This window comes from Agelaius phoeniceus, chromosome 2, assembly GCF_051311805.1.
Source record: "Agelaius phoeniceus isolate bAgePho1 chromosome 2, bAgePho1.hap1, whole genome shotgun sequence".
Classification (NCBI taxonomy): Eukaryota; Metazoa; Chordata; class Aves; order Passeriformes; family Icteridae; genus Agelaius; species Agelaius phoeniceus.
In genome coordinates, this window is record NC_135266.1 from 3,589,023 (window position 1) to 3,709,562 (window position 120,540).

The window sequence follows — 120,540 nt, forward strand, 5'->3', positions numbered from 1 at the left end:
AAAGGAGAGTCAGTCCATGAAGCACAGACCCAGCAGGTCCTGACCTGGTCTCATGTCATCTTCTCCCTTTGGGCACCTGAAATACCTGAAATCCCTTTTTTCCTGCCCCAGCCCCTCAGCTCTGTCTGGAGGCTCCCATCCTAACCTGCAGCTGAGACTGTAAAACTCATTTTTCTTCCAGACCTAATCCAACCCAGGATCCCAAGTTCCTTGTGGGAAAAGGCAGCCACCATGCCAAGTCAGCATTCAGTCACAAACCTGGATTATTTTTGGCAATACCATTGTTACCATCCAGAAACACAGTCATTTTTAAGCTTAGATTCCTAAAATGAGAGAATTCTGACCAACAGTCTGTATTTTCATCAGGTTTTCAGATAAAGCAGCAGAGCACTGTGTCATCTCCATGGTTTGACAAGAGCTGTAATTGACTGTCCACATTTGTCTCCATCATTTGGAATGCTTTGATGCCCTAAGCATTCCAGGGGGAATAACAAATCATTGGCTCACTTCTAGAACATGGAAAGAGTCCACTGGAACATGAATGAGAAAACACTGTTCCTACACCTTCACCAGCCCTCAGAAACCTGAAAGATCCAACTTGCTGAGGAGGCAAGTGTGCAAATTCAGCTCCAGTTTCTTTGGGCTGTATTCTGAATATTTTGCTACTTCAGAGTGAGTCATCTTTTCACATTTATGACCTAGAGCCATGGCTAATCCAATCCCAGGTGAAACCCAACCATTTCATGAATGAAGTTGGTCCTGCCTAGTACCAGACTAATTCTCTTCAGATCCCTGAAATTTGAGATGATGGTATCATCCTCTGGGTAAGCAACCACGACCACAAGGCTTCCAATCCCCAGAAACTGACTCAAAATCTCAGTTCATATCTGCCCCACTGAAATCAGACCATGCCACAGCTCTCACAGACCTTTGCTGTCTTTTCTAATGCACACACAGAGATGCTCTGTGCCTCACCTGCCCCCCTGACAGAGGGATGATGAAGATGAAGAAAACAAAGATGATGAAGGCAAAGACGAAGATGATGAAGACAAAGAAATCAACAAAGACAATGAAGAAGATGTAGAAGAAGAAGGTGAAGATGGTGACAAAGACAACGAAGAGGAAGAATAACTTAAAGATACATAGAAGAATAAGAGTAGAGATAGGAATAAGAATTTAGCACTACATAGAAGAAGAGAAATAGGAGTAAGAATTTTAAAATCCATAGAAAAAGAGGAATAAGAATTTTAAAAGAGGAATAAGAATTTTAAAAGCTATAGAAGAAGAATAGTAATAAGAATAATAATTTTAGAATTCATAGAAGAAGAGAAATAAGAATAAGAATTTTATAATCCATAGGAGAAGAGGAATAATGATAAGTAGAATATGAAAATATGTAGAAGAAGAAAAGAAGAAGCAGAATAGTGAGAATAAGGAGAATATGAAGAATGAATTAGAATTCCATCAATGAAGATGAAATCTAGTAAATAAGTGAAATGAGCAAATAATTTCTGTTTTCCAGTCAAATTTGTGATGCCCAAGGGCAGAGTCTCCAGATTTCCTTTCTCCTCTCTCTGAGCCATTGAGGGATTTTCCACTTCAGTCCCAGGGAGTGCCCTGGGAGCAGCGACTGCTCAGCCCCTGCGCCCATGGATCCCCATGGGCTGAGGGTGGATCTCTGCATCCCCCGTGGACCCCCATGGGCTGTGGGTGGATCTCTGCATCCCCCATGGATCCCCATGGGCTGAGGGTGGATCTCTGCATCCCCCGTGGACCCCCACAGGCTGTGGGTGGATCTCTGCATCCCCCGTGGATCCCCATGGGCTGTGGGTGGATCTCTGCATCCCCCGTGGACCCCCACAGGCTGTGGGTGGATCTCTGCATCCCCCATGGATCCCCATGGGCTGTGGGTGGATCTCTGCATCCCCCCGTGGATCCCCATCTCTGCATCTCCCATGCATCCCTATGTTCTTCTGTAGGGACATAGCTCCTTCACCATGGTGGTCACCATGGTCTGTAGAGGAATCTCAGCTCTGGCACCCGGAGCTCCTCCTGCCCCTCCTTCTCCACTGACCCTGGTGTCTCCACGTTGTTTCCCTCACACGTTCTCACCTCCTCCTCTTCTCTGGCTAGGAAAAAACTGTGTGTGCCCCACTTTGTTTTGATTTTCCTCTTCAACACCTTTTAACAGAGGAGCTCCCCACACTCTCCTTGGCCCAGCCTTGGCCAGCAGCTTGTCCATCTCCAGAGCCACCTTCCGAGTCTGGCTCTGCTGGACATGGTAGAAGCTTCCAGCAGCTTCTCACAGCAGCCTCCTCTGTGGAGCCCCAACTATCAAAAACCAGGCCCTGAAAAAGCATTACAGTTATTTAGAAGCAGGAGCATTAATTTCCTTGTCTGCTATAAATGGATAAATTAAAAAGTTTTGTGTCTATGTCTGTGTGAAGGACAGACACAAACCCTGGCCAAGGATAAAGTCAGGCCTGACTCATTAACACTTAAAAGGTGATTTTGGAGGGGTTTATCCCAACAGTTGTGGAGGATTTGGTAAAACCAGGACACACATCAGAGATCAGTCTGATTCTGTGGCAAAAAGAGCCAGAAAATTCCTTGTTTTAGCAAACCCATTCCCTCTCCCTCGCTGAGGCTCTCTGAGCCCCTGCAGCCAGCTGTGAGCAGCCAGGTGAGGAGGAGGAGGAGGAGGATGGGCAGCACACGTGTGCTGGCACTATCCAGAGCAGGAATGCTCTCCCTGGGGAGGCAGAGCCAGCTGAGCTCAGGTTAAAGCAATGCCCAGGCTGCTGCAACCAGACAAAAATCCTCCCTAATTGGCTTCCTGGCAGCCCCAGCCTCAGCAGACCTCGGCTGCAGCAGCCACTGTGACCCCAAATGCCCTGGAATTCCCAAAGTGTTTCTGCATCTGTGAAGTTTCAGGTCTGGTTTCCCATCAATTGTTTTTTCCTTTAAGAGGCCCTGCAACAGAAATACATCCAGAGATGTGCTATTTTGGCCTCCCCTGATAAATGAAGAAGACAATATTTGTATTTTTACTGGGATATTACAATAGATCATGTGCTGGTTTCCACCTGTCCATAATCTGCTCACTATTAAATCAAATTTATCTCAAACACACGAAAGTAAAGAATGATTTCTCTCCCACAAGGCCTTAAATATGGGTAAGTCATTTTAGATTTCAGCACAATTAATGTCATGGCTTCCTTGCTGTTAGGAATTCAGAATAATAAAATGGGTTGGAAGGACCTGAAAAAAAATCCAGTTCCAACCCCCCTACCATGGGCTGGGAATCACTTTCTGGAAGTTTCTATCTCTCTCCATTGAGTAGAGAGGGGCTTTCATGTGAGGCATCCCAGTGAACAACAGCTTTTTGTTGTGACAGCACAGTCCCCATGCAGACATTACTAAAAATCTGTTTAATGTGGTGATCAGAGAGGGCTTCCCCCAGTGTTGCCATGGAAAATGTGGGTTTATGCCACAAGCAGTCCAAGATGAGGGTTGGATGGGTGATTTCTTCAGGATCTCCTGTGGGGCTCCAGCTGAGTCAGAGTTGCTCATCAAGCAGTTCCTGATGGCCAGAGAGGCACTTTCCTCATCCTTTTTTGGGTAAAATCTGCACTTCCCACCCCACTCTGCCCAGAACTTCCTCTCAGGGCAGGCTGTGTGGTGCTCACAGCACCCATGAGCTCAGCTGGGTTTGGGCAGGGAGGGAAGGGACGGAAATGCCAACCAAGAGGGCTCCTCCATCCTTGGGTAGAGATCCTGAGGGAAGAAAAGCAAGAGGAGCACAAGAAATGCTTGCTGCCCTCACACAGCTTGGACCTGCTGCCCTTTTTCAGGCAGACAGGGCTGTAGCTGACCACAACAACTGTGCAGGTGATGGAACCCTGGTTATTGAGAATTTGAGACTTTCTGTGCTGCCAGGCATTGACCCCCAAGAGAACACTGCACTGACCTGAGGCCATGGAGAAGCTTCCAAAATTCAACAATAAAATTGAGATTAAAGGTGTGGAGTTTGAATGGAAGTGTGTGATATCACAGGGTGGGAAACTCAGAGTTTAAGGGTTTAGAATACAGGAACAGAGAGAAAGTAAGATGGAGGTTTTAGGGTGGAGGCTGCTCCTTCTTCTTCACCTCTTCACATTCTTCTTTTCCTCCTTCTTCTCCTTCTCTTTCCTCTCCTCCTTCTTCTCCTCCTTCACCTTCTTCTCCATGGTTTGGGTGGTTTTGTGTCATTGGATATAAAAGTCCCCATTGTGGGCACGGGTGGTTGGGTATTGGGTTAAAAGTGAAAATAATTGAGGTGTCATTTCTTAATTGGACAGTTTATCCTTCAAAGGCCTTGGAGAGAGAGACAAGGCTCCATTTTTAGCTTGTTGGAGTGAAGTGCTGCAGAACTCAGGGTCTGTGAGACTGTAACAGAGATAAGAACTGATAAACATCTGAGTCCCAACAAGGAGTAACATCTCACACATTTAATCCCAACCTTGGCAAAACAGAAGCAAAGAATCAGCATGCAGGAATCCCAATTTCTTCTGGAGAGACACACCTCCCTCTGGCAGTGGGAAAATTCCAGAAGGAACAGATATTCCAGGTGCCTGGGCTCACATGTCAGCTGCTCTGCAGAAGGCTGTGCTTTGTGTTCAGGGATAAAATCCAAACAACAACAACAACAGCAGCAAAGAAAGGACATTTTCAAACAGAAACACCTGTTTCCCACAGAACCACAAAAATCTCCAGGGCTGTTCTTCTCACTGGAGCTGCAACTCATTAGCAGGGACAGCCTGGAAGAGAGCATTTGGAAACAGATGAGCTGATGTATGAACAGGCTGCTAAGGTGGTTAAAACACAGCCAGAAAGGTGCTGGTTACTTGAGAATGTTCATAAATAGAAAAGTGACCTCACTGCTGAAGCCCACGAGCTGCAATGAACTCAGCAAACACAATCCTGTGCCTCCTGCAGGTGCACTCTGAGGGGAAAGCCAGGCTCAGTGTGCAGGGAAGCCCAAACCCTTCATCCTCCTCTCCTTTGGCAGCAGAGTGGGAGTGCAGAGGCAGGGAAGGAGAGGGGAGACAGCAAAAACTTCTCATATTCTGCTCCAAATTCAGCCAGAAAGCAGCTGCTGGCAGCACCTGTCTTGAACCATTGTTTATTTTGTGGTGGTTTTGGTTTGGTTTTGGTTTTTTGTTTTGTTTGGTTTTTGTTGTTGTTTTTTTTTTTATTGGCTTTTTAGAGACAGATATCACAGGTAACTCAGCAGAGCTCAGGCTCCACCACAACCAAAGCATTGGCACCTCAGAGGGATTTCCTTGGGACTATCATGGATTCTGGTGGGAAAATGACCCTTCCCAGTGCTGGAGTTGGGGGAACCATCACCCAGCTCACCTCTCCCTGGCAGTTTAGTCCCTCACTCCATGTGGGGCACACGGGGAAGGGGACCCACCTCTGTCCCTTCCAGAAACAAAGCAGAGTTGGCACTGTCATATTTTCTGGAAAAAATCCCTTTGCCAGGATTTCTTCTCCTGGGAAGCTGAGAAGCCTCAGAGAAAAATGAAAACAATAATTACCTGATTTGCTTCTCCTGTGTTTTGCTGCTTTGGAATGTGGTTTGGACATTGTTTACCAACAGGTGGTTGTTTCATTGGTTTCATGTGAATTGTTTTAACTTAATGACCAATCACAGCCAAGCTGTGTCAGGACTCTGGAAAGAGTAATGAGTTTTCATTATTATCTTTTAGTCTTCTGTAAGTATCCTTTCTGTATTCTTTAGTACAGCATTCTAATAACATGATATGATATGATTAATATAATATAATATAATATAATATAATATAATAATAAATTAGCCTTCTAAGAACATGGAGTCAGATTCATCCTTCCTCCCAACAACAGGGGACCCCGAAAATACCACACAGGGTCCCCTTGGGGAGCCCTTTTTCCTCCTCAGCCTGAACCCCCAAAGCTCCTGAGCCCACCCCACAGTGGGATTTCCCATTGCCTTGCCCCCAGGATAATGGATTTTCCCTGGCACATCCCTGGCCAGCTCTGCTGCCCTCCTGCAAAGCTCCATGAAGGAAATCACAAAGTAGCACAGACCCTTCCCTGGGGTGCCCTAGCAATGGTCCCCCTTCTCTGGGATGCAGCATCCACCTTGGGTGCTGAAAATTCCTGTGCTTCGATGGCCTGTGGAGGCACTGACCTGCAAACAAGCAGTGCCAGATGCTCATCCTGCAAGGGAAAACCCTAAAAATGCCACCTCCTAGGGGGTCTACCTGGATAGTTCAATAAATATTCAAGGATTGGGGGTTTTTTTAATACTTTGAGGAGTAACACTGCTCTATAACCCTGTCCCAGCCCCCTGAATCGTTTATTTTTGTCTTGACATCATATTATCCTTTGGGGAATTGCTCACTTCCAGGAAAATTGTCCTTTAAGGGGAAAAATGTGCAGTGAAAGAGACCAGATCAGGACCCACCTGTAAAAGAACATCATCCCCACCACTTCATCATATTTTAAAAGCCACACATGTCTGAGAGAAACAAAAAATAAGAGCTGTTTCTTTTTTTGAGAGCTAGGGACCCACAAGGATCATGGAGTCCCACTCCTGCCCCGCACAGGACAGACCCAAAATCCCCAAAATTCTGTGCCTGACAGCATTGTCTAAACTGTTCTTGGACTCTGGCAGCCTTGGGGCTGTAACCATTTCCCTGTAGTGAGATTATGGCAATGACATGAAAGGCACCTGATGCCAATTTGGTCTCCAAACTGGCAAGTGTGGACTAAGAAGTCACACAAGACCCCTTCCACTTCCCCCAGTGTGCTTCTCTGGCTGCTGTTGTGTCCTGCACAATGAAAAAACAAGATTTTTTCCTATTTTTGTCCAGCTGTGGACAGCACAAAGCTTTCCAAGGAGACATTTGGGAGAGAGGAATCCCATAACCTTGTTTGCTTCATTCAAGGCCCCTGTGTGGCAGTGTTTGTGGGAGGGAAGAGATGAGAATCTTGACTTTATGTTTCAGAAAGTTGATTTATTATTTTATGATATATATTATATTAAAAGAAAATGATAGATTAAAACCATACTAAAGAATAGAGAAAGAAGACATCAGGAGGCTAGAAAAGAAAGGAATGGAATGAATAATAAAAATCTTGTGACTGACCAGAGAGTCTGACACAGCTGGACCATGATTGGTCATCAAGTAGAAACAATTCACATGAGACCAATCAAAGATGCACCTGTTAGTAAACCATCTCCAGACCACATTCCACAGCTATCAGATAGTCATGGTTTACATTTCATTTCTGAGGCCTCTCAGCTCCTCAGGAGAAAAATCCTAGCAAAAAGACTTTCATAAAATATGTCTGTGACACCCCTGTTTCTTCCCTGCCCAAATAATACATGCACAACTTTTTTAATTGGTTAAAAGGAGTTAAAAAGAAAGAAAAAAAAAGAGGCAGGAAAAACCCACCCCCAAAACCCTGGGTGAAATTTAAGCAAGATGAAGACGTGCACATCTTTGCTCTGAGCTGCTGGAACCTGGGTCTGTTGGGTTCCATGGATTACTGCAGCACCCAAATTTTTCCAGAAATCTCAGACAAGTTTACCACAGCAATTAAGCTGTCTGCCATCTGCTAAAGATTTGCCCAAGAGTTTTCCTAATGTTTTTTTTCCCCCCTCCCTGAAATACATTTAACTTAATTCTTTCAACATTTTGCCCATCATTCAAGTCCATGTGCATTAAGCACCGTGGAGCTGCCTGGATTTTTGAGGGCAGCTTTCCCTTCTAAGGATTAGTTGTGTGCTGGTGCACTGAAATTTTATATATGGAGTAACACTCAGAATATGAATTATTTCTTGTGGAACACTGCTCCTATTCTTGGGGAGAGGAGAAGTAAAATCTTTACTGGGAGTTCCAGCCAAGGAGCTGAGATTAACACCCTTTATTCTCCTCCCAAATGGTGAGTTATTTTCAGAATACTGGCCCAGGCTCCAGCTTGATGTCTCCATCACACTGTATAAAAGTGCCCTGCGAGTAAATACGTGCACTCAGCCAGTGACAATGAAAGACATGGATCTGAATCCTCCAGCACAAAAATTTCCAGTTTTCCCAAGAACATTCAGCCTGCCTCGTGGTCCAAGGAAAACAGTGGTTAGGAAAACTGAAGGGTATTCTTTATGTTTCTCCTGCTTGCACATAAAATGGTTGTTCCCAACCGCCTAACGCTGGTGGGTGTTCTCACTTTTCACTATGGAAACTGTATTTTTTTTTATGGAGCTCTCTAAATACAGATTTGCTTGTGTGACAAATAATCAGCCAGTCTGCAGCACGTTATTTTCTCTCTCCCTCAGCGTTTGTGCTTGCACAGCAAATTCTGTTCTTCCAGCGTGTACCCAAACACTGAGTCTCCTAAAATAACATCCAAGAAGTGATTTATTAACAATTAAAAGGCAGGAGGATTGGTGGCACAACCTCTCCCTTTCGGAGACTGATTTTTGACAGAACTGGAAACCATTTTAGGGTGGGCACAAGCATTGGCAGGGGCTGCCCAGGGAGCTTTGGTGTCCCCATCCCTGCAGGTGTCCCCTGGAGGTGGCACCGAGTGCTCTGGGCTGTTCCAACCTAAATGATTCTGTGATTTTGTGAATTTTATGCTGTTTCTGTGACTTTGCAGAAGCAGAAGATAAGGTCAGGCCTTAGGAGAATTGAGAATTAGAACTGGAGTTTTCACAAAGCTCAATAAAGTACTACATAACTGAGAAAAATGGCAACTGTGAAAATAAATAATCCCTCACCTGGGTTTGGTGTAGGGCCTTTGCAACCCTTGACTGACAAGATTTATCAGTAAAATACAAAACTTTGTCCTTGAGAGGACATGTTGAATTTTAGGATGATGAATCTGCATTTAAAAACCAATCCTCAGCCTCCATTCTGTGATTCTATGATTTTATGGATAATATATTTTATTAATTAAACAAATTAACAGCTTGCTTTCCCCTTTCACTTTCTTATGGTGTGTTTTTTCCTATTTCTGGGTGATGAAGCCCTTTGGACATCTTGTCCATTTCCCAGAATCCCAGAATGGTTTGGGATGGAAGGGATCTTAAAATTCCAACCCCCTCCCACAGGCAGGGACATCTTCCACTATCCCAGGCTGCTCAGAGCCTCGTCCAGCCTGGCCTTGGACACTTTCAGGGATGGGCCATTCACAATTTTTTTGGGAAAGTACCAAAAAGCTCAGAAATGTGATCACAGATGAGTAGTGATCTGAGGGATCTGCATGACCAGTCCCACCACCCTCCCTGGGAACAAGGAGGCAGCAAAACACTGTGCAGGGTCCTCAGACTGGGTTTCAGCCAGCAGCAGCACCCACAAACTCTCCCAGCTGCCTTCCTCATGTCCTCCTGTCCATCCACATCCCATCAGTCCAAACCTCACTGCAAAGCACTTCCCATCCTCCACAGCTGCAAGGTGGAGCTGTTTGTTCTTCTTTCTCTAGAGAAAGTCAAATTTGCAGCACTAAAAGGAGGTGTCTCCCCACCCTACTTTAAACACACTTTCGAAAATACCACTGCTATTCAAAGCACTGGATGTTAGGCACCAAAAAATCATAACCAGCAGTGTGAAACACATTATTTCCATGGGGTTTTTTTTACAGCCCATGGGCCCAGTGCTGGTCACACCAGAAAGAACACACACACAAAAATACAGCAAAGCCATCAGAGAGGCTGTAAGCTCCCACAGAGGAGCCAGGGCTCCAACCCCTGCCATGGCAGGGACACCTTCCACTGTCCCAGGCTGCTCCCAGCCCCAGTGTCCAACCTGGACTGGGACATTCCAGGGATCCAGGGGCAGCCCCAGCTGCTCTGGGCATTAATTGTTGGCATGGTCCTCATGGGAAAGGGACACAGAATTTGTGTTTTACTTCAGGGGGCAGAATAAGGAAGTGTTGGAATGCTGGGGGACACAAGACAGATTATGGATTTTGGAGCTGGTTAACATCAGAGATTTGATAAGGGGAAGCCTTGGCAAAAGCAAAGGGAACTTTGAAAATTAGACCTGGACTGCAAGAAGATTCAATCAGACAGGTTCACTGGAAAAAGAAAATCTCATTAAACTCTGCAAGCAAGAGATGTTGTTGTATGCAAAAATTTGTGTATGTGATTGTAACCTAATCATTTTAGTACACATTGCTGGTCTCCCTAAAATTGAATATAAGTGTTTGTATCCCACAATAAAATCAGATCCTGATCACCAGCAGGCTCCCTGTCTCTCTCCATCGCCAACAAGGAAGGGCTGCTGTCTTGGTTTGAAAAGCCAGGTGTCTGCTAAGGGAGGCAGGAGCCTCCCCTGAAACGGAAAATGTAAACCCCCTCCCTCTGAATTATTGTAATTTTAAAATTAAGGGGCTCTCAGGCAAAGATATGGGAGCAGAAATAACAGTTCTGTATTAGGGAAGAAAATATTAAAAAAAAAAAAAATGCAGTGATACAAAGCAACACTGCCAGAGTCAGAGCAGTCCCTGTCCCCTGTGTGTCAGGGGGTGGCACAGCCCCATCCCATGGGGGCTCAGCCCTCCTGCAGTGCCAGCTGTGGCTCTGCTGGAGCAGGGATCCTGCACAAGGGGGGAGTTTTCCTCTGCAGCTCCAGGGCTGCTGGAGATGGGCCTGGGCTCCCTCTGGCAATGCAGGGCAGCAGAAGCTGCTCCTCTGGCAATGCACTGGGCAAAGGCTGCTGGGCTGTCCCAGCACCTCAGATTGGATCCAGGTAGGAATGCTTGGCTCCTCCCCTGGGCAATGCAGCATCTCCCCATGGGATGATGGGATTGGATCAGCCCTGCAGGGACACTCAGTGGAGCCACTCATCTCCAGCAGGGCAAGGTCCCAGCTCAGGGAAGGGTTCAGTCCGTGCTTACATCAAACAGCAGCCAAGGGGGAAGGGGAACCTTGGGGTTACCATGGACACTGAGACCTTAAAACCTGTGGGACACAAGCAAAGGAAAATGAACAATCTTGTCTGAGGGCCTGTGGGGAAAGGCAGTACCTGCAGCTCAAACAGTGAATTACGGAACCAAGAATCATCAGGGTTGGAAAAGACCTCCAGGATCATCCAGTCCCAGCCCCACCAGCATCACCCCAATCCCTGTCCCCATGGCCACATCCAGACTCCTCTGGGACAATTCCAGTGACTCCAAACCTCCCTGGGCAGCTCAGCCCAAGGCCTGACCACTCTGCCAGGGAAATTTTCTGTCCCAGTCTCCAACCTGAGCCTGCCCTGGTGCCATTTGAGGCCATTTCCTCTCCTCCTTTCCCCTGGGACACAACAGCAGAGCCTGACCCTCCCTCAATTGCCCTCCTGGCAGGGACTTGTGCAGAGCCACAAGGGCCCCCTGAGCCTCCTTTGCTCCAGCCTCAGCCCCTGCCCAGCTACCTCAGCCATTCCCCATAACTCACATATTCCAGACCCTTCCCCAGCTCCATTCCCTTCTCTGGACACTCTCCATCACCCCTGCCCTTCTCACTGCTCCTTCTTCTGGCTTGAAATTATCCTGCCCAGAAAATCTCCTTCCTAAAGGTCTCTCTCCCAACCTAAAGATTGATTCTGTGATTCTGTGAAATGCAGCTGCTGTGCTGCCTCTCCCCCTCTCTCCCCTGCTCTGTCTGCACCCTGGGATTTTAATGGACCTCTGGTCTCTCTCAGTATCCTGTGGATAAATTTCCCAGTTCCTCAGACAGTTTTACTCTGCCACAGCCCCCTGTGGTCTCTGCTCACAGCCCTGGCTGCCAGGCCAGTCACCCCAAACTCCTCACCACACCTGCAAAAGCAGCCACAGCCACAAGCCCTGAACTCAGGCAGAGCCTGGAGGTGCCAGCACCCCGTCCAAGCCCAGAAGGACAAAACCTGGTGCTGAAAATCACCTTTTGCCACTTCAACTCCGAGCTCATTCTTCATGCCCACCACAAAATTCACTCACCAGGTGCAGGGCTGGTCTGCCTGGGTGGTGTGAGGAAATTATAGCCAGGTCCATGGGATCTCTGAGTGCCCAAGCCCAGATCATTGGGGCAAACAGAAATTCTTCCTGATTTCACCAGCACTGAGGGGAATTGAGGCAGGAAGACAGCAATAACAATAATTTCGAATATTGGCTCTCTGTTTCTCTAGGAAGTGAATCATTTTAAAATTGACACTTTGCAGCCAGCAAAAAAATAACAAAATAATTCAATAAATCAGCTTAATATGCCTTGGCATAGCAGGTAGGTGCTTAGGTATGTGTCTGCACATGGGCTGGAGGTCTGCTAGCTGAATTCATATATTATTTTTAAAGTGAGCTAAAATGCTGTCACTGAACAGCAGGTTATTTATTTTTTCTCCCCAAATGAAACCTCTGGTAAAAGTATATAAACAAAGTAGATCCTATTTTATTTCACATGTATTTTCTGCATGAAATCATCCCTGGAAGTGTCCAAGGCCAGGTTGGATGGGGCTTGGAGCAACATGGTCTAGTGGAAAGTGTCCCTGTCCATGGCAGGGGGTGGAATGAGATAGTTTTTAAGGTTCATTCCAACCTAAAACGTTCTGGGGTTCTATGGAATTCATTTTGGGAACAATAGGAAAGAGCACACTCATGGTAACAGCAGTGTTGCTCAAAAGCATAATTTGTAAAATGAAGAATACAATGTGAACAAAATTATTGGTTAAATAATAATAATAATTGTACTAGAGACAAAAACAATTATAATTATATTATTATATCATTATATTAATATATTATATATAATTATTAATATAACAATTATAATAATTATTGTACTAGAGACAAAACCAAAATACATCTCAGTTTTCAAATGCTGCCAGAAAGAAAAGCTTTGAGTTGTGGAGGTGAGTTATAAACCACGAATTTATTTCACAAAGATCCCAGCAGGGATTTGAGGCTGAACTGGGAGCACTGGGGCTTTGCTCCATGGTGTCCCCATTGCAGGGCTCCGAGGGGTTTAAAGTGGAGCAGCAAAACCAGAGCACTGAAACTCAAATGCAGAGCACTGAAACTCAAATGCAGAGCAGTGAAACTCAAATGCAGAGCAGTGAAATTAAAATCCAGAGCCCTGAAACTCCAAGCCAGAGCAGTGAAACTCAAATGCAGAGCACTGAAACTCAAATGCAGAGCGGTGAAATTAAAATCCAGAGCACTGAAACTCCAAGCCAGAGCAGTGAAACTCAAATGCAGAGCAGTGAAACTCAAATGCAGAACAATGAAACACAAATGCAGAGCGGTGAAATTAAAATCCAGAGCACTGAAACTCCAAGCCAGAGCAGTGAAACTCAAATGCAGAGCACTGAAACTCGTTCAGCGTGGCAACACTGCCCTCCTGCTTCCAAGACATTGCTGCCCTCTGCTCTGCTCAACACACAGTGCTGGGAGATGTCCCAGCAGCTTCCCCATCACAAAAGTGTCAGGGATTTGCTCTGTGTTTCTTTCAATCTATTAAAATCAGCTTGTGCAGGCAGTAATGACACAGATCCTCAGGGAAGAGAGGGTGATAAAAGCTCAATCCTTTAATTGTGTGGTTTTCTCAGGGGGAAAACCCACAGCTGTGAAAATCACCTCAAAATACACTGTTTGATTTCTGGGTTCAGCTTCAGGCTTTATAACTGAGCTTAGCACTTTCTAAATGAATTAATGACAAAAAGTACCTAAAAATTACATCATAATTATTATTGTTACTACTACTATTATCATCATTATTATTATTAAGCACAGAATCCCAGAATCATCAAGGTGGGGAGAGCCCTCCAGGACCATCCAGTGCCACCCCAGCCCCACCAGCATCACCCCAATCCCTGTCCCCAAGGCCACATCCAGACTGCTCTGGGACAATTCCAGTGACTCCAAACCTCCCTGGGCAGCTCAGCCCAAGGCCTGACCACTCTGCCAGGGAAATTTTCTGTCCCAATCTCCAACCTGAGCCTCCCCTGGTGCCATTTGAGGCCATTTCCTCTCCTCCTTTCCCTTGGGACACAGCAGAGGAGATTGACACCTCTCCTCACCCACAAATAAAAATGGTTCCTATCTGTTCTTTTCATTAGATTAAGCATAATGGAAAATATTAAAAATATAGGGGAAATGGATTGTTGGATTAGACCGATCCTGTTCTTTCTGCATTCTGTTTTTGGGAATGGCAAAGATGCAATACTCTAACCCTGACCAGATTAAAATCTAAATTAAAATAATGTAAATTTAAAAATAAAACAGAATTAAATTAAAATATTAACCCCTATGATCTGTTCCAACCTGCTGCTATTGAAATACTTGTCCTGGGCCAACAAAGCTACTGAGGAAAGTGAGGAAGGGAGGAGAGGACACCTCTTGCTCCCTGCACATCCCTGAGCACAGGATGACTCAGAGGGTTAATTTAAGCATCTGATGAAGAAGTTAATTACTGATTCACCTCGTCTAATGGGACATGTCCCTGCCCATGGCTGGGGGTGGAATAAGATGATCTTTAAGGTCCCTTCCAACCCAAACCATTCAGTGATTCTGTGATTTCTGATGCTGCAAAGTAAGATGATGATGGAAGCCTTTGATTCTGTGTAACTCTTTACGTGAGCCTCTGTGGTTTTCTCCTTCCAGAAAGAAAAACAATCTGAGATGTGCAAATAAACCAGGAAAACTGGAGGGAAGGAAGGAGCAGCTTGCAAGGCAATTGAGAAAAACAAACAACAGTGGTAATGAGGAAGGAACAGAAAAAACCTCCACAAAGAGAGGAAGTGGGCCAGGGTTTAGAAAATATTGGAAAGACTCAAAAGGTGCAGGGGAAAAAAAAAAGCTTGAAAAGGCTTATTGAACCCAGGAGGTGAACAAGACTGAGTAACAAAATGAGAAAAAAAATGAGGTTTACAAGGAAATAAATCTCTTTGTTTCCAAGTTCCCATAAATCAGGCTCTGGGTACTGCTGCTGACAAACCCAAGTCTCAGGTGCTCGTGTGTCCCAAACTTCCCTGGACTTCTGTCCTCCTTTGAAAGGTGTCCCATACACCTTCACGCTTCAAAGGTAAAGGTTTCCCTGGTAAAAACTGCCTGGGTGCTGATCCCTTAGGAAGGTTCTCCTTCCAAAGCAAGAAAAACGATTAGAAAAAGCAGCTATAGGCACTAGCCCTGTTGGAGCCGTTATGGCTGTCTGATTTGAACACAAATCGTTACTGATCTGTGGATCCCCAAATTGCCAACTCCACCTTATACTCCCTTCACTCTCCCTCATCTCTGACCTGACCCAAAGCTTTTTTTGGTCAGGAATCAGCACAGATCCCATGGGCTGCTCCTCTCACACCTTCCAGGTGTGTCACCACTGACAGCTCCAGCACCATCCCCCCATCCATCTCCCATCATCTCCCATCATCTCCCGTCATCTCCCGTCATCTCCCATCATCTCCCATCTCCCATCATCTCCCATCTCCCATCAGGAAGGCTGTGTGTGCAGCACCTGTTTCCCTTCCAGAGGCACCAGGAAGGGGAGCAGGGTCTGGGAGAGCTGACAGCTGCAGGCAGGCCTGGAGACCCTTTGGTTTTGGCTACAAATGCATTATATGCTTAGTTTAGGTTACATTGCATTATATACTTTTCTTTTGGTTAAAATATATTATATACTTTTCTTTTGGTTACAATGCATTATAGGCTTTTCTTTGCTGAGCATCTTAATACAGTAGAACCAATCTATACCTTAACTTTTATCTATAGCCTATCATAACTACTGTAATTACCATATTCATGTTACTGTTCTCCAATCACTAAAAGTCAGTACATTGCAGTTTAAGCTAGAAGTTGTTTTTCAGTTTTCTTGCAGTGGAAAATTCTGAGACCTTTTTTCTACTTGCAGCTTTGCTGCCTTGTTTGCCTGTGCTGTCTTTCTGCTTGGTAAAAACATCTTCTTGTTTGGGGTGGGTTTATCCTTTGCTCTAAGTCATAAAAACCCCTTCTAACTAACACACCCTGTGCCTCCTTGGTTATCCAGTCAGACTGGCCCAGCAATTCTTTTCTTCTATATCAAAACCTGCTTCCATCTCTATTCCTTCATCAGACTCTACATTCAAGAATCTTTCTGCCAAGCACACATACCTGTGAGACTTTCTTGTCAAACTTTCATCCTTCCTGTTCCAGACTGCAAGGCAAGATGGATTCCATTACCATCTGCATGGCAGCTGTCTCTTGTCAAGTGGGCAGTTTGCCTTATCTCTCTCTCTGAGTGCTCACAATCACTCCTCCCTCGGGAGGGGACACCTGCTGATAACAGCCATTGAATGTCCCAGCATGGCTGATAAGAACTGCAGCATCCCATTGGGAGATGTGAGCCCAGAGGGAGGAGCCAAGCATTCCTGCCTGGATATAATCTGGAGATTCTGGAACACCAGCACAGCTTCTGCACTGCATTCCCAGAGGAACAGCAGCTGCCTCTTCTCCCACTGGATCTTCAGAGGCAGAGACTGCACCTTTCTCCAGGATCCCTGCTCCAGCAGAGCCACCCCTGACACTGCAGGAGGGCTGAGCCACAATTCCAATGGTTCTGCTGCCAGCACCCTGACCCACAGGGTGTCAGGCTGGGTTCTGACTCTGGCAGTGTTGTTTTGGTTTACTGCATTGTTTATTTTATCCTTTTATTTTCTTCTCTATTAAAGAACTGTTATTTCCTGCTCCCATATTTTTTTTGCCTGAGAGCCCCTTAATTTAAAATTTACAGCAATTAGGAGGAGTGGCGAGGGTTTACATTCTCCATTGCAGGGGAGGCTCCTGCTTTCCTTAGCAGACTCCTGTCTTTCCAAACCGAGACACTGGCACATCATGGGAGATCCGAGAGTTTTGCTGGTGTGGTGCCTCCCCCACACTCAGCCAAATTTTGCATCAACTCCACAGCAGAACAGTCCCACATCTCTTTTCACTGGAATATTCCTGTGTGGGAAATAGTAAAGGTAAGAAGACTTCCAGAAACCTGTAAAATCAGGCTTTAGAAACAGAAAGAACAGAAAACTTGGAGCTAGCTGCAGCTGCAGAGCCTAAAAGCAGGAAAGTTACAACAGTACAGCAAGCAAGGACATGAAACAATAGCTTGAGTTTTAAGACAGACCTTAAGACTGCAGAAAAATATGTTTAGCAAGATAGTAGAAGGTTTTAAGTTTAATAATGAAGTATTGTGCATTGTTTATAGAAAGAAGACAAGCAAACATTGCGAGAAGCAGGTGTGGGTGTGCTTTTAGTGACTGGCTAGAACAATTACCTGTAAGCTTTAGCAATATGCTATTGGCTAGAAAGTTTTTCAAATGCTCTGTAACCAAGAAATCTTTGGCTGCTGCTGGCAGGACGTGAGCTATTACCATCTTCCAATTGTCCCAGCCATGTAATGAGGCTGATGCTGCAATAAAGCTCAAGGAACACATGCCAGCAGTCCTGGGGGAACACTACCAACACATTCCTGCTCACTCCCCCAGCACTGATCTGCACATTTGCCCCATGCTGGCTGTCACCTTCCAGGCTTCCCATACCTGTTGGCTTTTCCTGACCTGTGGCATTTTGCTTTGATGCCCTGCAGCTTGGCTTTGTTCTGCACTCCCAGGTCACACAGAGAGCTTTTTTCAAAGCATCCTTCAAGCCAGCTCCCTGACAATGACAAATCTCGGTTTATTGCCCATCCTAAGGCCTCACAGTGTTCCCTCGGACATCCTGGTGGTGCTTTCAAATCCATCACCCTCCAAGGCAGATGTGAAGTAACCATGGAGAGCTGTACACAGCCATCAAACCATATGAAGGGTTTTATAACTCCTGGCAACCCACTGAATGTTAAATATTGGATTAACCTTCAGCAGCTCAGCTGGTGCTTCCTGCACTTTGGCAGAGAGCTCTCCCCACCACGGAATGCTCAGGGAAGGGGCTACAACTCTCACTAAAAAATCTGAAAATGGACCCCTTTGTTCTACTCTCAACACGCAGCCAGAGGGAAATGGAGCAGCACAACAGGATCACAGGCTGGGGCATGAGGCTGCTGCTGCTTTTCAACCTCTGGGAAATGAGTTTGTAACTCTTGACTTGCATGGCTGGCCCAGGGAAAAACACGTGCTCACGTTGCTACCAACCCAAACCTATTCTCTCATGAGTTTTGGTTTCCTCTCCTCCCTGCACTCCCCTCAGTGAGAGCTGTGATCCCTTTGGGATCAGGACTGGTTTTCCTGTGTGCTAGATGATTTTGCCTTACCTTTCAGGGTTCACTTGACCTTTCTCCCATAACATGAATGCTTCTCCAAGCAGGAATAATTTCCTCTGAGAGGTGGCTCTGGGTCTCTGTGCTCCAGATATTCAAGCACAAGTCCCAGCACCACCTTGCACCTCCTGCCAGCTTTCCATCAAGGAATTTCCTCAGCTCTGCATCCCTCCTTGCAGGGTCAGGAGCCTTGTGTAGAACCAAAGCCATCTCTGGGGAGAGGAGCTGCAAGACCACAGGCACCAACAGGACCCTCTTACAGCTTCACCTCTGTGGGGCACAGACAGAGGAGCTGCCATGAAGGTGACAATCCTGCCCAGACACCTCAGCACTGCAGGTGTCAGCTGTCAACTCTTAGCCCAGATCAGGGCAAAATAAATAGACCCAGCTCAAAGGGGCTGCTCCTTCCTTGGAGGTGCCCAAGGACAGGTTGGATGGAGCTCTGAGCATCCTGGGATCCTGGAAGGTTCCTTGCCTAAAGCAGGGGGTGGAATGAGATTATCTTTTCTCAGGGCTTTAGCTGCTCACAGTGACCCCAAGATGTGTTAGAAAGTCTCTTTTCCCAGCCCAGCAGTTGAAGAAGGAGTCAGAGCTCTTCAGTTCTCGGTCTCAAGGTTGTTTATTGTTCCTTGTCTATAAAATTCTTTCTCCTGTCCAGCCGAGGCCCGCTCAGCAGGACAGTCAGAGGCACTGCCTACCCCAGGGCAGTGTTATCTTTTTATACTAAAAACTACATGTACAATGTTTACAATTACTTCCCAATCCCTATCACCTATGTTAGACAGTGAGCTTCTACTCTAAACCAATCTAAAAGTGCCACCATCACAGCAGAAGATGGAGGCCAAGAAGAAGAAGAAGGAGAAAGGCTGGACATGCCCAGATCCCTCCATCTTGCCCCCTGAACCCCCATTCTAAAAACCCCAAAAATCTATTTTTCACCCTGTGATAAATTCACTATCATTCTACTTAATCTCTCTTGACTTGTAATTCTTCATTCTTCATACAAGGTTGGTAATTGTTTTTTCCAAGAGCTAAATCACAGGCACAGGGGTCTTGGGCTCTGTGCCAAGGTCTCTGAGCCCCCTGGGCAGGGGCTGGAGCCCTCCAGGGCAGCCAGAGGAATTTCCTGGGTTCCAACAATCTTTAAGGTCCCTTCCAACACAAACCATTCTGTGGTTCTGTGATTCTGTGAAAGGCACAGGGAGAAACCTGATCCCAGAGGGTTCCAGGCAGCCCTGCTGGAGAAACTCCTTCATACACATTTCCTCCTGACTCGTGTTTTACACTCAGCCACAGGCTGCAGCAATCTCAGAGGCAGAAGGAGCCTGACTGATGGACTTGTGATAGATAAGTAATGCCATGATTGACTCTCACAATCAATGGACAAATATCATGTATATAGGTTAAGAAAAGATTTATAGATTTATAGTTATGTTGTACCCCCTCACGTGGTTATCAAGGGACAGCTGGGTTGGGACATCTGGGAGGGCTGGCTTGTCACTGTGGTGACATCTGACCTGCAGCCAGGATTTGAGGAGATCTCCACCACTGGACAGCAAAGAAGGGGTTGATGGACAAAACTTTGGGAGGGATTAAAGGGTTAAAAAGGAAAAACTTCCACTGTGAGGGGGCTGAGCACATGGTGGGGAAAATCTTTTGCTCCCAGCGCCGTAACCTTTTATCTTTATTCAGTCTTCTGTTGTATTTTTGATAAGGTTTGATAAACCTTCCTAAACTATGAAAAGTGAGTAGCTATTTCTCACAGGCTCCAGCACACAGCCCTGCAGAACACACCAACATGACAGGGCTAATCACCACATCCCAAACACCATTTAAAGAAAGGCAACCTGTCAACTTTGCTTATATTTTGAGGCTCAGCCCCGGAGGACTCCGGCGAATTTCCAACACGTCGAGCTAATTGCAGTTTACATTCGCTTCACTCTCCATCAGAGCTGCTCCACTTTCCAGGAAAGCTAATTGGATCCACAGAGCTTGGGTTTTCTGCAGGAAACCCGAGCAGGGCTCTGGGTACCAGGCAGAGGGAAATGTGCACAAGGTCTGTGGCATGTCCCCCTCAGCCCAAACCAGTCCCAGCTTCCTCCGCCCTGCTGGAAATGAAACACACGGAGTTAGCACGGCCGCTGATTGGATTTTGATTGTTCTGAAACGCTGCCAAGTTTAAAGTGGGGAGCGTGGCCTGAAAGGAAATACAGTAGACAGCAGACAATTTATTTGTTTCAGAGCAGGGCCCTGGCTAACCAGAGCAGCATGTTCCCATATGGAAAGCAGATGGCGGCGGGAGCGGACGGGATCCGCGAGCGTGGCACCGGCAGCGGGGAAGGCAGAGCTTCACTTTTCCCCTGAATGAAACCTGGGCCAACCACAACAGCAAACTGCTGGGGAATGGCTGCCACGGAGAACGTTCCAGAAGGGACAGGGTGATGTGGGAGGCGGGGAGGGAAAACACCCCTGGAGACAGGGAAGGGATGGTTATCGTTGTCAACGCTGTCGTTGTTGTCGTCATTGTCGTCGTTGTCATCGTTGTCATGACCTGGCAGCTGGTCCCATGGATCTGAGGGACTATAAAACCCTGGAAAAAGGAAAGTCCCCCCCTGCCACGCCCCTCAGAGCTCCGCCCACCCAGCCCCACCCAGGTGGTTCAGCCCCGCCCACAAGCGACAACAACCAGGAGAGGCTGTGGCACAAAACCACACAGGAATGAAGTCAACAGAGTTCCCTGAATTCCCAGATTTAGCACAAATTTATCCATTGTCTTGATGGAAGAACAAGGAGATATCAACCTTTTCCCCCCACTCTCTGGGTGTTTTAGACTGGAAGGCTCTCACATCTTTATATTTGTATTTTTTTGAAGAGCAGGGTTTTGATGATGGTGTACAAAAAAATAAGGATCAGTTTGTCTGGATTTAAAAAACAAAGTTAAAAAAACAAACCAATTTTGAAAATGAACTCTTAGTCTGAATACAAATTAAACTTCTCAGTCAATTAAAAAAAAACAAAACCACAAACCCCTAAAGTTCCATTTTTTCTTTTTATTTTGTTGAGATTTTTTTGTCATGTTTTCCCAGACCCAGAATAGCCATTTTTCTCAGGCTGCTTTGCTTCAGCCAGTGAAGGGGAAAATAAAATAAAATAACACTGTTTCAACTCTGAGGGCAGAAAAAGAAGGAAATAATTGACCATGTCAAAGCAGGGTCCATCCAGCAACCTGACAGTGACCACAGCCACGTTCCCCACTGCTCATTAGCTGCTGAAATGCTTCCAGAACAGGGAACAGGAGCATTTTGTGGAAAAGCAGCATCCAGAGAGTCAGAGCCCATGACTAAACAAAGCTTATGCTGCTACAGTCTCTTTTCTCACCTCAGGAGCTACTAACTTTATGACTTGTAAGAAACAGGGAACAGGGGTTTTTAAGCCGCTGTCCGTGAAAAAGGCATCAGCTTGTACCTGCTCAGGATTTACAGCTTTGCCAATGGTGGGTGACAGTGTGGGAAATGTTTCAATGCTTCGTTGCAGTTCTCCACATTCACTGCATGTCCTCGGTCATCATGAGACCAGAGCAGTGATTTTGTGTTTATTAAATTCATGTTTGATTTACGCACAAGGGGGGCTGTTCCAAAGCCCACAGAAATCAACAGTGCTTACAGAGACTCTGAGGAAAACCCTCTTGGGACAGGAATATATTGAATGGCAGCTCTGAGCAGCCCCAAACTGAGACTTGGGTCAGTCTCCCTGGAAGAGTCCAGGGTGCTCCTACCCCACATCCTTCCTGGTTCTGCTCCTGGTGCTCCTAGAAATACAAAGTTCCTGAAAACCCCATCTTCACCCAGAGCTGACTCTTGGAGGATTTCATGGCCTGTCCTTTTGGACCCATGGTTGTCTGGACACAAGTGCCTGTGAGTGCCCTGCTTGGAGGGTTTGAGCACCAAATCCAGAATATTTAAGGGAAAACAGAGTAGAAGGGATAAGAGAGATGGGCAGAGAAACCCAGACTACCCACACACCCATCAGAGATGGAGTAACTCCTGAATGCTGGCAGAAGCCAAGGGGCTCTTGGGTCACGGAATGGTCTTTGGACTCATGGAATGGTTTGGATTGGAAGGGATCTTAGACCCCATCCAGCTCCCACTGTCCCAGGCTGCTCCAGCCCCAGTGTCCAACCTGGCCTTGGGCACTGCCAGGGATCCAGGGGCAGCCCCAGCTGCTCTGGGAATTCCATCCCAGGCCCTGCCCACCCTGCCAGGGAACAATTCCTTTCCAAAATCCCATCCCATCCATGCCTTCTGTCATGTCAATGTCTTTGACGCCGTTCCCCCCTGTCCTGTCACTTCAGACCCCTGGAAAAAGTCCCTCTCCATCTTTCTTGTAATTTCCTTCAGATTGTGGAAGGCCAAAGTTGGGTGTTCCCCAAGCCCTTTCTTCTTCAGGAATCTTCAATGCCAACTCCTAAGAAATAACTTTAATGCTGAGCTATTTAGCCAGGAAATCAAAATAGACACCTCAGTCATTGCTTGTGATGCTCTACCCAGCTAAACAAACCAGCCTTCAAATGAAAAATAACACTTATTTCACCAAAAGATCAGAAGCTGTCTGTGTTCAAAGGCCTCTTGATACGATCTCGGCAACTCAGTAAATCAATATTTGCATGTCAAAAACTTCTGAGAGGTTATGTGAGTCCACATATACACATTCAACCATCATTTGGAACAAAACTAAAAAGCCATGGGGATGAGTTTTAGCTGATTTCAGGATAAAGCAGTGGGCATCACTTATTCCAACAGCACCTCGTGCACCACAAAGCTACAGGATGATGCAGTTATGTTCTAATCATCACAAAAGTTTTGCATTGATTTATGATAAAAGAGGAAAATGAGGACAGGACCCAATCCCTGTCTCCAGGTGCAGGTATTTTTTTTTCTCTGCTGAACTCCCATGATCTGTTCTCCTGCAGAAACAGAGAGGTCACATCCAGGCTGGCACTACACCTGCAGCAGGAAAAGCCAGCCAGGTGTGTCTTTATGAGCTCCAGCAGCAGAGGAACTCAGACTTTTCACTCCCTAAACCAATTTTTCAATGGCAGGAACCCCTAAACACACCAGGCAGGAGTTCCCTGAGTGATGCTCCTCATTTGTGCTCAGAAAACATGACAAAACTCCTCATTTTAATTAGTCCAGAATATTCCAGTCTGTTCTTTGAGGAAAACACAACTCTGGGCCAAGGCTGAGCACTTGTCTTTTCACTTCCCAGTTCTGGTTTAGTTCACAGAATCACAGAATATTCAGTGTTGGAGGGGACCCACTGCAACCACCCAATGCAGTTCCTCAGGCTGAGCCAGGTGAGACAGCGCAGTCAGACCCAGGCTGGCCACGAGCTATCACCAAACTGTCTTTGGAGAAATAAAATTGAAGCCCCTGCAACCAGGGTTTCTTGAAAACTTGGTGACTTTAGGAAGCAATTCCTCCCTGGCAGGGTGGGCAGGGGCTGGCATGGAATTCCACCCCTGGATCCCTGGCAGTGCCCAAGGCCAGGTTGGACACTGGGGACATTGGAGCAGCCTGGGACAGTGGGAGGTGTCCCTGCCATGGCAGGGAATGGAATAAATGATCTTTAAGACCCCTTCCAACCCAAACCATTCTGAGACTGTGACTCTGTGACTTTGCCAGAACTTTTCATCACAAAAAAAAAATCCAGCCCTCATAGTCACAGGGTAAATAAAAACCTCAGGAGGCAACTAAAACCACCCCAAATCATACTCAGTTTCTAAAAATTGATTTTAAAATCAACTCACAGCTACTTACACTTAGAGCTACCTACACCAATGGAGACTGTATTTTTATATCTATACAAACATATATATATATATATATATATATATGTATGTATATGCATTTGCTTGCCAGTAATATTTTCATCTTTAAAAGCTCTCTAAAAGCTAATTCACTTGGCTGCTTAAAGAGATTTGTTGCCCAGTCACATCAGAGGAGGACTTTTGCATCTTTCCAGCAGGTTTTGCATTTCTGGCTCTCAAGTTCTGACCAAAAGGGTAATTTTTCAATCATTAGAGAACAGGTTTGGCACTTAGGATTTAGTGCCCTGTAATGACATCTTTAAAGTTGGAGAGTTACAGTGTACTAAAAAAAAAATAAAAATAAGAAAGCTGGGCAAAATAACAGCTGAGAAACTTACTGGAACAAAATGTATATAATAAAAGGCTTTTTATCTTTTAAACACTTGAATAATTTTGCCCAACTGTAGTAAAAACCAAAACTTTTTTTTAATCCTCTCACTTGGAGCACACCTTTAAAACAAACCACAACAATGGATGGAGCTTCCTGCATCCACTTCCTGCTATGACCCACTCTAATTCTTTGAAATAAATATGTTTGGGGTTATTTTGGTAAGGGCAATGTTTACTGTCTGTCCCCCAGTGTGTAAATGTGTAGAATACACCAAAGATTTAACATCTGCTATAAATAATTTTACAGAGGATCTCAAGTTCTCCTAAGGTTATTAGGATATTGTACAGGTGGCCAAATTATTAAAATATGGTTTAAATCCAACACTCAGGCATTTTCATAACGTGCATTGGATTTGAGGGTCTGGAAGCCACATGTCAACACCAGGCTGGCTCCCTGCAAGTCCCAAAATCAAAGGCACTTCCCAAACATTACAGCCCAGGCAGCTGCAGCCCCAGCACCCCCGGGGTGGAGGGGATGGAAAAGCCAGGGCAGGCTGCTCTCCTCTCAGACAAGTGACCTTTTCTATCAGCATTACAGCATTACTTTCTCTGCCCCACGCTGATTAAGTCAAGACCTCCTCCAAGGGAGCTGAATTTTAACATCTGGCTGTGAGCACACTCTGCAGTGCAGAGTGAAGGCTGAGGCACACAGAGCCAAACAGCTGGTGCTGTGTCTTTGTTCAAAAAGTGAAAATTAAATGAGGGAAAATGAAATAAAAATGATATTTAAAAGCCCTGCTTGCTCCTCACTGGTAACACTCAGTATTTATTCCTGTTTTGAGGTGCTGGGTCAGGAATGCAGGGGAGCCTCTTGCCTGCAGTGCTCAGTTGTAGCCATGATATTTTCTGGAAAATCCTTTCCTTAGGTTTTTTCCTCCTGAGAAGCTGAGAGGCCTCAGGAACAAAATGTAACCAATGGTTATCTGCTGCTGTGGAATGCAACAGGTGCATCTGGGATTGGTCTCATGGGGTTGTTTCTAATTAATGGCCAATCACAGTCAGCTGGCTCGGACTCTCTGTCCTAGACAGAAGCTTTTGTTATCATTCCTTCTTTTTCTATTCTTAGCCAGCCTTCTGATGAAATCCTTTCTTCTATTCTTTCAGTATAGTTTTAATATAATATCTATCATAAAATAATAAATCAGCCTTCTGAACCATGGAGTCAGATCCTGGTCTCTTCCCTCACCCTCAGACCCCTGTGAGCGCTGTCACACTCAGTGGTGCAGAGCTCTGGGAATTTGGGTCCCAGCTGGAAGGAAGGACATGGACAGGCAGCAGGAAACCCCATTTCTGCAGCCTGTGGTTCTGCTGGGCTGCTCTGGAGAGCACAGAGAGTGAGATTTAGCACAGAAACTCTTGTTTAAGGGAAGCACTCGCTGTGTTGCTGCAAGGGAGAAGTTCCTGCAGCAATTCTCTCTGGAGTAGAGGGGGATGCCACTACCTCAAGAAGCACCTAAAGCACCACCTGAGCTCCCCAGGTCTGAGGAGGCTCCAGGATGGGCAGAGGGATGGAGCAGCTCTGCTGGGAGGAAAGGCTGGCACAGCTGGGATTGTTCACCTGCACAGGAGAAGCTTTGGGCTGAGCTCAGGGTGGCCTTGCAGGGCCTGCAGGAGCCCCAGGAAAGCTGCAGAGAGACAATTTCCAGGGCATGCAGGGACAGCACCCAGGGAATGGCTTCACACTGAAAAATTCTAGGGTTAGGTGGGATACTGGGGAAAAAATTCAGCCCTGTGAGGGTGGGCAGGGGCTGGGATGGAATTCCCAGAGCTGCTGGGGCTGCCCCTGGATCCCTGGCAGTGCCCAAGGCCAGGTTGGACACTGGGGCTGGGAGCAGCCTGGGACAGTGGGAGGTGCCCGAGCCTATGGGATGAACTTTAAGGTCCCTTCCAACCCAAACCATTCTGGGATTCTGTGAAGTACAAGATTTACTGCTTTAATTTGAGTAACATCCAGAAACAGCTGAGCCTGAACAAGAATAGATTCAAAAACCATACTAATACTAAATTTGACCTCCAGCACTGAGGTAATATTTTTGCCCAGATTTTTCTCAGACAATTATTAAACTGAAAAAGTTAGTGAAAAAAAAAATAAAATTTTCATGAGCCTTGGAAAACCTCATGGCCACAAATGGGCACCACAGGGCAAACCAACCTGTGACACAGGGGTCTGAGGATGAGGGAAGAGAGCAGGATCTGACTCCATGTTTCAGAAGGCTTGATTTATTATTTTATGATATATATTATATTAAAACTATACTAAAAGAATAGAAGAAAGGATTTCATCAGAAGGCTGGCTAAGAATAGAAAAAGAAGGAATGAATAACAAAAGCTTGTGGCTCGGGCAGAGAGTCTGAGCCAGCTCACTGTGATTGGCCATTAATTAGAAACAACCACATGAGCCCAATCCCAGATGCACCTGTTGCATTCCACAGCAGCAGATAACCATTGGTTACATTTTGTTCCTGAGGCCTCTCAGCTTCTCAGGAGGAAAAATCCTAAGGAAAGGATTTTTCATAAAAGATGTCTGTGACACCAACCTGCAGCTTTGAGTGCCTGACCTCAGTCAGCTCCATACTGGGATGCTCAGGAAAGCAAATAATAGGATTATTGTCCAGTAGGACACAAAATGGAGCATTTGCAGAATGATTTGGGTTGGAAAAGCCCTCCAAGATCGAGTCCCAGCTGTGCCCCATCCCCACCTTGTCCCCAGCCCAGAGCACTCAGTGCCACCTCCAGGGATGGGGACTCCAGACCTCCCTGGGCAGCCCCTGACAATATTTAACAATATTCTCTTGTTAAATATCCTCTTCTGTGAAGAAACTCTTGCAAGAATTGCTAGAACCAACAAAATCTTCACTGAACTTTATGCTCAGACAAAGCTGCACCACCAGAATTCCTCCCCTTGCCAGGCAGGGTGTCAGCTGGGGAATGTGGGGATTCTTATTTGGGTTTAAATGCAAAATCTCTACCACAAGCCTTGCAGGAGGTGAAGTTCCTGTCCATAAAGATAGAAAATATGCCTTCCACAATACCTGGAATAAGGTTATTTATAAAACCCCCACAGACTATCTTTTGCTAAAAAACACCTACTAGATTTTAATAGTTGTTAAAAGTAAATTTTCCTCTATACACACATTCTGATAGGAAGTGGAAGAACATAAAGAAGTGGAAATTCTAAGGTCAGGCACAGAATCCTCTGTTGCAGAGCATTTCCTCACACATGGCATTACCAAGTTATCCCAAATTATTCCCTGCCACTTGGAAAAAACCCAGAGCACCCTGATGGAGCTCCAGTGGGCTGCCTGAATTCCAGATTCAGGTGGAAGGAAACAGTTCTGCACCAGCACCTTCTGAGGAATGAACAAAACACTGGCTCGTTTCTGACAGCACCCACAGGGGTTCTTGCAAGTGTCCTCCAGGGCTGAAGGGTGGAATTGGCCAGGCAGAGCATTCTGCACTTCTCACTGTGCTCATTAAGCACAAAAATGTCTTTATCATCCCTCTTTGGAAGGGAGTTCAGAGGGGCAGCACAAAGGGAACAGCAAACCCAAAAGCAGTTCCCACAAAGGGAACTTTCAAACCCTAATTTTACAGGATGATGGATGCTGAGGTTTTCTCTGCTGTGCTCTCACCTTTCCACAGTGGCTGTTCTCCTCCCACAGGTTTGCTTTGGGTTTTTTTCTTTATATTTAATGAGGCTGCACCTTCTCTGTTCATATGTTCAGTAATAAAACTGCTGCCTTCAGTGACTGGGACTCTATTATTTTTATTATTATTATTTTTCATCTCCCCCTTTGTTAATTCCCCATGAAGCAGCTTTAAAGTCTCTGGAACTGACTGAAAAAAGGCTGCTTTCATTTCTAATGAAAAGGGATCCATGTCAAACCTAAAAGAAGAATTAAAATATCAATGCTGAACATGAAATGTGGAGTTTTCAGTGAATGAAAGCATGTTGGAATTCTCTGATTCAAACACAGGGGAAGAACCTGTGGTCTCCTCAATAAATGCTTTATGTGAAATTGTCCTTTGAAGGTGCAACACTATTCTCATGAAACATTTCCTACTTTTAAGCAATGGCCCAAATTTCCCATTCAAAGAACTTTTAAACATTTAGTTATCCAATTGTTTGGAAGGAAAAAACTTGGCTTTAACCTTTTTCCACACACAGAGTTTGGGGTCTGTGGCCTTCCTTCACCTCAGGATGCCCTGATAGCAAAGTGAAATGAGAGCTTTGCATTTTTATTCCTGTGAGTGAAAGGTTTCCAGCAGTATTTACTGCATGGAATCCTTAATAAAAGAATTCTCAGGTACCTCTGCTCATCAGCCACTCTGGGAGAGCTCTCAACAGGATCTCAGTGTTTTCCCTCAAGTAAAAAAGCCTGACCTCAGAGCTGTGATCTCACTTGGCTCAAGGAGATGCCTGTAGGTGCTGGTTGCTGCTATGTGCAGCAGCTGTGCAAACTTTCAGTTCAAAATATTTAAAGGGGAAAAAAAAAAGTGCAGATTTGATGGCAGCAAAAAAAAAAAAATAGTAAAATCATGAATCTCTTTGACTTTCATTTTGTTTTTAGCTCATTTAGATCTGTCAGTTTTTTAGACACCAACCAGAATATTAAATCAGAAAGAATGAGGTAGAACAAAATACTTGCCTTTTTCTTTTTTTTTTGGCACAAAAATTGTAGAATTACATGTTAAAAGTGATGTTGTTCCTCTGCAGCTTTGGCAACAAAGCACTTTGCAGGGCAGAGTCAATGTGAGCATGGAATCTTTGAAAGGATTCATTTCCTGGAGCTGTGCAGTGAGATGAGGAGTGGGGATGATGTGAATCCTGTCTGCATCCACAGCAGGGAAAGGGATTGGGATTGTGTCCCTGTGCCCTGCTCAGGTGAGTCCCCAGCTGCAGAGCCCAACACCTCAGGAATGGAAACACCTCTGCCCACCAAATAAATCCTGCAAGGTGACAAAGCAGAGCAAGGGAAGAGCCCTCGGTTTGGAAGACATTCAGCAGAAGACAGATCAGTCTTATCTATAAAAAAGGCAATAAGTGGCTTAAATGACTTGAAAAAGTGGGATAAAAACCCCTCTTCCAGTCTCACAGCTCACTGTGGTTTCACAATTTGCATTTAGCAAATACCTCAGGAAACCAAGTCTTACACAACCTCATTTCAAACTTCTCCCCCCGAAGCTCTGAAGCCATCTGCCACATTTGCCAAGTCTGAGTTCACAAACCCCTCCAAGGATCACAGCCAGCAGCTGGTAGGAAACAGGAGAGCCTCACTGCAGGCCCTGGGGAGATGCTGGAGAGCACAGAAGGGAAAATAAAAACCAGGCAGCAACATTCAAATATGGAAAAAAAAAATCTTCAGTCAACACTCACATCTGATGAAAGACAGTTCATCATTAGTTCTGAGGCTTACAGAATATTTAAGGGGTGAATAGGAGCTGCTTCCTACAGCAAATTATGGGAAAAGGCAGAGTTTTAAATTAAAATCTCTCATTTCACTGCCCCACAGCACTTCCCCACTACATCCCACCCAAACATTTCCTGCTATGGAGAGCTTTCAGGTTTTCCATTTTGAGGAATTCTGCCAGAACTCCAGGTTTCAGTCTGATTTCATCTCCCAAGCTGCCATGGTTTTGTTTGCCACTTTTATTCAAGGTGTTTAGGAGCATTCTCACACCCCAGCATAAAGACAGGTAGTAAAAACTGAATTAAATATAATGTAGTAACTGTTTTGAAACATTTCAAACTGCCTGGGTGACCACACCAACACCAGAAATACATTCACAATTCCTCTAAGGGTCTCTGCATAATTTACTATTTAAGATATTTCTTGTTATCTGCTTTATTTATTATGAACCAAACACGAAAAAGTAAGAAAATGCTGCAGCCAATTTTCAAATTAACAGAATTCTCAGCTCAGATCACACATAAAACCTATTTATGAATTAAAAAGATGGACAGAAATGGGGGGAAACCCCAACAAAGCTTCAGAATTTGTCCCAAAATCCAGCACCACTTTAGGCAAGATGTGCTTATCTGTAATTACCTGAACTGAAATTCAAATCTGTGACAGTTCTGAGAAGGAAAAACACTGCTCAGAAATACCCACTGAGCATCCAGTGTAAATCAAAGCTGCACCCAGCAGAGAACAGAATTACAAATTAAAACTTTAACACCGTTTTCTTAAACAAAATGTTAAATTAAACAGAGTACAACTCAGAACTGCACCTCAATCCTAGTTAATACTTGAAATAAACTGCTGAAATTGTTACCAGCTTCCAGAGTATTTTCTGAGACACTTTAAAACCTTTTACTTTCCTCTAAAAATCACATTCTCTGCCTAAGAGATTTTTTATTCTTCCTACCATTGCCCAAATTTTGGTGGTTTAAAGTGAATTAAATCAGTTTGCCCTGGCAAATCCAGCTGCAGCAGCCTGTGCTCCTGCCAGCCCCTTTGACCAGGAGAGGTTATTTTTCACTAGCAAGTTTTAAAGGCATTTACCACACTTTAATTACTGCATTTTGTATCAATATATACATTACAAAGGGCGTGTGGAGCCATAAATAAACACAAGCAAAATTCTCTGTGGATGGCAAAGGACAGAGAGTGCATTTTCTTGATCACAGACAAATCTTTGAAGAGCATCAAATGCTAGAAAAACCTTCAGATCTCAAAATAAAGTAAAAAAGGGAGAGGTCTTGTTAGATACAAACAGAATTCCTTATCTGCATTTTCCTCTTTGAAATATAAAAGGAATACTTTTAGGTAGGACAATCCCTTCAGGAGAAGAAAAAGGAGTTGTTTTTCATATCCAAAATCTTTCCTAAAATCATTCCAGAAGAATCTTCCAAGCCATGCAGAAGGGTGTTCAGTGATGAAGTTAAAAACAACAAAAATGAGTGGGAAAGTAAAAATCTACCGGAATTTATTCTACTTTTAAAGGAAAAAAAAAATAAAATCCCAGGAGTCCTCTAGAGAAGAAACTGGAGTTTACAAAAGTGCAGCACTACTGTCCTTGTCAGATGTAGATGTTATTGTGAGTTTCACTGCTTGTCAGGAACTTCTTCAAAATCTTTGTGCTTTCAGAGGCATCCTGGGGAAAGGAAGAGAGGATCAGCATCACCCACAGAGCTGGGAACAAAGCAGGAGCTCCCCTGGCCTCTGGTCCCATTTTCATTACTCTGAACATCGCTTTTATAAGGATATTAATTACCTTTTATTATATATTCTAATTAAATAATTATCTGTTATTTAATTAAAAATATTAACATCACTGTTATTAAGATATTAACTAACTTTTATTACATATTATAATTAAATATCTCTTATTTAATTAGATTAAATATATTAACATCACAGATTACATTATATAATATATTATATTATAAAATTTTATAATAATTCATAATATATAATAATTCATAATATAGAATATAATATGAAATATATATTATATTATTATATTATATATAATTATATTATATTGTATATTAATATTATAATATGTATTATATAAAATATACAAAATATAACATAATTATATTATATATTAATATTATAATATATATTAATATTATTATATATTATATAAAATATACAATATATAATATAACATTATATATTATATTATAATATAGTATATAGTAATATAATATATAAAATATAATATAATATATAATATAATAATACAACATTATAATATAATATAATATAATATAATATAATATAATATAATATAATATAATATAATATAATATAATATAATATAATATAATATAATATAATATAATATAATATAATATAATATAATATAATATAATATAATATATCTGAGCAAAACTCAGGTCTTCTGAATGAAGTTATCTGCAGGAATCTGCAGTGCAGCAAGAAAATGGGATTTATTATTTTGCCTTCCTCTTTGCTTGGACATGAGGGGAAGAGTCTCTGTCATTGTTCTCCTTCAGAGTTTCAATATTTATGTCTTACTCAGACTTATTCAGCAGAATATAAAATGAGCTGCACTGAAAACTGATTTTAGAACTAAAATAAACACCTCACTATACACAGACCTCTTTGGGCATTTAAATCTGTGTTCAAAGTGTTCTCAACCAACCAGAATTCAATTAAAAACACTTCAGAAAGAGTAAAACATTGATTTTAGGAGCTGCAATGGGAATTGATGGGAGCAATGGGATTTACTCTGAGGGTGGTGGCACACAGGAATTGTGGCTTCCCCATGCCTGGAAGTGTTCAAGGCCAGGCTGGATTTCACAGCTGCTGGATCAGTGTAAAAATGTCTTCAGAAATTTGGCCTTTTAGCTCCAAAAAGAAGTTATAGGTCAAAATGGGTTATTTTGAGAAGCTTTCCTGTATGCCAGAAGAGAGGCAGATACAGAGCTAGAACAGAGCCATCTGGTATCTGAATAGAAAATGTAAAAATAATATAAAAACACACAACAAAAAGCTTAGAAGTTTTAAATGAGGCAATTCCAAAGGAAACTGCAGCTTACACAAGAACAAGAAACCCCTCCCTGATATATTCCTACCATTAGAAGAGCCTGGAAATTCAAAAGGAAGATCTGAAGGAAGCTGTAGATTGCAATCCCCACAGGGGAACAAAACCAGCAGAATGCAAGAGATGAAAACAGACAAGCGCTCCCATTATTTTTAAAAATGGAATTTTACCTTGGCTAAACTCTTCAGGAGTTTGGAAGAGAGCAGAGGTTTGAAGGCTTCAATGGTGACTGTGTCCAGCTTGATGACATCAGTGTAGCACTGGTACAGCACGGCAGGGATCCCCCACACCTGGCAGTAACTCAGGACTGACACAGGCAAAAGGAAACCTCTGTTAAACTCTGCACAAAGGCAATCTCTGCTCTGTGTGTAAAAATCTGAATTTTGAACCCAGGGGAGTTTAATTACCAGCCCAGGATGCTGACTGCTGGAGCAGCCACTCCTCATCCCCCAAGGAAAATTAGTTAAAACTAAAAATTAGTTAAATGCAGGTGTTTTTTCCTGGCACATACCTTACCTGGAAACTGTCCATAAAAATAAATAAATAAAATTAAAATTCAAATAAGAAATAAAAACAATAAAATATTTTATTAAATATTCAATAAATAAATAAAATAATAAATTAAAATAATAGCAACATCTGCAAAAAACCAAACAACCCCCCCCAAAAAATACCCCAATAAAAAAAAACAAAACATAAAAAGGAAGGTGAATAAGAGAGAATCATCCACTTTTAACTCCTGCCAGACTTTAAAAATATTTTAAAAGATTAAGAGAATTTAAAAAGATTAAGAGATGCTTAACATATACAGATCCCTAACACAAGCTTTTCCTCATGCTGCCACCATTAGGGATTCTAGAATGAAAAGCTCAAGGTTTTTATTAAATCACATCATAAAACTGAACCTAACTTTTCCATGAGGTTGATCAGTGCATCTGTGCAAGCTCCCTGACCTGTTATATACAGAAAGGACTTGGTGAGCTTTTACTTTTACTCTTGAAAAGAATTCCTAATAAAAATTATTTAATTACTAAGTAAAATTCCCAAAAAAACCCCATTTTGTAAGGCTATGCTGGGGAATTTCCCAGTACTTCTGTCCCACACATAACTGGTCAAATGATTTGTGGCTGGTTTGGAAAATTGTCCCTATTTTCTAGGGCAATGTGTAAGATGTGAATCTGTCAGTAATTAATTTTTAAAAAGCTGAATTTTCAGCTTTTCACAATTAAGCAAAAATTCTAATTGCAGAGGGAGGCTCCTCAGGAGGAATTGTGGAAATAACTGAAATTGCAAAGTACCAGCAGCAGGAAGGTCCCTCACAATGTTGGGCTGCTCCAGCAGTGGGCAGCAGACCTGCTCCTGGAATTCTTTGGTCTTCAAGGCTTTCAGGAATGGAGATACAAGTGTCAGAGTGGATTCCTGAGTTTTATAATCAGCTACAGGACATGTGGAAAGGATGGTGACTTGCAAGCCTTTCTTCTGCATAGAGCCAAAAACCTGAAATTTAAAAAAAAAAAATGCATCAGCAGAAGTTCTCACAATAAAAGCAGAGGAACCTCAGGGATTCATTTCAATTTCAGTGCAAAGGGCACTTGAACTCAGGTTTGCAGGACCAAAACTAGTTTGAATCACAACCTTCAGCTAGAAATTTGTCAGGCATTGCTCCTGGGATGGAGAGGAAAAAACCCCAAAATAACAGCAGCTGACACATTTACCAAGTCCAGTGCTCTTCTGGAGAGGTTTTAGGTTTTCAGCACTTTGTATTCAATATATTAAGATTTACTGCTTTAATTAATGGTGATTGTAGAAAGAAGAAGGATCCCAAATAAAAACAAGCAGTTCACTGAGCTGTATGACATTTGGAATTAAAATTGTGCTCCCCAGATATCCTACAATATTGTAAGAGACTTTATTTTAAATGCACAGATTTTATTTCATTCTATTCAGGTTGAACTGAGAAAGAAAATTTAGGCTTCTCTTTCTCATATCCAAAGAACAGAGTTTTGAAGTACAAAACCTTCTGGCCATCACAAAATACCAACAAGGGAATAGAAAATAGAGAATTTGGGAACTGTGACAGAAAGTTGCCTGTTTCTGTCTGTGTACCAGCCCCAGGAGGGAAGCTGCCTGTGCCCTCCCATCACTGTCACCACTGTGACAGAAATCTGACAGCAATATTCAGAAGCCCACATATTTTCCACTTGCTTGGCTGGGAACACAGGCTGGAATTCGTGGCTGCAAAACTCCAACCTGTGTGCTCTGGTTTGTCAGTGATCCTTAGAGAGAAAACCCACCCAGATGTAAAGATCTGACTTGTGGAGATGGGAGATGCTCAGGAAATCAGGATTTACACACAGAACAGGCTGCAATTCACATGAAAAGCAAAAAGAAAGATTGCCAGCACGTTGTTTCTGCTGCACATTTAAAAATACCAACAACCACAAAATCTAAAAATACTCAGGAACATGGACTTGGTACAACCACACTGCTGCTGTTCAGGAACACCCACATATCCACAAACAACTGGGGAAGAGAACAACCCCCAGCCATCCTAATTCTGCAACCCCACTTTAAATGAAGTGCAGGAATGTGTGGAATACAGCAAAACATCTGAGGTCTCAGGGTTTTTAAACCTCCAAATGAGCCATGAGCCCCCAGCAAAGCTGTACTTATCTGAAGCCCAGCTTAGAATCCCTGCTGCCCCATCAGCTCAGCAGAGATTTAAAGGCAGGCAGGCAGGCAGGGAGCAGACAGACAGAAGGACAAAATAAGCCACACTTCCTGCAGGCAAAGCACTGACCCAAATCCATCAGGAAAATCAAGAGGAGGAACATTCACCCCTTGGCTTTATCTTATTAAAATCCAAATGATGACATTTGGAGGGACTTCCCTGAGCCAGCAGTGCTGCTGTAGCTGGATGATGCTGGGGTGAGGCCCTGGGAATGTTAAATGTGGGCAGAAATGGGACAAATGCTGCTTGGGAGGCACCTTTCCCTCCAGCTCCCCCCTGGGAAAGGCACAGAACACACCCAGCAGCTGACACCATCCACCAGCAGCTCCACAACTGGTTTGGCTGGTGATCCTTTGGCAGCTGGACAAATTGCTGTTGGTTTTTTTTTTTGAAGGAAAAATTCTCCCAGAGGTGAAATGCAGCTGAAATAAGGCAAGGGAAATTAAAAGGCAAGCAGGAAAAAGGTTTGGGAAGTGGTTAAGAGCAAACAAAACTGAAACTGTCCAAAAGGAGTGACTGCACTCAGCTGGGAGCTTACAGCAGATACAGCTGGCAGCATCTGGAAAGGGATTTCACAGATCCTGCAGAGAGTAAATTTATCTATGTTTAAATATTTAATAAAAGAAAACCACAGGGGAAACTTATTTAACACTGACATGGGTAAAGTATCAGAGAAAAGATGCCCACCCTCAGGATTTTATTTCTCCATTTATTTTCTTGTCAGTTTTACCTTCTCAAGCCACTGGAACTGTTGATCCTCAGCCACGTAGCAACTACACTGGCACAGTAAAACCTAAAAAAAGGTAAAAACTTGTGTGAGTAAGTGGTTCAAAGGGCACAACAGCAGCTCATCATCACCTGTAAGGATGATGTGGCTGCAGACAATAAATTGTTCAGTTATTTTGGGTTTCTTTAACCCGGTTTCAATGAGGATTTTTTGCTCACAAATGCAGTGAAGCCATGAGGCTGTGACATGTCTGTGCTGAGCTCGAGACAGAACTTCACACAGTTTTAGTGAGATTTAACCCTGCAGATCACTGATGAGATTAATCCATGATCCTGCAGTGCCTTGTCTGGGGGTGGATGAAGTTTCTCTTTTTCAGAAAGCCAAACCACAGAGGAATTAATGCTCAAGTCACTTACTGTGGGGTCTGATATCAATCTGTAGAACAAACAGAAAGAGTCTGTGGGGAGGACATTTGTGCTGCTGGAAGTCCTGCACCACTCATTCCACAGCTTCACAACTCCAATCACTTCCCAGCACACAGAATCCAGGATAAAAGATGACAGGAAAGCTGCAAAACCCATTAAAAATACAGTTAATTTATAAAGACTAAAACCTCTGTTTTACAAATAAATACCTGGACTAAATTAGATTATTCCTTTGCAATCTGAAGGAAGAATAACTAATTTTTATCAACTTACATTCACTGACCAAATCTAAGAAACATCAGCAATGTGATAACCCTGCTGTACTCAAATTTAAAAAGATTAAGTGATGCTTAACACATACAGATCCCTAACACAAAAATCACTTGTTCTTAGGAACAAGTGATAGCATTACATTATTGTTATAGCATTGCAATCAACTTCAAATTGTTTAGTATTAATTAAGGATGTGAGATATTAAGTCTCTAATATTTTCTGACATAGCAGATTTAAACCAAAACTCACTGAAGCAGCAAGGCAGAACTATTACACTGATTCTAGAAAAAACAGAGGCAAGAGTGTGGCAAAAATGTTCATAAATCAGATTCCTGTCAAAAGCTACAGAAGACAGATCCAAAATATCTACTGCCATTTTTCAAGGAAAAACCTGAACAAAACCCAAACAAATCAGCAAAGCTAACTTTGATAAAATCTAAACGTCATCTAAATGTCACTTAAATGCAAGCAAGACTTCTGGGTACTATCAGATCAAAACTTTTGCCAATTAATAAACAATCCCAGAGAGTTTACCAAACAAAAGCCAGGTAAAGGGGAGATTGTCCTAACTAAAATCCCAAACTAAAACATATTTCACTTCTCGTGTTCAACTGAAAATACATCAATTTTCAAGATGAGTAAACAGCTGTAACAATAACTGTGTTTTACATGCACAGAGGAACTTCAGCTTTCTCTGGACAACTCAGTTGCCTCCAGGTTTAACCTGTGCTGCTAAAGGAGGAACTGCTCATTCAGTAAATAGAGGGGCTTAAAGAAGGCTGGAGGGGGATTTTTCAAAAGGTAATGGGATGACAGGACAAGGGGGGATGAGCTCAGCTCAAGGAGGGCAGGGTTGGATGGGATTTTGGGAGGGATTTTGGATGGCATAAATTATTCCTTGCGAGGGCGGGGAGGCCCTGGCACAGCAGCTGTGGCTGCCCCTGGATCCCTAGCCTGGCAGTGCCCAAGCGCGGGTTGGACACTGGGGCTTGGAGCAGGGACTGTCCTGGCACATTTACAACCCCAATTGGGGCTTGGAGCAGGGAATGTCCTGGCACATTTACAACCCCAAATGGGGCTTGGAGCAGGGACTGTCCTGGCACATTTACAACCCCAATTGGGGCTTGGAGCAGGGAATGTCCTGGCACATTTACACCTCCCTGCCACCTTCTGTCTCCCCATTTATCCCCCAGCCCCAGCAGCTCTGGTTCCGCACGCACCCGCAGCGTTCCTCCCGATGGCCACGATGAACCTGGAGCACACCAGGGACTCCTCGGCGCAGCTCCACAGCACTTGGATCTCCCTGGGAAAAAAAACACAGAACAGCCCGGGCTAGGAGGGACCCACAAGGACCATCCAAACCCAGCTCCTGGCCCTGTATAGATCCCCAGCAATCCCACCCTGGGCATCCCTGGCAGCGCTGCCCAAGGAGCTCTGGCAGCCCCGGGGCCGTGCCCCATTCCCTGGGCAGTGCCAGCACCCTCTAGGGGAAGAACCTTTCCCTGATCTCCCCGCGCTGTTGGAACCTTTTCTTCTCGATCTCCCTGCGGATCTCCCGGTCCTCGGGCGTCTCCTCCCGCGCCTCCTCCTCCTCGTCCAGGCCGGCCCGGGACGGGGCCACCACCACCTCTCCGAAGAAGGTCGCCATGGCCGCCGCCCGCGCCTGCGCGGCCCCGCCCTCAGCGCCGGAGCAGGCGCGGGAGGCGCCGGGGGCTCTGAGGGGGAGAGGCGGCGGCAGCGCCTGGTGCCCTCGGTACCTCCGAACCTCGCAGCGAGGGTTCGGGCGGCTCTGGAGCGCTCGCAGAGATGGTGACTCCATCGCGTCCCCGGGCAGCTTCTTCCAAGGATTAGCCGTCCTTTCAGTGGAGAAAATCATCCAGATAGCCCATTAAAACCTGCCCTGCCTGACCTCGATGCCGTTCTGTCCTGTCCCTATTCCCTGGAGCACAGCCCGACCCCGCCTGGCTGTGACTGCTCCCAAGAGAGGATGGAGGTGAAAGGGACAGGAACAAACCTCAGGAAATGCCAGAGTCCCAAAATCCCTGGAGGAGCTGGCAAAGCCCTCCCAGCCCATGGAGTGCCAGCTGTGCCCCATGGGCACCTTGTCCCCAGCCCAGAGCACTCAGTGCCACCTGCAGGGGACACCTGCAGGGCTGGGCACTGCAAAGCTCCCTGGGCAGCCCCTGCCAAGGCCTGAGCTCCCTTGCCATGGGCAAATTGCTGCTGCTGTCCAAGCTGAGCCTGCCCTGGCCCAGCCTGAGGCCGTTCCCTCTGCTCCTGTCCCTGTGCCCTGGGAGCAGAGCCCGACCCCCCCGGCTGTGCCCTCCTGGCAGGGACTTGTGCAGAGCCACAAGGGCCCCTGAGCCTCCTTTGCTCCAGCCCCAGCCCCTGCCCAGCTCCCTCAGGGATTCTCCAGCCCCTGCCCAGCTCCCTCAGTCCCTCCTGGGGCTCCAGCCCCTGCCCAGCTCCGTTCCCTGCCCTGGACACGCTCCAGCCCCTCCAGGGCTCTCCTGCAGGAGCCATGATGCCTCAGGTTTTATATTTTTTATATTCTGCATATATGAAATACTTATATTCTTTTTTATTTTTCAGATTCTGTGCTGCTTTAGTGTGTGAGTCTGGGCTTCATATTATGGGATGGTGAGCAGGGGGACAAAACAATTCCTGCTCCAGCTGGGCACCAAGGACAAATGATCCAAATCTCAGCCCCAGAGCACAAACCCCGTGGGCTGGAGAGAGAAAAACAAGCAGGGTGGGACTGCAGGGGCTAAAGCTGGGATGGGACAATGAACTGCAAGATGCAAATGGAGCAGAACTGATCCCAGGGACAGAGCCCGTGCCCGGCCGTGCATTTTGGGGCCATTTTGGTTCATCTTGGGTGCAGCCCTGACTGGGCTCTGGTGCTGCCCAAGGTGCATCCATGGAGGCCTTTGAATAAATCCCTGCTTTATTCTTTAGCTCTGCCCAGCCTCTGCTCTGGGGCAGCCTGCACAAGGCATCAGCCAGAACTGGGCCCAGCCCTGGAGGGGCTCTCAGAGCCAGCACAGAGGGACAATCCCTGCCCTGCTCCTGCTGCACACACAATTCCTCATCCAGCCCAGCTGCCAGGGGCCTCTTGTCCCCCTGGGCACCCCTGGGCTCATGTCCAGCCCCTGCCACCAGCACCCCCAGGGCCTTTCCCAGCTCTCCAGCCCCATGGGGTTGTTGTCCCTTGGCCTGGTTGATCCAAATAAGAGCACAGTGAAATTCTGTTGGAATCCTGGATGCTGAGAATTTTAAACTTTCTATGCTGAAAGGCACAGACTCACAAAAGAGTACTGCAATTGACCTGAGGCTGTGGAGAAGACTTCCAAAATTGATTGATAGCACTGGGATTATGAGTGTGTAGTTGGTTAGAGGTGTGTAATATCACAGGGTGGAAAACTTAGAGTTTGGGGCTTTAGAATATAGTAATAAATATGAAGCAAGATGGAGATTTTAGGGCTGAGGCAGGTTGTTCTTTTTCACCTTCTTCTTCCTTCTTCTTCATGAGTTTGGGTGGTATTTTGTAATTGGACAGAAAAGTCTGCATTGCAGGCTTTGAGGGATCAGTTATTGTGTTAAAAAGCAAAATAATCTGAGTGTCATTTCTTAATTGGATAGTTTAGCCTTAAAAGACCCTGTAACAAAAGATATTTAGCCATTTTGTGCCTTGCTAATGAAAAACTGCAGAACTCATGGTTGTGAGGCTGTTTCACTGATAAGAAGTAATAAATGCTTGAGTCCAAACATGAAATACCACCTCAAGCACCTTCAATCCCAACTCTGGCAGAAATAGAAAATACAAACAGAGAATCCACACATCCCAGGTGTATGTACAGCTTTACTTTGGTCCACTAACACATGTACATCATCAAAGCCTGTAACATGAACCAATTTGATTCCTTTACGATTCTGCCCTGCACTTTAATGTTTCCCTCTGTTCATGCTGCCTGATCACCATCACAGACTCAGGTCCTGCTCTAAAACAAACCAAAACAGCCCCCAAAAGTCACATGAAATAAAGATCCTATTTTTACAGGTCTACTACTTCACTTCCCTGAGTACAGCTAGACAAAACCAAAAATGCTCACTTAAAGGAAGGTGAAAGGACTGCCAGCTCTCTAACAGCCACCATGCTCCTTTAATAAATTAAAAATAAATAAACTCTTAAAGGGTGAAAGACTCAAAATACCTTTCCAGTTTAATAGTTTCTCTTCCCACTATGTGTATGAAATTAGGAAATACAGCCCAGCAAATGCTTTGCCTTGAAAATGAAAGTGTCAGGGTCCCTAAGGCAGTGACTCCCTGTGGGATCTGCAGCCCCAAGGGCAGAACCTTCTCCAGCTTTCAGGATCATGAACCTGTGTGTGCAGTGACAGAATACAGCCCCTGAAAGAAAACCAGCTTGGTAAATCTAAGCCTGGATTAGAAATACAAACCTACCAGCCAAATTTTAGCTGTTCAAACTGAAAATGAATAAAAACTCTGATGGTTCAGTTCAATTATACCCAAACTGGAGGATGCACTCCAGAGAACACTGAGAATAAGCAGCTGCTAAACAATCAAATTTATGGAAAATATGAAAAAATAATGGACTTACTATCTTATAACAAAATTTGCTCCTCAAAGAAAACACAAAGCCACCTTCAAAGTTTTATCACTAAACACAACTGTGTTTGCATTTCAGAAACCAAATAAAGAATCCAGATGAACATTTATCTTGAATTTACAGAATTCTGCTGCCTCCTATTAAAGACTATGCTCTAAATAAAACTTCCTGGGGCAAGAACCATTTTAATTATTTTTGGACTTCACGTGGAAGTGTTAAGGAAGAAAAAAAAGAGTATTTCTCTGTGCCAACATCTGGCATAGCAAAGGTGATGGTAAATGCAAATAATGTCAGTGAGGGTGTTGGAGAAGTGGCTGTCACTGATGGAAGCCCATTTTCCATGACGATTTCCATTTGTACAAAGAGTTCTGTCATTATTCACCAGGATTGTGCAGCTGCACTGATTTTTTTACCCCCAAACCCTTCTGGATCCCACTACCAGTCCAACCTGCTGGAAAACCAACTCCCAAACTTGCTATTTTTCAGTTCACATCAGCTAGGTTGGGATAAATCTGGTACTCTGTCACAACTTCTATTGAATGATAGAATGACCAAGTTTTTCATTTTCACTTTTCAAGAATGACCAAGTTTTCCAAAGTGTGAGAAAAGGAAGCTACAGAGAAGAGGAGGAGCCCTGGAGTGGGGAAGGAGCAGAGATTCCCTGGTTTTGGGCTGGGGGGAGCCATTGTAGGGCTCCCACCAGCACAATTCCAGGGAAAACTAAAAATTCAGAGCTGCTGTGTGGTTTTGTTGTTGCTATGTGTTCAACCAGGGACTTCCTGGAAAACCAGTGTTTTCCTGGAGAGATTTTCCTTCTTGTCAACGAGAGCCACCTCAAACATTGTGAAAACAGGAGATATACTGCAAAGCTCAGAAACTTGTAAGGTTTAATCAATGGAAAATCCAACATTCAAACACTATAAATATGGAGGAACAACAGAAACGTAGCAAAAAAAGGTCTGGAATGTCGGAATCCTGCACCTCAAGCTTTCCACGCAAAAAGAAAACAGAACGAGCCTTTTGTTTGTTTTTCTATTTTATAAAGAAAACACACAAAAACCCTTTAGGCCCAAGAGTTCACCTGCATTTCATAATCTTAAAAGTTTACAGTATAGAAGTCACATTAATGATGTACTACCTGTCAGCAGAACCCTCTGTTCACCAAAGCCTCTGGAAGTGGCAAATAAACTTCTTCACTGGTAACTGCTTGTACAGAGCACTGCACACCTGCACTGGATCCAGCTGTGAAGAAGTTATCAGCCTTTTCATCCCTCTTTGGAAGCAATGCTTGCATCCACCAGGTTTTTAGAGTGTGTACTATTATTTAGAAGCCTGTTACTATTGTAGGTGATTTCATACAGCATTAGAGATGTTTGAAATCTGTTCTTGAATGTTGCATGACCTAGGTAGTATTTCATTGCAGCACCCATAACAATAATACTCAACATACTGCTATTAACCTGTTTGCAGTGTTTTAACATTTTTTTAACTCTTGTTTATATGTAATAAAATACCAGTAAAGACAAAAAAATTGCCCCTATAATGAGGCACATTTTGGCATCTGTGCTAAATGCTGCTACATGGGCAGGCAAGTGCAAGTCAAAATATGAAAAAGGAGAAAGTCATCATCTAATCACATTCATAACTTTTTCATAGAAAAATATAAATATATTCCCTGAAATGTAGGACAAAGAAGAGCCAGCACCCATCACGAGTTCTAGTGCTATTAATCATTAAAAAAAAAAGAAAAAAAAAACAACAAAAAAAGAAAAAAATAAACAGAAAAACAAAAAACCAAAAAAGAAGAGATGGGCTGGCTATCCTTTAGTTAAGGTTACGTTTCGCAGGCGGCCTCCTCGAGGGCTCTGTCGTCATCGTCGTCGTGGTAGCGCACGGTGCGCCGGCCGCCGTTGCGCGTGCGGATCTTGGAGCGCCGCTGCCGCCGCTGGGCCTGGCTGAACTCCAGCTCCTCCGAGTCCTGCTCCTGGCTGCCTTTCCGCCGCTTCCTGCGCTGCGGCCTCCTCCTGCAAGGCTTCAGGGAGTCGTGGTTCAGGGTTTCTCTCCTGCTGCCTTTGCATCTCCTCTTGCGCTTCCTGGTTTCCGTGGCGTCGCTGCAGATGGTGGTGTCGGTTCCAGAGTCCGAGGAGAAACAGGGCAAGCTGGTTTTGGAGCTTCCTGCAGTCCCAGGTGCTTCCACATCCTCGGAGACAGAGCTTTTCTCCTCTTTTTTCCCCCCAGTTTTGGATTCTGTCGTTTCTTTGAAGTCATCCACCCGTTTTAATCTCTTGAAAGAAGCTCTGGGTTTTTTATTTGCTGCTACTCTGGTATTTTTAGTTTCAAGTTTAGCTAAGTCAGAATCTACCTCCTCTTCGGAGTTACTCGTACAATGGTTGTGGGCTGAAGCTGCCTGCCTAGAAATTCCCCAGTTTCCCCCATTTTCTACCCTGTGGTTTGTGGAATTCTCCTCCGAGGAGTCGTAGTCAAAATTATTCAGAGCTGCAGCACAGAGGGGTTCGTGTGGCTGCACGTGGTTATCGCTCTGCTGCTGAGTCTCTGTCTCCGAGTCAGTCCTTTCATTCTCAGACTCAATAATATATTTCCTTTTAGAAACAGCAGATTCAGAGCAGGAAGGTTTTTTCCTGCCAGGAACCCGCTCGCTCTCGTTTTCAGACTTGGAACAAGCCTCCACCTCCGAGCTGTTGAACAGCTTCTTCCTGCAGGCTGAGGACGCGCTGCCCTGGAGCTGCCTGCGGTTCCTCCTGGCTGGGTAAACACTCTCTGAGCTGGATAATTCCTCCTTGGCATCGCTCATGATCTTGATCTTGCTGGCTGCCAGCGTGGCGCACCTGCGGGGGTTCTTCTTCTCCCCCACGCTGCACACCCTGATGTGCTTCTTGTAGTTGATGATGCACGTCCTGCTCCGCAGCACCTTGGCACTCTGGCTGGCCTCCTCTGATGTTTGCTCTACAAAAGGAAGAGGGAAAAGTTCTTTTTAGTGTCTTACATTGCTGAAATTATTAGTTTAATATGGCCAAACGCTGCCACTTTTAATGAAATACATCAATGTTGAATTTCAACTGTTAAGTGCAATTTATCTCAATGCTTTACTAAAAATACCAGCAGTATCCCAGGGATACTTTTAACTCTTGAGACTGTCACTTTCAAACCTTTTCATGGCCTCAAAAGAGCTTTCTCTAGCCTCATCCTGTTAATTAGCTCAGAAATCACAAACTCCCTCACTTCCCAAACAAATGCTGTCATATTAGTAATACTTGTATCATTAAAAGTTGCATTTTTCTTACTAGAATACAGGTTGCAATATTAATTACACATTTTAGACCTTTTATCCTAAAAAAGAAACTATAGTATTTCATGTGGATGCAAATTTCATGTGGAAATTTCAATTTTAGGTGGTTTCAGGTGGAGAAATTAAAACCCTTCAGAGCTCCTTAGTGACTTTAACACTCAGATTGCTGCCAACAGTGAATCTTCCATTCAGTGTTTTTAAAATTAATATAGAACTTACTTATGCTGTGTTTTAAAAAAAATTTCCATGTGTAAATCATATACTATGAAGATCAGTGTTTCCCTTCTAAATAAGACAATTCATACATATGAATAAATTTTAAAAAATCAAATGTTCTTGAAGTAAATTTAAAAATATAAACAAAGGGAAAAATTATGAGGGATAAATTCAAATGTCCAGCTTGAGTACCAATATTAACAATCTCTTCATATACCAAATCTGGTCCTTATTTAAATGTAGATCCTTTTATGTATTAGTCCAGTATATTCCTATTTTTACATTTTCAAAGGATAATTAATTTCTTTGTTATGAGCCTCCAGAAATGATACATGAATATTACTGCTTGTGGTAGTTGTATTGTGTGATTTTATGGCCAAAGCACAACATATTTCTGCTGCACACTACAAAATGCTGTATGAAAGCTGAATTCATCCACAGACTAATAAAGAAGAGTTAGATCTTATATTATACACTGTCCTCCAATATTATTAAGTAGCTGGAACACAAAGCTAAAGAATAAAGAAGTCCAGCCTTCCTGCAACACTGCCAGAATATTAAAATTATACTTTGTATACAAGATCTTAAATTTGGAACAAATCTATAATAAAATGTATTGAAATTCCCCACCGAACATCCAGAAATAAAAGCTGCAAAGCTACAACCAGGTGGCAGAGGCAGAAAGAGGGAGCATTACACCCCCAGAAACTGGAGGAGCTTCTAAAAGCCACAAAGATGTGAAAGTTTGGTTCATCAGCGTGTCCTGGAGCTCAGGCCAAACTCCAGAGCTGGAACACTGGGCAGGAAAATCCAGCCTGAGCTCAGCTGCAGGGGGCACTGCAGCCCACAAGGTATTGGCACAATTTATCTGCAAACTCTGCTTGCAATCTTCTCTGGTATATGAAATCCCATGCTAAACACTACATACCTATAATATGTATTATATATAACATAATATACATGACAGGATTATATACAGACTGTTCTACATATCAAAATAAATTAGGCATTATTTATATTATATATATATATTAAAAATAACCAAAGCAAAGCTTCCACATAAATTGTTTAGCTGGCTAATTGAGCAGTGTATATACACATATATAGTTACAGGTTTATATATATATATATGTATATATATATATATATATGTATTTATATATATGTATATATATATTTTATATATATATATATATATATATATATATAAATACATATTGAAAAATAGGAACTCTACAAGTATGCCCCTATATATGTATTAAATATAAGATCTTGGGACAGAACAAGTAAATAAATATTCCTTGTGGCAAACTGTCAAGACAGAGTCATCTTAACAGACAGTAATTAATTAGAAAACCAATAATTTTCTTAAGATTCTTAAAGCATATTAACAGGATTGAAAAGATTGCACCAAACACAACCCTCAGAATAGTCTTTCAAATTCCAAATCAGGACTAATTCCCTGATTAAATGAAGGTACAATGCATATGACCTGGTTTAATAAACATCAGCATCATTCTCATAAGTTTAAAAAAAAAAAAAACACAAACCAAACAAAACCAACTCTCTAAATCATGATGAGCCACCACACAAAGATCTGAGTGACAGATAAAATTACAGAATAAAACACAAAAATAAAAGAATTTCACTTTCTGAAACAAGTGGAATATAAATCTTACTTCTGCCAAGTGCTTGTTTGTGTTAAGGACTCTGCACATCATTGACAAAATAAAATTTCAAAGACAAATCAAGTTTCAGGTTCTGGTGCACACCATGGATGTGAGAATAATTTAAACACCTTTCCATCAAATTCATTTTGGAAAACTATCAATAACGTTACTTCAAACTGAAACTAACAGTTGTAAATCTGCTGTAGCACAGAAAATCTCAACAGGAAATGAATGCAAGGTAACAGAACTGCACACCAGAGGGTTTGGTTGTCCTCAAAACAAGGAGCTGGATAAAGAGAAAGAACACTCTGCTCTCCTGGAGATTTCCTCTGTCATCTACTCAGTATTAAGAAATAGAGAAATTAACTTTTAAAAAGTTACCTTTTTTAACTATTTTTGTTTTTCCTTTCCTCTTCCTCATCTTTGCTTCTGCAGAAGTTTCACAGTAATTGCTGTTATTGGAATCGCTCTCCGAGTCCGAATCAGAAGAGCGATGGAAGCTGGAGGCAGCTCCAGATTTGGAACTCCTCACAATCTTAGTGGGCACCAAGCTCTCCCACACAAAACTCTTCTCCTCCTCTCTGGTTTCTGCTTCAGATTCTGCTGTGTCCTCCAGGTCACTCAAGACTTTTGCTTTTTTTAAAGGAGGAGACAGCTGCAGCCCAGAGGCCTTCCTGCCGTTCCACCTGTCCGACTCAGAGTCCGCCTCATCCTCAGAATTGCTCACTGCAGGCTTGTGATGGGCAGGTGTTGACTGCTCTGAAACCTTTTGGCTGCCCCCATCCTCAGAATTATGGCTTTTGGAGTCCTCCTCTGAAAAGTCTAAGGTGGGACTTTTCACTTTGGGAGACACAGAGCAGCCAGGGCCCCGGAGCTGTTTGTGCCCGTTGCTCTGCCAGCTCTTCTGCTTGCTCTGCATGTCGGGCTCAGAATCCGAACTTCCATTCTCAGATTCGCTGACAAATTTCCTTCGTGGAGCAGAGCAGCCAGGCTGAGGAAGAGCTTTCCTCTTGGTGAGCTGCTCTTCCATTTCTTTGTCACTCTCAGACTTCAGGCCTGCCTCATCCTCGGAGCCTTCCAGCAGCATCCTCCTGGCGGCGGCCGAGGCGTTGCGGTGCGGCAGCTTCCTGTTCCTGCAGATCCCGATGCTCTCCGAGCTCGACACCTCTTCCTCCACATCACTCATCAGCCTCAGCTTGTTGGCAGCCACAGCAGCACTCCTGCGGGGGGTTTTCCTGTGCCTGCCCTTGCTGTTGCTCAGGGACTCAGATGCCATTGCTGAAGTATTTTCAGAGTCACTTCCATATAACTTTTTCCTGACTGTTTTCCTTGTATTCCCGTTCTCCTGCAGGAGCGTTCCTGTAAAGGAAAGCAGGGATTAATACCTTAAATATGAAACAGCAGCTTTGAAACCTTGTCAAAACTGGGGCAGGTTCAACCCACAGACATGCATCAAATATAAGCCCTAGTGACAGTCAGGTGCTTTTGCTGTCATAAATTTCAGATTCATTCTGGTTTTGTTTTTTTTTCTTAAGAAAATGTTGCAAGTCATTCCCTCTCTCCACCAGGCTCTTGGTTTCTGCCCTCTTCCCCTAGTCATGAAAAAATCTTTTTAAAAGTTGAATGTAGTATTTGAGAGCTTCAAAATTAGCACCAATAAGAAAAAAAAGAGTATCTTACACATACAACGATTTAAAAAAATACTAACTGCATTCAGTTCTTTTTCATAAATATATATGAAAAATACTAACTGTACTCAGTTCTTTTTTATAAATATAAAAAAATACTAACTGCACTCAGTTCTTTTTCATAAATATAAATATATAAAAAATACTAACTGCACTCAGTTCTTTTTCATAAATATAAATACATTAAAACTACTAACTGCACTCAGTTCTTTTTCATAAATATAAATATATAAAACTACTAACTGCACTCAGTTCTTTTTCATAAATATAAATATATAAAAAATACTAACTGCACTCAGTTCTTTTTCATAAATATAAATATATTAAAAATACTAACTGCACTCAGTTCTTTTTCATAAATATAAATATATAAAAAATACTAACTGCACTCAGTTCTTTTTCATAAATATAAATATATAAAACTACTAACTGCACTCAGTTCTTTTTCATAAATATAAATATATTAAAAATACTAACTGCACTCAGTTCTTTTTCATAAATATAAATATATAAAAAATACTAACTGCACTCAGTTCTTTTTCATAAATATAAATATATAAAAAATACTAACTGCACTCAGTTCTTTTTCATAAATATAAATATATAAAAAATACTAACTGCACTCAGTTCTTTTTCATAAATATAAATATATAAAAAATACTAACTGCACTCAGTTCTTTTTCATAAATATAAATATATAAAAAATACTAACTGCACTCAGTTCTTTTTCATAAATATAAATATATAAAAAATACTAACTGCACTCAGTTCTTTTTCATAAATATAAATATATAAAAAATACTAACTGCACTCAGTTCTTTTTCATAAATATAAATATATAAAACTACTAACTGCACTCAGTTCTTTTTCATAAATATAAATATATTAAAACTACTAACTGCACTCAGTTCTTGTTCATAAATATAAATATAGCAATAAAATAATGTGGATTTCTCTTGCTGCTCACAAGGCACTGCTGGCCCCACCTGTCTGTTTCCTCGGAGCAGCTCGGTTCCGAGTCAGCCTGCGACTGCTGTTCCTCCTGCACACCCCGTTGTGCAGGGGAGAGGGGGACACAGGAGCCCCAGCACAGCCTTTGCTGTCTTCTGAGCTGCTTGAGGAGGATGAAGATGAAGAGGAAGAAGATGAAGAAACCCCAGAACCTTCTATTTCACTCTCTGTTAAAAAAAAAAGCCACTGGCAGTTAGAATTCTAAAGGGCTTCCAGTTAAGAGTAACATTTTGCTGATCCTGGAATCTTCAGTTTTCTCACATTATCTTAAAATGCATTCTCATGCCTGAATATCAAACTGATACCTCAACAAAATCCATGTTCATACAGTGTTCAGTGACAGGAAGCTTCTTTAACCTGTATTTAAAACTTCAATTAAAATAAAACAACTCTTTTCAAACACCAGATTTAAGTGAAAAGCATGTTTAAAAAAAAATCCCAAAACACAGAACATTTTATAACAGTCTTTACCAGAACTTGCATTCTTATTCTTTGAAATAAGCTGAATTTTTGCAAGGTGAGGTGTAGGGGAAAAGGGAAAGCTTTAAAGTGTCAGGGAACTTCTGTCATTTGCTAATTGTGGAGAAGAAGTTTTATATAATATCAATATACATATATGGGCATACAACCTGTATTTTATATAATATCAATTATCAAATACTCTGTAAGAAGTTTTATAGAATATAAATATACATATATGGGCATACAACCTGTATTTTATATAATATCAATTATCAAATACTCTATTAGAAGTTTTATAGAATATAAATATACATATATGGGCATAGAACCTGTATTTTATATAATATCAATTATCAAATACTCTGTAAGAAGTTTTATATAACATAAATATACATATATGGGCATACAACCTGTATTTTATATAATATCAATTATCAAATACTCTATTAGAAGTTTTATAGAATATAAATATACATATATGGGCATACAACCTGTATTTTATATAATATCAATTATCAAATACTCTGTAAGAAGTTTTATAGAATATAAATATACATATATGGGCATACAGCCTGTATTTTATATAATATCAATTATCAAATACTCTGTAAGAAGTTTTATAGAATATAAATATACATATATGGGCATAGAACCTGTATTTTATATAATATCAATTATCAAATACTCTATTAGAAGTTTTATAGAATATAAATATACATATATGGGCATACAACCTGTATTTTATATAGTATCAATTATCACTCTATGCTTTCCTGTTGACAAATTTCTTCATTAATAAATTTACTGTATTCTACACTATTTCAAAGCAAAAAATTATCTGAAGTACACAAATATTTTTATAATATTCACTGTAAATAATCTAAGTGTCCAAAATGCAGCAAAACAAAATTGTGCATCACACAAAAACAACCTAAACTTTGTGGGAAAAAAATTCCACGTTAAAAACACAAAACTCATTTAACAGCAGAGAGTGCAAATTGCAGCAATTGTAAATGCTGACCTGATGATAAAGCAGAACAATTGGTCAGTGGTGTGGACCTGGCCTTCCCATTCCTCTCAAAGGATGCCAGGCAGGCAGAGTCTGAGGATTCTCCTGAGGAACTCTGGTGGTAGGAGCCAGGGCTGGGTTTATGGCTTGTGACACAGGCAGCTCTGCTTGAGGTAGGCTGAGGAAAAGCATCTTCCTGCTCAGATTCAAGTTTGGCCTGAGACTTGAGTGGTTTCTGCTTCAGATTTCTGGAGAGTGAAAGTAGGAGAGAGAAGGCAATGATGTATTTTAACAACATTTGATTTTGTATTTCTGGGAGGGTTTTATGAGCTAATGTGGGTGGGACAGTTTTAACTCTGGAAAGGATAAACATGAACATAAACATTAAAAACATTTTACTTTCACTAAATAACAGTCTGTACTCCTAGGGCAGTCATACAAGAGGAGACAGTCTGCTCTGAGAAACAGAATTTAATGGTGGATGTCCTCCAGACAATTCATCTTCTCTTATTTTCACTGCAGCAGCCTCAATTCCTGTTGGATTCCCAGCCTCTGGTCAGGTGCACATGAGCCTCCAACTAAATGTCATCCAGACAAATTATTATTATTATTATTATTATTATTCTACATAAACTGAGTTGCCAACACACACAGAAGGTGGAACCCTACAGTTCACTGTTTAAAATAAAGAAAACTTCACTAATGTGATCCTTCCTTACCTCCACATGCCTGAGTGCTACCTGCCATCCTGCTCAGTCCATTATTTTCCCCTACTAAACTGGATTTTTGTCAGTTTTTTCTTTACATTGAAGCTTTTCAGACATTCATGCAGGTGCACAAGGTGTGTAATTTCTGTTATCCCTCCCTTCTGCAGTGCCCCACTGAACAGTCACACACAATTCTCCAGATCTGAGCACAAATGAGATTCAAATGACAACTTCTGCCTGTGCTGGTGGGTGGTTATTTTAAAGTATAAAAGTAATCCCCCTAAATTACTTTGGGGTTTGTTGTTTTTTTTTTTTTTTTTTTGCTTTTTTGTTTTGGTTTTTTTGTTTTGTTTTAGTTTAGTTTTTTTGTCTTTTTTTTTTTTCAAATTAAAACTCTTACTCCCACCCTTTCCCTGCCAGAGAAGGAAGAGTGGACAGCAGCAGAAGGGAAGAGCTCAGTTTCAGTAATTTACCACATTTAGCTTTTGTATTTTGTTCCACATGCAAATTAAGAACAGGAGTTAATCATGTCAAACAGCAATTGTGTCAAAAGTCAAAGCTTGTTTGCCTTCAAAAGAGAAAAGGCAAATCTGGCTCCCAACTGAATGCTACAGCAAGTGACAATTTCTAGGAATTCCATAGGACTGGCTGTATTCTGTATGTAACAAAATATGCAATTAATGCAGATTTTCATGTTTGTAATATATCTAGTAACTAAATATTTGTTTCATTCCTCATTATTTTACTTAAATATTGATTTTCTGATTCAAATATTAAAGAAAAGCTCAACCTTTTCTACTCTTCTGTCTCCAGGTATTTCTCAGTTTTATACTATAAAAAAGCCCCTGTTTTTTTAATGTATTTTTCCTCCTGCATGAAAGTTATAGAAAGTCTCACTGGGGTTATAAATCATTTAAAAAAATCAGTTGTTCCCCTCTTCACAGACTAAATGTGAGAGTCAATATGGTATCAGTCAGCTGAGATAGATCTTTACACCTCCATGATTTGATTACCTGAGCATTTTGGTGGGCTGCTGCACTGAGCTTTGATTATTGAATCTTCTCGTGTACCTCTGGTTTCTCCTTAGCTTCTCATTCTGTTTCTGCCCATTTTTGAAATCTGAAACAATTCTTCGGATTTTCTCTTCAAACAGCGCTGACAACCTCAAGGTCATACTGTAAATCTGGGTAAGGAAGTGCTGTCTATTAACAACAGAGCCTTTGATCCAAGACTAATACCTGTAATATCAAAATCTGCACAGAAAGCAATAGGAAAAGCACAGGCAGTCCTCTGTATAACACCAAATAAACAGGAAATTAACATATTAAATATTTTTGTCCTATTTCTCCCCACCATCTACCCAACCAGCAGCTTTATCAAAAGTACTGATAAACAAACTGCAAAATAAGATTTATTTCATTAAGACATTGACAAACCCTCAGATAGTAACAGCTACCTTTGACTTTTTGTTTGGAGTATAAGATTTTGCATTACTGAATATCAGTCTGATATCTTTGCACAGTTCCATTGGAGTGTCATAATTCCCAGCTTCCAGGGTTTCCTTCACTGTACCAAAATCCATTGGAGTGTCTATAATATGTCTGTAATCCTATTAAAAAATATGAAAAAAAAATCTGTGAAAGTATTAAGGAAAAAAAAAAAACCTTTTGAATTTTATTTGTCATTTAGGAGTAGCTAAAGTTACACAAATGATCTTCAGCAGCAGTGGAAAGAGAAGCACCACAGCAGAAAGCAGAACTTTTGCTGAGACAGTTTGATTTAAAATCTCCTTTTCATTATCCCATGAATTTTACTGTGAGAAACAACAGATCTATTATAAAAAACAGCAAAAAAAAAGCCCCATAACACAACAACCACACAGAAAACCCCAAATCAAACCCCATCAAAACACCTCAATATCTCTTTCTCTCCCATTCTTGTTTCTTTAGAGAACCTCAAGATGTTTTTAAACCCTGAAGTGAGATCTAAACTCAAAATGTGGAGTCACCAGAAGAAGTTATGTGCCATAAAGAATTTTTTTTCCTTTAGATTAAATTTTTTGGGTTTCAGAGAAAAAAAAGAGACTGAGGGGGGAGTAAGATTGTCATGAACAGCTAAAAGAGAGGGAAAAAATCAAATTCATAGCTCAGGCTCAGTAAACAGATTTTAGACCTTCAAGATACTCATTTTAATTAAGAAAACACAGATTTTTCTAAAATAATCCCCTTACAAGGCACAGTAAGGCAGCAAGAAAAGAAGAATCTATGAAGTTTATCAAGTACAACTTACAGGATATTGATCCAAATCAACTGGCTGCCTGAAAGGTTCAGAATCCTCACACTGGAAAATTAAATTCACCAGTTCCATGCACTGCTTCTTCCAACAGTTTTCATCATAGCCACTTTTCAGGTTTTTCCCTTTTTTTAAACCCCGTCCCTTAAGGGGAAAAAAAAAAGTTAGGAAAAATATTACTTTAATACAGCAAGAAAAAATTCAACCTGATTTGGTTTATAAGGTAAAGATTGGCCAACTCACTTTTCTTCTTCTGTATGACGTTCTTGGAACACATTTTTCATCATCCTGTACAAAATAAAATCAATTATCTTAAAAGTAATCTAGGAAAAAATAGGTGATGGAGCTAAAAGTGTCATTGGATTTGAAACTGTGGTAAAATGAAATTTTCTTCTTAATTCTGTCAGTAAGACAAAAAATGAGCATAAAAAAATACAACACAGCATCTGGGAGATTTGGAAAGCAATATCCCAGATAAGGACAAGAGCTGGAGTCTGCAATCTTCAGTGGTTTGAGAAAAAGGAAAAACCACCATCAGAAATTGCAATTACAAGTTACTCAACAGCTTTGAACTTCAGTCACTAAATATTACCAGTAATGCAATTCACTGATAATAAATGACATAAAACATTCCTAAAAATTCCTAATATAGTCCATGTTGGTATTAGCTATGTAAATAACTCAGCAATTTTACCAACAATATTTGAAGGTTGCTGGTATTTTCTTACCACCATAAGTTACTGGAATTTTCCCCAAAAAACCCAGAACTCACCAGATCAGCATCATGACAATCTTGCTCATCATCTGTTGTGCTACATAATTCAAAAATATTTGTACAGTCCTGGTCACTGCAATGCAATGAAATCTCTGTTACTGGAACAGCAAAAGCAGAGCTGTTGTTGTTTTCTAAATTCAACTCAGCCACAAGCAAGTGCTCCACATAAAAGGGAAGGCAGTAACTGAGTATTAAATATAATATATATAAAAATCAGGAATCAGGATAGTATATATAATATATATAATATATATAAAAATCAGGAATATAAAAATCAGGATTAGGGATTTGAAAGGGGCCTGCCCAGCTGTAGGAAGGCTGCTCACACTCAGTTCAAAATAAACCTCTCAGTTTATTCTAACCTTTCAATTAAGTCAGACAAGCTACAACAGGAATTTCTACACAGGAGAGCACAGAAGTCACATTTTACAGGCTGAGCTATTTAACATCCTCAATCTCAAGTGACATTTTGGGACTGTAACACCAGGGAAAAAGGTAAAATGTCTCTAAGCTAAACATGTCAGTGTTTAAGGTAACACTCAGAATTAGACACCTGTCCTTCCAGGGCACTGGAAGAGTCAAAGCAGGGCTCCCCACAAAGGGATCCTGAGCTGTTTTTACTCTCCACTGCTCAGAAGCACCAGGATTCAAGCATTATTTAGATTAAAATGCCACTTACTTGATAAACTTCAGGAGCTGAGTGGTGATTTTTTTTGCAGCTCTGGCAATAGCACTCCCAGGCTCATTGAAGGTTCTGGCATTGCTTTCAATGTATCTGACTTCCCAAACCAATGCTGAAATTCTCCTTCAAATTAGAAAATATTGCACCTTTAATACTAAAGAAAAACTTCAAACCAGCAAAAATTATCATCTCTGTAATTTTCTCTCCATATTAGATTTAGATGTCCTCTGTTTGATGTCCCTTAGGGCAGTCTCAAACTTTTCCTTCACATGGAAAACCCAAGGAAGCAGAACCAGTAATGCACAGCTTTGATCATTCATTTCCCAGCTCATTATTGCTAATTCATCCTCAGGCAGTTTGTGACATAAACTCAGTTAATGCAGCTGGCCAAGTAAGCACCAGCATTTGTTATCCCTAAATCATAAAATATCACAGAAATCATCCCAAGGACTGTGGATTTCCTGGAATCTTTAAAAACACAAGCATTTTTAAAAAGCTTACATTTGATTTATTTAAAAGGAGAGGAAAGAGTAAAATTTAATCACTACTCTGAATTATCATATTTCTTCAGGAAATATCAGAAGCTGCTTGATACATAGGCCTGAGAAATGGAACACAAGTTGAGTCATATCTGAGGAACTTTTAATGCATAAATTCAAAGCACAAACAATTAAAAAGGAGTGACAAGAGCTTTGTCCAATTACATTTTTAAGGAATCCCAGATATGATGTCCCTTTCTGTTTTCCCTTAAAGACCTTGCTTTGAGGCCAACTGACCACTGAAAACAGTGCCCCCTGTAAAATGACAGTTATAAAATCTTAATAAGATTTGACAAACTGTTACAAATTGAAATTATAACTTGATAGAAATGAGTTGCCACAAACTTGTAATTTCATTTTTACAACTCATTTTCCCAATTCCTTATACCTGTGAAGCAGAGATCCCCCAAGTCTGCAGTTCTTCACCTACAGAATTTCCAATTATTTCCCAAAACATTTTATCCATCTTACACAGGAGGAGAATCACTATTAATGCCTCTTCACTGTATTTACAGACACACTGAATGCATGTCCAGATGAAGAACATACTTAAATTTATTTTCAAGCTATGGCTGACCAGCACACCCATCAAACCAGAGCTCTGTCATCATTACAGAGGAAACAGAGGGAAGAGTGTAAGATTTTATCATTTCAAATGCTGCTGTACAGATTTAACATTTCACCTCTTGTGTTTAATCTCATTTCTGAAAACACCAACAGCTTAACCTTCTTCACATTCACAGTAACTCAAGGACAGCACTTCAAAATCTGAATTTAAATAACTTCAGGGAGTTTTTTTTGCTATTTGGTGGTTTCAAAGAGTGACTTTCTCAGAGCAGGGGTGCCAGGGCTGCAGCACTGACCTGTAGAAGCGGTTGGCCAGGCGGGTGCGGATGGTGTTCAGGTCCGTGGGGTACGCGATCACCGTGCAGTACTTGGGGTACGTGCACAGGTCCACGGGGCCAGCAAAAGCTGCTGAGATGTCTGGGTAAAAACAGCAACAACAGCAACATTGAACTGCTTGACTTCATCTCTGGCCTTCAGGGCCTGAAGGAGCTGATAGCAAAGAGACAATTTCCAGGGATGGAGTGGCAGCACACAGGGAATGGCTTCAGACTGGCAGAGAGCAGGGATGGATGGGATCTTGGCAATGAGGAATTGTTCCCTGGCAGGGTGGGCAGGGCTGGGATGGAATTCCATCCCTGGATCCCTGGCAGTGCCCAAGGCCAGGCTGGACACTGGGGCTGGAGCAGCCTGGGACAGTGGGAGGTGTCCCTGCCATGGCAGGGGTGGGATGGGATGATTTTTAAGATTCTTTCCAACTCAATCCATTCCATGATTCTACAACTCTCCTGCCTTGGTTTCTCTTTTTAGCACAGGAAGTTTTGTTGTTTTCCCTTTTTCTTCCTTCTCCTTTTGATTGCCTCCCAGTGAACCAATAAACCTTTGTGAGGCAAAGCCTTGGTAACATCTTCATTTCATTCCCTCATGGCACAACACATTGCCAGAGTTATAAAGCACTATGAGGGCACTTTTGAAGTCAGCAAAGTCCATGATCCTCTTCCTGCTGATTCTTAGGATCATCCTTGACTTCTGCAATATGCCAGCACTCCACATCTCCCATTTCTGATGCCATTTCTGAGAATAATGCCCTAGAAAACTGTTTCATATCAAGATGTGGCTTCAGATTTGGAGCTGAATAAGCATATTGCAAAGAAGAAAAATTAAAAGAAAAATCAAAGAGAGATTAATATTCCTGCCCATGGCAGGAACTGGACTGGTTTTCAGGTCCCTCCCAATCCAAGCCATTCTGGGATTTTATTTCAAAGCCTGCAGGTCCATGACAAATGAACTGGGTGTTACAAAAGCCATGATGTACAAAATCATCAAGATCTCAGTACCAACACAAAGAGCTGCACAGAAAAACATTTTCTCATTCAAGTACTTTATGACAGGGAATTTTTAAAGGATGCCATGGATATTCCAGGCTGTTTATAAATGCACCATCAGGAGAAAAGCACCTGAAGCTCAGCTCCCACTCACCAAGAGTCATGAGCTGATCAATGCCACGGATAATCCGCTCACAGGCCTCATCACGGGACTTCATCCCCCACTCCCCCTCCTGGGGTTTGTACAGCAGCTTCTCCACCTCCTCCAAAGTCACAGAGACACTTGCTCCTAACTCCTCAGGCTGATCAACTACAGACAGCACATTGGGGAAGGAGTGAGAATAAGATCAATTGTTGAGCACTCGCAGTTATTAAATAATTGTGGGCTTGCAAATGACAGAAAAAATCTTGCCTTGAAGTAGAGTTTAATGCTAAGGCTGTGGGGAAAAAATTATACTAAATGGATACTAACAGCAAAATGTTTTAAATTCGGTTTTCCTGCAGTTTTGAATTAAGTTTATTACCTTTTTGAGAGCTTATTCAGTAACTACTTCCTCAGTATCTCCCAAACATTCCTCCCCACTCCCAGCTGGTACTGAAAAGTACTGGGAAAGTGAAATATTAAGAAAAACAACAAATGCCACTCTTTTTATTACAGATAATCTGGATTTGACCAGCAAACTTTATAAATTGTTGGTTTTAAACTATGTGCAGTAAGGGTTTGCTGACTAGAAATTATTTTATTTATATTCTTCTTACACCCCCTTGTATTATAGTATATTACAACAAATTCATACTTTGAAACTTGAGATGTTTTTTGAAACCTGCCATTTGGAAGTAGCAGGTTTTATTTCCTAAGTCAGAGCTACACATTTAAACTATTTTTTTAAAAAATTGTTCTGAAGATGTAAAAGGAAAAAAAATTTAAGTATATTAAAATTATTTCACTAAATCTGAATCAAAACTGTCTTTAAGACAGGAATCACCTCAGGTCCACCACCTGCATGAAACAAAGGAACTGGAAAGAGGGAGAAGCACATGAAGCTGTTTTATTAAAGGGTTTTTACCTACCATTATCAGGGACTGGTTCCATGTCCCATGGGCTCAGCTTTTCAATTTCACCATTGTCCCATCTGATTCACCAAGTAAAAAAAAAAAATACAATAATAATTTAAAGTTATTTTGACTCCAAGCATATTTAAATCTCAGCTATAAGCACATTTAAATTACAGCTATTTGTAGGTATTGACAAAATACTCTGTATAAACATGTAGAGAAACAAAGGCATTGGTTTGCAAACAGCAAAAAAGGAAACATTCTTCATAATCAATTTCAGGTTAAAACTGTGCTCCTGATTTTGGCTGTATGCAATTTACCCAATACATAAATCAATTTTATAAAGCCTGTATCAAGAAGATGAAGAAAAATAAGCTGCACATTTGGAAAAGTGAGATAACATCAGGGGGAAGATTTGAAAAAAAAAACACAAGAGATTTTTTTTGCTGATCACATCAGGAGTTGTGCAAGTCCATGGATTGAGGAAGAACAGGAAGTGAGACATTTCATGTCAGCACTTCCATTTATGAGGCAAAGGGCATTAAGACAAAGAAAATAATGAATATAAAATGAAGAAACTGAAGTTAATTAAGGTTCAAGACAAAACAAAAGCAACACAGGTGCTCTTGATAGATGTGGATATTCTGATACTGAACTATGAGGTGTGAACATCATTCTGAGATCTCTCCAAATCCCACCACAGTTGGGCAGATTTTTACATGTTTTTAAAAATACATAAAATACCAATGAATTTTGCTATTTCCAAGGTAGGAAATGTCTGAGTGGATCAGCTTCACACCTCACTGATACAGACAGGCCACAGAATGTTGTACACATGGAGTGCTGGATCTTTCCTACAGCTGGGTTAATCCTTACATTCCCAGTTTTCTTTTTGATTACAAGCACATCCCAGAAATCAACAGATCAGACTGCACTTCACCAATTTCCCTCCAGAGCTTTGCCAGCAGTTTCCTGTCAGGGCTCTCCAAATTCCTGGGTCTATTTCTGACACATGAATCATCTCAGATATTTGGTCTAATGCCTCCTGTGCATTTATTTCAAACCAACTGCAATGACCATGCTCAGAGGATTTTGTAACTAAACCCCTGCTCTGGCAAGAGCAGCTCTCCATTGCTTTGGGTTTCCCAATGCCTTAGGAAAACCTGGATCATTCAGTCAGTTTGATTTTTATCAACTAAGAGTCCTAAAGGTTGAGCTGTTCAGCTCTCCTCCCCAGTTACTGTCCAGGACTTCACAAGCTGCTGATATTCACAAATGGAATATTAATTCATCATTTTGCATGTAAGACTTTATCAAGAGTTTAGTACAGCTTAAGCCCCACTTAGCTCTGCTTAAGTTCACTTATCCAGGTAATGCAACCTCATAATAAATGAAGCTGCTTCTACACAAACACCTATTATTGTCTTGCCAATAAAATAACAAAAAAATTGAAAATTATCTTCAATTCATTTCTTTTCCATACAACAGTAACAGTGATAAACTGAAGTAAGTGTGACAAAAAGAGCAACAGACCCAGCCAAGTCACAAAACCTAAATACAGCTGTCAAACACTCCAGAAATTTTCCTAGACATATCCTAGGATTCTGCTCTAGGAGAGCCAGATAGAATAAAGTCCTTTTGGAAAAGGATCTTAAGGAACACAGCATTCCTTCCTTCAAAGCAGCTCTAGACTTTTCTGTTAAAGGCTGATGCATTAAAATATTGAAATATCCTTTAGGTCTCACAGGAGAAAGGAGCTCAGGAAATTGGCACCAGGCTTTTGCTCATGACTGCAAAGTTGATTTGGAATTGGCCAAGAAAAATCCAAAGCTCACCTGAACTTGTTCCTAAGGAACATCTGTGGTACACAACAAAACAATGGAATGGATGGAATATGGAAGGGAAGGTACCAGGCAAGAATTTCACTCTGGGGGTTACTTCAACCTTCCCACCAAAGAGAATCATTGAGAGAGAAGACAAGTAGATGAGACAGGGAACCAAACCATGTAACACAGCCTTGGCAGTGGCAGTGGACTGTCTATTAGCTATAAAATTTCACTTCTTTGTGGTGAGCACCAGGTTCAAAAGCCTTTGAGTGAAAAAGCAATTAAGAAGTTCTCCAAAAATCAAAGTGTGACTGTTAAATGTACTGTACAAGACATGGGAATTATCTAAGGGCATGATGGAAATAGGAATATTGAATGTCGCTATAGGACACAAAAGAACACACGCTCACACCGTTCTCAAGGTGAAAGAGAAAAAGGGGCCGTTTATTTTCTGACTCTAACATTTATAGTTTTCCAAAAGTGACAGTGGATTGGAGGGTGACAGTGGCACCTCTGCAATGCCACTGGTCAAACCAACAGTCCATCAACTCTCTCCTCCTCCATAAAGGAATGCAAAACAATGAGATATTTACAGAAAGTGTGTGAGAAAATTCACTACAAGAATGTCAACATCAGAAGGCTTAGAAAATCTTAAAAATCCAGGGTGACATATTGAATATTCACTGTTTGTTCTCCTTACAGTCCTCCCTTGCTGAGGGAAACCAAACCCCCAGAGTTATCCTTTAGGCACTGAAAGGAGGTGCCAGGAAGGCTGGAGAGGGACCTTCACAATGGAGTGAAGGACAAGGGGGAATGGCCTTAAGCTCTAGGAGGGAAGGGTTAGATTAGATACTCCAAAGAAATTCTTGACTCTGAGGACCTCTGTGAGGCCCTGACACAAGCTGCCCAAAGTTGTGGCTACCTCATCCCTGCAAGTGTCCAAGGCCAGGTTGTTTGGAGCTCTGAGTAACCTGGGACAGCAGAAGTTCCTGCCTATGGCAAGGGACAAGACTATCTTCAGGGTCCCCTCCAACCCAAACCATTCTGTGAATTCCAGACAGTTTGCACAGGGCAGGACAAGGTCAATGCACTGAGTCTGACCACTGAAGTCCAGAGATATCTTTGTTTACCCTTCCCCTCCTTTGTGTGAAGGCCTGTTTGTTGATATGAAAAAGGGTGCACAATGTTAAAGACCAAGTGTAAGGACTTAATGAGGCTTTAAGGACCTTGATGTCAGCAGCCACAGAGGAGATTCAGCATCCCCAAACCAACTATCAGTGCAGACCAATAATTAATGTTCACAGAAAACTGCACTGCTTGCTTTGTGGAAGGGACACACAATTACTCAGTACAGGAAATGTGAAGAGGTCAACAACTGCTTTTACCGTATTACTACTCATTAACAAGCTGCCACAAGCTATTACATATCCACACTGTGCTACAGCAGCAACTAAAGACCATTAAGAAGTGACAATACCAGGAGTAAAATCATTGAAGTGAACAATTTATACATTGCCATAGCAATGAGGCAGTTGTGTGAGAGCAAAGGCCCTCCAATAACATTGGAAATCAAATCTTTGTGTACTCACTTGACACTGTAGCACTGGAAGTGACTGTCTGGATACTGAGGCTGGTAAGGTTCCTGACCCAGCACTGTCCCAAACCACCAGGCATCGTCAATAATGGAGCGGAACCTGTCGGCTGCAGCAAACACAGACATCTGCTGAGAGCAGCATTTCACTCTGTGGCTGCCACAGGCAATCAGAAAAACTTTTGATAACTGTATTGCTTGATTCCTCTCCATAATAGAATTCTAGACTCACTGACATATAAGTCTGTTATTTAGCTTTAAAATAAAAAGGGACCAGAACAGTCTGGATGTATATTTTGGTGACTATTTACATCTACTGCAGTCCCTCCAAGGTTCCAATTTCTGACTCTTGACCCTACAAACAGCACATGCAGCAATTAGCTAAGGACACATTTGTGATTTCTGAACTGTTCAGCCCAGCACTCAGCACACACTTACAGGCCTGCCAGTTCCTCTGCCGGGCTTCGTCGTAGAACTGACGTAAGATGAGGAAGTCGATGACGTCGGGCATGTCGTGGTATCTGGATAAAGAAAATCATCACTCATTTGTGCCTCAGGGCTTTAGGAAGAAAAGGAACATATTCTTAAACACTTTTCAGGAAGCTAAAACTGCACATACCTGATGGAAAATGATTTGTCTGTGTGTTTCCCAGTGGCATGATCTATAAAGGCAAGCTTGAGGCAACACAGCGTGGGAGGACCGACCTCGTATCTGATTCCAACGATTTTTACCAATTCCTGATCCTACAGGGAACAACAAACAGCTTCAGCAAGTTTTGTCTCAGGGACCATGCACAGAACTGTTAGTTTAACATGAATTAACCAACTGTACCCACATGCAAAATACTGAAATGAGATTTGAGATTTCAATGGAAAGCAGTCTGGCAGCCTTAGGATTTAACACAGATCTCTCATTTGGCTTCCCACAGAAAATTCTGAGGACAATCTGATAATTGCACACACTTTCTCCATAGGGATACATTAGTAACCTCACAAATCCATGTTTTTCAAACAGAATAATAGAACTCCTCAGTGACAGACTCTGTTACAACCCCACAGAACCTTCAGTGTAGACCTACCCTAAGCACCACCTTTCTCCAAGGCTCCTTGTGTGGATTCAGTTCATAAATGTTATTTCTCCTCACTGCTTCAATGTAAGCTTCGTGCCCTTGTCGGAAATATATCACCTAAAAAACACCCAACCAGCCCAGACAGTGAATTCAGTTTTCCTGAATTCAGCAATTATAACAATCACAAGCACTGGAATATTTTCATCCTTGTTCCTACCTCGTCCCCCATCTGAGGGACAAAGGGGGACCTTCGCAGAGCCGTGTCTGTGATCCAAACTGGAGGGTGCCAGTCATAGGACAGCTCCAAGTTCAGGGGTTGTGCTGCAGCATCAGCCTTCACAAAATCAGACATGATGGACATGAATTCTAAACAAATCATTCCATTCTGGTTTGGCAGATAACAGCTTCACTTATAAAGGACTAATCTACAGCATTTCCAAACAGTATCAGCAGAATTCCTCCAAGGCTTTGAGTTGTAGCTGTATTTGTAATTCTAATACTAAACATTCCTTTCTTATCTGAAGATTTGAGTGAGCAAGTCATTATTATGCAGGCCTTAGCAGAAAGTTTTATAATTTATATGACAGTCTCAGTACCCAATTAAAAATTATTCAAGCTGCAAGAAACTGATTCTACTTAGGAAGAAGTGAAAGGGTACAGAGAAAAACAGACCAAATGCATCAAAATTACCCCAGGCTTAAAAAATTAATTTGTTTGCTCCTTTATGAGAGAAAAATAACTAACAGTACTTATTGTAACTGAAGGTAATTAATTTAAATTAACTTAAAAATCAGTTGCTTAAAATAGAATAATTATTGCAACTTATGAAAAAATTAAATACTCAACCTAAGTATAAGCTGCTACCAGCAATGCAGTGACTGTGTCCCCTATGCATTAGAACAGGTAAAAAACTAGACAGTTAAATTATAGAGTCACAGAATGACTCTTCCAACCCAAACCAAAGATCATCTTGTTCCATGCCCTGCCATAAGCATGGACTGCCTCCTCTATCCCAGGCTCCTCCAAGCCCTGGCCAAGCTGCCCTTGGACATTTCCAGGGATAGGGCAACATGGGGACAACATGTCCCAGTGCCTCATCACCCTCAGAGTCAAGAATTTCTCCCTAATCTAATCTAACCTAACCCTGCCCTCCTTCAGTTTAAAGCCTCCCCCCTTGTTCTATCCCTTGGGAAAAGTGATATTCTGTATTTATTGAACACATTTCCCCTTTAACACCATCAACCTTGAGAACCCTTTTCATTGGGAAAATGAAAGCACCTTCACTGGAAATGCAGATTTTTCCCTACAAATCAGCAGATCCCTCACACTGGGAATGGTCTCAAACCAATCCCATGTTCCCTGTGTGTGCTGACAGAAAGACACTTGGCTGATGGCAGTAACAATTATTTTAGCAGTTTCTAAACAAGACACCTAACCCCTAAGAGAGAAATGAAGATTGTGCAAAAAAAAAAAAGTGTGGAAGCCCTGTGTCAGGAGCCAGGACACCCCTCTGGCTGTCCTGAGCAGCCCAGACCCCTGCCAGGGGCTCAGAGACCCTGGCACAGAGCCCAGCATGCCCCTGTGGTTTTGATTATGACCCCTGGAGCAAGTTACCAACCTTAGATGAAGATCTGCAAGCCATGACAAATTAAGTAGAATGACAGTGAATTTATCACAGGGTAAAAAAGATTTTGGGGTTTCCAGAATGGGGGTTCAGGGGGCAAGATGGAGGGATCTGGGCATGTCCAGCCTTTCTCCTTCTTCTTCTTGGCCTCCATCTTCTGCTGTGATGTTGGCACTTTTAGATTGCTTTAGAGTAGAAGCTCACTGTCTAACATAGGTGACAGGGATTGGGAAGTAATTGTAAATATTGTACACGTAGTTTTTAGTATAAAGACATAACACCTCCCTGGGGGTAGGCAGAGTGCCTGGACTGTCTTGCTGAATGGACCTCAGCTGGACAGGAGAAAGAATTTTATAGATAAGGAACAATAAACAACCTTGAGAGAGAGAACTGAAGAGCTCTGACTCCTTCTTCAACTGCCAGGCTGGGAAAAGAGACTTTCCAACTTTTCTTGGGGTCACTCTGACAAGCTGGAGGCCCTGACAGCCCTGGGGGCATCTCCTAAGTTAGACTCCACTGGCTCCTTCCCCTGTTCCTCTGTGTGAACTGAGGTGTTCCTGAGCCAGTCCCTCCCGTTTCCCTGACTGGCCCTCACCCTTGTACTGCCCCAAGATGAGGGCAGCCCCCTGGCCCCTGAACGTGTGTGTGCCCTGGCCCTGAGCATCTCGCCACACGGCCGAATTAAACATTTGTGCATATTATACAAAAACCCTTTTGGCTTCCTTAGCCCGGACTTTACCAGCAGCTATTCAACAAAAAGAAAACCGTACCTCTTCCTGCTTTTTAGGCTTGGGTTTTTTCCTCCTCTTCCTCCTTCTCCTCTTGGGAGGAGAGGATTTCTCGGCGGACACGTCGTCCTCGGAGGTGCTGCAGTAGCGCAGCGCGTTCCTGCGCGAGCTGCGCACCGGCGGCTGCAGGTTGATGCCCGCGTCCGCGATCCAGTCCGAGTATCGGCTCGAGGAGTCGCTGTGCACAGGGCAGGCAAACACAGACACAGCCCAGCTCTCGCTGCTGCTCACCACCCAGCTCCCTCAGCAAAATAACAACAGCAGGTGCTGCTGAAAGCAGCTTCACAATCACCTTGACCACTTGGAGCCGTTCCTTTACTTGAAGCTTCACATGAATTTTGGGGAGAATCCAGTGATTCAAAGCACATTTCTTTAAGCAACTAAAATCTGGTGAATTCTAAAATCAGTAATTTTAGTCAAGAAATATGTGCAATGGAATTCTGGACTAATTAAGGGTCCTCCCTAAGGAATATACATACCAAATACTGCCTAAATTCTTTACACTTATCCAAATTTCAGCTACACATCCACTCTGAGTGGATCTCTGAGTACCATTACTTTCTCTGAGCATATTTTATTTCTAGCACTAAAGAATTCTAAAAGAGTATCTAAAATAGCCACAAGGAAGTGATTTATAACTTATCTACAACAGTTCTACATAAAACGAGAAACTTTTAAAAATTCAGATTTTTCAAAACAATTTTTAAGAGCAAGGAAAAAAAACCCAAAAAGTTCCCCAAATGAAATTGGGAAAAAAAATTTCCCAAACAAAATCTTTCATCCCTCCAGACCAAAAAATACTGTAGAAATATTCCAGAAAAATATCTGGAATATTTTTTTTTTCTGTAGAAAACCAGACCAAAACATACTGTAGAAATATTCCAGACTCTCATCCCTCTTTGCAAAACACCATACAGCAAAAACACCAGAGAGACTTAGAGTTACATTAAAAAAATAAAAACATTTTGGTGAAATGCAACAGTAAATAACAATATAATGTCAGTGAGGTATATGAATGCTACCTTATATGATTATTATTATTAAATGATCACCTCTGAAGCACAACAGAGCTTTCATATAACTCTTAATTTGTCAACATTCATATAAAACTCATTATGGGATGTGTTTTTCACTTTACCTAGAACTATTACTGTTGCTTTTCTTGTCACTTCTCCACTCTTCCTCTTCATCAGATGAACCAGAACCCTCACTTTCTTCAGCTTCCTAAATTTCAAAATACAAACTTAAGCCAAATCCATGTTTTAAAGGCCTGGAACTTAAAAACATGTTGTCCATATTATCAAACTTAAAGAAGTTGGGTAAAAAGTTGTTAAGATGGAAATAAAAGTAATCAGGCCATGTAAAGCTCATAATAAAATCTGACAGGGAAGAATGTACATTACAAAAGGAACAGATCAAGAAAAACAATCACATCTTCTCTCCACACACAAGGGGATGTTCTGTCACTGCATGATTTTTTTTCATGAGTTATGCAAGTTGAGGAGTTTTTTTCACCCTTTCCTTTTAGTATTAAATGATTGACCAAGTACTAATCAGAGTACTCATGCATGTATTTAAATGCAACATTAAACAGTAGAGATACACCAAAATGCATTATGACTTTACAAATTTCCTGATTGTTGCTCATCAACTATTTGCATTAATATCATGTTTTAAATGTGTTTTTCATAACTGAGTCAGTATGATGCAATGCTCATGTGTCAGGTTGTATTTTGCCAAGCAAAAAAAGTAAAAATAGGAGAAAATCCGATGAGATTTCAATTGTAGCCTCAAATGTTTGAATTATTGTGATTGTCACTGTCATAGTCAAACTGATTTTCAGAGTAACAAAGCTGAGACTCCTCTCACTAAAACCTGCTCATACACTACAATATCAAAGTGCAATACTCACTGAACTTTACATTCAATTTAAGGGAATTATTGTTTTTATACAGTGAAATTCTTTATTAAGAGGCAAGAAAAGGCGAGTCCATTTCCAAGAACACCATTCCTCATCTTACTTGCAAGATTTCCTCATCTCCTGAACATGCTCCCTTTTGTTCACTGTTCTTCCTTAACAAAGTGACAGCTCCAACAAGTCTGAGCTTCTCTGCCCCTTCCACTTCACCTTTTCCCAGTTTAAAATTATTTCCTTGTGGGCAAGGCAAGACAAGGGCAGTCCTATCACCCATTTACAGTCTGATAACACATCAGACACAACAAAAAGCTCCTGCTACCCACTAAGCCCTGGGTCACCTCAGGTCAGAGGAACAGACCCTGTGGAAAAATCACATTTGCAAGAACCTTCAAAAAATTTCCATAGAAAAACATTAAAACCACATCTAAACTCCAAATGTCACCAGAAGCCAACCAACTGTCCATCAGATTTTTGACATGGGCTGTGGATTTGGTTTAGAATATTCTCAGCAAAACCAGTTGAGCCATTTATAAACTGACAGGAAATATTGTCTTTATTAAAGCAACACAACAGGTTTGGGAAGTGCCAACAATGAAGATGCTTAAAGAAATAACTTCTCCTGGGAAAAGAAGGGTTGGAGGCTTTTTGTTTGCTTGTTTATACAGACAAAAGGCACATCTACATGAAATTTCATTTATTGAGCAACTCAAGATGAAAATCCAGACTCAGAGGAGAACTCACCTGCTCTATCAAGCCAAAGCAGTTGTCCCTGTCCTCCTCAGAAGACTCCAGCTGCTCAATGTTTTTCCGTGTTCTGTAGTTGGAATATTTCCGTCTGTGCAGTCGACGCTTCGACTGGATTAATGACGACTCAGAGTCACTCTGATTTATAAAGGAGGGAAAGGACAGGAGTTAAATAAAAATATTTATCTGGCAATTTTTTATGAGGGGGAAAAGGTAGTTAAAAGCACTGCTGAATGCAAAAATTGGAAACAGCATGATGAAGTTAAAACTCCCTTTCACAAGAAATAACTTTCAGGTAAGCCCAAAGCTTAAAATGTGCTGTTACAAATTTAAGATGTTTTAGTTGTTCTAAGAAATTGTTCTTTTTCTTTATAAACTACTGTGACAGCTTCAATCACATCACTTGATAAATGTATTTACAGACTCAACACATAACTGCCTACAATGTGCAATTGTAAGAACAGAGAATGCTTTGGGCTGGAAGGGACCTTAAAGATCATTTTGTTTCAAACCCCAGCTCCCCTCAGTAAAGGGGATCCTGCAGTAGAATTCTTCTGTCAAATTGTTTTGTACTCTAGGACACAGCAAATCAGGCAACAGGCTTATAAAAACAGCACAATAACCAATGTTTCCTTCTTGCCAATCTCTCCCACCAAACAGGTGAAAGGAGGGAAGTCTGAAGAAGTTTCCCCACACATAAAACGTTGTCATCAAAAGGAAAATGACAAGGAACAGCAATAGAATCTGTGATTCCTCAAGCACAGCACCTTGAATGCTCAGTGCTTCAGCAGGACTTGCAGTAACTGTGTAACTGCAGTCAAACCAGAACAGCCTGAAAGCCATCCTGCCTTTCAAAATTGCTCCCAAATACTTCACAGAGAAGCAGGCAAGACTGAAAGCAAAAAGAATTCCAGGTATCCATAAAAATAAATCAAGCCTTGTCCTGCAACAATTGGGAGCTGAATCATCAGAGTCCTTGGAAGACCACACCAGAATCCTCTGCTTTCATTTTCTACACCACCACTTGTCCTTGGGCACAGAATGCTCACTTTTCCAGAAGCTGCCACATACCTTTTCCAGTGACTCAAATGACTTCTTATTCTCTGTTGCATAAAGATCTCTCTCTTCTTCCCCTTTTGCAATCCGATATTCTTCCTGTTTCCTACAAGAAAGACATGAAAATCTAATTCTACACCCGTTTTGACAATGCTGGGCTCTTCCAGGGATCTCTCTCACACCCAATTCCATTCCATTTTTAATTTCAGATGTTATTGTTGCTCAGTTAACTCTAAACCATCCTATCATTTCCAGGTAAAAACCATGGATGCTAAGAAAGTCTTCCTTCCAAACATCAAAATATAATCCATGTTTTCAACCTCATTTTTAGTTCACAGTTTTCCATTTGCAATCACTCTACTTCCCAACACTGGGAATGCTTCTTAAAACCCTCAGAGATGTGGCAGCACCTATGGCTGCAGCTTTAAACAGAGATGTTTAGCTACTAATTCTCCTTTTCACAGATCAATACTGATACACTTCTGAAAGCAACTGGTTTAGCATTTCAAGGGGTTGTAACTCATCACCTCCAAAAGTCTCACAGAGAGCACAATCTCACCCAACTCCTTCATGGAAATGAATTCCACCTTTTATTTTGGAGGAAGCAAGAATCTAGGTGACCTAGCTGGCCTGGAGATAACTTAGAATATTGAAATAGGGGAGAATCATTCAACTGGACAACTTCCTTTTCTTCTCATTGAATGGACCTTACAATGATGAGTTTTTAGTGTATCTGCCCACAACATTGAACTATTCCAACAGCATCCATTCCATCTTTGGTGTAACAGCCCTTAATTTAGACCAAGCAAGCTGCTGTGCTGTCCCTAGTGCTGCCTTAAGTTGTAGCTTTTATATTTTTCAGATTCTGTACTGGATCAGGGCACAACTCTGAACTCTATATAGAATGCTAGTTAGTTCTCTTCACATTTTGATCAGACTAAACAATCCTTCTGGGCCTGGAAACCAAGGTCACACCAGCTGCCTCAGGCCCTGAAAAGTATAAACAAAAGTGAATTTGGGGGAGAAACAAACTAGGGGGATATGGCTTCATTACTGGAAACTGTAATTGGACAATTAACCTCTGATATGCAAATAGATCAAAGTTACATCTGCCCAAAAACCTTGTGGCCATCATCCATTGTGGATGCAGCCTCTGCCAGGCTCTTGCACTGCCCAAGGGCAGTTGGGGGTTGAACAATAGTATAAACAAAAGTGAATTGGGGGGGAAAGCAAACCAGGGGAATATGACTTCATTACCTGAAGCTGTAATGAAGCTGGACAATTAACCTCTGATATGCAAATAGACCAAACTTTTATCTGCCCAAAAAACGTGTGACCATTGTCAGTCATGAACAAAGCCTCTCCCAGGCTCTTGCACTGCTCAAGAGCAGTTGGGGGGTTGAACAAAAGTATAAACAAAAGTGAACTGGGGGGAAGAAGCAAACCAGAGGGATATAACTTCATTACCTGAAGGTTTAATTAGAGAATTCACCTCTGATATGCAAACAGACCAAAGTTAGATCTGCCCAAAAACTTCATGACCATGGTCCATGGTGGACATAGCCTCTGCCAGGCTCTTGCACTGCCGAGGAGCAGTTGGCACAAACAAAAGTGAATTGGGGGGAAAAGCAAACTAGGAGGATATGACTTCATTACTTGAAGCTGTAACTGGACCATTAACCTCTGATATGCAAATAAGCCAAACTTAGATCTGCCCAAAAAACGTGTGACCATGATCCATCGTGGATGCAGCCTCTGCCAGGCTCTTGCACTGCTCAAGAGCAGTTGGGGGTTGAACAAAAGTATAAATAAAAATGAACTGGGGGGGAGAAGCAAACTAGGGGGATATGACTTCATTACCTGAAGCTTGAATTACACAATTCACCTCTGATATGTCAATAGACCAAAGTTATATCTGCCCAAAATTTTCATGGTGGACATAGCCTCTGTGAGGCTCTTGCACTTGCAGGCTCTTGCACTCTGCCTGGCCTCTGCTCTGGGCAGCCTCTGCAGGCATCAGCTGCAGGCTGCAGACAGACCTGAGCAAGCTGGGGGGGATGTCAGGCACCACCACCCTGCGCCTCCAGGCCTGCAGGTCCCTCTCGGTGGCCATCTGGCTGCGGGGGGCGTTCTGGTGCATCTGCCGCACGCCCTCCACCTGCCCGCTGCGCCGCAGCCCGATGTTGGGCGGGGACTGGATGTCCAAACTCGGCCTTCTGAAAGCTGAAACACACAAATCAAAATGGTTTTTGTCATGCTGAAGGGAACTGGAAGATTCTTGTTAAAAGATTAAAAAAAAATTTAAAAAGAATAATGGATGTATTTTTATCTCTAAGTATGTGATTTGGAGACTTCAGTGATGCCTCAGGTTTGAGCTTTTCTATTTTTCAGGTTCTGTGCTGCTTTAGTGTGTGGGGCTGGGCTTCATATTATGGGATGGTGAGCTCTGTGCACAGGGCAGGGAGACAAAACAATTCCTGCTCCAGCTGGGCACAAGGACAAATGACCCAAATCTCAGCCCCAGAGCACAAACCCCGTGGGCTGGAGAGAGAAAAACAAGCAGGGTGGGACTGCAGGGGCTAAAGCTGGGATGGGACAATGAACTGCAAGATGCAAATGGAGCAGAACTGATCCCAGGGACAGAGCCCGTGCCCGGCCGTGCATTTTGGGGCCATTTTGGTTCATCTTGGGTGCAGCCCTGGCTGGGCTCTGGTGCTGCCCAAGGTGCATCCATGGAGGCCTTTGAATAAATCCCTGCTTTATTCTTTAGCTCTGCCCAGCCTCTGCTCTGGGGCAGCCTGCACAAGGCATCAGTTTTGGAGGATTATGTGTCTTGTAGAAAACACAGAGAATACAAAAATTACTTTTAAAATGGTTATTTCTGCTACTGTTTTCACAGAATCAGAGTCATTTAGGCTGAAAAAGACCTCCAAGATCCAGCATTTAACCAGTGATCACCTTGTCAACCAGACCAGAGCACTGAGTGCCACACTCCCATGGTTTCCCAAACACTTCCCAGTGGAAGGAATTGTGGTGTGACAAAAGGGCTCTTCTGAACTATGTCAGACAGCTCTGAGGCCAGTGAGGCTCTAAAAAGCATTTTTCCTAGAGCTGAGTGCATGTAATTAAATGTATAATTATGTAAAAAAATTTTTTTTCATCTATATTATATAATTACATAATTAGAACTCCAAATACAAGGTTAGGAAAGTATCTTGTTTAAATGTGTAAAGAAGGGACAGGGGAAACCAGTTTGAATAATGGTACAATACTTACTTTGCAAAAAGTAAGGAATGCAAAAATAACTTATATTGGCAAACATTTGCAAAAAATTCTGTTGTATACATTTTGCATGTTATTAATGATCTTTTAAAGTGAAAGGCTTTGTAATTAAATCACAGAAGCAGCAGTGTTTTAGTGAGTAAAAATAACCAGGTATCACAATGTTAAAGGAATCTCAGTCCCCAGAATTATACTGAAGTTAAAACCTGTTTCAGTATTTCACACAGCACAATAAAAACAGAGACAGAACAATTATTGAAGAATTATCAGCAGTTCTAACCTCTCCTGGGTGTTCCCTCCCCGTTTTGGGGGCCACTTGGAGCAGATTCTTGATCAGCTCCAGTTCTCTGATCCTGTTCCAGCTGCAGCTGTCTGATCATCCCATCCAGAATGCTGGGCTCCAAGCCTGGCTCATCCTGGTCAACTGTCTGCTGGCCAATCACCTGCTCAACAACTTCTCCATCACCTTGCAAGTGTAAAACACATCAAATCAATCAACTTATTCCAATTCTTTATTCCAAGTAAGACATGTATGCAATGTACAATCAAATGGTTTGTGAACATCACTGCCCACAGAAAAGATCTGCAAGTCCATTTGAAAAACTGATTTTTTTTTGCTTAAATTGTATTTCCTGTAGGACCTTCCAGCATCTCTAGTGAACATAAATACAAAATATCAAGTGAAAAAAAAAAAGGTATTTTTAAATTGCTGATGCCCCCTTAGGAGCTAGTGAATAACCTTCTGAATGTGGAGCTTTAGTGACATTCTTACTTGTTGCTACATATCCCAGCTGAGGAATCAAATGTTCATCTGCACAATTCTCTCTTCCTGGCACCAATCTTTGATATTTTGTGGGATGAGGGTTTCCATCCACATCCACTAGGAAGGGAGGGGGCATGAGGTGAGGGGCCTGCTGGGTCTGCTCATCCAGCACGTAGTTGTTGGAGTCTCGGATCAGCGGCCGGTAGTCAGTGTGGAAGAACATCTGATCAGGGATCTAAAAGGAAATTTGATTTTTATGGTAGCAATTAGGAAAAAAGAATATGCTAAAGAACAAAGAACAGGCACTAAAGTGCCTAAAATCTACTTAAAGGTAGAAGAAAGGTCAAGTTCCCAGTTAGAAAGAAGATTTATGGGTAACTTGAGTTAACCTGGATGGGTTTTGCAGTAGTGCAGCTTTCAAAACTTTTTTTTTTTTTTCAAAACTTTTGCAGGCAACAAAATTCTTTCAGAAAACAAAAAGCTGAAGTAACTTGATGCAAAAGTACCCTTTTACACTTAAAAATATTTCTCTCTCATTCTGCATTTTTCCCCTACAATTATTAGAGTCACTCAGAGTAGGAATGGACCCACAAGAGTCACCAAGCCCAACTCGTGAGTGGCCCCAAAGTTTCCTTGCAAGGAAATCTTTGGCTAAAGCTCCACAGCAGCTGAAATTCAAGTTTTCTTAATTTATATCCACCTGAAGTTTTTTTCTACAACTGGAAGTCCATGAGGGGGAAGGAAAATGGTTACATAACTATTAGAGCACAGTCAGAATGTTTGCTTCCAGCAGCGATGGCAAAGATGAAGGGAACAAGATTCAAGTTCAGCTGAGAATGCAGAGCAAGGAAAAAAATAATTCTTTAAAATGACACACATGGAACCAGCATTGCAATCCAAAAAAAATGGAGGGTAAGTAAAGAAAAGAAGAAATGTGTATTTATCAAAACAAAAAGGAAGCAGGTTGATAAATTCAAAAATTTAGGATAGGTTAAATTGTTGGATCAATAATTTACTTTTGCTTAATTTAATCAACCACAGTAAATTTGGGCTTGAGTGAGGAAAGGCCTAAAGAACTGCAGGATAAACCAGCAGAAATTAGAAACAGCAGCATTTTTGAGGTTGAACAATGAAGGTGAATTGGCTGTCTCCAAGATGAAAATGTATTCCAGGAACATTCCTGGGAGCTACTCCCATGGGAATGTTGAGACTTTGGGTTTTTTCTGCTCTGCCAGGGTCATATAAGCAAGACAATTTACAGACATCAAGGAATCCATTACATTTAGATCTTCTAACCACACAAATTATTTTTACATATAAACTTTTAAATTAATTAATGTAATAATGTTATTTTAGTTAGAAACTCCATACAGAGATCTGATAAAAAGCTCAACTCACCTTTTCATAAGGCCTGCTACAGCCAAAGCCAAATATCAGCAGATGCCCATGAGAATCTGTGCATGCAAAATGCTGCCCATCAGGTGAAAATTTACAGTCAAAAACAGCTCCATGTCCCTGGCCTTCAATCTGGGTTAAGAAAAAAAAAATCAAGATTATTGGACCATTTTCTCAGAGTAAACCATAAGCATCAAAAATTAATTACTCCATGCATTTCCCAAACCACCTCCAATTAAGGCCCAAATAATTTTGTTACTTCAGTAAGTTTTTTCCCCTTGAATTTAAGTCCTGAACCAATTCTAAAATATGCACTAGAAGGTATGAAAAGTTACTGTTCAGAGAATAAAATAAAGAAATAAACATGTTTTTCTGAGGCTTTTTAGCTGTCAGCACACTGCTTGAAATAAACTGGAGCTAATATAGACTGGTTTTGGTAAACAACTTTCTGGACAAGAAAAAGAACTTAAGAATAAAAGAAAGAAGTTGTTCTTTATTTTAAGAACTTAAAAATAAAAAACCAAAATGCTATTTGCTGTTGACTGAGCAGGGAAAAAGGATGAAAAATTTATAGGAATATTAGATCAGAACCTAAGTCTCAGAGAAAATAACCTAATTTAAAGTGTTAATGATGAACTGTCAAATGGAGCCCTCAATGCCAATGGATATTAAGATTATCATTTTTAAGCCTGTGGAAAATACAAATGTCTTGAAACAATGGCCTGAAACAGAGCCTTTTAGATGGCACCTCAGTTGAGGAAAACAATTCATATGAATGAAGTGCACAACAATCTTCAGTAAAAAAGAGTGTAAAATCTGCAATAAGCAGGAAACTCTAAGGTAAAAAGCTCTAAGGAAATAAAATCAATTAATAAATTTTGCTGGTTAAGGTTTTCCTGTCTGCTTGGGGTTTTTTTCCCCCTAAAGGTGTGAATGTTAATGGCAGTTCCTTCAGCTGGTAGTGACCACACTGCTGTGAATAAATGGTGTTTAAAGAGGCTCTCACCATGTTAAAATAATGCTTTGTTTTGGTGCCTTTGGTGATGTCCCAGATGAAGATGTTGCCATCATGGCCTGCAGACAGCATTATCCTGCAATCAAAGGGATGGGTCTCCAAGACAAACACCTCATCTGCATGGCCCTGCAATGGAAAACTGCACATCTCAGGGAAACAGGGAAACCCACAGCAGCAGGGTATTCACAACAGAGCCCAAAGCCTGTGCTGTCCTCTCTGCAAAATTCAACCCCAGGCAGCCACAAAGATTTCAACATTCCAAAGGGAAAAATTTTCTAGATTCTAGCAAGAGCTGTAGAAATATGAAGTTTTTGCCAAAGGATGGTGAATTATTCAATGGGTGAGTTACTGCACAAGAATTTTATTTATTCCACATTTATTTGCTCTTTTATTGACAGGGAAAGTCCAAATCTGGAGGAAGCAGCAAATTTTGGTTAAAAGAATTTCAAAGAACACCCCACTTGCTGTACCATCCATACAGAGCTTTCAAGACTAATCAGCTCTAATTATAAATTCAGCATGCACAGGTCACTGCAATTCCAGGAAAATCTTCCAAAAGCAAGGAAAATCCCATACCACCAAGTCATGGAGCAACTGCCCTGTGCTGGAATTCCAAACTTTGAGCAGGTGATTATTCACAGCTGTAACAACATAGTTGTCATTTTGGTTCCAAGCTATCATGGTTACTTTAGGCTTCATGAATTTGTCCTCTTCTGCACAAGTGTCACTATTTGAAAAAAGTCAAACAGGTCAGAGATGTAGTTTGTATTTTAATTAGCCCATTTCTATAGCAAAATACAATCATCAGACAACAGAAAGGAAGTGAAGAATTAAATGTGGGTTGAAATTTTTGTCCACAAAATGCTTAAAATGTGGATTTTTAAATTTTAAAGGACTTGATAATCTCTTTCCCATTTGAGATGCAAGGCAAAAAGGCTTTCCTTTTTCATGGACTCTTGGCTCCTCTACAATGAGAGTCCTAACATAAATCCTGCAAAACTGTGGACATTTTACAGCCAGCTTTTCCAACTAACTGATTCCCAAGCCAACCTCTACATTAGCTAAGCATTTTTTGATGAGTCCCAACAGAAAGACAGTAAAGATAACATTTTATTTTAACCTCAATCTATTTCCTTATTCTCTCCCTAAAACACATTTATAGGATACTGTAACACTGCCCCTCAGCCTTTTTCCAGTCAATCCAAGGAATAAGTTTTCCTTGAAACACCTTCACATGGGATTATCTTTATTCCACTTACAAAGCCACAGTCAAATCTCAACTATTAATAACTCCTCCTTTGTAAAATCAGGTTTCTTTCATGGTCTTTGTCATCACAGGAAAAGCCTGAAATCACCCTCCAATCAAATGGGTACCCAAGGTGTGGCTTTTTATTTTATCACCTACAAATGATTTAATCAAAATCTCATTTAATCACCTACAAATGAATTTCTGTTCAGTGCCTGTGGAAGGTTACTGAGCTTCTGTACTCCTGTAAATCATTCCCCCTTCAGGTTTACCCAACACCATACAATAATCTGATTTTTATCTGTAATAACATTATTCAGACTGGGTGCCACCAGCATTTCATTAATTCACTTTTTTAAAAGCAGAAAATGGGAGCAGTCAGCAAGATCAGTCCTTGAGGAAAGCCACCTATTCCATGTCATGACCTCTCCTGCAAATAGGTCACCACCTACTTTATTTCTACTAATCTAAAAATATTTCTCCCTTGACACACCAGGTGTCAGACTAAAACCCAGAGAGAGAAGTTAGATTCTTTCTGTTCACTTCTTTCCCTGAAAAGAGGCAATAAAACTAACTTGGTACAGAGTACATCTGAGAGCTTTCTGAACACTTAGAAATTTATGAAAGCACTGAAACTCAGCAATTATTACATCACCAGAACACTCAACTCACCCCTCCCAAGACCACAGAACTTGACCAGAATTCTGCTCTCACTCTCACATTTGAGTAATGGAGTTTTTCAATCCTCCTGAACTTACACAAAGGAAAGCATGAAGTGAACACTTGACCTACCCCAGCAGTCGATCAGACATATCCAACAAAATGCTCCTCCACTCTGCCTGCTCGAAACGCCAGATCCGAGCTGTCCCATCTCTGCTGCCACTAATGAACCTGAACAAGGGTTAAAAACTCATTCATTTATCCTCCAAAACATCTGCTTCACAGGATACACAGAGTTAGACACCACCACAACAGAGATTTTGCACTGCAAGATTGATAGAAGTGAAATCTGCAATTTTGTGTTCAAGAGAATTCTTCCCGTTCTTTCCAGAAAAGCAGGAAAGAGTTTTTCTGAACTGGAGAACTGAATAAAGTTGTCAAAATATGAAGAACAGAGAAACAACTTCCAAAGTTGAACTCAATTCACAAATTCATCCTCAACTCCTCCTCACTTCAGGATTTCAGTGTATTTTTATTGCAGAGTTTCAGACACTGAAGTAGAGACAATATCAGATGAAAAGGTTCTAATTTATTTTTGACCATTTTCACTGCATTTTTCCTATTTCCTATACAAAACTCAGTGAAACTGAAAGGAGGAAATCAGATGAAAAGGTTCTAATTTATTTTTGACCATTTTCACTGCCTTTTTCCTATTTCCTATACAATCCTCAATGAAATTGAAAGGAAAGGAGGAAATCAGATGAAAAGGTTCTAATTTATTTTTGACCATTTTCACTGCATTTTTCCTATTTCCTATACAATCCTCAATGAAATTGAAAGGAAAGGAGGAAATCAGATGAAAAGGTTCTAATTTGTTTTTGACCATTTTCACTGCATTTTTCCTATTTCCTATACAAAACTCAGTGAAATTGAAAGGAAGGGAGGAAATCAGATGAAAAGGTTCTAATTTATTTTTGACCATTTTCACTGCATTTTTCCTATTTCCTATAGAATCCTCAATGCAATTGAAAGGAAAGGAGGAAATCAGATGAAAAGGTTAAAATTTATTTTGGACCATTTTCACTGCATTTTTCCTATTTCCTATACAATCCTCAATGAAATTGAAAGGAAAGGAGGAAATCAGATGAAAAGGTTCTAATTTATTTTTGACCATTTTCACTGCATTTTTCCTATTTCCTATACAATCCTCAATGAAATTGAAAGGAAAGGAGGAAATCAGATGAACAGGTTCTAATTTATTTTTGACCATTTTCACTGCTTTTTTCCTATTTCCTATACAAAACTCAGTGAAACTGAAAGGAGGAAATCAGATGAAAAGGTTCTAATTTATTTTTGACCATTTTCACTGCATTTTTCCTATTTCCTATACAATCCTCAATGAAATTGAAAGGAAAGGAGGAAATCAGATGAAAAGGTTCTAATTTATTTTTGACCATTTTCACTGCTTATTTCCTATTTCCTATACAAAACTCAGTGAAATTGAAAGAAAAGGAAGAAATCAGATGAAAAGGTTCTAATTTATTTTTGACCATTTTCACTGCATTTTTCCTATTTCCTATAGAATCCTCAATGAAATTGAAAGGAAAGGAGGAGGAAAAGGAGATTTATGAGGCCACAAACATATAGGGAACATGAAAAACTGGTAAAATTCCTCCAGGTAAATAAAACCCCAGCCAGGGAAGGATCACCTAACACAGATCAACAGAAAGCTGCAACAGCTGAAGCTTAATCATGCTCCTGCATCAGTCCAAAATTTCCCTTCTGAATAAGGAGATTTTTCTTTACTTGGAACATCCAGTAACAGATTCTTAATTCCAAAATTATATATTTTTTGGCCATATTTCAGCATTTTTCAACATACCTGTCCCCACCATTAGAAAACTGAATGCTGTCAACTTTGTCCTGTAAGAAAAAGTAGAGTTTGTTAGAAATTTTGTTTTTTAAACAGGAAATATATTTTTTGATAATTTTGAATTTAGTAAATCTGAAATAATGAAAAAATAAAATGTTATTTTTAAGAGTTTTAACTGCATGGCAAATCAAGTCCAAACACTGTCCAGAATTCACTAACCATTAATGTATCTAAAATGCATCTTTTAGAAACTGCCTGAATTAAACATGATTAACAGATTAACTACCCTGAATGACAACTGAATCATATTTAGATATATTTCCAGTACCATAAGTCAACTACATTGGTGAGGAATATGTTGTTCCATCTCCTACTTACACTTTTCTTAAAAAAATAAATAATAATTCACTTTTATCACAATAAAAACTACAGAAAAGCAGATCCCACACTTTGTCTCAGAGTGGAAAAGTCTCCCCTACATAAAAAAAAAAATCAGAACTGATCAAGCCTTATCAATGCAACAAAAATAAAGTCAGATTTTGTAGGAGAGGAAACATTAATGCAAACAAAATTAATTAAGAGCATTGCTAAAAACCCACTCATAAAATCATCTTGTGATTTCAGTATTGCCTCAAATGATTAATTAACTAATTACTTACAGCATGACTTTCCAATTCTGCTATTTTCTCAGGTGTTTCAGAGCCAAAAAAATACATCCTGATGACGTGGTCAGTGCTGCCAGTTGCTAAAAACATCCCACCTGTAAAAATCAAGCAATAATTAACCTGCTGTGGAAGAAATGAAAACAGGTCACCACCATTTCTCAGAGACCTGGTTTAAATAAAAAAACCCCACAACTGTTTGGAGAATGGCACATTTTTATGCTCTTCCACTGACACACATATGTGGAAGGAAATCCCTTTCTTGCCCCAGAAAATGTTCTCTCAGCCATAGTAAAAATAAATTGGTGTTACAAAGGTTTTTAAATATATCTTTAGAGCAATAGTGGAACTTTTAACATTAAACTGCACAGAGAAGCCTTCAATGGTGGGGAATATGGCTCTGGATAATCAGAATTCTGTAGATGACTCTCATTGTAGTCTGTGCCAGTGAACTGCATCAAAATCAGGCTGAAATGTGAGTAAACCAGGCAAGTGAAGCACACAGTGTAAGCACACCAGTATTTAGCTGAGGGGGCAGAAATTCCAAGCTCTGCCTCTAAGTGCTGTCAAAAAACCCCAAAAACCAACCAAGCAAAATGTCAAACCCACCCTCCCAACACAAGCCAGGGCTCTCTCCTGACAATGTTAACAAGCTACACTTGGATTTGCTTTTGATTCTGAAATTCACATGAACTGAGTGAAAGGAAACTGCAAGGCAGGAGGGAAGCACACTGAAGATCCATCTCTGCATCCTTAAGAGAGGAAGATCTTGATGGGATCTTCATCCCTGGTACTGGCTCAGGAGCTGCTGCTGGCAGGACCCACTGCACTGCTGGTGACTATGGGATGTCATTTTGCCAACCTTTGACGTTGCATAAGGGAATTCAACAAAAATAAAAACTCCACTAAAGATGGATAGAAAAAAACCCCAGACATGAGGTGGCTTTTACCTCTGTGCAATCACCAATGTCTTCAACAGTTTTTCACTGTCAGCTAAGGGAAGCCCCATGATTTAATTAATTATGGCACAGCTAACAGTGCACATCTGTGCAATTATTTACTCCCAGCTGCAGGGTTTGTCCACTTTAAAGCTGTCACAATCAAGTGTTACAAGAGAGGAAAGAAGAAATCACAAGGCTGAGCTGCACCTGACTTACCCACACTGAAGGAAGAACAAAGCATCTGAACCCCTGGCCTGGGCTTCTCTGTGAACTTCACTGGCTTGGTGCTTAAAAAGAGAAGATTTTGAAATAGGTCACACCACCCAAAACTTGGCTTTTAGCAACATCTCAAAGATAAAGGGATGTTTCTTTAAACAGGGATCATTTTATACCATGATGTGGCACAAGAGCAGACACACACTGAGCTCTTCTTGGTAGTAATTATAATTATCTTTTGGATACAAGCACAGAGTAATCACATATTGAACATTTCAGACTATCCTGCATGCAAGTTCTGTAAGAAACATCCTAAACCTCCAGGATTGTTGGAAAACCAACAGCACCACCAACTTTTATTATATTTTCCAACATATTTACATTGCCAGCCAGTCCTGCTGTCCTACATTTGTACTTTTAGTGAAGAAAGAAATTAATGGATTTCCCAACTAATCTCCCAAGTTAATGGAAGAACACTGATTTGTAAAGGATACAGTTGGTGATGGTGCTTTAAAATAACTACTGAATGCATGATCTGCACAGCATTTCTATAACCCCAAAGACCCAGTGGAGTAAAAACCACCTGATTTACTCTACTCAAGCCCAGCATGGCATAAAGGTTAAGCAGCAAACCATTCACATACTTGAATTTCATGGAATCTGTATCCCACTGCCAAAAGCAAACAGTTCCATCTGCCCCAGTGGAGACCATGTACCTCAGGGAGCCTTTCACCATGGGACTGAACTGCAGGGAGGGAAGCAAAAATCACACACACAAACAGAGATTTAACAATTGTTCATCAGCCTCTCAAAAAAAGTGAATGTAAAATCTTGATTTATTTTGGATTTTTCACCTCAGGCTGCTGGAGCAGCTGTTGGTAAGTAACTTTTAGTGTTTACAAAGAATACCTCCCATAATTTAAGGTAAGTTTGTGGTCTGTGTTTCAATTACTGTGTTAAAAAAACCCCAATTCCTTCAGTGGTTTGGGTTTGATGTTTTCACTGACCACAATCATTCACTGAAAATCCTGTCAATGAATAAAATAATGAGCACAGCAGACTGAAAAAAGGGAAGTTGGAATAGACAGGTGTAGTTTAAAAATAATTAAGCAGAGCATGAGATGTGAGATAGTTTGAATGTGTAGCTTAGCATTATATGTAATTTTACAGGAATTTTATGGAAATTCCTCAAAAATAGTTCTTCAAGACATGGATTTATTGCTATGCACAGAGCAGAAAACTTTACAGACACAACTTGTTTAAACTGTTCACCAATTACTAGCATTGGAAAGTCATATAAATTGTACATAGTGCAATTATGGTATTGTTAAGAAATCTTAAATTAAAAAATCCACACACTGCAATAAAAGAAGTACCACAAGTATTTAGACATTAAAAAACCAAACTAAAAAATGCAGTGAATGCCACAGAAAGTACAGGTATGAAGACTACCCTCTGAGGCAGCATTTTTGAGAAAAAATTCAAAATTATTTGTACTGAGCTCCACAAGCCACTCTTCAGCCCTCAAGACAAGCTGTTGGTCTCACTGGAAAACACCCAAACCTGGATAATGAGCTGCTAATTTCTGTGTCAATTAAGGAATTTCAAACCAGACTGAATCCAAAGGACCAGCAAGAGCACATCATGTATCAAACTACCTTCAAACTTAAATACACAGGACATCTTTGTCCTTCTGAAATAACTCCTATTTTGGAGATTAAAACAAATACCCACACCTCAAAAGTTGTAGGAATAATATACAGGATCAGAAAACATTCACACAGAAGAGCAAATCATGTCTCCAGTAAGAAACAACAGGAGGACAGGATAATTCCCAGAAATTCCCTTTTGTTCCAACAACCCAAGTATTGTACACAGTGATCTTGAAGTGAAAAAGTTCCTGTCATTATCTATCTAGTTAAATACTTAGAAATTTCAGAGAGACAAGGAATTTACTTGTTTTTAAGCAGGTTTATCCTGTGATTTGACTTTGTTTTGACATGAATATTTACACATTCAGATTTCACCACTCCCATAGGCAGCCACAGAGAAATAATTTCAGTTTTTAATATTCAGGAGCACTTCAAAACCCCATACCTGCAGTGAGGTAATGGACCCTGTGTGCCCATGGAGGACAGCAACTGGTGCACAAGTCCTCAGACACCAGACTCTGATCATCTTGTCACAGCTGCCAGCTGCAATCATGGTGTTCTCATAGTTCACAGCCATGTCAGAGATCTCTGCTGAATGTCCTCGTAAGGTGGCAAATAATCTGCCATTGTGGGTGGACCAGATCTTCACCAGACAGTCATCTGAGCCCTAGAGAGAAATATGCATGAAGGACAACTTCTGACATGCTTCTGACCCTTAATTACAGCAAATTGTTCCACTTCAGCAGAGTGAGGGAGCTGCATTTTCCCAGTATTGAGCTATATCTCCAGAAGTTCCAGCACAACACCCATTTCCAAGCTCTTTTCCTTGCATCATCTAAAACTATATTCAGATATTGGATTTATCTCATCAACTTACAGTAAATATTCTGTGTCCAGTCCTGTCAAATGCAACACAATACACAGAAGAGAGATGGCCAAGGATCCTCCTGTGCATCTTGACATGCTGGTACATAGTCCCTGGGAATGAGGTGCTGAACTTGGCATATCCAGTCAATTGCTTTGCTCGATGCACCTCCACTGGAACACAGAGCAATCACATCAAACATGTCTGTTCTAATACTTGGCTTTATTCAATTAGCATTCATATTAAAAAGCCACCAGAAATTACTGTCAGATTGCATCAAGTCAGGTTTTGTGGTATCTGCAATTTTCTCTGTGTATTTTAGGTGTGCTCAGCAGCAGTGGGGAGAGGTGAGAGGAGCTTACCAAGGTTTGGGGGGGTGCCATAGTTCACAGGCATTTCAGGGGGTCTGCCTCGATGCAGAGCAGCAAATGCAGAGCCCTTCCAAACAGTGTTCCTGCAATCTGCAAAAACAGCTGAAGGTTAGCAGAAATACTTTCTAAAAATGCCAAGAAAGCTCCAAAACACAGCAAAGAGCCCATCTAGACTGCTCTCAGACACAGGACTGAACCCACTAAAAAACCAGGCACCAACTGCCCCAAAACCTTCCATAAACAACAAAAAGTTAAAGAGAAAAATACATTTAATAGTAACAGAAGGAGAAAAACCAACACAACCAACCACCAAACTTTGAAATTACTCTTAAATCATGGTACCCCTGTAGTTCACATGACACAAAACTAAAATTCCAAGTGATTTTTAACATTTTCCTGAATATTTATACAGGAATGTAATGAGTAGTCAATAATATGGAGTTATTTCGTATTACCAAACTTTGAAATTACCAAACTTTGAAATTACTCCTAAATGATGGTACCCCTGTAGTTCACATGGCACAAAACTAAAATTCCAACTGATTTTTAATGTTTTCCTGAATATTTATACAGGAATGTAATGAGTAGTTAGTAATATGAAGTTATTTCATAAGATGATCTCAAGAACCCTTCAGTAACTAAAGGGGATTTACAAGAAAGCTGGAGAGGAATTTTTCACAAAGGCTTGGAGTGAAAGGACAAGGGGGAAGTAGGACAAGTTTAGATGGGATGTTAGGAAAAATTTTTTCCCTGGGAGGGTGGGGATGGAATTCCCAGAGCAGCTGGGGCTGCCCCTGGATCCCTGGCAGTGCCCAAGGCCAGGTTGGACACTGGGGCTGGAGCAGCCTGGGACAGTGGGAGGTGTCCCTGCCATGGCAGGAGGAGATTGGGATGAGATTTAAGGTCCCTTCCAACCCAAACCATTCTGGGATTTTCTGGGATTTCACTTCCAAAGTGTCAGTTGTGCCTTTCTCCCACTCTTCCCCAAATCCTAAATCTGTCCAATGCCAAAGAATCAGCCCCATTTCAAACAGAGAACAGATCCTACCTTTTGCTGTCCGTAGCAAGGACTGTCTGCCTGCCCCAAGTAAGGAATTGACTCTGGAGATGCTGGGTGGGATCTCCTTATCCAGGATAGGGCCAATACGTTTGCAAATTTGTAATAAATGATCTGGAGCCACGTGTTTGTTGGACAGCACCTGACAGAAATTCAAGGTTTAAAAATTAGGTTGGTACACCCAGAACAGATGGATCTAAAAGCATCAATATGCACAGGTGTATTTGATAATTTTTTTTAAAAGTTCAACTTACAGAGAAAAATCAATTCTGTTAAGCTCTGATCTAGTAAATTCAGTGGGTACTCTGCAAGCAAGGGAGAGCTGTAATAAAAATAACTGGAGTAAAGTGACTCCTGCACATCAGTATTTTATTACTTGAAGCTTGCAGGAATCACCCCTGTGGCACCCTACACTGAGTGTCCTTCCCCAATTCACCCTGTGATTTCTACTAAAAATAAGAAATTAAATACAAACCCTCAGAACTGAAGATCATGCAGAATGTGGTTGCAATCAAGCCCAAGAATTTATGCAGCTACTCCTGGTAGTTGTTCAGTGAACTGCAAACCAGCAGGTTTGAGTACAATCTCTCTGGAAACAGTTTCCTTGAAGAACCAGTACCACAAAACCTAAGCCTGCCCTACTTCCTTAAACCAAAGGATCAAACCATTCCTCCCTACATTCAGGAATGATCCCACACTATCTGCATCAAGCAACCTAAAAAAAAAACACACCCCCACACACACTCAGATGTCTCAGACAAGAACAGATGTGTGCTGGTTTTGATGATTTTTTCCCTTTTCTTTCTGGGAGTTCAATCTAAAAAATCCTTATTCTTATTGAGACAACCACAATAATGCAGAAGTCAAAGACACAAAGGAAGAGTTTAAACAGCTTTGAGTAGAGAAACCATCAGAATCATAAATTCAAGCGTTGGGGAGGTGTGAAGCAGCTGGGATTGACAGCCCCACACTTCCTGCAGTGTGACCTGGCCATGAAGAAACCAGTCAGCCCCAGCAGCAGCCCCAGAATTCCCAGGCAATGCAGGCAGGAGAGGCCACACCAGCTCAGGAATGTGGCCTCCTGCCCAGGTGCCTGAGAACACAGGCAGAACGAGCTGGTGCTGCTGATGCTGCTCCCTTGAAGGGCTGAGCTGGGATGAGCAAAGTGTCCCAACAGGGCTGCTCTGCTCACACAACAGTGGGAATTAAAATAAAAATAAAATACCACACACTGCCAGAAAGTTGCCCAAATGCACACAGAGCATTCAGAAAGTACAGTTTAAGTCACAGCCTTGCACTTGTTTTTAATAATAAAATCCAGGTGTAAAGCTTGTGGGGCACAGGTTGTGTTGCTGGCAGGGTGGGAGGAGATAACATCACTAAAATAGTTCCCATTACCCCACAGGCAAATCTGCCCATCAGATGCTTAAGGTTGATTATAAGAAACTTTTCTGGTGGCCCAAAGAGTACAAAATGCAGTTTGACAGAATTTCCTTATCAATTTTGACTCTGGAATTGGTACAGAGCAGTACCAGCCACCAGAGCCAGGACAGAAAGGCCAGCCTGCTTTCTGCCAAACACTCAAACCCTTTTTGTTTGCATGCCATCAGCAAGAAGGATATTTTCTAATAGATTTTCTAAATGCAGCCCTTGCACACAAAACCTTGCAATCCCTTTCTTTTTCAAGTAGTTTTGCTGAGATTTTGGAAGGAACAGTTTATTTTAAAGATTTGCAATGCCATGCTGAGCAAAGTGGAATAGAAATAATTACACCACATGACTGATTTGTCTGTGGTCCCTGCAAATTCAGAGTGAGACCAGGGGGACAAGAGGTTCCCAGAGCCCCTCAAAAAACAGAAACTAAAACTCTGAGAAGATGAATTTAGATGTTCTGAAACACTACTGCCCTGAGCAGAGATTTCCTTTAAATTGTGCAGGAAAAAAGAAGTAGAAGCAGCACATGTTGAAGAATTAGTTTGACACTTCTATATGCAGAATAATCACAATTAAAAAGCAGCCCTGAAATCAGAAAAACACACACATGGGATCTTCCAACACCCTGCTTTTTACCAGAACAAATGGGGTAAGAAATCAACAATGAAGCAACAAAAAAAAACCTCCCAACAATTCTTTCTAAGCTTAATCCTACTTTCATCTTGCCTAAATTCAAGTCAGAGCTTGAAAATATTCCTGTTTAGCAAGGCCAGGCTTCTTAGTGACTTAAAAAAACTGATCTAAAACCTTCCTTGCTCAACTGACCAGAAGGACAAATATAAGAAATGGAATCACACTTATCATTTCAAGCAATGCTCACATAATTAAGAAAGTGTTTTAAACAACACTTCATTCCTTCTCTATGCAAATGTGATCCTGAGATCTTTAAGTGCTTCACAAGAGGGAGTTCACAGCAACAATCAGTCAATTAACCCGAAATGCCTGAGCCTTAGGTGGGAAAAGGCAAGGACAAACAACTCTTTAAAGAAAACACTATCAAATAAAATAAAGCAGGATAAAAACCACACAGGGCAGGGCAGGCACCACCAGGCCATCACCCACTGGCATTCAAACACTTTGCCACTTAAGAAGCAGCAAAATTAAGCCCCAAAACACAGCTCTGCCTTCTGTAAGAAACAATTCAGAACACACCACACCAGTCGAGGAAGGGAAGAAAGTAAATTTTGTGGAGAGATCATCCCCATCTTTGCAGCACTTTAGAAACAACGCCATGACCAGCGAGGAGCCAGCGATGTGAGCACATTCACAGTCACCACAAAGTGCCAACCCTCGGTTTCTGAACAGCGATTTCATTTCCTAATCTGTTGGAGGGGGCTGAAAGAAACCAACCAGAAAATAAATACCGACAAATCACAACGTGCCTCACAACCTGGTCCCTGAAACTCCGAAATGAAACCTCGCTGGAGATTGGCTCCTGCCTGCATGTAGGCAGTGGCATGTACCACTGCACAACGCCAAGCTCCACCTCTGCTATGTAAACAATATCCTCAATTTAAACCACCGCTTGTGTTTTTGTTAGTCTGATGTAAAGAAATTACAGGCCCTTTCTAAAGTAATTCCAGTGTTCAGAGGCAGGATGGTACAGGAAGGTGAAGATTTGGGCCTGCTCTTAAAAGGTAGAGGGGGTCTAACATCAATGTCATCACCGTAAATAAAAGGGGTTTTTTTAAAGAGAAAAGTCTCACCAATTCTTCATAACTCCTATAATGCTCATTTCCTTGCCAATCCAACCTTTTGGGAAGCAACTAAATAAAGGAAAAACAAACAGAAAAACCGTGAGCGGTTAAAGGGGAAAGGAGGGATTACAGACCACATCCAAAACAATGTGTGTCGAGGGGGGGAAAAGTTGAGACAGCGGCAGAAACTTGAATGACTTGCAAAGGAAACTTTTGACTACAGCAAGATTTCATCAGAGCCCACACAGACCTGGTGCTGCTCCAGCTCCTGCACCAGCACCTGCAGAGGGAAAGGGGAAAAACACAAAGTCAGGGACAAGGCACGATCCGGCTCCCCCAGAGCGGGGGGCGCGGCTGCTCCCACCTCCCCCGGCCCTCAGCGGGCAGCGCGGGGTGCCCGCGCCCGGTGAGCCCCGCACTCACCTTCAGCGCTCTCCGGCAGGGCCCGGTGCTCAGGAACCGGGCGATGAGGAAGTAAAGCTCTGTAAGAGACACGGCAAGAGACACGGGGGATGAGTCGGGGGGCGGCCGTGACCCATCCTTAGGGGGGGGCAGGAAGATGGCGGCACCGGCGGCACCTCCTCACCCCGGCCCGCGGTGTTACCTGATTCAATGAGCGGCAGCGACGCGCCGGAGCTGGAAGAGGCCGCAGGCTCGGCCATGGCGGGCTGAGGGCGGCGGGCCCGGCTCGGCACGGCGCTGTCAGCGCCTCCCCTCCTCCCTCCCTCCCCTCACGGCCGCTCCCCCCGCTCCCCTCAGCGCTCCCTCCCTCCCTCTCCCCCCTCAGCGCAGCCTCGGCGGCGGCGCCGCCGCCATCGCCGCCGCACCACCCGCCACGGAGCCGCCGTCGACACCTCCGCCAGGAGCGCCCGCGGGGGGGCGGCGTAAAATAGTTCCCGAAGTACCGGGCGCTTTGAGCGCTCCGAGGGAACAGCGGTGAAGGCGTGTGGCCGCGGGGAATATACACGAAGGGAAGCGGGGTGGGTGGCGGGGGGGATGGTGGGGAAGGCGGCGGGTGAGGAGAAGGGGAGGCGGAGGCGCGGAAGGATCACGCGAGGAAGGCGGCGGTGACGCGCACCGGGGGCGGGGCTGAGCGCGGCGAGGCGGCAGCGCTGAGGGGTGGCGGGGGAGAGGCGGCGGCGGCCGCGGCGCTGCTCCGCTCGGCCCCGGGAACGGCGGTGCTACCGCCGCTGTCTCGGCCTTCCTAGCCCGGGACAGCCCTCCCGGGACACGCGGCGAGGCACCGAGAGCCGGTTCATGGGGGCGATGCAGTGACGGAGCGGACGCCGTGTGCCGCCAGGCCAGGGCCTTTGCCGTGTCCGGCTCTGGGCTCCTCACTGCGAGGATATCGAGGGGTTTCAGCTTATCCACAGAAGGGAACGGAGCTGGGAGGGAGCTGGAGAATTCCTGAGGGAGCTGGGCAGGGGCTGAGGCTGGAGCAAAGGAGGCTCAGGGGCCCTTGTGGCTCTGCACAAGTCCCTGCCAGGAGGGCACAGCCGGGGGGGTCGGGCTCTGCTCCCAGGGCACAGGGACAGGAGCAGAGGGAACGGCCTCAGACTGGGCCAGGGCAGGCTCAGGTGGGACACGGGGAGAATTTTTTCGCTGAAAGTGTGATTAAACATTGGAATGCGCTACCCAGGGAGGTGTTGAAGTCCCCGTTCCTGGAGGAGTTCAAGGAACGACTGGAAGTGGGGCGTTGACAAAGGGTTGATCAGTCAAAGGTTGGACTCGATGATCTCAGAGGTGTTTCCAAAGCTAAATGATTTTGTGATAATGTGATTCAAAGTGCACTGCGCCGCGTGGTGCCCAGTGTGTGCCGTGCCTGCAGGGATTTGGGAGCATCAATGCCGTGTCCCTGTCAGAGTTTAGGGCTGGCCCAGCCTCTGCTGTGACTGCAGAGCCCCGTGCGGGCTGCAGGGGGGCACCTGGGCATCCCCAAACACCAGCTTGGAGAGGGGCATTTCCCACACCACAGCTCTGCTCCTCTGGCATCACTGAGCCAAAAAAAAGCAGCTCTGCCCCCATGCCTGTGCCACCTCAAGCCTGGCTCCTGGAGGCAGGATTGTGGGAGCCAGGACATCGAATTGTGAGGAGGCTCCAGGAGGGGCAGAGGGATGGAGCAGCTCTGCTGGGAGGAAAGGCTGGCACAGCTGGGATTGTTCACCTGCACAGGAGAAGCTTTGGCCTGAGCTCAGGGTGGCCTTGCAGGGCCTGCAGGAGCCCCAGGAAAGCTGCAGAGAGACAATTTCCAGGGCATGCAGGGACAGGACACTGAAAATTTACAAGTTCAGATCAGATTTTAGGAAAAAATTCCTCCCTGTGAGGGTGGGCAGGCCCTGGCACAGGGTGCCCAGAGCAGCTGGGGCTGCCCCTGGATCCCTGGCAGTGCCCAAGGCCAGGTTGGACACTGGGGCTGGAGCAGCCTGGGACAGTGGGAGGTGTCCCTGCCATGGCAGGGGTGGCACTGGATGGGCTTTCAGGTCCCTTCCAACCCACACCATCCTTTATCTTCTTTCTTTCCCACAGCTGTTTCCCAGCCATGCCCAGGATGAACGCTGATAAAACCAGCAATGGCTGCACTCGTGTTACATTTTAAATCCAAGGTCTTGGCCTATTTCATTCCCCACCTTTGGTACCTTAAAATGCATTTTTAGAACCTTGAAGTAAATGACTTTTATGTCTCATTCACTTAACCCAAACAATTACTAGTAATATACAAAGACAACAGAGTATGTTCCAAGAAAGAAGTTTTGTTTTTTGTTCTCCTGCTGTTGTATTTTGGATCAGATTGTGCTCCATTGGATTCAAATCTGCATCAGCTCTCACTCCAGTCCTTAGCTGAAGAGCAAATAAATCTGGTATCACACAGGACAGAGTAATATTGAGAAGTTACAATAAATTAAGCAGTGGGTGATAGATGTGAGGGACATGCTGAAAATGCACAGGATCACAGCACCAGAGACCCAAAACACATGAAAAACAGACACTGTGTAAAAGCAGGGATGAGTGGTTATTTTAGGGGATTTACCTGCAAGTTTATTACTTATTTAACTGGTGGGTTGAGCTTGCCAAAACCAGAGAGTAAATAATATCATAGAGCTAGATCTTGTAACTATTAAATTAAACCAACAAATATGAGGGGGATGCTGGGGGAAGTGAGTTAGAAAAGTGGCATCAATTTCCAATTTTGAATATTGGAAATTGAAATATCCAAGAACTTGAAGCCAAAGCCAGGTGTGCTCTGTGAGGAATGGAACAGGAGCAGGTTGGGCTCTAAGGCTGGGAGGCTTCCTATAAAAAAGTTAAAGATTGTTAAAGTATTGAATGGTAAAAATGGTAAAATTCTTCTTGAAATGAGAATATTGATTAAGAAAGCAAATTAGAGGTGAAACTGAAGTGGCTTTTTTTAGAAATAACTGCAACAATTTGAAAAAGGCACTAAAAATGTACAGGAAGCAGGGACTGGGCTTGCAGGTGTTACTTAGGAGCATAAACAAATTCTGGGGTAAGAGGAAAAAAAACCCAACAAAGAACAAAGTGTTAGTGTTTGAGTTTGGCTCCTCCCAGGACAAGGTGGCAGTTGTCTGGCTGGCATCTGACACTCACTCATTATTGACTTTTTTAAAAGCAAACAGCAGCAGCACAAAGCTCTGGGCTTTCAAACTGCAAGTTTAGACCAACACTGCAATTCTGCAGTCCCTGAACTGCCACCCATCTCCTGAAAAGTACAACTTTAAACACTCTGAAGGACACAGTTACAAACCCAAACCACAGCACCCAGATTATGAGTTCACAGTCAATACAGGAGCTATGGAAACATCCTTTCATAATCAAGATTTATTTGGCTTTTGTTTGGTGATCACAAACACTATCAACAATTTTACAATTGTTTTTATTCACACAGCTTTTTTTGATCTAAAAACTAATTGTTTTTTTTTCTAGCACTATTTCAAATATTTTTCACTCAATCTTTGTAGACAAGCTGTCCTTGAAAACTAGATGTGAAGTTCCAGTATCTCAAATATTGACATAACAAGTTCCATCTGCCAAGCAGAAACTTTTACTTAAGACAGTATTTAAAGATATAAAATCAAAGTTTCCAATCTTTTGCATCACAGCTACAAAGTTGTTGGAAAAAAATAAAGCTGCAACTACCAAAAATAACTTTGTCACTGATATACATCACTCAGCAAGGAATCCAGCACTAGGGAGCAGTTTTATTAGATAAGCAATTCTACTGATGGTACAACCATAGAGAAAGATAAATAACTAAAATGTTAAGACATTCTCAACACATCATTATGAATTCCAAAGTCTGATCTGTGCTATGCTTCATTTTATAGGATAGAAAACTGTCCCTTGGAGTCTGTGGAACGTGAGGCTTAATCAAGGCCTCAATGCCCTCTCCTTAATTAACACACTGTTAATTTCTGGTTTCATAGAAAACAGACAACCAGTACATGATTTTACCACTTAAAAAAAGCATTTACACTTATCTAAATATGTAAAAAAATGGGTTGAGTTGGGATTCTCTCCTTTTTAAAAACGTGTTTTCTAGAACTACTAAAAAACTTGCATTTACAAAATAGTTGATAAAAATATTCCTCTGAATTGTACAAGAAGAAAGGTTTAAGGACCACCAGTTCCAGATGTGGGAGCAGGTGTCACTCAGACTTCACTTCTTTCTCTGCAGCTGCATCAGGTGCTGGGGTCTGAAAAGGGGAAAAAAAACCAGAACAATTCAGTGCAGGAAGTTTTTAGTGGCTCTGATTAGTTTGGAGTGGTTTTAATGCACATTAAACCCTGCACAGAATAACCCTGACCTGTTCTTGCAGATTTCTCTTGGATCATGACCTGCTAAACCAAGCTTCACAAAAAGGCTTTTTGGAATCACCAGGATGGATTTCAGGATGTTGATTTGTTACTAAACACACACTGCAAAGCATTTTAATTTTAATTGCATTACTGCCTTCATGACAGAAAAAACTTCAGCTTTTACACAATACCTATCAGGTGTTTAGAAAATCCATGAGGTAACACTTGATGACTTTAAATTTCAGTGCCACACTTCAAATATTCTTCAAATCTTAACCCTGTTTGAATTCTTAGCAAACAATAACATCCCACAGGACAGACTCTGCCTCTTCTGGACTTTGGTATAAAATTACACCTGGAATTTTGGGTGTGTGACCAATCATCATCCATTCCTTGTAAATTTACATAATCTCTGCACAAGTGAACTAAAGGGACTCCAGGTGGGAATGCTGCCAAATTTGGTTCCACTGCTGAAACTTTACAAGCACAAATTAAAAGACTGCAATAATGCCAAAAATTGACTCAGCTGAAGAACTCTTTAGTTAGAGCACAACTTTTTCACACTGGAAGCTTGCAAATGACAAATTGTTATCCCAGAGTAAATCCTCCTGCTCACTGAAGTACCATCCTGTGCCTTCCCAAATAAAAACCAAAATACTCCACTGAACTCCTGAAAATGTTTGTCACAGAAACCTGACACCAAGCCCAGGCCCATTATTCCCACACTTGTGTTTCATCCCTGCAGATCTGGGTGTGAATTTGTAACTATGTCTGCATTGCAGGAGTGCAGTACAGAGTGCAGGATGCTCCAAGTGACCTGAGCCATGACTCCAAAAAGTTCAGCCACTCTGGCACTGTGGTGCAGCCAAGACTCACCTGGCACAGCAACAACTCATTAATTGTTGTACTTTGTCCCTGCACCAACCTGTCCCTTCTCCCAGCAGGGTCTGTCAATGGCACCTCAACTTTGCAACTCTGGGTTTTCACTCAAGACTCTTTCCAGACCCAAGAAAAGGAATATTTCATTTGTCAAGAAAATTTTGTAGCAAAAAAAAAACCCAACACCCCAACTTCTCAATAACAGCAAAACCCAAACCCAGCCCTCCAAACTTCACCTCCTCAGTTTTAGCTTCCCCATTCTCTGCAGGCAGGTTGTCCTTTGTCTGCTCTTGGTTTGTCTCTTCTGTCTGTTTTCCTTTAGGCCCCTTCTTCCCCTTGGATGGAGCTTTCTTGTCCTCAGATTTATCCTACAATGAAATACATTTCCAGTAAGTCAATTGTTATGACCTTCCAGGTAAACCTTGAAAACAATAAAAACCACAAAACAAAGATAGATTTGCTAAGCTACCAACAGCTCCTGATCACCCACTTATAAAATATTTCAGAATTATATAATTGCAACACACTGACTTCTATATCTCAAATGCCAAAATATATTTTTCTTCATTAATATTTATTTTAAAAGCCCACTAAGTAACTCCATAATGAGCTAACTTCTCACAAGTAGAAAAAAATACTGAGGATTGTTTTAAAAACTGAGGAAAGTTTTAAAAACTGACAAAGTTGATGCAAAAAAGGGTGTTTTTTTGATGAATCAAATAAAAAAAGCTTTGACTGTTAATTAATAGCTTGAAGTAGCTATAAGCAGAAAATCTGTATCACACATGTCAGTCAACATCAATGAGCAGCAGTAAAGTGCAGATGCATCACAGACACTGCAAACAAAAAGGAAATTATAACTCAGTAGCATTGGAAAGCTTCCCCAAATTCTTTGGGCTTACAGCCCTGAGAGTGGGAACACACTGATACTCAAACCACCAGAATGAAGGTGGGTTCCTCATCAGTTACTGCTCAAGAGGATTAATGCAATGAAAACATCAGGAAGTCCGCAAAGATGATGAGTTTACCTGAAATTAGACAATCACAGAAGAGTTTGGGCTGAGAAGGGATCTTAAAGATCATCTCCTCCAATCCCCAACACCTCCCACTGTCCCAGGCTGCTCCCAGCCCCAGTGTCCAACCTGGCCTTGGGCACTGCCAGGGATCCAGGGGCAGCCACAGCTGCTCTGGGAATTCCATCCCAGCCCCTGCCCAGCCTCACAGGGAGCAATTCCTGCCCAATATCCCATCCAGCCCTGCCCTTTGGCAGTTAGAAGCCATTCCCTGTCACTCCAGCCCTTGGAAATTATCTCTCCTCATCTTTCTTGCCAACTCCCTCCAGGTACTGAAAGGTCACGATGAGGTCACCCCAAAGCTTTTAATCAACACATCACTAAGAAAAGCTTAAGATGACAAAGGAACACTTAACAACACAAACAGCAGCAAGCCAAAAGACACAAAGCCTTTTTTAATTCTCCCAAAAAGCAAAGAATTTGACACCTCACTTATTTTCACTGTGAAAGCTGTGCTGAAAAATTCAAAGACCACATAAAGCCACTTTTTTACACACAAACACCTGAAAGCTTGACCACGTGAATGGAAGTTCATGAGGTTTTTGAGTGGTTAATACAATTTTTTCCCTCTCCTAACACACTGCTTGAAAACATCAGTAGGTGTGTTTTATCCCCTCTTGTTCCACAGATGAAATACAACGCTATGCACAGAATCATTCCGTTTGGAAATGTCCTCCAAGATACTCCAACTTTAACTGAGCACCACCCTGGCAACCAGAGCAGAGCAAACAACATCCCGGCCTATCCTTGGGCACCTCCAGGGATGGTGACTTCACCCCCTCCCTGGGCAGCTTTTCCAATGCCTGCCCAGCCTTTCTGTGAAGAAATTCCCCCTGATGTCCTAACACAGTCGCTGTGACAGTCAGGTAAGTTCCACCCAATACCAACCCACGATGTAACACGCATGGATCCGTGCCCACACTTCCGTGCAATGCCTGGAGCTTAACAAGGCTCTACAGCCACGGTGGTGGAATGTACCTGTAAATACTGGCAAAAGCACATCAAAACAACACTTCAGCCAAGTTCCCACAAGGAATAAAACCATTCCAGCACGATGCACCGAGGACACCACGCGGGATACCCCCAGGCACTACCTCCTCTCCCTTCCCTTTTCCAATTCACTCTCACCTTCGCCGGTAACTTTTTAGGTTTCGGCTCTGCTTTGGCAGGCCCGGGTTTCTGAGGAGAGAGAATAAGTCAGGCGTGGATCCGGCCCTCGGGGACCCGTCCCGGGCACGGCCTCCCGCCCATCCCGGCAGGGCCCCGCCGCTCGGCACTTACCGCGGAGAGCCGCGCCGATCGCCGCTTGGGCTGCGGGGGACACACAGACGGACACAGGGACAGAAAGAGAAGGGCGTGAGGGGCGGGCGGGCCGGGCAGCCCCGCCTGCCCCGCCGCCCTGCTCGCTCCTTACCTCCTCAGGGGCGTCCCCGTCCGCCACCGTCACCTGCAACACACCGAGCGCGTCAGCGAGCGGGGCGGCACTGGCCCCGGCCCCCGCCCGCCCCTTCCCGGACCGCGAGTCCCGCCGAGTCCCCCCGAGCCTCCCTCCCACACGCCCTGCCCCCTCCCCGGCACAAGGGGATGGCGCCGGCTCCCGGTACCGCCCGCTGAACCGGAGCCCGCGGCGCGGCCGCTTCCCGCCGAGCCCGCTCCCCACGCGCCCCCGGCCGTCCCCTCCCGGCGGCTCCGCTCGCTGCCGCCCGCCTTCACCTTCCTCTTGGGCATCTCGACGCTCCGGGCCGCGACCCCCGCGGCTGCGGCTGCTCGTGTGGCGCGGCTGCTGCTGCGAGCGAGCGCTGCTGCTGCGGCCGCCTGCGCGCCCCAGCCCGGCTGCGCAGCGGAGCCGCCGCCCCCCTCCCCATCCCAGCAGTGCCAGCGGCGCCGCAACAGGATCCAGCCGGATCGGCGCGCGCCCCGCCCCGCCCGAGCGCACCGCCTCCCCATTGGCCCGCCCGCCTCACGTGCCCCGCGCGCGCGACCCCGCCTGCCCTCAGGCCGGCGCTGTGAGGCGGCGGCGGCGGCGGCGCGGGCCCCATGGCGGAGAGCGGCGCCTGGCTGCTGGTGCTCAGCGCCGTGTTCCTCTGCAACGCGCTCAAAATCCTGCTGCCCTCCTGCTCCTCCCTCGTGAGTGATGGCGCCGGTGGGGGAAACGGGAGGATGGCTGGGAAGGGAGCCGGCGGGGCGTTAAGGGGTTCTCCCAGCACAGGGCGGAGCGGTGCCGGGGTCCCGGCGGGGACGGGCGGGGTCTGGTCGTGCTGCTGGCCTTGCAGAAGAGAAGCTGGTGCTGGAGGTGCTGGAGCGTAGCCCCGGTTTCTGCGGGATGAGTTACCGCTGTGTTCAGTGGTGCTCCTGAGCCTCCGGCCCTTGGGATGCATCGCGGAATCATGGAATGGTTTGCGCTGGAAGGAACCTTAAGGATGATCCGTTCCCACCCCCCTGCCGTGGGCAGGGATCCTTCCCGCGGGCTTGGCTGCTCAGAGCCCCGTCCTGGCTGCTCCTGAACTCCTCCAGGGATGGGGCAGCCACAGCTTCCCAGTTTTTGGGGTAGGAAGGACAGCTTTGCTCAGTCTTGCGTGTTTTCAACAGATGGACGTGCCCATTGTTGAGATGGGAGATCAGTGGATACGGAGATTAAGGAGTTAAGTCACTGTAGGAATAAATCTCAATAATCTGATCAGGGTGCCCCTGTTCTGATCTGAAGCATTCCTGTGGAAGCGTGGATAATGGAATTGAGGACAAATAAATTCTGTGACTGCCAGATAAACTCACATGTGTACAAAGATGCTGAAATCCCTGTAGATCTGCTCTGCCGTGGAAATAACTTCACTGGCACAGAGATCAGTGTGCATTGTTCAAAATGGACAAAAATCCTTTAAACCCTAAATCACCGTCAGCAGTTTGGGAAGCTGAACTCAGTGTTGCTAGAGATGAGTGATGAAAGAGCCATTTGAGGAGAGGCTGAGGGCATTTGGTTCCTTCAGTCTGGAGGAGGCTGAGATTGGGATCTGCAGCTCCTCCCGAGGGACAGCTCCAATCTCTGCTCTGGCACAGGGACAGCACCCAGGGAGCAGCTGCAGCTGGGCCAGGAGGGATTTAGGTTGGATTTAGGGAAAGGTTCTTCCCCCAGAGGGTGCTGGGCACTGCCCAGGGAATGGGCACGGCCCCGAGGCTGCCAGAGCTCCAGGAGCCTTTGGACAGGGATGCCCAGGGGGGGGATTTTGGGGGGTTTGGGCAGAGACAGGGCTGGGACTCAATTCCTTGTGGGTCCTTTCCAACTTAGGATATTCTAAGATTCTCTGAAGATCTCTGCTCAGCCTTCTGCTGTGGTTTGAGACTGAAGATGGTGTTAATGCTCTCACTGTCTGCAGGCCTGAGAACAGCATCCATGGGGAAATAAATTACATGTGTCTTGGGGAAGCTGGAAGATTTGCTAAGGAACAGCAAGAAAAAGATTTTGTGTCCTTTTGTGCCTGCATTTCTATGGCAAACAGAGTTCATGAACCGACAAGCAGGTGGTGCCTCAAGAAAAGAAATTAGGAAAGTAAAAGGAAGGGAGAAAATGTTGGAATACTTGGCTGCTGGAGCTGGAAATGATCACAGAATCATTTAAACTGGAAAAAACCTTCAAGATCATTGAGTCCAGCTTGAGGCTGTTTCATGTCATCTTGTCACTTGTTCTCCTGTCACCCAAGGATTTCCTGCATCTCAATGAAAGGGCCTTTTCTATGGCAAGCTTTTGAGATCATACTTTATACACACTAAAGCAAATCAGTGGGATCCTGGACCAGGAATTGATCATTTCCTTCACTTCTCAGATATCCAGGCTGCTGCAGAAGGATGCAGAGCAGGAGTCCCAGATGAGAGCTGAGATCCAGACCATGAAGCAGGAGCTTGCCACCATCAGCATGATGGACGAGTTTGCCAGATATGCCCGGCTGGAGAGGAAGATCAACAAAATGACAGACAAGCTCAAAACCCACGGTACAGTGCCATGGCTGCTCCTGCAGCCAGAGGAAAAACATCTTCTGTTTCTGAAAAGCTGCCAAGAGCATTTTCAGCTTTAAGTATTTATCCTTCAAACTTGCCTTCCCTCTTTCCTCTTTCCTTTCCTCCCCTCCTCCCCTTTCTTTCCCTTTTTCCTCTCCTCTCTTTCTCTCTTTCTTTCTCTCTCTCCCTCTCCTTTTTTTTTCCTCTTTAAACTATTTGAAAATCTTACCTGTGTCTTTCCAGGAATTTCCTGGGCTTCACTGTGTAATTTTTTATTCTTTCTCAGTGTTGCCCATCACTGAATCCTGTTTTGAGAAGTCAAGGTAGAAATTACAGTGTGATACAGAGCTGGCAGTTTGTTGTAAAAGGGTGTTTTTAATATAGCTATAAATCATTTGGAAAGAGATTTTTAAACAGGGTAATGTCCAGCCTTAAAGAGTGAAATATTAAAGAATTACTAATTTAATGTCATTATAATTCATTATTATAAGCAATGGAAACTAATATTTTCTTTTTCTATAACAGTGAAAGCACGAACTGCCCAATTGGCCAAAATAAAGTGGGTTATAAATATTGTATTCTACATATTGCAGGTAAGTCAATATTTTGTTATGGATGCAACTTAACCCAAATGCTCAGTAGTGTTACAATTCTCTCCTGCTTTATTGGCCTGTATCTGGTCACTCAGGGCTCCTCCAGCCCAGGGAGGAGCTGGAGCTGCTGCAGAGAGCCCAGAGGAGGCTCCAGGATGGGCAGAGGGATGGAGCAGCTCTGCTGGGAGGAAAGGCTGGCACAGCTGGGATTGTTCACCTGCACAGGAGAAGCTTTGGGCTGAGCTCAGGGTGGCCTTGCAGGGCCTGCAGGAGCCCCAGGAAAGCTGGAGAGAGACAATTTCCAGGGCATGCAGGGACAGCACCCAGGGAATGGCTTCACACTGAAACATTACAGGTTTAGATCAGATATGAAGAAGAAATTCTTCTCTGTGAGGGTGGGCAGGCCCTGGCACAGGGTGCCCAGAGCAGCTGTGGCTGCCCCTGGATCCCTGGCAGTGCCCAAGGCCAGGCTGGACACTGGGGCTGGAGCAGCCTGGGACAGTGGGAGGTGTCCCTGCCGTGGCAGGGGTGGCACTGGAGGATCTTTAAATTCCTTCCAGCCCAAGCCATTCTGTGATTCCAAGGACACAGAGCTTGGCAGACAGAAAGAGTTTCTGGAACTGAAAGGGAAATGATGAATACATTCTGGTAGTTGAGGATGGAAGGAGTTTAACTTTCATCTTAACTCTGTGTTTGTGGTTTTGAGGGGACAAGATTGGAGTTTGTCTTAGCTCTTTAATCACTGGGGTTTTTTTTTAATATATGGCCCCAAATCAAGGAAGGTTCTGCTATATGTAAATATAATTCTGGCTTTGAAACCAAAACACACTTCTGCTGAGGATGCAATTCTGCACCTCCAGCTGCCACACATTTCCCTATGGTGCCTCATCAGATTGTCTGAGTAGTTCTGACTGATGCCAAAGAATTTGCTAAACAAGGATGGCAGTGCTCAGCCTGAAGATTTCCTCAGGGGACTGTTAAAATGAGTTGAACTCCTTGTAGGCAAAAATTCAGGCTAAAAAGGGTCATCAGAATTTTAACAAATGCTATGACTGTGTTTGACTCTGCTGGATTGAAAAGAGGATCTTGAAAGAAAGATCCCCCTGCAACCTCCTAATACTGTGTATAAATGTAAGGTCATACAAAATCTAAAAATATTTTGAAGATACCAAAGGAACAATTCCAGATAGCACTGGGAATGTATTTGGTGTGTGTTATTATCCAAAGTGATAAAAGCATTCCCATTCCAGGCTGCCCTGATGATCTCTCTGATCTGGAAGTACTACTCTGAGCCTGTCACCGTGCTTCCAAGCAAGTGGTTGGCTCCCCTGGAGCGCCTGGTGGCCTTCCCTACAGGAGTGGCAGGTGAGGAAAGGGACATGGCCAATCCCCAGAGCATCCAGGGATTAACTGCAGCTGCTTCCCTGACTCCCAGAGCACAGCTTCAAGTCTTTCAGCAGCTCTTCCATGTGTGGTTCTGGTTTCTTGAAGTGCTCGTGGAATTTGATCATTTTTATTTCCACCCAAACAGAGCATTGCCCTTCTCTGTATTGAATAGATCCTGGGGAAGATTTAAATTAGAAAATCACCCAAAAGGGAGTTTTCTTCACAGGTGTGCTATGAATTGCTATGTGCTTACAAAACAACTGATTTCAATTTCAGAGGACATTTACTTTTTACATCTCTCAAATCCTGAATTTAGGTTCAAGCAAAGCATTCTGCCAGGCCTTAAAATGAGATATTTTCTCTTGGGTCTGTAGCAGATGGTTTTAGCTCTGGGGTGCACTCACCACACTTGAGCTCTTATTTGTGTATTTGGTGCTCTTTTCCCAAGACAATCCAGAATTTTTTGCAACCAGCACTGATTTTCCTCCCAACTCTTGTATCTCCCTTTTGTATACAAAGATTTTCGTTCCTGTTGGCCTCATGAGTTCTGAATTTAATTTTTTACACTTCCAAGGTTGTTTGCAGCTGCACAGGTTCCTCAGAGTTATTGATCCAACAACTTCAATTGTGCTTTCTCCCTCTTTTGCAGGAGGTGTGGGAATCACCTGCTGGCTGGTGGTCTGCAATAAGGTTGTAGCCATCATGCTGCACCCCTTCAGCTGAAGGAATCCCAGCAAGCCAGGGACTCCCCAGCTGCATTTACATCATCACTGGTTTAAATTAATTAATTAAAAAAAAAAAAAGGGACAGTTATCTTTCATGAGACAAGGTCTGAGACAGTCCTTGTTACTCCAGTTGGATATCTCTCAGTCCTTTGGATTCTTTTGGTTTCACTTCTCCCAGAGTTTGTCTTTCATTTTGGAAAGAACAGCACTGCTGGTTATTATAAAACCTCATTTTGGGTTTAGTCATGGCAGAACCATAAGGTTTTGTCATGGCCTGTTGTCAGCAACATCTAAAAGTGTTGGATTTGTGGTTTTAAATTGGAAATGTGCTGGCTTTAGGGATTAATTTGGGAGCTTGGCTGTTCCTTTGCTGTGAAATGTGGAAGCTTCACCCTGAGGTGGGATCATGTTGGGGGGTGCACAGGCAGAGGTTGTTTGCTTGACTTGGGCCAAAAGAGAATTTCCTTTGGATTTTTTACCCTGAAATCAGAATATTCTTGAACTCTTCTAAAAAAATAGATGAGTTAAATCAAGATTTTTATCTCTCAAAGAGGTTTTTTTTCAGCTGCCAAGCACAGGCTGCTCTCAGTGAAGCAGAAAACAGTGTTGTTCCTGCAGGGGGGATGCTGATGGAGCTTCTCACTCTGGAATTCCCACAGGAATGACCCCTCTGCTATTCCAGGGCCTTTTCCTCCCTGCAGGAAGGGAAGGAAGGGGCCAGGACCCCTCCAAAATTGTTCAAAAGGTCAGGTTGTGTTGTGTGTATATATATATATGGATTCAATATTTTTGTTTATTTGTTTTAATGTTAATTTAAAAATTGGGATTTTATATTAGGAATTGCATTTAGCCTACATGAAAATAAATATCAAGGAAAAAATATTGTGATTGAATGTTATGTAAAATTGTGATTTTATTAAGGAAATAAAGCTTTTCAACCCATCTTAGGTTTTTTCATCTCTTTTTAATGTTAACTGCAGCTTTCCTAAACAACCCACAAAAACCCCAAATAAACAAACCCAAAATGACAAAACAAACCCCAAACTCACCAAAATCCATGCCAAAGCAACAGCCCCTGTCTTTGTGCATAAGGAAATATTGTTTGAAGCAACTCAACTAAATAATTTTTTTAATTATTTGAAATGTTGCTGCAACAGGTTCAGCTCTGAATGTCTTTGTCATCTTTAATAAAACTTTTGTAGTGTAATTTTGGACATTTTTTAAAGTGCAACTGCCTTTAAAAATTAACAGAATGCCCCTAATTTTTCCAACCTTCACTTGAATTTAGCAAGTATTTAATAAATTAGTGTGAGGAACAAACCCCAATCCTCCCCCTCGCTTACATAACCTTAAACAAGGATTTTTAGAGGCTTTTTGGGGACTGGCTATGCCTGACTTCTCCAAAACAATGCTTTGCTCTTGCACATTCATCTCTGCATGGCAGCTGGGGAAGTTACCAGGCAAACTGCTTTGATAAGTTCCAACAGAGGGAAAGAATGAGGCTTTAGAGGTTTCTAATGCTCGTGAAAACAATGTAGGAGCAAATGATTTTTATTATCTGTGAATTCTGGAAGCTGTTTGGGGAGTGAAGGAACTAAAAAAGTGTTTTCTTTTATTGCATTGTTGGTGCTCACCCAGCAGTGAACCTTATGAAAGCTGGGTGCTCATGTCAGCAAGTGACAAACACCCAGCTCCCAAATTCCAGCTCCTTGGGAATGCAACAACCTGCAAGTTCCTAAACAAGGACTAAATTTTACCTGGTAACAGGTAAAAATGATAGGCAATTCTTAGTGTAACATATTTTTGTGGATACACACCAAGCACAGAATGTGGTTTTTGTGACAGCTGATTGGATTGTTTTGGAAAAAATCATGGAGAGCAATTGCCAGTGCTTGTAAGGTTTAATAAACATTGAATGAAAGGAAAAGATTTGCTTTGTAACAATGTGAATGTTTAAACTTTCTAAAGGTAAGCTAGGAGGAGTAAGTGTGGAGTAACTGGAGCTGGTTTTAACGAGGAGAGTTGGAGCCTGGCATGGAGTTTGGGGTTTGCCTTGCCCCCCTCACTTGCCTGCCTTCACCCTTGTGCTGCTGGAACTCCAGGAGTTTCCTCCCTGCAAACATTCCTCCCCAGAGAGCTGCTCCTCCATCAGCTGCTCCTTCCACTGCAGAGCTGCTGTCCTGCCAGCCCGGGGGGGTTTGCCCAAAGGAAGGCTCATAAGCCCCAAAGGAGATTTTCCCCCTGGGCACAGCAGTGCCACTGCAGCTCTGCCCTGCCTGTCTCTGGCTGCTCAGGCAGCTTTTCCCAAATCCTGCTTTGCTTTTGGCACCTGAAGTGTGGAGCCCTTGGTGTAAATTCTCAACAGCCCCTGAGAAGATGTATTTTTTTTTCAGCCTGGTGGGGTCTTTGCTTGGACTTGGACCTTCACTCCTGGCTTTCTTCTTTTGCTGCTCATGGGTTTTTTTCTCTTCTTTTTCAACCTCTTCCACTGCCTCTCCCTCTTGATTGTTCTTTTTTACTCTTTGAGGACTTCGTTCAGATTTCATCAGAGTTTTCAACTCCTGTTTAAGAACCTCTGTCTCTTTTTCCATTTCTTTAATAAATTCTGAAAATTTGCATTCTTCCATCAGCAGTTTGCCCCCTGAAATATTGTAGGGTTTAAGAACATGAGGAGTTATGAAGCTTCAAAAAGAGCAAGTATCACATCCTTATTTCACTGCTTCAATTCTTGTTATTGATGGTATTTCAAATACCATCTATAATAAATCCAACAGCATGGGGAAAGATTTAAAGAATGTAATTCTGCCACTGAATCCAGGTTAGTATCTTTATTTTTACTTTTTTTCATGGTGTTGAATTTAGTTAAATGGATTTAGCTGCCATTATGTACAGCAATGGCTAAATACAGAAAAGTCACGTACAATGCACCAGAGAAACCAGGTGAGATCTGAACTTTTAATTGTCACTTTCTGGTTTTTAAGTGGAACTTAATTCACAACAGAGTTGCTTGTGTGGAGCAGAATATACAGGAACTCTCACCTGGAAATGAGGGGGCTCCACTTTTCAGCAGGAAAAGGAATGTGTGTGCAGAAATGCCATTTACTGTGCAGGGAATGACTTGTAATGGGGTCCTGTGCCCTACAGAGGCTCACAGAGTACCCCCAAACTGAGACTTAATCCAAGCTTAAAGGGGAAATAAGAACTTGCAGGAACTAAGGAAGCCAAGTAAGGCTTCAATAAAAATCTGCTATCAGTGAGAGAAGCTCAGATTCCACAGATTATTCAGAGGGAGCATTGTAAGACCTGGGTTTTCTGTCACTTTTAAAAGGGCATTTTAAGCCAAGGGCTGATTTTGGCTGTCTGGGGGGCTCTGGAAAGGCTGCAGGCTGAAAAGGCAGAGCACAAACCTCAGGAGTTAACTCATGCCAGGTTACAGGGTTGGGACCTGGCATCACCTGCTCCACCTGGGCAAATGTGTGACCTGGAGGTCTCCTGCCACTTGGGACATGTTTAGAATGGTGGCACTCAGACCTTTTCTTTTCCTAAAAGCCTTAAAGGAAGTAACAGGAATGTTTCTAGAAAGAAAAACATGAATGAGGGAACAGCAGTGGCTTTTTCTCTCCTCTGTTCTATAGAACTTCTTCAGAACAGAGATGTTTACAGATGAGTTCCTTGCATGTAACTTTTCCATGAGAACACAGTGGCTGAGATTTCCATAAAATCTCTTTCCAGGGATCACTAATGAGGAACTGCTCCCAGCCCTCACAGTCCTTTTCCAGCCATGGAAATAGGTTCACATCAGTGATGAAGATTGCCAGCTCTGAGATCAGTGTTTGATTAGTGTGGATTAACACTGTTAATTATCCTGTTACAGACAGAACACTGAATTTTTACCACGCTGAGCTTTAGGAAGATCAGCAGGGTGGAGATGCCCCATCCTGCAGAGCAGCTCTGCTCTCAGTGCAGCACCACCAGCAGCTGCATTTTCCAGCCCAGACAATTCTGTGTTTTCAGTGACACCTCATTCATCATTTGGAACCAGTTCATGTCAGCCAGGTGCCAGTGAAGGGCTCTCAGAACCACATAAATTACCAGAACTTCTGGTAATTTGCAAAGTCCAGGTGAATTTCTGAGAGAAACATTAAACCTACCTCTGTGTGTCCTGTTTGAAGTTTCTGGCACTTTCTTGGTTATTTGCTTTTCTTTTTTACCCTGGGCATCTGAGCACACTTCCTTTGCTTTACCTTCTCCACCCTTATCTTTGTTCTCCTAAAATGGGCAATTAAAGGTAAAAATAATGAGGGAATGCTTGTTTAGTGACTTTTAAAAGAACACAGTCAGTGCAATACTTACAAAAAGATTAGTAATTTCTATTGTTGTTACATTATATTTTGCACCACAGCATTATTTCTGTACTGTAATCACACTCATGCAAAATCCTCATCCTAGATGATGGATCAGGTTATGCAGGCATATTACTGCAACTTAGGGAATAAAATGCAGCTTAGCTGAGAGTTTAAACAGGGGATTGGATTTGGATCCAGATCTTTCCCACCTTTTTTAGCTGGATTGGATTTTTTTCTGTTTCCTGGTGCTGAGACAGCAGCAGTTCTCTAAAACTCTCTTTATCTACTTGCACTGATCTGTTTACTCTCAGACCTGTTGAATGGGACAAACATTAGCAATACAATTATTTCTGAATTAGGTTGTTGATATAAATAAAATATACCTCTGACAACTGACAATATACTGCTATGTGACCAAGAATTTTCATTTCCCTTTTTTTTAATGCATATCTTAATGCCCCTAAAAAAAGAAATATTTTGTTCTGCTGAATCTGTAAATGCTGAAACTGGACACAAACCTGGATTTATGAGCCTTGTACATCAGTGCATCCTAAACATAAGTATATACATAAATATATAGACATATAAAATATACTACTAGGTATATTTTCAGATAGAACATGTAAAGTCAGACAAGTGTGTCTATGCCCCAGAGCCTGCATGGGCTTGATTCTTGGTTCCATTCTAGTGTAAATTTGAGAGGTCTGATATGAAACCTGAGTTCAGTTTCCTAAATTTGGATCTTTATGGAACCCAGCTCATGGGAAATGCTCCACACTGTTTGAAATATCAGTGGTCTTTGGAAGAGATTCTATTAGGAAAATTAATCCACAAACACCAGAGGTTTATGTCCAAAAAGGAGACAGAGCAGTCCTTTCTGGCTTTATTGGAATAAAGGGAGAGGCCATGGGCCATTCCCCTGGGATCTCTCCAATTTTTGGAGGATGCAGCCTCCTTGTTATCCCAATTTCCCGGCTGCATTTCCCTTCTCTCTTTCCCCATTGGCTGAGTACTTGAGAGGTACAGACTGCCCAGAATGCCTGACACCAGAGATTTCCCTCTAATGTATAACCCTCCCTTTTCATTTTTAATTCTTGTGGAAATCAGGGTTTTTCTTCCTCATTGTTTCATCTTTCAATGTCTAATTTCGTTTGTTAGCAAACCTAAAGTTTATTTGTAAAAGCAAAGATCTTTTTCCATTCATCAATCAGTGGAATCCTTCCCGTTGTTTCTTTTATCTCCCAGTGCTGGTTTTATCTACCAGCAGACCCACAGCTTGTTTGTAAAGACAAATCCACTGTTCCTCTCAATTCCAAGGGAGTGACTGAATGAGATGTCCAGAGAAATATGGATATAAGATGGAGAAGATGAGTATATTGTTCCTTTATTATTGGAATCATTTTGACACGAGCATAGCAGCTGAGAAAATTGTTGCCACCAGAGCAGCAAAAATGGGACCTTATTCCCAATTTTGAGCTCAGAAATCAAAGGATAAAACGCATAAAACCGCACAAAAATGGTTCCCTGCGGGTGCTGGCAGCAGGGCGGTGAAAGGGACGCTGGTGACCAGCCTGGAGGGACTCTGGCGATGCAGGAGGAATTCACTGAGCTCCGGGAGCTTTTCCAGCCGGGAGTTCCCCGGCACCGGGACCAGGGGGCGCTGCCCCTCCAGGTGAGCGGCCGGAGCCGCGCAAGCCAAGGCTCCATCAAAAAAATCCATTCAAGTTACGAGCACAGACAGAGCTTCCCGGACACCGAAGGGAGCCTCCTTCCAGCCATTTATCAGCAGTGTTAAAAAACCCAGCTCTAAATTAACTGCTGGCTAAAAAAAACTTTTGTGAACGTCAACTAGAAAAGAATGACCTGAGGAGGCAACTCTTTAGAAATCTGCTAAAGGAAAATTCAAGTCAATAGTGAAAAGGAAAACAAATTGTCAGCAATTCCAGCTCTGGGTTTCCAAATCCGTGAACTGGCAAAGAACGAAATATTTTTCTAAAAAAATTCCAGAGGATTGGGCAACTTTGCTTGGAAGTTTTTCATTACAAAATATCATTTGTCTCTCCAACTAAGCTCCCTTTTCTCACTTAAAGGAAACAAGAATTTAAATAATAACAGTGGTTCAAGTACCATAACTGAATAGCAAAATTCAATTTCTATTGAATACAAGGTCATATGTGAGTAAAATAAAATAAAAAAAAAAGTATTTATGTGGTGTAACTAAAACAGGAATTCAGAGTTTCATAAAAAATGTGTCTGACTTGGGATGAGAACCAGGGATTTGTGTTTTCCTTAGTTTTACACCTTGAATTACCAATCTTTTCCCTGTAGTTCACTGGTGGTTTAGGCAGAGTTAATGGGTTTGCAAAGGCAACGAAGAGGAAAGAAATAAACAACTGAGTGTGGTAAGATTTTGTATTTCTGCCATGATTTGAGGAATTCTGGGGGCAGCATTTCCAGCAGACAGGTTTGCTAAGGGCTCTTTGGTACCCACATGCAGGAAGTCCTGATTTCTGCTTCACTTTAGGAGCAGCAATACCTGATCAGTGTTTTCAAGAGGGAAGTCCATGTTTAGATCATCCCATCCCAAACTCTGGATGTAGTGGAGGCAAACTGGGGCACCTCAAACAGCTCTGGTTGGTTTTAATCAGCTGAATCCTACTCCAGGCAGCTGCCCTTGGAATGCTGCACAGCCAAGACTGCATGGAACAGATATTTCTCCCCAATATCTATGAGCATCCATGTGAAAGAAATATTCTTCACTAAAGAGCTCTTTCTTCCTTGGTAGAACTTAATTTATGTTGCTCTTTTCTATCATTCAAACCTTTAAACTTCCCGAAGCTTTTCACCTTTTCAGCCCACACAAAAGCACTACTTTGGCATTTAATTTGGAGTAAACCTCCCAGTTTTAAAACACTAGAAGTGTCACTTCACTAAACAAGAGAAGGAGATGGTTACAGACATACTTTGGTCATTAGGAACCCAATCACTTCTGTCCCTCAGGGCTTTTGGCATCCGATTTGCATAAATATTCTGTACGTAAAGCTGCCGATCCTTCTCCTAAGAAGAAAAAAACGCTATTAAGCTTCTAAAATGCATTAAAAATTTATTTTTACCTGCTTAATTTTTAACCCCTCAGGGATTTCACCTTTTGCCAGACTCACGTGGTCTTTGTCATTTACTTTTTTTCCAGAATAAATATATTTTGCTTTTACTTCCTATTTTGTTGATTAAAAAAAAAAAATTATGTCCTCAGTGCCCTTATCATATGCTCAGTTGCTTCACAACCTGTTGCTCTGGTGGTGACATGAACTCCTGAGGCACATTTTAACATTTATTTAGCAAGATTCCTCTTTCCTTAATGAAATCTTCCTTAAACACAGAAGACAGATCTCAGTTACACTCTCACCACTCAGTAAGAATCAGTCAGTCCCACTGACTCAGTCCCACTCCCACTATTTTTTTCAATGGGAAAAATTAATTTATTTGGGAAAATTACAAGTTATCCTGGAAGTGGAATGGCCTGAAATAAGATAGGTACATAAAACTATGGATTTGTAAGGATAAACTCTGTTCTGGCACACAAATAAGGTTGATAATCATGTCTGGTCTCCTTTGTGGTAAATCAATAGAAGATTTTGTGGATCTAAATGGAAAATTCAGAGACCTGGATACACAGAAAACTGTGGAAAAGAGATGAAACAGAACTACTTTAGAGAAGAGTTAAGGTGAGAATAATTTGGAATAATTTGCATTTTGGGACAGTTTTGTATTAGTGTTCCTGAGATTATAACTGTTCCCATCTCCCAGATCTGCATGTCCAGGAGGAGATCAGACTCTGACATGGCAAAAGCTCAGCCAAGTACCAGGAGGAAATTTCTGCACCTGCTGCACAGGGAAGAGGGATAAACAACACCCCTGTGCAGAAATCCCAACCTCCATGAACCCCCAGGAACTGCCTGTCCTGCCCTTCACAATGTCTGGGAAATCTCCCCTTAACAAACAACATCTTCCACAGATATTTGATTTCATTTAGGAAGAGAAAGCTCCCCAGTGGGATCACCTTGGCACAGAAATATAGAAATAAGTGCATTTTAACTGTGTTACAAGCACAGTTATGAAAAAGCCACAAGGGGTTCCAGGTTTTCTGGAATGTTTTCTGGAAGATTTTCTTCATTGCAACTCATGTGGCATCCCATTCCTGGCAGTTTTTGCTTTAAATCCATTTAGTTTTTCTGTATGTTTGATTTACAAGCATTACAAAAAGTGCTGAACTGGACCTATTGATCCCAAACTCATTTGTCTAAAAATGAAACTGGAATTTAGGTAAACTCTTGAAACATTTTAATGGGTCTTCTTCCTAAACTCTAGTTTTGCAGGTTGTGATATTTGGCTCATTCTGACTTGTTTCTGTGAGGGAGCTCATTAAAATGAGTAGATGAATATCTCTGACCCAAATCTGGCAAAAAATGGCAACACATTGGTGTGGATTTTGGTTCAACTTCTGATGCATTAATCTCTCTTTCAATTTGTTATTGTCCTGCTTCTAACAAATAGTCCCACAATGATGACAGGATTTAACATTTCTGGCTTTTTTAGTAGATTGTAGACTCAAGCAGAAAGGCAAATTCTGTGAGTAAATACTGTAAAAAAAGCAAAATTAAACAAAAAGGAAGAAAAATAAAAGCAAAATAAGGAAAAAGCAAAATAAAAAATAAAAAGAAGGAATAGGTAACATTAAATACTTGAATTTTCCTGTGGAGACAGAAACCTGGATAAAATCTGGAATACCTTAATTTTTTGGTGAACAATGTTAATTTCCATTAGCAAGTTCTTTGTGGTCATTGTAGCTTCCAGGAGTTTTCTGCTCTCACTTGCCAGCTGACGACTAAAGGTGCTGCTGTTCAGCTTCAGCTGCATTTCCAGACTCTTAAAAAAGGGACAGATTTTACCATTCTCAGTGGGACAGCTGGGAAACTTCAGTTCTTGACAGATTTAAAATATAAGTGTGCTAATATAAGGAAATTTAGAACTCATAATTATATATAATAACAGTTTTTATATTCTAATTATAGTAATATAAATAATATTATAGTACTATATAGTATATAATAGTAATGTAATAGTATTTCTTTATTTATAGTAATATAAATAATACATATAGCAATGTAAATAATATGATAAAGTATTGTATGTATTGTAAACAATATTCATCTATTGTAAACAATACATGAAAGTATACTGAAGTATCTGAAAAATTAATTTCAAAGTAAGAGGAAAAATTGTTTTGAACCTATTTCCACTAAACAAAAGAAAAGGTTTTGGCATTCAATCATAAAAATAAGTCTGTACATTACCTTTCTGATGGATTAATGAATACAACTATCTTTGAGAAATGTTAAGGCTTTCTACTCACACAGGCCTATGAACTGCAGCAGAATAAGGAGGCTTAGTGTAAATGAAAATTTGGTGATTTATTGGGTTCGTTATCTTAAGAACCCAGGGCCATGCACTGGAATTCCAGTTCCTAAAAGTATCAGGTGGACACCCAACCCTGTGTGATTTTATAGCTCCTCAGACTTGGCAAACAGAAAGTTTTTAAAAGAGAGTCTGAATTCAGCTGTTCATATTTACAGTTTCTCTTAAGATTTCCTGGCTCTTTATTTAAACAGACCCCATAGGAAATAGAAATGAATTCCTGGAGGACCACGGAAATTTCACTCTTCCAGTTTTGTAATAAAAATTGTGTTCCTATCTTTTTTGTGCTGGGGTCAGTGAGAGTGAAGAAACATGAGCCACTAAAAGGAGATGAATTATCTCCTCTTGAACTTCCTTACGCTCAGGAGAGCACTGGATTAAACAGCATCCAGTGTTACAGGATGATATCAGAATCATTCATCTGAGAAGCAGCCAAAACTTTTCCACTATTCCTGCCCTGAAACCTCTCCTGCTCGATGATCCTTGTGATTCCCTCCCAATTTAGGATATTCTGTGACCCTACACTCCACAAACACAACAATCTGCAGGCATTACCTGTATCCTCTCATCCTTTGCCTCCAACGTTTCATTAAGGACTGACAACCTGCGATTCAGTTCCTCCTTCTCTGCCAGAGCTTTGTCCTCCGACAGCACGGCCAAAGCCTTCAGATCACCTTTAGTTCTCCTCAGGTCCGCTTCAACTTTTTTCAGCTCCCTGGCTGTGTTTTTCTGGGCGGCCTGGGACATTTTCAGGAGGCTCCTGAGCTCCCTCATGTCGCCGCGGTGCCCTGCCAGCAGCTCCTGCAGGTGGCTCTCTGCGTTGCTGTACCTTTCGATGGCCCTGGTGTGCCGCCGGTTCAGCTCTCTCAAAGCCAGGTTCTCCAAGGTCGAGGTCTCGATTTTCTTTCGCAGGTCGAATATTTCGTTCTTCAGCTCCTTGATTTTGTGGATCCTGGCTGAGGATATTCGCTGGGCAGTGGCGTTTTTTTCCTGGTGAGCCGCCCCGCTCTGCAGGGGTGAGAAGGAGGAGTTCAGGTTGGAGGTGTTTGCAGCTGGCCACTTCTTCCCTCCTGCATTGAGATCAGAGAGACAGAAATTATTGGAGACCAACCAATCAATGTGTGCTTTTTCTGCTCACATAAACTCCTACTGCTAATTAACTACTACTCCTAAACTGCTCATCCAACTACAGAATTGTGGTTTCTTCACAAAATGCCCCAAAATTCTGATGTTCAATGAGCAGCCTGGTCTAGGGGAAGGTTTCCTGCCCATGGCAAGGGGTGGAACAAGATGATCTTTAAAGTCCCTTCCAACCCAAACTATTCTAGGATTGTGTGATTCAAATGATTCACAGATAAATGCATTCAATATTTTATATCTCTGTGTCTTTTTGTGGCTGCAGCAGACCACAGCTAGCAGCCAATGGAAATAAATCAACAGAAATCAATTTTCAATCCATGGAAATCAATTTTCTTCCTTTAAATCATGCACTTCACTAAGGTAGCCACAACCTGATGAACCCAATTCAACCCATCAAAATCTATACCTTGAATGGGTGCATGATAAAAAATAAAAACAACCAACCACCAAAAAACAACAGAGTAATTTACAGGTCTGCAAGGACTCAAAAACCAACATGCTCCCTACAGCACATTGTCCAAATCCCTGCAGCTGGGATTTCTAACCAGTTTTCTACAGCTTTCCAGTCAGCTTTGAATTCAACTACATTTTTAAATAAACCTTAAATGCTCATTGCACAGAACAGGTGTGCAGCTATGTGGCTTTTAAACAGCAATTAAAAATACATTAATGTGCTACTTCTCAGTGTGTTGCTGTCAATTTGCCTCTCCTTATGGCCAGGATTCTGGCTGAATTACTCTCATTTGCTTTTCCTGAAGCAGGATTAAAATTTAAAAATATTAAAGATTGTAAATCTGAGTGTGTTCCCCTTTTTCAGGCATATATTCAGTTTCACTACAGCTCTCGTGGCATTTCAGGCAGTATTTTGATTAAAAGTTTATTATAATTTATAGATCACCTCATATTTTATGGATAAAACAGGCAAGGTCCTGACTTAAAAAAACACCAGAATAAAAAAGACAGATCTTTCCAAGAATTTCTGTTGAATCCAATATTTTCTGCAACACAATTCCACTGCAGGAAAACTGCAATAAGATCACAAATATTGTCACACAGGTATTTGCAATTTTATTTTGCCAGAAAGGACTGAGAGGATGGAAAAAAAGGGCAAATACCTTTCTGCAAAAGCTGTCAGAAGTACTGCAAAATGTATTTCATTTCCAGTAGTCACGGACAAGCAAAAAGAAACACTTTATCCAAATTATATATAACATTTACAAATATATACAATAAATTATCCACCACAGGTAGAGGTCAATAATGATTTTTTGCTAGCTGGATTTAAAAAATGTCATTATTTTTTCTGTTCTGCTACTTTCATACCAGTAAACTTCCTGACTGCAGCATATAATAGCAGAGATTATAACAGAGACAATCACTGGTCCTGAATTTTTTGGATTGATTTCCATCTTGTAGCTTTGGTAAATCAAGATGAAATTTTGAAGCTCAGCAGGAAAAGGGTTGCTGGTTTTCCACTCATTTTTGTGATGTAGGATTTAAGGATTTAGGAAAGGAAGGGTTGAGATAGGAAAAGATGCAGACATGGAGAGATTCCTGACTGTTAAGAGTGGCATGAATTCCATGTACATTTCCATCTTCCTTCTCTATGCTCATTCCATTGAGGCACAAATTCATCCCAAAGGATACACCACGACCCAGCTAGGCACAGAATGGCTGTTTTCTGGGCAAAACTGACAATTTTGTGTATTCTTTTTACCCATTTTCCTCAAGAAAAGCTTTTTCAGACTGGCCAGGTGATGCATGGTCAGACACCAAAATGTGGCAGAGCCATTTCAGGTCCTTGGGTTAAAGCTGAGGAATGAGGATTGCCAAGGGACTCCCACATCCCAGGGGATTCTCCCTTTGGATCATTGAGTATTGTGGGAAAACACAGCAGGGAATCTTTCTCTTCCTTCCCCTTACTGGTGTTTGAAATAGAATTTATTATATACATAAATTATCTATATATATAAAACTTATATATATATTAATTTATAAAATATATATTTTATATATAAAGAATGTATGTAATATACAAATAATATAGCATATCTATAAAATACATGATATATAATATAATATAATATAATATAATATAATATAATATAATATAATATAATATATAATACAATATACAATATACAATATACAATAGATATTACATAATATATAATAGATATTATATAATATATAATATATAATATATAATATATAATATATAATAGATAATAGATAATAGATAATATATAATAGATAATAGATAATAGATAATAGATAATAGATAATAGATATTATATACTATATATTTATAAATCTGTAATACATATTTCTATAAAATATATTATTTATATATACAGAATTATTATATATATTTTATACATAATATAATATAATATAATATAATATAATATAATATAAGTATTGGATTATAGGTTATAGACTATATATACAATATATTACATGTAATATATTATGTTATGTTATATTATATATATTATATTATATTATATTATATTATATTATATTATATTATATTATGTTATATTATATTATACTATATTACATTATATTATATATTTATTATACCAATCCTCTCACTGAAAAACTGCTGTCCTTGTCTTGCTAATTATAGAAAAAAAAGCCAAAGAAAGGGAACAATGACATTTCTTTAGAGAGTCTCATACTACCAGAAAACAAATTTACCTTTTTTATCACCTTGGGCATAGACATATAGTCCATATTTCTTTCTTTCCTTTCTTGTCTTGTCCTTTTTCTGTGTTTCCCTCTCTTCAGTTCCTGGTGTTTCTAAGGATTTGCCTCCTCTGACTCTTTCAGGGTCAGTCACTGAAAAAGCTCTTGGAATCATCACTGGGTGAATGTTCAATTGTGTCTTCTCCAAGAGGTCACCACCCTACCTGGGATTTCACAGTATTTCATGTCATAAAAATATCATTAATCACATTTTTCAAGAATTAGACAGCAAATCAGATCACAGAATTAACTAATCCCTTAAAAACAGCACAAACACCACCTTAGCTGCCACATGAACACTCTAAGTAGAGGACAGAGAAGAACCTAAAATTATTTTCATATGCTTGTAAAAACCATATATTTAGCATAAAATAAATAATTCTAAGTAATTTTCTAGGTCTTTCTGAATAACTGTTATGCAAATTTTTCTTTCTTTTTTTTTACCCCCATTTTTTTTCTTTTTTTTTCCTTACAGAGGCTACTGGGAAGTTCAAGGTCAGTTTATTCTCCTGGCAGAATTATTTAAACACTGTAGTTCTGGTAAAAATCCTTTCTTGGGATATGGCTTGATGCCCATTCAATTTTCTTATTATGTTCCAATCCACTTCAGGTGAGGGGAGGCAAGTTTTGCCTTGAGCCACAATTGTGAAAAGGAATCAGGTTCTAAACATAGCTGAAAACGAGATTAAAACACAAAAGAGGTTAAATGTTGGGACCCAAAGTGATAATCCAACTTTTATTTCTTGCATAGAAGAGGAAAAAAGTAGAAAAGTAGGAAAATATTTGCTAATAGGAGGTTTTGAGAGTGGCAATGTCACATTCATCTCATAGCAACAACAGGGCCACAGAGAAATTCATCTTTGCTCCCTTGAAACTCATTTATAAACAAAGAATCTTACACAGTAGAAGGATAAGTTGTATATTTTGGGGGTCTAAAAAGAGCATGGCAACTGTGCAAAGGAAATTTGAGGGGGGTTAAAATGGTGTTTTAGTTCACATGGGTTTTAATACGTCCCCTTCACTAACAAAATATGAAGCTATTTTCTTAGACCCTTTAACTCCTTTGTGTTTTTTTTACTTGGTGCTGGCATTTCATTTTAAATTAAATTTCTTAAATGGGAGAGGGGAATCACATAGCTCCCAAAGAAAATTAAAAAACGTAATTCAGGATTGCACAGAACATTTTAGGCTGAATCACAACAGTTTCATTACTCTTAATTCCTTTGCATGAACAGTTTTTCCTTGTGGAATACTGAGGAATGCCACAGTCCTGCTAAATCTCAGGCAGTGCAATAACCCACAAGAGATGAGAAATCATATTTTGAGCATTAAGCAAAGCCCAGGTTGATTCACAGATCTGTATTTGTCTTAAAATTTGATTTGGCACTGCCAACACTTTTTAGGCAAATTGTCTTTAAAGCAAATTACCTAAAATGAAACCTAAACCTACTGCATTAATTTGTTTTGATGGAAAGTGCGGCCTGAATCTGCTCATCCAGAGCAGCTGTTGAGAAGTAAATAAAATAGAGAAGGAGATGACAGGAAAACCAAAGGTGAAGCACAAGAAACAGACATGAAATGAAAGCTACTGCAATAGAATCAAAGAAGCAGGGGCTGAAATGGACAAACTCCAGGAGAATTTATGTTCAAAAGGTACAGGAATAAAAATTATTAGGGCCAAATTCCTGTGTTGAAGGTGAACATGTCCTGGCACCTCATCAGTGTCCAGCTGGATGCAGAATCCCAAACCCAGCCCCATGTCCTGGCAGCTCGTTCGATGTCCCAAAACCCCAAACCAGTCCCATGTCCTGGAAGTCCCCTCAGTGTCCCAAAATCCCAGACCCAGCCCCATGTCCTGGCACCTCCTCAATGTCCCAAAATCCCATACCCAGCCCCATATCTTTGCAGTCCCCTCAGTGTCCCAAAATCCTGCACCTAGTCCCACATCCTGGCACCCCCTCAATGTCCCAAAATCCCACACCTACTCCCATGTCCTGGCACCCCCTCAATGTCCCACAACCTCACACCCAGCCCCGTATCTTTGCAGTCCCCTCAGTGTCCCAAAATCCCACATCCAGCCCCATGTCCTGGCAGCTCCTTCAATGTCCCAAAACCCCAAACCAATCCCATGTCCTGGAAGTCCCCACAATGTCCCAAAATCCCACATCCAGCCCCATGTCCTGGCATCCCTTCAGTGTCCCCATGACAACCTGGACACACAATCCCACACCCAGCCCCATGTCCTCCCTTCACCCCTCTCTGTTCTCCCTGTCCCCCTGGCACCCACAGGTGAAGGATCCTTTCCACCTTGTCCCATGTCCTCCTTGGGGATCCCTCCCCGCTCCCACCCCCGTGTGTGCTGTCCCCTCATGGCCTCACCAGCCGCCATCACGGGCCTCCATCCCTGTTGCTGTGGGAAATGGCGGCAGCATCCTGGCTGCGGGGTCTCACCCTCTTCCTCCCTCTTCCTCCCTCTTCCCTCACCCCAGACCCAGCAGAGGAGCCTGTGTGTGTATTTCCACCCCCATATTTCAGTACCGTTCCAGGGTTTTAATGGGAATTTGGAGATGTGGGTCCTGCTGGGCCCTGACCATGGAGGTGTCTCAGGGCCTGGACGCACCCTCAGAGCGCACAGGCCGGACCCAGCAGGCTCCAAACTCGGGGTTAAACTCAACATCCTTAAGTTGAAAAAGGGGAAAAATCCCTTCAGAATGAAGTCATGTTTTCCTTGAAGGCTGCACACAATGGGAGTCGTGACCCAAAGCCCTCGGGAATGGCATTTCCACGTGCAGCTCAGTGAGGGTTTCACGTATGAAGCCGAGCAGGACTGAGAATTCATTGGCAATTCTGTCCCAGAATTTGATCGTGAACATTTGGTGTTGCAAATACTTTCTGCTTTGACTTTGATTTTTGTGACTCTTGTGGATGGTGCTGTGCAGGGCCACAAGTTGGACATGAAAATCCTTGTAGGTCCCTTCCAACTCAGTTTATTCTGTGATTCTCTGATAAATTTTGAACATTATTATCACAAGACTGATTAATATGCTGTGAAGCCCAGGACCATTTCATCCTTTGGTTGTGCTTCTTCAGGGCACAGAAAACCAAAAATTTGGAAACATTCTATTCCAAATGGCCAGTTCTTTTCCCAGGCTATACTCACATATAAAATCTCCTGGGAAACAAGCATGTGTAATAACTTCAGGCAACAATTATGTTTTCTCACTGGGGTTTTTTTCATGGTTGTTGTTCTTTTTCAGGAAAATACTCTGAAAATATCTGCTTCTAATAGGCTTGTTGCTGGACCTCCTGTTACCCCTCAAAAGTAAAAAAGAAATGACAGATGGTGAGCCACAATAAACTACCCATACTATTATTTTTAGTTTTCAGTGCAGTTTTTCAGGATCCCAGTTCCATACATGGAGTACTGCATTTCCAGCTTAGCATACTGGTTAACACAGACAAAAAACTTCCTTTCAACAGCATTTTTACTCTTTATAAAGAGTAAAAGTTTTACTCTTTTAAAAACTCAACGGCATTTTTACTCTTTATAACTATATAATAGTGTATTTAGTCCTATCTAATAAATTCTAGTAATAAAGTATTATAATCCATTTTAAGTGTTTTCAGAATCAGACATTACTATATTCAATCTTAACATGTGAAATATGTTTTTCTAAAACTTAGTCCAGTTTCACCTCTGGCACAGGGTCAGCTTTACTAAGCTCATGTTGTTCACAGCACAAACAGACTTGGCCCTTAAAATTTGAAAATAATCTGTGACCATTTAACATTCTTCAAATGCCTCTCATGCCCAGAGACCTCCTTTAGCAAGTATGTGCAGGCAGGCACTGAATCACTGTGGTGATTTCTGGGGTAGAAGGTGACAACCAGATGGAGAAAAGGAGGATAACACAAAAAAGGAGTGGATAACATAGGAGAATGGAAATATTTTTTGCTGAGTACTCTGGACCTCTTCTTATATCTTCTTTGATGCAAAAAGGAGGAGAAAATGCACCAATAGGTTCTGGGTACATCCAGTCAGGCAAATCAGTATCAGGCAGTGTCAGACACACATTTATGTCAGGAAAGTCCCTGAGCCCTGCAGTGTAGGTGATAATCTGAATTCTCTAAAGCCGAGAACGTTTGTAACCAAGGCTTATTTCAATCTGATCTCTGCTATAATTACTGCTGCACCTTTGCTCCCCTTTGTTTTCCCCTTCCCCTCAAATTTCCATCTACAACTCCAAAGCCTTGTAGTGACCTGGGAAAGCTCTTTCCCATGGCTTTGGGATTGCCCCCAGCACGAAGTCGCCAGCTCCCCGTCCCTTCTCCCTTCTCAGCTGTCCCTTCCCCCTCTCCCAAATACTTCTCCAGCCCTGTCTCATTGGTGCACTACTGTCCCTTGCCTTTTTTGGGCTGCCACCCTGTCAATCTAACGCA

The 120,540-nt window shown here is 42.2% G+C and overlaps 5 protein-coding genes across 8 annotated transcripts; 1 reads left to right on the forward strand and 4 right to left on the reverse strand.

The window, feature by feature from the left end:
• Window positions 1-30,226: 30,226 nt before the first annotated feature.
• Window positions 30,227-38,879, reverse strand: PSMG1 (proteasome assembly chaperone 1). Its single transcript, XM_054627819.2, has 7 exons — window positions 38,715-38,879; window positions 38,409-38,491; window positions 36,907-37,058; window positions 36,494-36,556; window positions 34,331-34,529; window positions 33,203-33,339; window positions 30,227-31,610 (listed from the first exon to the last, which is right to left on the reverse strand). The coding sequence occupies exons 1-7, from the start codon at window positions 38,834-38,836 to the stop codon at window positions 31,536-31,538; spliced, it is 831 nt and encodes a 276-aa protein (XP_054483794.1). The 5' UTR covers window positions 38,837-38,879; the 3' UTR covers window positions 30,227-31,535.
• Window positions 38,880-41,030: 2,151 nt separating this feature from the next.
• BRWD1 (bromodomain and WD repeat domain containing 1) lies at window positions 41,031-89,652 on the reverse strand. 2 transcript variants are annotated; one of them, XM_054653692.2, is made up of 41 exons: window positions 89,532-89,652; window positions 89,351-89,409; window positions 89,178-89,207; window positions 88,937-88,996; window positions 85,728-85,878; window positions 84,671-84,769; window positions 84,321-84,481; window positions 83,889-84,110; window positions 82,436-82,536; window positions 81,792-81,862; window positions 80,632-80,732; window positions 79,982-80,022; window positions 78,232-78,330; window positions 76,770-76,920; window positions 76,185-76,319; window positions 75,182-75,310; window positions 73,793-74,018; window positions 73,301-73,486; window positions 71,778-71,961; window positions 69,754-69,844; window positions 68,680-68,820; window positions 67,159-67,244; window positions 66,003-66,198; window positions 63,826-63,942; window positions 63,618-63,725; window positions 63,158-63,282; window positions 62,977-63,059; window positions 62,537-62,648; window positions 59,137-59,198; window positions 58,220-58,375; window positions 57,040-57,160; window positions 55,635-55,760; window positions 54,953-55,028; window positions 54,424-54,468; window positions 54,178-54,324; window positions 53,345-53,497; window positions 52,902-53,071; window positions 51,194-51,429; window positions 49,686-49,877; window positions 47,393-48,370; window positions 41,031-44,782 (listed from the first exon to the last, which is right to left on the reverse strand). In XM_054653692.2, the coding sequence occupies exons 1-41, from the start codon at window positions 89,587-89,589 to the stop codon at window positions 43,653-43,655; spliced, it is 6,915 nt and encodes a 2,304-aa protein (XP_054509667.2). In that variant the 5' UTR covers window positions 89,590-89,652; the 3' UTR covers window positions 41,031-43,652. The 2 variants fall into 2 exon arrangements, with proteins under 2 accessions (XP_054509667.2, XP_054509684.2); XM_054653709.2 differs by lacking the exons at window positions 88,937-88,996; window positions 89,178-89,207; window positions 89,351-89,409; window positions 89,532-89,652 and adding an exon at window positions 88,383-88,878.
• A 3,094-nt stretch (window positions 89,653-92,746) lies between these two features.
• On the reverse strand, window positions 92,747-97,563 carry HMGN1 (high mobility group nucleosome binding domain 1). The gene is made up of 6 exons (XM_054654747.2): window positions 97,408-97,563; window positions 97,109-97,141; window positions 96,976-97,005; window positions 96,823-96,873; window positions 94,858-94,989; window positions 92,747-93,639 (listed from the first exon to the last, which is right to left on the reverse strand). Exons 1-6 carry the CDS (start codon window positions 97,420-97,422, stop codon window positions 93,592-93,594), a joined length of 309 nt encoding a protein of 102 aa, XP_054510722.2. The 5' UTR covers window positions 97,423-97,563; the 3' UTR covers window positions 92,747-93,591.
• A 67-nt stretch (window positions 97,564-97,630) lies between these two features.
• On the forward strand, window positions 97,631-103,330 carry GET1 (guided entry of tail-anchored proteins factor 1). 3 transcript variants are annotated; one of them, XM_077193300.1, is made up of 6 exons: window positions 97,682-97,821; window positions 99,066-99,425; window positions 99,513-99,678; window positions 100,210-100,277; window positions 101,528-101,642; window positions 102,313-103,330. In XM_077193300.1, the coding sequence occupies exons 2-6, from the start codon at window positions 99,288-99,290 to the stop codon at window positions 102,384-102,386; spliced, it is 561 nt and encodes a 186-aa protein (XP_077049415.1). In that variant the 5' UTR covers window positions 97,682-97,821; window positions 99,066-99,287; the 3' UTR covers window positions 102,387-103,330. The 3 variants fall into 3 exon arrangements, with proteins under 3 accessions (XP_054510610.1, XP_077049415.1, XP_077027041.1); XM_077170926.1 differs by having other exon boundaries at window positions 97,687-97,821; window positions 98,978-99,425; XM_054654635.2 differs by lacking the exon at window positions 99,066-99,425 and having other exon boundaries at window positions 97,631-97,821.
• A 1,067-nt stretch (window positions 103,331-104,397) lies between these two features.
• On the reverse strand, window positions 104,398-116,215 carry LCA5L (lebercilin LCA5 like). Its single transcript, XM_054628515.2, has 7 exons — window positions 116,053-116,215; window positions 112,765-113,279; window positions 111,523-111,660; window positions 109,698-109,791; window positions 106,944-107,047; window positions 106,540-106,657; window positions 104,398-105,029 (listed from the first exon to the last, which is right to left on the reverse strand). The coding sequence occupies exons 1-7, from the start codon at window positions 116,213-116,215 to the stop codon at window positions 104,398-104,400; spliced, it is 1,764 nt and encodes a 587-aa protein (XP_054484490.2).
• Between the last annotated feature and the right edge of the window lie 4,325 nt (window positions 116,216-120,540).

Bases quoted from the DNA above. Each gene is read 5' to 3' on its own strand.
- PSMG1 (XM_054627819.2), bottom strand. From the start codon at position 38,836: ATGGCGACCTTCTTCGGAGAGGTGGTGGTGGCCCCGTCCCGGGCCGGC. The intron at 36,557-36,906 runs GTAAGTGACTTG...ACCTTTTTTTAG, and splicing joins GATTGATATCAGACCCCACA to GTTTTACTGTGCCAGTGTAG. The intron at 31,611-33,202 runs GTAAAATTCCAT...TCCTTTCCCCAG, and splicing joins TCCTGAAGAGTTTAGCCAAG to GATGCCTCTGAAAGCACAAA.
- BRWD1 (XM_054653692.2), bottom strand. From the start codon at position 89,589: ATGGCCGAGCCTGCGGCCTCTTCCAGCTCCGGCGCGTCGCTGCCGCTC. The intron at 85,879-88,936 runs GTGAGACTTTTC...AATTTCTGTCAG, and splicing joins ATAGGAGTTATGAAGAATTG to GTGCTGTCCAACAAACACGT. The intron at 44,783-47,392 runs GTAACTTTTTAA...TTCCTTTTGTAG, and splicing joins AACAAAAATAGTTAAAAAAG to AGCAAACATCAGAGGAGGCC.
- HMGN1 (XM_054654747.2), bottom strand. The intron at 94,990-96,822 runs GTGAGAGTGAAT...ATTTCATTGTAG, and splicing joins CTAAAAAGTTACCGGCGAAG to GATAAATCTGAGGACAAGAA. The intron at 93,640-94,857 runs GTGAAGTTTGGA...TCCCCTTTTCAG, and splicing joins GGGAAGCTAAAACTGAGGAG to ACCCCAGCACCTGATGCAGC.
- GET1 (XM_077193300.1), top strand. From the start codon at position 99,288: ATGATCACAGAATCATTTAAACTGGAAAAAACCTTCAAGATCATTGAG. The intron at 99,426-99,512 runs GCAAGCTTTTGA...TTCACTTCTCAG, and splicing joins ATGAAAGGGCCTTTTCTATG to ATATCCAGGCTGCTGCAGAA. The intron at 101,643-102,312 runs GTGAGGAAAGGG...CCTCTTTTGCAG, and splicing joins CTTCCCTACAGGAGTGGCAG to GAGGTGTGGGAATCACCTGC.
- LCA5L (XM_054628515.2), bottom strand. From the start codon at position 116,215: ATGATTCCAAGAGCTTTTTCAGTGACTGACCCTGAAAGAGTCAGAGGA. The intron at 111,661-112,764 runs GTAATGCCTGCA...CCCTTTTTTAAG, and splicing joins CAAAGGATGAGAGGATACAG to AGTCTGGAAATGCAGCTGAA. The intron at 109,792-111,522 runs GTATTCCAGATT...TTTTCTTCTTAG, and splicing joins TTGTTCACCAAAAAATTAAG to GAGAAGGATCGGCAGCTTTA.